General features: G+C 41.2%; 1 protein-coding gene and 1 long non-coding RNA gene across 5 annotated transcripts; one reads left to right on the forward strand and one right to left on the reverse strand.

Annotated features, from left to right (window-relative positions):
- Nucleotides 1–1,573: 1,573 nt before the first annotated feature.
- KLF7 (KLF transcription factor 7) lies at nt 1,574–87,902 on the reverse strand. Of its 4 annotated transcripts, none has more exons than XM_001107009.5 (5): nt 87,848–87,902; nt 87,398–87,637; nt 45,479–46,109; nt 9,709–9,832; nt 1,574–2,484 (listed from the first exon to the last, which is right to left on the reverse strand). In XM_001107009.5, exons 2-5 carry the CDS (start codon nt 87,497–87,499, stop codon nt 2,433–2,435), a joined length of 909 nt encoding a protein of 302 aa, XP_001107009.4. In that variant the 5' UTR covers nt 87,500–87,637; nt 87,848–87,902; the 3' UTR covers nt 1,574–2,432. The 4 variants fall into 4 exon arrangements, with proteins under 4 accessions (XP_001107009.4, XP_077813555.1, XP_014966286.2 ...); XM_077957429.1 differs by having other exon boundaries at nt 45,476–46,109; XM_015110800.3 differs by having other exon boundaries at nt 45,681–46,109; nt 87,398–87,902.
- On the forward strand, nt 87,741–94,439 carry LOC114671401 (uncharacterized). The gene is made up of 3 exons (XR_003721394.2): nt 87,741–88,131; nt 93,529–93,685; nt 94,100–94,439. It is a non-coding gene; the product is annotated as an uncharacterized LOC114671401 (long non-coding RNA).
- Nucleotides 94,440–108,873: the final 14,434 nt, after the last annotated feature.

The raw sequence follows: 108,873 nt of genomic DNA on the forward strand, positions 1-108,873 counted from the left end.
ACACATTCAAATATAATCCCATGGTATGCCCTGATGGACTGGCCACAAAATGCACTCAAATGCAGTAGAGAACTACGAGATTGTCAGCAAGCAGTGCTCCAGAAATTGTTTTTAAGTCATGTCTAGTTTAAAATCTTTGGAATAAAACTGATTTTTTTTAATACCCTCCAACTAACATACATTTAATTGCCTCCGGCAAATGGATTTTGTGTGTGTGTGTGTGTGTTAACGGGTGTTTTTTCTTTTATTTTTTTTGTTTTGTATTATTTTGTTTTTTTTTTGTTTTTTGTTTTTTTTTTTTTGTTTTTTGTTTTTTTTTTGTTGTTTTTGGTCTAAATAGAAAAAATGAAAAGGAGAAAGTAAATTCTTAGGGCCAGACCTCGAAATGCCCCAAGTGTCCAATTGGCAGCTACAGCATTTGTGAGGAGGTTCCTTTGCCCTCAGACGAGTAGTTTCAACATTTCAGTGAAAACAAAGGTTGCAGAAAGCTGAAAACCCAGATGTTGAAGGTTGCTGTCATATATGTGTTTGTGTTTCTTATATTATTTCCTTTTGACTTCAGTTTTGCATCCCAAATATGTATGGGGTGGCATTTTAACAGTCAATGAGTCAAACAGTCAAAGGAGGACAGGAGGGGAGCCAGCTGGTAGGAGGGAGCAGCAACCGTGTGTGGACCAAGCGCCATTTTGTTTTATAGACGTGTCTTGAAGGGATGGTCCCAGAATATACAAAATATACAATCTGTCCTAATAACCACCCCGCTTGCTTGCATAGGCCATTTGATGGTCCTAAAGGCAGTCTTTGGAGTTGAGGCCAGTGCCAGCTAGCTAGGAATGCGGGTAGAGACCAGTATTGGATGTGTGTGTGTGTGGTATGACTGTAGACTCCTTTGGAGTCAGCTTGCAGTAAATGTGAGGCCTCTGTTAATCCTGGGGGTTGTCGGTCACAAGTCATGGTGGGCCTAGCCAAAAAGAAAGAAAGAAAGAAAGAAACGTGTCTCTCCTTTTAGACAGCCCATGAGAGAAACACCTCAACCTTTTCCTTAAATGTCAACCCTTCACTCCCACAATGGCATTTTGAATTGTGTATTGTAACAAGTCGGGGAATAGGAGCTCAGTGGGCATGAGAGAGAAGATAGGATGATCTTTTGTGAAGCCACTAGACTTGGGAGGCATCCTCAGCTTTCCCCACTCCTGGAAAGAGTGATATTTTTGGCTTTTTGTCAAGTCATAAACCAGAGTTAAATTAAATACGCAGCTGCCCTCTGAGACTAGCGACATCTATGCTGTAACTGGTTATAGGGTAGCAATGACACACAGCACAACGGTTGATCACTATGAGCTGAGGTCATCATGCCTCAAGGAGGATGAGAGAACTGTGATGTCCCATCTGATTGGCTGCTTCGAGAGCTGGACATCCAGGTGCCGAGAGAGTCCTGGAGAGGTTTAGTCCATGGAGAAAAGATAAAACATTTAAGCTTCCAAATAAGCTTTTCAAGTTTTCGTTAGCAAAAACGGAGAGATTAAAAAGAAAAAATCTAGCACTGGCAATAAGGTGAGGCTCAAGGGATATACTGTGATTTATCATCAAGGACTTTATTCTCTTGGCCACTTTGCAGTCATGCTAGAAGTTTCCAGAATCCCTAGTGCATATGGTGTGCAAGAGTCAAAAAGTAAGAAAAGAAAACTCCTCCCTTGAGAGTGAAGTCTACAGAAATGCAGGCCAGAAAGGTGTAAGGTGTTATTCCAGAGTCTGCCGCCGCTAAGGCCGTTGGGATCGACGCGAAAGATCTCAATAGTACTAAGAAGAACCAAAACCAGTCAACAGTTCTGTGAGGAAGTCTGACGCACGGAATAGTAGGACTTTTCACACACAAAGGACAAATAAACCAAGAGTTAATTTTGGCTACCAAACTGCAATTTGGTTTTCTAGGTCATTTTCCCCCAACTATTTAAAAAGAAACATTAGTGCTACACATATGCGACTTTAAGATGCTGGATTCTCCTATCAAGTTGCACTGAGAAGCAAGTTAAATAAGCCCCTCGGACTGCCGTCCACCTGCAGAGACGTCACATCCATTTTCTTTGATTTCCATTGGCAACAGCGGGAAATAATTCCAATGGTGCTGAAGTAAGCAGCCAGTCTGCCTTGCTGAGTTCACCTGGTTTCCTTCTTCATCTTCTTCCGTCTGGCTAGGGCAAGGCATAAAGAATAGACGTATACATTTTAAATATAGTTGAGTGCATGACAGTGTGTATGTGTGTGGGTCTGTGAGTGTGTGTGTATGTGTGTGTGTGTACAGAGGTTTATAAGTGAGAACTTTCTTCTGCGAGGCAATGGGTCCCCGCCTGAAGTCCAGCCCCCTGCCTCATGGCGTGCCCGTTTCCTTTAGACACTAGCGGATGCCACGGCAACTCTGGCCTTTCGGTTTTTTAGATATGTCTCTTCATGTGGAGGGCAAGATGGTCAGACCTGGAAAAACACCTAGGAGATATAAACGACAAGGATATTAGAGAGCTCCCAGCAAACAGCGTGACTTGCATCACTCCTTAGGAAATGATTTCCCTTACTTTAAACAGACAGTGCACATGCATTGAGGAAATAGGGCCATGTGTTGGGAAGGTAAGTTTAAGGGGCAGAATGCTTGGGTTTAAATCCCATCTCTTCCAATAGCTGTGGGACTCTGAGCACATTAACCTCTCTGTACTTTAATTCCTCCTCAGTAGAGTGGGGATAATTACAGCCTTTATCTCATAGGTGGGTTGTGAGGATTAAATGAGATGATCCATGCAAGGTACTTAGAATACCGCCTGGCACATTGTAGGATCTCAGTGCATGTTAACTGTTAGGATCATAATTGTGATTATTAAAGAAGAAAAGAATGGGAAAGTGCTTTTGAAACCCGTGTCATGCCTGCATACTGTAAATATAATAATTAGTCTGTATCATCAAAGGGTAGAACTCTAAAATTTCAACACCCAGATTTCAATCCTAAGCTTTACAATGAAAGCCTAGAAATACTGCTTGTGATACTACTTATAGGCTTATCAGACACTCTATATTCAAGTCACAAAGAAAAAAAAAAGAATGAAGAAGGGTGCTCACAGTTACTGAGTATGTTACAATATGTAGGCACTGAGCTAAGGGTTTTCCCAATATCACACCATCCTCGCCAATCCTCCATCTCCATCATAGGTATTCTCACCCTTTGTGTGTGTGTGTGTTGGGGGTGGAAGGGAGGGAGGTGAAGGAAACTGAGGCTAAGGTGTTTCTTGGAACCTAAGGCCCATAATTGAGTGTCTTCTTCATGTCAGAGTGGATCCAGTGGTCATCTTCTTTCCTCCTTCCTCTAACACCAGCTAGTTGATATTCTCTTGGGTAGAAACCCTTCTGCATTCTCATTTGTGTGAGGCTGAAGTTGTGGCCACAGTATCCTCTTAAGCAACAGTCATGTGACCTGTAAAGGTCAATGAGAACCAGCCCTGGGACAACTGCTGAAATTATTGGAAGAGAGAAGCTCTCTTTCCACTGGGATCCTGGAGTGACTGGGGTCTATACTGCCATTGTGGGAAAGAGTTGGCTTGAGAATGAAGTCAACAGAGAAAAAACGGATCTGGGGGATAGAAAGAGTCCTGATGATAATATCAGAGAAGCTGGATCCAACGAAGCCTAAAGACAAATCTAATTCTGCTCTTCTCAGTTACCTGAGCTCATAAATACCCTTGGAGGCTCACTGCAGCCTAAGTCAGGTTTCTGTATGTTTTAACGAACAGTATGGGTGTTTCCAAATCCCCGTAGGCTTCAATCTCAGGTTCTGAATGAAATCTCAGTGAAGTCAGCCTACATGACAGCAGTCATTCTGAACTCTGAGTGTATGCTTTCCCCCTGGATCGTTCGCCTAAACTAGCTGCTTTCTTACCTATGAGAAAGTTCCCAGGCTCCCTGAAGCCTGAGACACCCCTACAGTCCAAAACTCCTGTCAGAATGTTAGCAAGCTACACTGTTCAGGTTAGCAGGGTTTCCTGTTCAGGGCAGGATTTCCCTATGTTTGTTCATTCTTAAAACAAACAAAAAATATCCACCCTTTCCCTTGACCGCAACATTCTCCACACCCCCTGTTTGTGTCCATTCCTTAAATAGGTACATGTGTAGGATAGAACTCCAAGGGAATGAGGTGAAATGGGACAAGGGTAAAACGAAAACCACATAAAAATGGGAAAAGTACAACAGAAAACAGTCTAATCCAGTAACATGCTGCGTAATAACAATTCCAATTATACCCACGTACTTCCAGCCCTGACTTTGTATGAGGAAGGTATTTAGATAATCCCTTAGAGATGCCTCTAAAGGGGGTTTGGTTTGCTATAAAAGAGTGTCACTAAGTTTTCTTTAAAAACTAGTACTCTGTGTCACTGGTACACAGAAAAATCAATACAGCCTGCAGGGAATTTAGCATCTAACTGGCATAATTCTGTCTTGTCCCGAGGGTACAACTCAGTATTGCCCACTGTCTGTTCTCTTTCCCTCCCTCCCTCTCTTCCTCCCTGCCTTCCTTCTTCCTTCTTTTTCTCTCTTTTCCTCCTTCTTTCATCCCAACAACCTGGAGAAAGAAGATCCAAGTTGGGACATTGTGTTTCTAGATATTTCTTTTTTAAATGTAACATCCTTATAAGATCCCTATAAAGAAGGTACCATTCTTATTCCCACTACCAGATGAAATATTCATCAGAAAGAGGATTTGAACACAGGTAGTCTGATGCCAGAGCCCACACTCTCAGTCACATCTGCTTAACTACACTGAGAGGGAGAGAGGACTGGGCTGTCAGTTTAAGGAGCTTCTGGTAGGCAGACTAATGCTCCCTCCAAAATGTCTACACCTCATGCCCAGACACTGGGACTATGTGTGGTTACATGATAAAGAATTAAAGCTGTGGACGGAATTAATTTATGAATCAGCTGACATTAAATAGGGAGATTATTCTGGACTGTCTGGGTGGGCTCAATGCTGTCACAAGGGTTCTTAAAAGTGGGAGAAGGAATTGAAAGAGAGAACCAGAGAGATGTTAGCACGAGAAGGACTCAATAGCTTTAATGATGGAGGAATGGCATCATAAGCCAAGGAATGTGGGCAGCTTCTAGAAGTTGGAAAAGGAAAGGAAATGGATACCCCCCTAGAGCCTCCAGAAAAAAAATGCAGCTCTACCAAAATCTTTAGTTTAGCCCGGTGAGACCTTTGTTGGACTTCTAACCTAGAAGTTTCTAACCTACAGAAATATAAGATCATAAACTTGAAAAGTAAATAAACCTGATACTAAATTTGTGGCAAGTGGTCAAGGCAGCAACTAGAAAATTAATCCTGAGGTTAAGTTGGTCAGGCCTGAGGAGGACGTACCTGTGAGAAGCAACAACACAGGCACCCAGAAGCCTGCCTGTCCAAGAGAAACGCAGGGATTTGAGACGGTAAGGAGTGAAGAGAGGGCCTGGCAGTGGGACACCCTTTTCCTTTCCTCTCTATATCCTGGGAACGCTCGGGAAATTAGTATTCTTAACACAGAGCTTTATTTGAAAGAACCATTCAGTAACGTATGTGCTCAGCTTTGTTCCTGCCTTTACCAATTACTGGGTATTTCGCAGTATATGTATAAACATCTCCCTTTATCCTTCAAATTCAGGGAAAAAAAAGTGGAAAAAAGAAAACCAAATCTTTAACACGGTAGGAAACGTAACTGCACCCCTACTGAATCAAATGAGCATCATTATTTGTTCAAATTCCCAGAAAATGTATGATGCTTAGGATTAGACCAGGTCCCTTACTATTGAGGTTTTTATTTAAATTCAATACCCCAGTAAGGTACGTAGTCATGATTAATTTATACTTATTAATTTATACTTACTGAATTCCACAAAAGATAAACTTGGCATGTAGAAGTGCAGAATCAAATAGTTTTAAGGGTAATATATCCCTAGAGAATATTCATAACTTTACAGCAGCCAAGTAACCTTAAATAAGAAGGTCCTTAATGATTGAAATTTGTGCATAACGGAGAACTAGTCAACCCCACAGTCACTTTTCTTGTTTATGAAAAAGGCACACTAGGCCGGGTGTGGCGGCTCGCATCTGTAATCCTAGCACTTTGGGAGGCCGAGATGGGTGGATCACCTGAGGTCAGGAGTTCAAGACCAGCCTGACCAACATGGCAAAACTCTGTCTCTACTAAAAATACAAAATGAGCCAGGCGTGCTGGCGGGTACCTGTAATCCCAGCTTTTCAGGAGGCTGAGGCAGGAGAATTGCTTGAACCCTGGAGGCAGAGGCTGCAGTGAGCCGAGATCGCACCACTGCACTCCAGCCTAGGTGACAAAGCAAGAATCTGTCTCAAATAAAAAAAAAAAGAAAAAGAAAAAAGGCAAACTAAAGTCACACAGGGATTAAGTCAACAGCAGTCTCCTAGGTGACCAAGGGGCTAAGGTATGGGCTGGTATTTCTTACCACTTATAAGTGGGCTGACATAAAGATCAAAATGCACCCTCTAAACTGCCCAAGATCTGGAATGTACTACGCTAGTAGCGTTCTCCCTGGATTATAACTGCACTGAGTCAGTCGATAGAATGAGGGCCTGCATGTTACCACTGATGGAAACTGAGCCCTGTTTATCACCATCGGCAGCCTCCAACTCTATGGGCTGAAAAACCACTTATCCTCCTAGCCACTGGTCACTCAGGGGGGCTGCACTGTCTAGTCAGATGGTGAAGAAATGACACTACTGCTGTGCTTTCTTTCCTAACCCAAACCTGAAGCCAGAAGTCACAAAACCCAGTGTCTGTAAGGCCGGGTAGACAAAGTAAGTGTCGTGGGTCAACTGTAAGAAACACTGTGCTCTTGGGCTACCTGCTTCCACTTCCAATGAGGCATGGATACAAAGAAGTATAGCTCTTCTTGTAAGAAGAAACAACAGAAAGTGGGACAATACTTGGCAATCGATGGCTTGCCTTTGAGTTGTGGAGCCACAGGGAGTGGTTTGAACAGTGGAAAAATAGTCATCACATGGCTATGGCAAATGGGTAATGACTGCTCTTCAGCTCCAGCCAATTACAGCCACATGGGAATGTGAGCCCACTGTGGCCAGATCTGATTTTTCCAGACAAAGCAAGAAATACAAACTTTTTTGTGTGACATTTCACGATTTTAAATGTTGGCCAAAAAAAAAAAAAAAAAAAAACCCACCAAACCAAAAACGTCATGAATTTTTAAAACTACCCTATAGGCAAAATAAAAGCATACGTTAGATTTGGTACATGCTTAAGGAAAGGAAGTCTAAACCCTATTTAGCTTCTAAATAGGGCAGTGTGATTGTTCAAATTTTAAGAGATAAGAGGCGGTGCACTCATATATACTGCGGTACCAATAGGATGCCATGTCCTGCCAAGGGCTACAGATGCCCTCTGTTTCTGAAGGTAAACATCTTCTAAGGAATGCCAACTCCCGGTCACTCCAGGCTTTCCTTTCATCTGCTTTGGGACCACTCCAATTCCCCATGTCGTCTCCCAGACCTGGCTATTCTTAGCACAGTCACCGCAATTGAAACGCCAAGGTGCTGCCTGTCATGAGACACTAATGAGAATACAAACTCTCATTTCTGATGTTGTCAAAAATGCACTATTGGCCTGTGTCACAGGACGCTGATCTACTCAATCTCCCACAAACACCATGTCGCAGAATTTGTACCATCTGCTCAGCAAATTTCTAGCTCCAGAAACTGTAGTGATTTTGATGAAGAAAACAAAGCAAAAGACTAACGAAATCACCCAACTCTGACATCTCTTTCAATGAAATAACCAATCGATTTGGAATATTTCTCCACGTAAATCATACAAAAGACCGGATTAAATCCAAATAGTTGCTAAAAGGCTGTAAATGTCTCAATAAGTCAGTTGATTTGAAGAGTGGAATACTAACTTTGGCAATTTCTCCGTAAGAACTCTTTGTCCACATCCAAGAATTATGGCAACCCATAATGCTCACAATCTCCAAGTAACAGCCTCCACACCCTTCAGAGCTGGGCGACTTGTGTGTACATGCTACCATCACACTCCGACCACTCACACTCTGACCACTCACAAAGCATTCATCTTGGTCCCAGTTGATAGAACAGAACACTCTCCTTCAAAAGACTATGGACAGATAGTCACCATCTGCAGGGCTTCTTTATTAGCCAGAGTGAGAGACGCACAAAGCAGAGAAACTTGAGATGGAAATAGAAGGAAGATGGGGAAAAGGAGAAACTCTGCTGGAGCATACTGTGTAGAAGACAGCTGCTGATTCATGTAAATACAGGAGGACTTCTAGGTAATGGACGGAAATGAAACAATGACTTGTATTCTTGGGTAGCAGAACAGAGTTCCAAGGGAATGGGAGACAATAACTGCATGAAGTATACTTCCTCAGCCCTGGGGTGGGAGGTTATCTCTGGGCTCCAGGAGGCATAGGGTCTTTATTTAGTACTTAGAGAATGAAGATAAGAGGAAAATAGCTTCCCAGGAAGAAGGAAAAAAAAAAAAAAAAAAAAAGGAAGAAAAACATAACTGCTCCTTTATAAGCATCCTAAGGGAGCACTAAGCCAGCGTGACCAGTCTGGACACCCCTTCCCTATTCACCAAACAAACACTACTACAGAGGAAGGCCTGGTGAGGGGGGAGGTGTGGGACACAGGGACTGGGGGAGGCAGGATGCAAAGGCGATCGCATTTCCTCCCAAGAAAAGCCAGGCCCCTGCTGCCATCCTGCAAGCTGGGGAACCCTGAGGCTTTCAGGGGCTTTTATCGTATTAGAAGCATTTTTCTCATCATAACGGAGACCTTTAGTATTGCATTAAAAAGATGGTTAATTTTCTTAAGCTTCCTTTTAAACACAGAAATAGGATTAGAAGGATAACACGCTCAGATGCAAGCCCATTATTTGATTATGTCTAAACCTAATCCTGCCTTCACCTTGGCCTGCAGAGTCTCCATTTTGGGGTTTATTGGTTGATAATGCCAGGGCTGTCAGATACTATTACTTGGGTAGTATCTGTTGCTACGCGCGCTTTCTTCTACTATCAAATGCAGAAGGCTTAAAATTGAATTACAGGAGAAGTTCTCAAAGCCTCGTCATTTTTTGAACCCTTGTACCTATTTTCAAGGAAGAAAGAATGATCTGGGCCCCAAAGAATGGGAACTCTCTTCAGTACAATTCGTTTCCAATAATGGTTCAGAGAAAAGTCTTACAGCGATAGGAACCCTAACCTTCCTTCCATTAAACAAGCTTTCTACTCTTTCTTATTACTATAGATGAGGGAAAGTGGTATTGAGGTTGATACAAAGATCAGAAGTCCCTACAGGTGACCATTCTCTGTCTCACTACTTTTCATATTATACTGAAGTTATCTGTCACATCTTGTTGATACCCAGTGACTAACACCATTTCCGGCTTAAAGCTAGTGTTCAGTAAATGCTTGTGTAACTGAACTAAGAATTCACACCACCTCTTGATTTCATGCAAGAGGGCACCCCCTATTCTCACTGGTCCTCCCATGGAGAAGTAAAAGGCATTACCAGGTCCAAATGTCTGTGAGTCAGACCTGTGATGACTCCAAGCACATGGGTGCAGCTCATCCTCCAACCCACTTCCCCATTGTCCCCTCCCTAGCCCATCAGCTTCTACTTCTCTTTACCTGTCGCAGTGGTTGCATTTGAAGGGCTTTGCACCTGTGTGTTTCCTGTAGTGCCTTGTGAGCTCATCGCTTCGTGCAAAACGCCACTCGCATCCCTCCCATGAGCACTTGTAAGGCTTCTCACCTGCAAGCAGAGATGGAAGGACCATGGTCAGCAGCAGGAACAAAAGGGATTACACCCAACCAGCCTGTGCTGCCTGCTGGTCAGGCTTGGGAAAGGGCTGTTTAAATCATTCCTGAAAGACTAGATTTCCTAACACAGTATACCACAGTTTTTTGGTTTTTCTGTTTTTCTCCCAAGTCTCCTGGTGTTTTGTTTTTTGTTTTCTTTGTTGTTAACCTTCAAAAGTGGTTTCACCAGATTCTCAAATCTGGAGCTGTCATTTCAGTTCCCAGAGTCAGAGCATTTCCTTTGACTGGTGAAGGATCAATTTTTATTTATTTTCTATTCCCCGGAGCACTTTCACCCCCACAGTCCAGGCAGAAAGGAAATGTGCTATTTTCATCTGAACCACAAATGCTTCTAATTCTATTTTTCTCCAGAACCTACAGTCATTTGCCATTTCAGGCTTTTTAGTCTTCTCCCTCCCCTTCCCTCCTACCACAAGCTGCAGCCAGGTAGCTGACTGACAAAGCAAACAGCTTAAGTCTCCCAGAGCCACTGTTCCTTCCAGTAAATGTGATGGATGGACAATGAGGAGAAAGGTCTACAATTTGAGAGTAAAACAAAAATCACTTGACAATCCCTGGCATTTATGGAAAATACTATCACAAAAGTCTGAGTTAGGAAACTCATAGCTTAACAACTGCAGAGTGTTCTTATTAGAAAATAATATATATTATTGTAAAATATTTTAAAAATCAATTTGGAGAGCAAGGTTTTAGCCACGGGGAAGCTGCTTATAAGCATGAAATTCAAACACTTGTGCTCAAGTGACCTTTTCACACAGTAAATACAGATGGAAGGATATGTAAGAGAAAGTACATGACTTTGCCTTAGACCTTTTTTTAACTCATCACGTCTGTCACCAAACATGACAAATATTTACCCTTCCAACTGTATGGTGGACTGGTTCTAATTAAAAAGAAAAATGATCTTTGGAAACCTGTGAAATCATGAAGCTGAGTTACTGAGCCCTGTCACTGAGAGGCAGGTTAGTACGTGGTTAACAGCTTTGAAGCCAAACTTCCTAGGCTCACCTTCTAGTCCTATCCTTAATTGTCTGACCTTGGCCAGGTTAATAAACCTCTGTGTGTCTCTGTTTTCTTAGAGATAATAATAATAGGTACCTCAAAGGGTTTAGAGAAGATAAATCAACACACATGCATATTATATATTAATTAGAACAACATCTGGCATATGTAAGAGTCATATAACTAATAAACATGAAAAACTGCCAAACTCAAAATTTCAGGATACCTAGGTGCCAAAGTACTATGGCGTCCCATTATTTCCACAGTTTTAAAGGCTAAATCTTTACTAGGCAGCCCTGAAGGAGACATTACCCAGGTACTATACTTGACCTACTTTCTTCTTTCCACCTTTCCCCTTCCCTTTAAACCTGACTACAAAGCATTCACAATTCTTTATTTGTATCACCTAGAATCAAACCAAACATGCTTGAAAATTTTATTTCATTAAATTGGTGCCCTAGTGAGCCACTGCTCTGTCAGACCCACAGAGAAGAGGAACGAGAAACACAGGCATTTCTTTTAAAGGGAACCAAGAGGACATGAAGGAGGGCTGGAGGCACAGGAGGAAACCCATTCAGTTTCGGAAACCAGGAAAAAAAGAGGACGAATCACTGAGCAGTGTTAAAAGTTCACCTTCTGGCTCCTATAAGCCGAAAGTTTAGAAAAGATGTGCTAGCTGAAGAAAGGGTAGCCAAGTGGAGGTGCCACATAAACTTTGGAATCAGCATACTTGGGATCTTGCTGCGTTCGTTCCAGACTCTAGAACTCAGTATATTTGTCTGTTAAACGAGGGTGAGCTTATTAATAAACCCATGTTTATAGCGAGGTTTCAATCAGTTGTGTGTAAGAAACGTTTGTTCAGCCTTGCACGCAGTCAGTACTCAGTTCCTGTCTCAACTCCCTTTCCTCCGCCTGTGTTCACAGAGGTTACTAGGAAGACAAGCCTGAAACTGCTGTCAATAAAGGCCTTCAGAGCTCATGGCTCCAGAAAGCCAAGTCTAGAGACATTCTGGGTACCTGAAATATTAGAAACAGAGAGTCTTTTAAGTATTTTCTCATTATATTGATGGAGAATGAATCCAAAACAGGGAGTGTTCTTTAGGACTGCTCTGAATGAGCAGGACACAGCAGGGGAAGTACGAGGTCCCCGTACCCTGCAGGCGAGACATGTCAGCATCGTGCATTTAACCACTAGGCTCTGTTATCTCAAGGGGAAATCTGGCACAAACCAAAAAAGGAGAATGAGGCATCTAAGACTTCAGAAATTCAAAGCGCCCTCCGCCCATGAAGGCCTTCAAATGTAATTAAAATTGGAGGTTCCTGGAACCTTGGGGACCAAATACACCCCAAATGCAATGAGGCACCTAGGAAATTCCATGAAATTCTACAGCAACAACCAGAGACATCTAGTCCCCAGAATCAATCCCATAATCGAACTGACTTGTCTATCACAGGCAACCACATTCTGAAGGGCACAGGAAGGGCAGATAAAATGAAGAAGACTGAAGTGGATGTCTTTGGGCATTTTTTCCCATTTCAGCCGTTTGCTTTTCCCCTTGCTGAATTCCTTTCACTAGTTTCCTTTCGACAAATAATATCAAGGATGTAATTATTTTCCAGAAAATGATTAGACTCTTAGTTACTTCCCAGTACAAACCAACTCTCCAACCCAGGAGCTATTTCAGCATCCTCGTGGCTGTGTCCACTATTGAGAAACTGCAGATAGCTTGACTTAGCTCTGAATCTTATCACCTGACATTGTTTCCTGCTTGCGGCAAACACTACTCAGAATAATACTGAGGACAGGCTCCTTTGTGCCCTGATATTTTAGCCATGTTACTATTATAGTGATTTATCAAGCTATTTTTCCACCATCTGGCTAGTTTACTGACAAGTTGCCATTCCTGCAAATACTAATAAAAATTTTTAAAATAATCAAGAACGCCCAATGAAGGAGCAGTGCCTGAAGGCAGAACTCAGAAATCAGAGAGGCAGAAAAAATACAAAGAATTGGGAATATGACTTTATATTTAGGGCACAGGAATTGTGGAGTTAGACTGGCCTTGTTTCCAGGTTCTATACCCACCTCTACAAACCAATTCCTACCGGAAAGGCAGGTCAGGGAAATTCTTCTGTTAATATTTTCAGCATGGCCAAGACTGCATCTCCCTGAACACCAACAGCCACAGCTTGATCTTGGGGGATGGACATACCTCTAGCCATGATACATTTGTTTTCATCCTTAAAAGCCTACCTGAAGATTTCTGCTCATTTCATCAAAGGCTGAATTTCTTTCTTTACAAAAAGAAAAAAGGAAGGCTTTGTGAGAGAGAGGAAAACTGCACGTCAGTGGTACTGGAGCAGGTTTCATGCAAGATCAGCTCTTCTATTTTACTCTCCCTTCTTTCCTTCCTCCACTCCAGATACTTCTCCTGGGTATAAAACAGAAACTGTCATGGCCTTGCACAACACTATGCTGGATCACACTTGGAATGAGGCACACTGTTCAGCTCACTGCACCTCTAGAGTGAACAAAAATGCCCAAGAGTGGTCTATGTGAGACAGACAGATGGAAGAGAGACTTAAAAACCCAGGACTCCAGTACAGGAAGGGCATGTGAGTAAAGGCGAAGACACCTCCCACAGCTCACAATGCTGGAGGCAGAGGACACCCTCAGGACCTCCTAAATGTCAGGGTGAATATCAAGAACCACTTTCCCTGTCGGGCAAAAACCCTAGGATGCAACATCCCTAGGATACTTGTTTCCCTGGGGGAGTACATGCCACCTCAGAGGTGAGAGTAAGTCTCATCAGGTAAAAAAGACTTATAGCCAGATGAGGGCTTGTAAGGGGAGGTATGGGTGCTTGAGAAACAGGACTGACATTTAGAGAGGTTAAATCATGTCAAGAACTTGCGTTCTCCCACAAAATTCATCTGAAATGAAATGCGGTCTAAACCAGTGTGGCATTTTGTTAGTTTCTTACAGGGTCACTCTCCCTATATTGTGATCATCAGAATTGACTGATCAAAAAACACTGCCATAAATACTTTTTGAGCATGCATCTATGATATATGTAGGCTTAGTCATGAATCATACAGATGTACTAATATCCTATTAGGATATTATAAAATATGTATTCAATAGACCAATTAAAAATGAGAATAAATCAAATATAAATAGAAGTCATACATATTTCTTCTTGCCTTCAAAAAGACTGTGTTGCACAACCCTACTTTTGGCCACTGCCCTGTACGAGAAATAAAAATAGCTTTGCTCTCAGCCCCACCATCTCACTGGTCTTAGGGCTTCCATTCATGGCTCCTACAGTCTATTCAACTTATAGCAGTCAAAGCAATCCTTTGAAAATGTAAATCAGAGCATGAGTGACTCTTACAGGGGGCCTTAGTCTATATATTTCCATATAAATGGTTTCTTTGACATCCACTGGATTTTATGCATTTAAAAACATTATTCTGCAAAGGGTTCCACAGGTTTTGCCAGACTGCCAAAGACATTCACCCAAAAAAGGTTAAGATGAAATTAAAGTGTAAATGTTTCAATGGCTTTCTATCGTTCTCAGAAAAAAAGTCAAAAGCCAGGCAAGGCTATACAGTACAGCCTACAGGATCAGGCTCCTGGCTACCTCTCCAATATCGATCTCCTACGCTCCCCTCCCCGATTCACCACATGCTGCCCTGCCTGCAGGCTCCCACCTTGAGACCTTTGCACTGGCTCCTTGCTCTGCCTGGAACACTTGCTCCCTCACTTCATTCAGGTCTCTGCCTGAATGTCTCCTCCTCTTAGAGAACTTCCTTCGATATCCTCTGTAAAACAACAGATTCTGTCACTTTCTCCATAGCACTTAATTACTTTGAAACGAAATTGCATATTGAGTGTATTATAGTCTGTTTCCCCCACCACAGCATAAGCTTCATGCAGACATCCATTTTGTTCACTGTGATACCAACAGCGCTAAAGCAGTGCTTGGCTCAATCCTATCCAATACATTAAGTGAATTTAACAAAGCATCCTGCTTTGCAACAAAAACCTGAGTACACCTAGAGGGGCAGAACAGCCTGTGTGATTTCCAATCCCTTACTTTCTAGGTATTCAATGGTTTAAGAGTGGAAGTGTTTGCTTGGTTGCTTAAATCTGACATCCTTCTTTGACAAGGACTAAAATGTGGTAAGTTTTCCTTTACTATCAAATATCACTTCTACTTCTTCCCAATCTTCCCCAGCCTGAAAGACGAGGATCCTGAAAACTTCCTATAACCTAATCTCACACATAGGAACCTAGTCTCCTGAGCAATATTCCCTCTGGGAAGCAAACGGAGTCATTTTATGAAACTCATTTGTAATGTTTATCTCTGAAGATGTATTTGAGACAGCATAAGTGATATGTCAAACGTACTGTGCTATAAATTTGCCTTTAAGATAGAGAGTATACCATAAAATATGAACACATGGCAGAATCTTGCACTCAAGGTTTAAAATCTATTGAAAATAGGCCGGGCGCGGTGGCTCAAGCCTGTAATCCCAGCACTTTGGGAGGCCGAGACGGGCGGATCATGAGGTCAGGAGATCGAGACCATCCTGGCTAACACGGTGAAACCCCGTCTCTACTAAAAAATACAAAAACTAGCCGGGTGAGGTGGCAGGTGCCTGTAGTCCCAGCTACTCGGGAGGCTGAGGCAGGAGAATGGTGTGAACCCAGGAGGTGGAGCTTGCAGTGAGCTGAGATCGCGCCACTGCACTCCAGCCTGGGTGGCAGAGCGAGACTCCGTCTCAAAAAAAAAAAAAAAAAAAAAAAAAAAAATCTATTGAAAATAAACTCAGTAATACAAATTTTCTGCGTTCATTTCCTGATCTACAAAATTTCAAATTCTTAATCCAAGTTACAAAGAGATTAGGATTTTGACATGCCCAGATTTCTGTTAAGACTAATTCTACCCGTTTCCTTTTATTTATTTTTTAATGTGGTTCTAGACATTTAGGTATATCAAGGTCCTAGTCTCTTGAGGACTTGGATTAAGAATTTGGAAACTCTGCAGATCAGGAAATGGAAAAGAAAACCGGAAAGGAGGAATACTTTGCAGCGGGTTTATATTGCTGCATAGTACATCTAGAAGAAATCAGCGAAGACCCATCAATTGCTTTCACATCACACTCAGTTGCACTAGAGGATTTAAGCAAGCTGGAGAATAAAGACATTGTAGAGAAAGTGTCACTAAGCTTTCTTAGCACTGCAAACAGAGTAACCGGTAAACTTCACTCCATAGCTTGTCAATGTCTTCTCAAGTTGTAGCTTCTCAAGGTGTAGCTGCTGCAAGTAAAAAATACCCATGCTAAGTCAATTGGAAAATTGTCTCAGAGCCCCTCTTAGATTCCAGCTGGATCTTAAATATTTTTTTTCAAGGTTTTTTTGCGTATCTGATTGATGGAAAATAAAACAAGGGCTTTCTTTTCTAGAATTCCCAAAACATTTATAATAGCTACAACATAAAACAAAACGTACACTCATTGATGATCCATGTGGCTTTTTCATTCATCCATTACTTCCTTACCCAAAGGTCAGGTCCAAGTACCTGAGTTTACACAGTGAACCAGTCACTTTACAGAGCATGCAAACATTTGCCCTATTTGTTTTCTTTTTCTTTTTTTTTTTTTTTTTTGAGACGGAGTCTCGCTCTGTCGCCCAGGCTGGAGTGCAGTGGCGCGATCTCGGCTCACTGCAAGCTCCGCCTCCCGGGTTCACGCCATTCTCCTGCCTCAGCCTCCCGAGTAGCTGGGACTACAGGCGCCCACAACCGCGCCCGGCTAATTTTTTGTATTTTTAGTAGAGACGGGGTTTCACCGTGGTCTCGATCTCCTGACCTTGTGATCCGCCCGCCTCGGCCTCCCAAAGTGCTGGGATTACAGGCGTGAGCCACCGCGCCCGGCCAACCCTATTTGTTTTCATTCTTTTTTTTTTTGAGACGGAGTCTCGCTCTGTCGCCCAGGCTGGAGTGCAGTGGCGCGATCTCGGCTCACTGCAAGCTCCGCCTCCCGGGTTCATGTCATTCTCCTGCCTCAGCCTCCCGAGTAGCTGGAACTAGAGGTGCCCGCCACCATGCCTGGCTAATTTTTTTGTATTTTTAGGAGAGACGGGGTTTCACCGTGTTAACCAGGATGGTCTGGATCTCCTGACCTCATGATCACCCGCCTCCGCATCCCAAAGTGCTGGGATTACAGGTGTGAGCCACCATGCCCTGCCTGTTTTTATTCTTGGAACAACTAAAAACCAGTAACTGGGCCTGGGTTAGGTTTACTCCTCACTATCTTAAAATGTTTATTCAAAAATTTGTAATCCAAAATTTAAACCATATCCTCAACGAGGTACAGCTCCTACTTCAGAAGACGGAGCGAGGTTAGAAAAGATTTTGACTGAATCCTGCAAATGTTGGCAAATATTGACAACAATTGTATTTGTGTCCAATATAGTAGCCACTAGCCACACACGGCAACAAGCGCTTGAAACGTTGCTGAGGTAACTAAAAAGCTGAACTTTTAATTTAACCTTAATTAAAATTAAGATTAAAAAATTGAAGCAGTGTAAAAATATTTCACACTGTTATTTTGGTAGAACTGCATTTAACTTTCACCACTGAAAATTTAGCATAAGACACCCTGGAAACATACAATACACACTGGATCTCAAAGAATTAGTATTAAAAAAGAATGTAAACTATTTCTCACTAATAACTCTTTAAATATTGATTTTCTGGGGAATGATTATATTTTAGATATATTAATTTAGGTAAAACATTAAAATTAATTTTACCTTTTATTTAATGTTTTAAAAAATGAGATTACTAGAAAATTTAAAGTTACATATGTGGCTTGCATGTATTTCTATTTTGGACAGCACTGGTTTAAAATATATTTTCTATGTAGAAACCCCATCGACTCAAACTGAAAAGCTCATCCTTCCTGTATTCTTCTCCATGTCCAGCCCACAGCCTAGAATCCCAGTGTACCCATTTCTACACTCCAACCCATGGTAGAAGCACTCTCCCAGGCTCAAAATCTTAAGAGTTATTTTTAACTGTGAGAAAGCTAGGGGAGGAAGGGCTCAGTAAACAAGTCCAAGTACTCCACCTTTGTGGAATCTCTCCTCTCCACCCCTGACTTTTATTCTTATTACTATCAACCTTGCTGTGTGTAAGACCCGGAATGCCTCACCAAATGCAACAGCAGCCCTTCTCTGTTTCGAGGGATCTCCTCCCTGGTGCTGCATCACGATCACCTGAGGCACTTATTAAAAATGCAGATTCCAAGTTCCCATCTCAGACGTTCTGTATCAGAATCTGTTTTTAGCATCTCTATGCATGGGTTCAGGAATCTGAAGAAGTGACATTTAAGCCAAGATATGAAGGAGAAGGAGTTAACCAGGTGCAGGGGGAAGAAAGCACTGCAGGTTTAAAAAGCAGCACGTACCAAGGCCCTGGGAGCAGAAGCAGCTTGGTGCTTTTAAGAAACAGTCATTAAACCAAAAGGCTCAAAGAAGCCTTCTCTGATCCCTACCCCACTCCCAAACTTAATAGAATGTTTGGAGTCTCTCTCGCTGGCTAGGATGTAAATTTTGTGAGGGCAGGAGCCGCCTTTGACTTGTTCTCCACTTTATCCACAGTGGCTAGCACAAACTTTATTCATAGTAGATGCTCTGATAATACTCTTATTTACATACAGGACCCATAAAAGTGCCATTATGAAACACGAAATAATTTTTCTCTTTAAATTGTTCTCATCCCCTATATCCATCTCTCTTTTCCATAAGCAGTCCTCCAGCACAGTGGTTTTCAAACTTATTAGAATTCCCTAAAGGGCTTGTTTTAAACACAGGTTAGTGAACCCCACCCTGAGAGGTTCCGATTCAGTAGGTCTGATTCCCGAGTGGAAGGCCCAAGAATCTGCTTTCTAACGAATTCCCAGATGACGCTGACGCTGCTGTTCCAGAGACCACACCTCAAGAACCACTGCTGTAGTGGGGAAATAAAAGGAACTCAGCATCAAAAATTAGATTATTCTAGTTCTGGCTCTGCCACATAATAGCAATGTGGCCTTGTAAAGGTATTTAATAACTTCTTTGGGGACTTATGGCTCTTAACTGTGTGGGGAAAGAATTAAAAAAAAACTGTCCCACTTCCCTATTGTCATGAAGATTCGATGGAACCCAGTTCCTGAAAGTGATGGGTCAGTTACAAAGTCCCAAATGAATAAAAAGTGTTATTAATGGTGTTTGTTATTAAAGTTGCTATTCATAGTGGCGATATCAACAGGGAGTTTACAGACACACAGGAAGCCAGTGAGAGATGTGGAAACAGAGAACTTGGTCACCTGTATGTCCAGGGCAAGGGCACAGGGTTTCTCTCTAAGACATAAACTGGAGTCCAACCTGCCTGGTGGAGCACAGCCATGGAAACACACAGGATTAAAGAAATCCTTCACGGTCATGTGCCCTTTTTAACAACTGTTAACTTTTTCTAAAACGTTTCTTTCGAGACAAAGTGTTAGATTCTTGGTGAATTTGTTTGAAATGTTGGAGACTGTGTTGGTCATGAAAATTAGTTACCAACCCAGATGATGAAATAAATTCAGCTGTTGAAAATTAAAGAGCTTTTGCAATGTGTAATTTGTGATTCCAATACATGTGTTTTCAAATACTGTACTGTGTTTCTCATAAGCCAAGGAATGGCATAAAATTATTTTTTATTTAATTAAAAATGTATGCAGTATTCTAGTAGTTTCCAGTAGGCTGAGTGGCTGAGTGAGGTTTAGCCAACAAACGCCACTGCTCCCCACCACCCCAACACAAGGCAAAACAAAAACCCATAACTGTTTAGATATTACTATAATTTTCAAAAGACTGTAAACTCACCTAAGAATTTAGACCTCAACAACACTTATACCTGAAGCTGTATGTTTTCAAGTTTTGAAACAGGTAAGCATGATCATTTGGGGAAACTATATTCTATATTTATTTTTTTTAAGCAACAAGTTTAATTTGCTTGCCTTTTTTTTCATTTTACTTTGTTTTTATTCTTTTTGTTTTTCAAGGTTAACTTCAAAAATTATTTTTATCAGCTTTTTTGGAGTTAAATCCAAATAAAACTTAATGTCATCTTGGAAATTTAAATATATTTTGGTGATTACCAGTTACAATAAAGTTACAAGCTAGGTACATACTACATTTGAAGAAAAATGTATTAAAACATTCATCTTTCCCTTTCAAGGTGACAACTACACCATGTGAATTCATTTGAAACTCATTTGTAGAACATTTTTTTTCCATTTAGCAGCAATGGTATTACTCTGTAAGTCAAGTTCTCACAATTCAATTTGATGTATTAAATAGAAATTTGATGATTAAAAAACGTGAATTTCAAACTCACCTTTGGTCAACCTTTGTTTTCTGCTTTCAAATGTAAAGATCATCATACTGCAAAGGACATATACAGGAACAGACTCTTACTACAATGACCAAGCTATTATTATTATTATTTTCCTTAGAGACAGAGTCTCACTCTGTTGTCCAGACTGGAGTGCAGGGGTGCAATCACAACTCACTGCAACTTTGAACTCCTGAGTTCAGCCTCCCAAAGTAGCCTCCCAAAGTAGCTGGGACTACAGGCTCTGGTGCCACCACACCTAGCTAATTTTTTTTTTTTTTTGTAGAGACGATGACTCCCAATGCTGCACAGGCTGGTCTTGAACTCCTGGCCTGAAGTGATCCTCCCACCTCAGTCTCCCAAAGCACTAGGATTACGGGTATGAGCCACTGTGTCTGTTCCCAAACTATTAATTTTTGAATCACCTTAAAAGATTTTCAGAATGAAGAGAAAAAAATTCACTTTTACTCCAAACAACATGTTCGAAGCACAGGTAATATCAAGGCATCACTCTGAAAGTGATACCACTAAATCAGAAGTACACCCTGTAGAAGTAAATCAACATTGAAAAGGAAACTTCCCCTAAAAATCCAATCAATTCTAGAGGTTGGCAACTCAGGTGTACAACTCCTAGTGAGTATAGCCAAGGAATTCATTTTTCTTGCAAGCAGGGTGGTAGTAAGAAAGATAATCAGAGACCACACAGCTTTGAGGGAGGGTAGGCCTGCATGACACCCTAATGGGGAGGTTTTTGGGAAGCCTGAGGGCAGGTAAGGGGACTGTGTGTCTGTGAACCACAAAAAATGCAGGGACATGGAGGGCCAGGACAGGTGGGGAGGGAGACTACACTAGGCCTTATCAGATCAGGGACCCATGGTGGTCACCAATTGGTACGTATCACATTAGTTGACAATGCCTAATTTACTTTCCTGGATACACTAAATTTTTCTTTTTTGCTAACCAAAATTTTGGAAATACACACCTAAATCATTTATTATTTGGATATATATATTTCATACAGACAGATATGAAAAGAGAGATCAATGGTATTTTAAAAAACCATCAGAAAGGATAATCCAAAAACCGCCTAAGATCTGCTTTTAGAAGCTATAAAGTGGCTTCAGCATCCTAAATTTGTTTCAATTAAGCTAATGATAACGAAAATTGATATTCCTTGACTATATAAATGCAGATGGTAGAGAAGTAGCTTAAGTATATCAATAGTTCATATGGTAATTTTCTCTAAACTTAAAAAAATAAAGGCAATTTTATCAATCTTCAAGAAGCCCAAATGAGATCAGATGTGGTGGCTCACACCTGTAATCCCAGCACTTTGGGAGGCCAAAGCAGGCAGATCACCTGAGCCCAGGAGTTTGAGACCAGCAAAGGCAATGTGGTAGGTCCCTGTCTCTACAAAAAATTAAAAAATTAGCCGGGCATGGTGGTGCACGCCTGTAGTCCCAGCTACTTGGGAGACTGAGGTGAGACAATCACTTGAGCAGGGGAGGCCGAGGCTGCAGTAAGCAGTAAGCTGTGTTTGCACCACTGAACTCTAGCCTGGGTGACACAGCGAGACCCATGTCTCAAAAAAAAGAAAAGCCCAAATTAGATAATTTACATCCAGATCATGGAGAGAAGGGCCCTCCCTGGACCAGCTACCATTCATGTTGAATAGATATTAATCCAGTTTTCTAGAGCTTTTTAGAGGCAAATATCAAATCAGTGAAGATTTAAAACATCAATGTCCACATAATTATCTTCCAAGATAATCAAACATTTTTTTTTAGAGACTAAATTTCCCCATTAGCTAAAGCAACCCAAACATGTACCTTACTCAAATATAAAGTCTAAGAAAAGAGTAACCCCAAAAGAAAATTTTCATTTGTTTGTTATTTTGATACATGATAATCTAGGATAGATGCTCTTCACATACCACTGCCTATGTACTCAGGAAAAGATGTACACAAAGCCATGTCACTTATTTTTCTACCTTATCACCCATCATTTCTTACATAACCCTCTAGTGTCAAACATCCCTAGAGAGCCCCCATGCCCCAGCTCCTGTCCAAGCCTTTCTCACTTGCTGGGATGTCCTCTGCTCAGAATGTGCCTATTCTCCACATGTCACCCCATCCCCAAGGATTTCTCCTCCTCAGAAAACTATACCCTTATCTAAGTTTTCACTCTGTGGCCAGTTATTTACTATTTCCCATAGATATTTGTCTTTATGCCTTGATCCCTTGCCCTGCTTCTCCCCACCCACATTAAATGAAAAGTGCTTTTAAAACAAGGACACCTTATACCCCCAATGGAATAAATGCTGATTAAGCATCTAGTATATGTCCAGGCACTGGGCTAGATGCTTTCTCATTGGCCTCTTTGAAATCACTCACGAAGTCCAGCACAGGCTCAAACACACTGTAACATGCACTCAATACAATGTTTGCTAATTGAGACCATCGGACCATCAAAATCCAACAGCACGAAAAGCTTTGTTACCACCTTACCTTCCAGATTCATAAACCCTAACATGCATTATCTCCGAAACACTTCACTTCTGTCCATGGGTAAACAGGAAAAGTCAAATACTTGGACTTCTGGTCTAACTCACTGGCAGTGAAAGAAACAGTTTCTTCAGTGTGACAAGTTAGATTCAACCAGCATTAATTGTTGGTTCTAATATATGCCAACCAATGACACTGCTAGAGATTAAAGCTAAATGGAAAGGCTCTTCACGTTAGAGCAGCTCCCAGTTAGGAAAGCACCATGCATACATACAAGGAGACTCAATGTGTTTGACAGATGTGTGTAACATGGACACGTGAAACAGAAAATCCCTAAGACTTGGTAAGACTATTACGGCAGGTGTCCGAGAGACGATCAGCCTCCCTGAAACTTGAAGGACACCAGGGACAAGGGCACTAAGTATTTCCTGGAGAAGGAACAACATGCACAAAGGCCCAGAGATAAGAGATAGTGGTTTATCATCCTGAGGTCAAGATGTAAGTATGTGAGGAGGACCCTTAAGAATGGACTGAAGAGGTGGTAATGCCAAACCCTAAGGAGCCTTGATGACAAACTGTCCCCTAAAGAGACTGACTCCCTTGAGGCCAGACCCTCACATCTGTGCATAGTTGTGTCTTCAGAGCCTGGCACAATGTGTGGTCCTAGTACTTCCAAAGCATATCCTGTGGGAAGTGGCTCTAGATGGACTCTGATAAAGTTGGGCACTCCTTCCTTCTGCTCACCTAACTTCCTCTAGAAGAGACTATCATATTGTTTGAGTAAATTGTTTACATTCTATGTAGCTCCACAAAACCAAATGCTCCCTTTAAGGGCAGAAGCCAGGCTTATTCACCTTAGTATTCCCAAGACTTAGAATGCTGAACACATGTCAAAGATCCTCAATTACCCTGGCTGAATGAACATACCCATATACTACTGGTCCACCTCCAAACCTTCCTTTAGGCAGTTACCTAGATCTTCCGACATCTTCTTTCTGCTGCTCCCTAATAGGAATCATTAAGAAGAAAACACAATGACTGAAACCACCCGGGAAATCTACATTCACATTCATACACACACACACACACACACACACACACACACACACACACCCTGCCCTCCCCCCCATCTGCAAACAACTCAGTACAAACATACTGACACCCACATGTGTAGAAACACCCCCACACAATCTGTCATCCTATATACCTCTAACCTTAAACAGCCTTAACTTTTGTCTGTGCTCAACTCACAGCTACAAAATACTTTCCCTTCATTCTTCTACTGAAGAATGAAGGCATTCTGGGAGGAAAATGTCAATGTAATGTGACTTTATACTTTGGAAGGGGGAAAAAGAAGTGCAAGAAATATTAAGATGCAGTTAATTTGACTCCATATGCTTTTGTGCTTAAGTTATTAATTTCCCAGTCACTTCATATTATTCCAATAATGTAATATTCTCATGAAATGCAAAATATAAATTATGTTTCCATTCAGAACTTAAGCCATTCCACAGAAACCTAGTTTTCATGCAATTATTTTGATCTTGCAATGTGCCACAAACTACTATGTACTAGCATGTTACCCTTATCATTTCATACATTTAGAATTTCTGAACTCAAGAGTTTTCTGTTAAAATGCCTGCATTAAAGGCTTTTTAAAAAGGATTATTAAGACTAAAAGCATAACAGCAACTGCCAGTTGTCCTTTATATTCATTCTCCCCTTATCCCTAGGTAAGAGTATCCCTAGGTTTTTGTTGAGCTTATGGCCACCCAGAATAAAGACTGTATTTCCAAACTCCTTTGCAATTGCTTGTTGACATATGACCAATTTCTGGCTGATGAGACATAAGTGGAAGTGACAAGTACAATGTCAAGCTATACTTTTATTTATTTATTTTTGAGACATAGTCTTGCTCTGTCACCCAAGTTGGAATGCAGTGGCGTGATCTCAGTTCACTGCAACCTCCCCTCCCGGGTTCAAGTGATTCTCCTGCCTCAGCCTCCCGAGTAGCTGGGATTACAGGTGCCCGCCACCACATCCAGCTAATTTTTGTATTTTTAGTAGAGGGAGGTTTCACCATGTTGGCCAGGCTGGTCTCAAACTCCTGACCTCAGGTGATCTACCTGTCTTGGCCTCCCAAAGTACTAGGATTACAAGTATGAGCCATCACGGCCAATCAAGCTGTACTTCTAAAAGTAGGGACATCCCCTCCCCTTTACACTTTCAAAACACCTGCATGAAAACGAGGTTCCTGGAAAGCAGGCCTGGTGGCAGTCATCTGGAATTGCAGGGACCTGAGCAATACCTTAGGAATGGAAACCCTAGGGATGGGTGACCAACAGTACAAAAGGAGTTTGGGCTTCTGACAGTTCTCAGTGCAGACTTTATATTAAAGAGAAAAAGAAATCTTACATCTTTAAGCTCCTGTTAGCTTGGGTCTTTGTCACAAAAGCTTCATTTAGGATCTAATTAATTCAAAACATAACATACGTGAATAAAGGAAATCTCGCTTCTTTTCTCCAGAAAGGTTGTCAGAGTTCTGAAGATGCTGCCCCATGTGTACAAGTACAGTTTACTGGAAAACAGACACACACACACAACTCACCATCAGGAGACCTGTGCTCTAGTCCTAGCTGTTACCACTTATAACGTGCCCTGAGGAAAGTTACCTACTCTTTAAATCTCACTTTCCTCCTCAGAAAATATAGCTGATCCCTTCTTTGGCACAGCCCTCACAGGACTATTGTGAAATGTGAAGAGAGATGATTTCTGTGCAAGTGCTTCATATGCTGCAAAGCACTATATAGGCAGGGTAATTATTAAAATATTTTACCCCAAAATCCTTTATGCAACATGGCTCATATTAACACCCAGTACCTGAATATACCTTTCTGGTGAATAAAGAGCCTGCAATCACCTGATTCTAGCTAAGATGGTTAGAGATCAGTTTGAGATGGTAGGAGCAGACCACCTCCAGAGGCTGGTGTTTCATTCAACCATCAAAGATAAGACCTCAAGCCTCAACTCCTCAACGTACAATGTGGCATTGATTAGAAAGCCAAAGGGTTTTAACCAAACAGTACAAACCCAATACCACATGGAGAGAAATTGCCCAAAGCCCATACACTACTACGATACGCTGCATATCTTACCACATCTCGTATCTCATCTGCTGAGATATATTTGGCTTTTTCTATTGGATATATGAATATATGAATGGCAGAATCAATCTCTGATGAAATGTCTATATTTTCCTTCCTCGTGTAGATATACATATAGTAGAAAACTAAGTGTAGGAGAAAGGTACAAAATTTTATACATAAACAAACTAGACAATACATGCATCTCTGCAGAGAAAACACCTCAAATAATCACCATCAGCAGACTTGTGGTCCAATTCTACCCACCTTTAATGGGTGATAGGGCTTTTAAAATCCAAGTAAAATTAGCTCTTGGCTAATATTTACTGGGCCCTCACTATATGCTGGGCACTACAGAACCTTTGTGTATATTCTGTCCTCTAATTCTCTCAATAGCCCTAAGGCTATTATCCCTCCCCATTTTCTAGATGAGGAAATAGAGGGTTGGAGAAATTAAGCTGTTCCCCAAATTCACCCAACTTATATGTGGTACGGTCAAGACTGAAACTCAGGCCATCTTACCTTCAGAATCCACATGCTTAACCACTACCTCACTCTGCCTTTTATATAAGCAACAACAATTAAAGTGGAATCAATGCTCATATTCCCTTTGGAAATACTTTCTGATAAAACAAATGTTTCAACTGGAAAGAATGTCAGAACTATTTAGACGTACCTATATAACAGTTGTTCTAACTTTTTAAAAATGAATAAGCAAAGGAATCGAATCTACTGAGACGGGAAGCCAGGAGTGCGAACTACAACTCATCTGCCCTCCCCTAGAACCCATGGTCTCATTTTCAGCTCACAGAACGGTACTACTGACTACTAGACCTTTGTGTGGGTAGAAACATTTTTTTTCAGAGAATACCTCATATTAACTTTACCAGCATGTTTTTCATTTCATTCCCTCACCTTCTCAAAAAAATCTGTGTCACTTAACAAGTTCTACATAGACCAAAAATGGAAACCCCCAAGGCCAACAGCAAAGCAAGGATTTCATTCTTAACCCACACCTCAGTGTGAGATGAGCTGAAGCTTCATTTCTACCTGCCTCCCCTTTCTGAGTGGTGGGTACTGACTGGTCTGGAGTGAAGGAGAAACACCAGGTAATAACATCCCTGTTCCTGGCATGCTCTTTACATATCAGGCAGCCCTATGGCGCTTTACCTGTGCTATTTCACAGAAGCCCTGCAAGGTAGGTGGTGATTTTTCCATCTTAGGGAGGGGAACACGGAAGCCCAGGGACAGACACCCAGCTAATAAGTGGCTGAGCTGATTTTTAAGTCTGGGTCTGACTGCAAAGCCTGTTCTCCTGAAGCATCATGCTGGGGTTTTCTAGAAGCCAAGAAAGGGACACAGAAGCAAAAGACCCCACCCTTCTTCCATCACAGTCCATCCTATTTGCTGTTCCAGAAAGCCCTGCAGAAGGGGAGAACGTGGATGGTTCCATGTTGGCCTGTTTCCTCCAGTTCATTAGCAGGGGTGACGTCCTCTCAGCCCTCTGCTACATTCTCTCCCACACCTGACCAAGAAGCTGATCAAAGAGGAGTATCAGTTTGTGTGCTCTGCAGGGACTGAGAGAACAGGCAGTGGCCAGACTGTGAAAGGACTTAAACAGACCTGCATGAACCAGTCTTTTAGACCCTAGGACAGGTGGCTCCTGAGTACCCAAAATGTGAGCAATCTGAACTGATTCATGCTCTAAGTGTAAAATATGCACCAGATTTTGAAGGTTTTCTAATAGAAGAGATAAAGAAATGTAAAATCGTTCATTAATAATTGTTTATCAATTATTTACATGTTGAAATAATGTTTTGGATATATTGAGCTAAATAAAATACAGTATTAGAACTAATTAGTATGATTAATTACTTTTTAAATGTGCCTGCTAGAAAATATAAAATTATATATGTGGCTCACGTTACATTTCTATTGGGAAAGCGGTCTTAGAGATCATGTTTAAGAATTTGTACTTTAAGAACAATGGCAGCCATTGTGAGCTTTTAAACGGAGGCATAACATGATCAGAATTGAACTTTAAAACATTACTCTGGCTACAAAATGGAGAATGGGCTGCCAAAGGCAATGAGCCAGTGTGGGGTGGGTTCTACAACTTCTAGGAGGTTCTACAATTGCCCAGGAGAAAGAAGATAGTGCCTGAAACACAAATGACTCTGCTTATAGCAGCAGAGACGGAGAAAAGCAAACAAATGTAAAACATATTTAGAAAGCAGTATCCATGAGATGAAAAAAAAATTGATTGAAAGGACATATATCAGGGATGCCTCCCAGGGTTTTGCTATGAGCTGAGTGGACGAGCCATTCAGCATTCATCGTCTGGTATTTATGCATCTATGGAAAAAAAAAAAGGTCTATCAAGTATCCTAGGGTCACAACAGCCTGTCTCCATGAAGTTCCCCTGCAAGAAGCACGAATCATGCATGCTCTGGGGACTTTGGAACTCGTGCATGCTGTTCCAAAGTGCTTTCCTTCTGAAGAGGTCCCAGAAGAAGTGCCTCAAGATTTTGCCAAGTCAAGAAACACTTTGGAAAGCTGTCGGAAATGATGGTAATGGATGCTAAGACTGGGAAACAGGCTGAAAGCACAGAGAGTGGGATGGACTGGGGTGGAAGAAGGGTGGGGTCTGCTCCACTGTCCCTTTCTTGGCCTGTTCTCTAGGAAATGCCAGCATAATGCTGTAGGGGACAGGCTTTGGAGTCAGACCCAGACTCAAAAGCCAGCTTGGTTACTTATGAGCTGGGTGTGTCTACTGTTGGGATCTTCTAGGCTTTCGCGTTCTTATGCCTAAGATGGGAAAATCATGAAATGGCTGTTATCATTCAGGCTTTCTCTTCCACTCCAGCCAAGTCAATACTTGCCCTCTAGGAAGGGGTATCAGGTGTAAACAAAACGTCAGGGCATCTCACCTCTCACAAGTGAAAGCATGACAAATCTCAAGAAAGGCTAGGCAGGTTGTTTTAGTGTTAACTGCACAGAGAACCAAACAGCACCCCACAGCTGCTGTGGCATCAGAGGCCTGCTCCTTCCAGGGCAAGCATTATCATGAATAATTAAAGCCAAGCTCTGCTTATCAAAATAAATGAACAAAGGATGCCTCTGACACAGCAGTACCCCCCACCTTTTTTGTTTTAGGAGACCACTTTTTCTCAGCTACTGCTCCTACCAATCTGATCATCTTCAGCGGCATCCCTATCAATTTGGGTAAATTAGCAAGCTTCTCCTCCATATGGAGCTGTGGCTGCAAATCACAAATATGAGTGTGTGTAAAATTATATAGCATAGGCCCAATGTAATCATAAACACATTTATATTTTATAACTGCTGTTTTCTCCACCTTCAAGCCGCATCATTGCCTGGGCCCCAGAGGTTCCCAAGCACTCCCCACCAGCTCCTGTGTGCCGCCGTCTTGCTTTGTGTGCAATTTCCTTCCCCCTTGTCACAGACCGCTATCTGCCAAATGCCAGCCGGCTCTTCTTTGTGCTGTGGTGGGCAAGGAACCATACCAGCTCACAGTTCTCTCTGCAGCAGAACACAGACACAAATGAGCAGGTGACCTCTCAAACCGTGTCAAAACGGGCCCTTGACCCAGAGACCTCAAAACTTCAGTGGGTTCGCTGTCTAAGTCACCCAACTAAAAAGACCTATGTTTGCACAATGTGATTGTGTTTACACAAAGATTTAACGCCTCAATAGAGCAAAAGCTGTTCAGTTAATTTTAATTATTGCTTTACTCTTCTCACAACAGATTTTTTAGAAAATGCCTAACGGTAATTGATCCCACAAGCTTTGTACCTGTGGTCCTTGTAGTTCATACAATGACAGGAGTGGGAAGGATGTATGAAAAGTTTTCCCTGGCTGCAAAGGATTCTTTCTGGCTTTGCTCATTAACTATTCTTTTTGGATAAGATGCACACCAGGAAAACCACACACACACACACAAAACTTTAAGATCTAACTGTGGGGGGTGGGGGGAAAGATACACAGGTGGGCTCGAAAGTATTCTAAATGCTTAGAATTATCAGCAAGGAAAAGGCTATTATCAAATTGGGTTGGGCGCCCCGCCAATTCTAACAATTTATTAAGGTTATTTCCATGGCAGGTAGAATGAAATAAAAAGGGGAAGTTTGAAAATACAAAGATGTAGGGGAACACAGGATCACACACAGAAATATCTACAGACAAACAATCCTCAAAAGAGTGGAGCCCTCAGGGGTAATGTGTGTTATTCCTTCAGCCTTCCAGGAATTTGTCTTTTGGTGTTAATACCTTTTCTTTCCTCAGATCTCTGGAAGATAATATAAGTGCCCTTCACTCTGAGGTTCCTGTAGATCCTTTTGGCAGAATGCTAGAAAGCAGCTATTCTTCTTCACTGTGTGCTTTTCTGAATTCAGAGGAGAGACTGCTGCACATATCAAGCACAATCATAACCTGAGTATGGGAACTTTGCCCATGAGTAGACTTACAATTCCTGTATTTACCAAGGGTTTTTATTAAGACTTCTAACCCATCCATAAATATCCTCAAATAACTGGGCAAAAACAAAGATAAAATAAAATTACCTTGAATTCTACACTTATCATACATACAAAAATAAAGGCATAGAAATCATTTCTTCAACCTCACCTAGCAAAGCTCTGGTGTAACTGAGAGAGGCATACAACTCACATACCAAGATCCACCCATCCATAGCTTCCTTCGAATTCTTTAAGGCATCGCCATTTAGATTTTCCAGCTTAGTAACAAAGAGGATTGCTAAGATGCATTCTTTCAAGGGGTTCAGAGAAAAGTTTCTATTTGCTGTTTCTCATCAAGAATTATCTAAAATATGCAAATGCACTGGTACTGAGATATCACTTCAAGAATCAATACCTTGTGTCTGTTTGCATCTTCAAAGCCAGCTCTCTTTCTTAAAATAGGGGAAAACCAACTAAGATCAAGGATTCTTAAGTTCAACCAAAATAGACAGAATGTAGGAATATACAAGATAATCACTCAGTTTTCTTAACTATTCTGAATTAGCAGTTATACTGAACAAGCAAAATAACAACAAATATTAAGCCATTTATTTTTCTGAACCATAAACAAAACTGAATTCATTTATACTGTTTTAACTTAGGCCCCCAAAAGAAATAACTGATCTCTAAAGGAAAAACAGAGTAGGGCAGGCTCTGCGATGGTTCAGCAGTGAAACCTCTGAAAAATGATTCTTTGAGCCTAGGTTCCCTTATTTGTACAATGGGTATAATAAGAAGACTTACCCCATCAGTAAGTGAAGGTAAAATGGAAGGATGTATGTGAAACACTTGGCAACTGTAAAGATCAATACAAGTGATATTATTATTGCTTACTTGGGTAATGCACTAACATGGAAGCAGTCATTCCCAGGCTTGGTACCCAATTGCCTTCTTACTCCCAAAGCCAATCTGAGTAGGAATGCCTCAGCCTACCCTTTCTTTAGCACATCTGCTCTGGGAAGCTGACTAAATAACCCACTGCATCTTCAGGTCATCAAGATAATATTACTAATGCCCTATTGGGTCTAAAACTAAGGTCCGATAACAACTGGGATCCAAAACATGGTACTTAGCATGACCCCACGAGGCCAGCTCACTAATGGCAATCTCTTAAAGTGGCAAGGGATAAGCTAATATATGTAAAAGCCACAGCTGTCACGTACTCCCTCCAGCCACATTCACATGTATGAGAGGAATAAAGTCAGCAGTATTATCTCCAAACAGCAAGGACAATGCCATACAATTATAATAGCATATTGTCCACTGTATCTGGGGATGACACGTCTGACAATGTTATTTTCTATGCATGTGAATGTAGCTGAAAGAGCCAATGCATAATTCACAGCTCCTGACAAAATGCAGACATAAAGTATGTGTCCATTAGATAAGGCCATTTAAATCCTTCTACCTGAAATAGCACCTTTCTCCCTAAGCACTCAAAAAGCTTCCAGTATGCTCCTCATGGTGCTGGTGTGAACCAGAACAGTGAATAGTAGGAAATGCACTGAGGTAGCAAATACCAGTGCAATATACAGTTTTCCCAATAAAAGTTTTATTTTCCCACGGAAAACACGTCACTTTTATTTCTTCACTAACAGTTAATCTTCTTTCTGGTAACGAGGAAACAATTGTTACATTTCAGCAAGGCCACTGTACCCAGGTGGAGAATGACAATACCATATGATGGTGTGGCTCTTCAGCGCCTGGTCAGCTAGGCCCACTTCCTGGCAAAGCACCTCCCTCCCACGTACCAGCCTGGCAGCTGATGTGATCAAAACTCTGCCTCAGCAAAATCTCAAATTATTACAGGTCAGGAGCCCTCTGCAAAAGGGCAGGGCATGAGGCTTGTGAAGAGTCACAATCACGAATCTTTAATCTAGAAGGTTAAGCGTTTAGTGGAGGTAGAGAGATTTCTTTCTTATCATAAGGGGAAAAGCAGCACATCATCTAAGTCCTGACAGAAATAATAAATAATGCAATATTTCCATTTAGTCAATATTGTTAAAGATCATAAAAGGGAAGAAGGCAAGACCTGGTGGGTGGGTCATCTTAAAAGGACTAGGAAATGTTTCACAAGTGGTGCAGTGCAACCTACAGAGAAGAGGACCGCTAAGATTGCATTAGGCCAGGGTTTCTCAACCTTGGCACTGTTGACCTTTGGGCCCACCTGATCCTTTGCTGCGAAAGTTGTCCTGGGCATTGTAGGATACTTAGCAGTATCCCTGCCCTCCACTTCCCAGATGCCAGTAGCATACCCCCAGCCCCAGATATGACCATGAGAAATGTCTCCAGACATTGCTAAACATTCCCTAAGGGACAAAATCTCCCCTGGTTGAGAACCACCACATTAGGCAACTAATGATCTCCCATTCTGGGAGAGTGGCTGGACCCAAAGATTTGCTGTCACACATAATGGCCTCTTCAGACATTGATAGGATGTCCCAATATACTCCTTGAATCGTTGTGTGACTTTCCCATTCCTGCTATGCCCTTATTAGCCTCAGAAGTTCTTAAAAGTTCAGGGAAGGCCCATCTGTGTGGAATGCTCTCCCGGAGTGCACAGGCCACATCAGGTTTGAGCACAGGGTGTCCAGCTACAGACTGAGGGGGGCTGAATCTGGCTCTGCTCCTCAAGTGCAGGGAAACCGCCCCATGCAAAGGGCACCTTTTTCTAATTCACACACAAGCACATTACGGCTTAGCAGCAGCCCTGCTGGGGGACTAGCAGCCATCAGATTCGTCCTTTCCAATTCTGTCAACCGGTTTACTTGATGTCAAAGGTAGCAGTTTTGTGTGGCCATGAGAATTAGCAAAGCAGGTTTTCAGGACTGAGGAGAACCAGGGGTTGAAGCAACTCCATGGAATACCTCCTTTCTTCATTCCCCAAAGCATGCTTGCTTGTATGCCTGCACTCTCACTATTTTAAATACGGAGACATCAAAAGAAAAAAGATCTGCTCTCCCAGAAGTGTACAATGAGAGGAAGCTCGGAAGCATGCACTGATGTCCATGTATCACTGGGACTAACCATGACCACCTTCAGCCTTCAAAGACCCCTGCTTTGGGTTTCCAGGGTCTTGCTAGAGCCACAGTGAGGCTGTATAAGCACATCCAATCGATCGGTGAAGAAGAGGGCTGGGTAAGACAAACTCCCCAGACTTCTTTGAACTTTTCAATCTGTACCCTGCTTAAGTCAAATAGGGACAATCCATAATATCCTTGCAAAGTTGTTGTTCTGACAGTCTGCTGTCAACAAAGATGAAATACTCAAACAAAACCACCCCCCTCCCAAAGTCAGAATATAAAATTTGTCAAGTGACAAAGGGATATTCTGACTTCTGATGGTTTTTCATAAGTAAATGGCTAATTCATTTAATGGGCAAATGCTTTTGAGTGATTAACAACTGGTCCTTTTAATAGAGATAACAGAAATAATATTACACCCCCTCTGTAAGTTGTTCTTTGATAACAAGATTTTCTTTTGCAATTTGAGCACTACTAAGGGCTAACTGGTTGGTTTCCTTTAGATAGGTGTTGACGCTGCGATCTTCTCGCAATCATCTAGCCTAGCTGGAGGTCTTCTGCTATGTTAAGGGTATTTTAAGCAGAAATGATTCCATAAAGCCTGAATTTATCTTATGGTGGAAGGGCTTGTAGCTCAACCTAGGCCTCCTTCTGCTTCAATTGTGATAGGGTATGGTGGATCTCATTAGTATGGGAAACCACTAACAGCCATTAGTGTCAAATACGAGTTGCCTTTGCTAACTATTTCTGTGCACAGTCACACAACATGCTCTGAGTTTTCTCAATAAAACAGCTCCTTCCCAGGGGAATAAAGCTGCCTCTTCAAGGGGCCCCAATTTACATATACTTTCTCAACCATTTAAAGTGAAATCTCCTTAGAGCATCACTTCACTTCTAAAGAATCTTCCTTGTCACACTTCCAGTGAGAATTTCAATAATGATGAAATGAAAACTTCTACTTCAACAAGAGATGACAACTATATGTAAAGTAATTACCTTTTTACTTGTTTTTTAAATCACAAAATTGACTTTAGATTTTGCATCACATTTGTTCATTTGCCATCAGGAAAGCAGCTATGGTGCAAAATGTGTTATGGCCATGTAAATGCAATGTCCCACTGAAAAGCACCAGGGCATGCGCTGTGCACATCAAAGGAATAAAACCCATGATAGGAAAGTCAAGTATCTGAAAGCCTCCCTTTACTCCTTCATCATAAAACAGTTGGGAAAATCCCATAATGTGTTTAGTCCATTCTATTTCCTATCAAGAAGAATGGCTACAGAATAATTTGGTCCATTTAAGAAATAAGGTGGCACTATCCTTAGGATGTTAAAGATGCTGTCTTGTTATAAAGTATTTTAAATATCTGCACAAATTCTATTACTACTCATATCAAAATATAGGTATGTAATATTTTGCCAGTTTTTTTCCTGAAGAAGACCAAAGCTGTCATTTAAGTGATGTCTTCAAATGTCTTGTTTCCTTTAAACTATACTTATAAGGTATGCCGAGAAAGAAAGACTTCAAGACTTTAATGTGTTTCCATAGCTAAAGGCTTTAGTTGAGAAGGCAGGATAAGGGGCCGCAGGTGCCAGACATTGTGTAGAATTTGCACTTATGCTCCATTAATTGCCAGCATATCTTCCTCTCCCTTTTCCTCCCCTCCCTCCTGACTAAATCCCTCTGGAAAACAGCAGAGCAGCAGGCCCAGACTGGTACCCAGCAGCAACACCAGGAGCAGAAGTAGCCAATTACCCTCCAGAATACAAAGTGGGGGTGGGGGGAGCAAATGATGCAGTTACCTAGCAACCAGAAAGAGCAGAAACAGCTGTGTAGCAGGCCCAGGCTGGTACCCAGGAAGAAACAGGATAGCCAATTAGCACACTGTATTTAATGCTGATGTGGTTTCCTAGTAACAAGATGTACAAGTCTGTCTGTTGCATTTTCCCCCTCCCTTTCTCACATTTTCCTCAATCATGCACAGTATTACTATTTGCCCTAATTACTGTTTCTCCACTGCTTCCAGCGACCATTATTTTATCCCCAGAGAAATTGGAAGAACTCACGAAAAATCTTCTGTAATGACAGTATTTAGTTTCAAATTCAGTTTAGCTGTAAGCCTTGAGACACTAAACAACAACAAAGAATGAAAAAAACAAAAAGCCAGCAAATTGCCCTCTGCCTAAATTTATAAGTAGCCTACGACACCTTTTCTAAACGCTAATATTTACATGCAAGTGAAACAAAAAAATTTAATATATACCGTCATTTTGCCACACATTGCATTTTCAAATAGGGTAAATCCTCTGTGTACTTGAATTTATTCATATTGATTTTCTGACACTCTCTCCTGAACACTAGGAACATAAAACGTCTTATTACCTATATCAAGGAAGGGAGATGTATCTTTTGTTGCTCTTTTTAAAATACCAATACTAGTTTCAACAGGCTCATGACCAATTGAGAATTCAATATGAGGAATCATTATTTCCTTTCTGCAACAGACGCTCAGTACAGGTGAAGGATGTTGCATATCCCATAGTAAGGGGATTCAAAACACCATGTTATAAGTTCATAACCAAGCAACGAATTCCATGAAATGACATTAAATTACATAAACACACAAAATGAAGACAGAAACCTTTTAAACGGGACTACTGCATAGTTATTCTAAAATATTTCCTACCATATCTTGGTGCTCTTTAGCCTCGAATATGTACCAGAGTCAAGCTTTGTCTTGGTTCTATTCATTAGGACACAGATAGAATCCCTACATTTTTTAGGGCATCTGCTAGACTCCTAGAACCACTCTCATTTAACACTGGCTTCCATATTAGAACAAACTATAGTCCTTATTACAAAACACCCCTGCTAGGAAAACAGCAAGGGCTCCAGAGAAAGATATTAGATACCCTAAGACACCTAACTAGGCAGTACTCTACCATGGAGGTCAAGTTCTTTATTAACTAAAGATGGCTTCTGGTTTCCTGCCTGCGAGAAAATGATGGATAGCTTTTATCATTTTTAGCTTACCTAGTGAAACAGATAAAACTATGATGGCTCAACAAAGTTGGGATTAAAACATCTTTTTACATTATTTGCCTGAAAACAATATGTACCACTTTACTGAATTCCATAAATGTTACAGTAATGGAAACGGGATACATTTTAAAGGCAGAAACAACAAAAGAAGCCTCAGTATATGTTTTATAATACCAGATGAGTAGTTTAGAATATAAAAGGAGTTTTAACCTGTAAATGTATTTTATTTTGCAAACAAAATAAAAGAGGTCTTACATGAATGCAGATAACTTTTGAAGGGAAGAAAAAAAAGATGTGAGGTGCAAAAAGAAGGGGGTGTGCCAAGGAAGCTTGGTTTAGGACAAAGCTGGACTGAGGCTTCATAAGGAACCAGCAATGGAGCATTCTGATCTTTCCTCCCCTACGAGATTATGGGGTCCAATCCTGGGTTAGTCCCCAGCTCACCTAGCTCCATAAACATACATGTTGAAGGAGAAAGTAGGGTGAATTGAAATATGGAACAAAGCGTGCTAAGCTTATTCTCATTGCAGACATCCTCAAATAACTGAAGTGCTTTCACCTCCATTATATAACCAACCATTGGTGACCAAACATGGAGACATTGCAGGAATGAGGAGTAACTCCACCAGTGGTTGGCTGAATAACTAGCACACTAAAAAGTCACCAACTTCTAATTATTTTAAGTGATCTTGCCTCGACCAACATTTAGCTTAATAACGTCATGTCAATACATTAACAAATTGTTGAAAGGAAGCCACTTTTAGAAAATGTAGAAAATCCAGTAGCAGAGGAGAGGTACATGGGATGCTGCTGGAGTGAAGTGGGGGAATGCCATCCCAGTTCCCAACACTCCCCCATCATGTCTCCCTACCTGTTTACAGACTACTGAAATTCTATGAAGTTTTCCCTAGTTGAAGGTTAAAAAACTAATAATAGAAGATTAAAGTGTTATACACTGGTGGATGGATGTATAATCCACCGACCACAACAGCCTACAGTGTATTGCTACCAGATCCTTTGTGCTGTGAAGGACAGAGGAAGGCTGCAAGACAGAAAATGGCAGAGTACAGGAAGGGATCAGATATTAGGTTCTTAGGTGGGGAATGCAGAAGAAAAAGACCTGTATTTTAGAAAACAAGTTTGGCCAGGGCCATCCAATTTGCCTCCATCAGGGTGAAGACAAATAGAAACTGCCCGCCTGGAAAGGGTTAGGTGTTCTCCATTTGGTACCAGAGTAGCAGAGCTTAGTGTCACATGACACATTCTGCCCCTGGTGGACTAGATTCCCAAACAGCTGCATTTACTCATCGGAACTAATTTCCTTATATGAAAAGTTTGTTTCCTGATGATCCGTTATCAAGGTTTCAACTGTAATTTCTACTACATTCAAGCTGAATATTTTTCAAAGAAAGGTCATTTTAAAATTATTTTTCATCTGTCTTTACATTTTAACTTTTTTAAAAAGATGATTATTCAAAACAAACTTGTTTAAAAAAATTAATACATGAGTTTCTTAAACTCTGTTTTTTTTTTTTTTTTTTTTTCTAATTCAAACACAATCACTACACCATTGTTTCAACTTCAGGAAACATAAAAAATTCCTGCCTACCATCAATTCTTATAACGTCATCTTAGCCTTCACCCTTTACAAAGCTTCACAGAGCTTTCCTCAAACCTTCCTATATTAGACGTACAGGATAACCATGATCATGACAGTAACTAACACTCATATTATAATAGAAACAGCCTCTGTACATTATCGATTTATTAAAAGGAACAGTTTTTCTAAAAGTTCACACTTGGCCTTCTCAATGTCATTTTTTCATTTGCACAGACTTTTCATGACCCTCTTTTTTTCTTGTCTATCAAACAGAACTGGCCTACCCTTGAAACCTTAGAATTTATAAAATTCTATTACTTTCACTGCCTTTTCTGAAATGAGATTCCTCTTTTCTCTTCTCCTTCCTCCCAGTTCCCCCACATCCCCCACCCAGGCTATATTCTCTTTTGAGATCAGGTTCCAAATATAATGATTTTATGAAACCATATTTCAGGCTTGTGTGTCGAAAAGCAAGGTCCTGGGCAATAAGACAGGGACTACTGTATGTATAGTGGGTGTTCAAAAATATTGTTTATGATGAAATACTCATTAATTTCATGTTTTTCTTTCTCCTCCATTCTTATTTTAACATACTGACTTGCTTTGTGACTAACAATTATCCATTAAAAGGACATCTGGAATAGGCATCCCACAAAGCCTACATTTATTTTCATAGTATAATGATAAAATAAATGTGCTTGCTGTGTATATGCTGAGTTTAAGCCATGCTTCCCAATATACATTTACATTAACTTATCTTCATAAATGTTAGGAGTTATCACACTGCTAAATTATCATGCGGTAAAGTTTTAAGATTTTACTGAATCAGAAAATTTTCCCAGTGATTGTTTTTCCACCACCTCACTTCATACCCTTTCTTTTCAAACTTCTCTTAAGCTCTTGAATATGCTAAATCCAAATTATCAAACCCTCCTATTCAGCTCTCTCCACCTTGTGAACTGAACATTTAACCCTTATTCTTGTTTCCATCCCATAATCGGGGTTTAATGAGTTTCTGCCTCAACACATGGATAAACTTCATTAGCAGCCATGTGTCTCGGCATATTAAAGGCCCTTTAATGTCTTAAAATTGCCCCATTTCAGTTGCTATTGTATAAATTCAAAGAATTCTTATCTATGGCACTAGGAGGTTGAAAGTGGTCGATGAACCCCCTACAGTTCCACACTGAGGTATTTAATTTTATCCTGCTGCTATGCCTGACCTTGAATTAGGGCTTCTATTTATATAAATTACTATATTATCACATTGGCATCATTTAAAAAGATGAACAGCATCAATAAACACTCTGTACAGAAGGAGAAAGGCGACTTGTTATCTCCACATCTTCCATGCTGCCTCTGACTGCCGATGCAAGACCCTGCTTTCATTTACTGCCCCATCACCGCCCTTTAGCACTCCTTCCCGAATGGACCACCCTGGTCTCCTCTGCTGGTCACTCCATGGTACGGTGCCTGACATCTATGGGCACTTAATACCTGTTCGCAGAAAGACTGAGGAACACAAACAGTAAATAAGAGGCAAAACAATCTACTGAGAAGGATGTAAGCCTACAGGTCAGGAGACATGGGTCCAATTTGATTTCTAACAACAGGGAGTTGCATGGCCTGAACTAAGTTACTTTTTTTTTGGGGGGGGGTCCTCAGTTTCTCCCACGTTGTGATAATACTGACCTTTCTTATTTCATAGGGACAGAGTATTAACATTTGTCATTTTAATGCGTGAACTGAGACTGGCATGTCTCTCTTTAATACTAACGTTAAAAAAAAATGAAAATAGTAACGACCATGAAATAGTAGCTTTATCAGTAACAATAATTGGCCTGGAAATGGAAGACCATTTCTTTGCAATTTCCTTGTACTGCTTCTCAGTCACCTGATGAGGCACTATGTTTAAGGACCCTCCTAATATTCACCTATTTAGAGAGGATATTTAGTTTTCATTGTCCATTTGTATTTAAACTATATGTTTTTAATTTCCTCTCAATAACGGGTTACTTTTTAAAAATTCATTTGACTTGTTTCCCCTTCATTAGTAAGCACAGAAGTTAAGAGCACTCCGACTGGAGCAATACTTTTTGGTGCAAATCCTTGCCCGACCATCTATGATAAGCTGTGTGACACTGGGCAAATTACTTGACTTCTCTGGGTCTCACTTTCCTCATCTATAAAATAAGATGGTACCTATGTCATTGGGTTAGTATAAGGATTAAAAGCGTTAATATTTGTAAAACATTTAGAACAATGTCTGGGACATAGCAAGTGCTTTGTATGTATTTGTTGAATAAGTAAAATAAATTGTATTTCAAACTTTAAAGGCCTTTCATTACATGTAGGACGTAAAACTTCTGTTTGCCTTTTGAATGCTACACTGGTCTTTTTGTTTGTAGTATTTTTAGTCACCTTTTCATCTGAAAATAAACTAGTTCCCTAAATTCTGATTAAACTTAGAGATTGTGCCACTTTCTGATTCAGTAAGATGGGCCCCAAAGCAAATGTAAAATGCTAAGCAAATTGTACATTTGTATTACTTTTCCACCTGAAAAGCATCCTGTTACACTGTTCAGTACAAAATCTAGAGAATGCTTATCACCACCCATGGTTTAGGTGACAGCAACTTCAGTCTAGAGAGAGAGTCCTCCAAGCGGCACGTAAAGAGAACAAGGCTTCTTCACATCTCCCTTCACTGCGACCAAGAATCAAAGATCGAATGGCCGTTGTCCTGACTTTTCCAATATGACTCACGCATAGTAACATAAATGTGGACGTGCCTTTATATGCATTTTCAAATTTGAAAAGTCTGTTCACTTAGCACAAAGCACCATTTCAATGAAAGGTTTTTATCTCTTCTCAGAAGTAATTAAGAAGAAATGTAGAAAATACTTCTTTCCTTTTTTTACAGAGAAACTATTAAGATTTTTTAAAATTTGATTTTTGCTGAGAATGAGCATGAAGTTGTTTTTTTTTTTTTTTTAACATTGGAAGTGAAAGTTACCTTTCATCAAAATATTAAGGATTATTTAGCTGACTCAAGAAGATGAATACAACTATGATCATAATGGTAGAATTTGTGAGAAAGAAAAATATATGAAGACCAGAAAACAGAGTAGGAGAGAAAGGTCTGCAATGGCTTGGCTGCTAAGAACATTTTTACGCTCATGCCAACACTAAGTGCTCTTCCCAGTGAATAAACCATATGTCCATTTAAAAAATATTTTTATTGTTTTTGAGACAGGGTCTTGTTCTGTCACCCAGGCTGGAGTGCAGTGGTGCAATCTCGGTTCACTGCAACCTCTGCCTCCTGGGGTCAAGCGATTCTCCTGCCTCAGTCTCCTGAGGAGCTGGGACTACAGGCGCTGCCACCATGCCCAACTAATTTTTGTATTTTTAGTAGAGACGGGTGTTGGTCAGGCTGGTCTCGAACTCCTGACCTCAGGTGATCCACCTGCCTCAGCCTCCCAAAGTGCTAGGATTATAGGCGTGAGCCACAGCGCTTGGCCCTTATGTCTATTTTTATATGCTTCCTTTCACTAAATCCTGCTACTTCATAATATTCCCTTTGTCCCAGTCCTTGCCTCGTCATCCTGCACCTCCAGCTCAGTACCCCCATCTCTAACTTTACTTCCTTGGGCAACCCGTGTTTGTGCCCTAGCTACCAATGTGAACATCTGCTACCTTAAAAAATAATAAATAAAAAATCACCTCATTGCCTAATATCCTCCAGGGCAAAAATTTTGAAGGATTCAGCATCCTCAAAAAACAGCCACAGAAGGAAAAAAATGCATATCTTTTTCAGCTCAGTAAATTCTATCTATATAAAGATTAAATGAATAACACCTTAAAAATTATTCAATGCAAGCAAATCCATGTTACCAACATGTATTGTCTTCCTTTATGCATATAAGAGGAAGCCACACACATTTTATTTTACTTCATTTCTTCACTGTTTCTCCTTTGCAATGTATTACCACATAGAAGAGATATAGCATGTATCTGCAACTGTAGAGAATAAAATGCAAATATTTCTCTTCTTTCTCTGGGATGGTATTCCTATCTCCCTTTTTTTCCTGTATCAAAACACCTCCCCAACTGGAAGATAAGAAATATTTTGACTGAATTAAAGTGAGTCCTGTGTTAAAATTGCTTGCCTGAATCCAACCAGAGCCCATTTTTAAAAACTCTTCATTTCCACATTTGGTCAACAGCTCTCCCAACTCCAGGCCTTATATCAGCAGCCTCTTTCCAACCTGAATTCCCATCTCCATATACCTTTGCCCTCGAGCTTTTACCAGTCCATTTCCTTTACATGTTTGCACTTAATTTGATTCCATCCTTCATGCTTTTTTCATTATTCTTAGTTCATCTACACCACATAAATTATCACCTTTGTTTTCAGTTCCCCATGTGCTCCAATTCACACCAATTCCAAATAAATACTTCTGATTCTCATCCATTTAATCCAAATTAATTCATATTCTCCCCACCCTCCATCCCTGTCTCTACCTCCCCTTTTATCTGTTTCTCTTTCTTGTAGCACCTACTTTCCCTTCTGTGCATGTCTCTGAGGAAGGTTTTACAGGCAAAATGCTTCCGCGGATGCCACGCAACTGCTTACTATGTTGTGGGAGGAAAGGCATGATCTTTCCGCCTTACTGCCAACTTCCATGGGCCAATGCTTGCATGTCTGGTTTATCCTCCGTAACTTGTGTCCACAGTGTCATCACCCCACATCCCATTGATCAACCACTGGCAGCGAGAGGGAAAAAGCTTCTTGCTGTTTTACGGTATTTAACTTTGGCTAACTGGCTTATTTCTGGCTTACAAGGCTCTTTTTTCACTCAGTCATCACTAATATCAACAACAATAGTAATAGCTATAATCAACCCCACTACTATCTGTAATGAGTTCTTACTATCTATCAGGTATTTTGTTTTTTTACAAGTATGTTACAGATATCTGCTCATTTAATATTCAAAACAATCTAGGAGGTAGACACAATTGTCTCTATTTTAGAAATGAGGAAACTGAGGTCATAAATCTAGGAAGCGATAGGGTGAGGACATTAACCCAAGTTCACCTGATCACAAAGCTCAGCTCTTAACTGCTCTGCAACACTGCTTTTCTAATAATGCTGGTGCCTCCCTGAGTGAATTCCCTATAGGAGTTTTCCACTTTAGTCCAACATAAGGCAAGTAGTTGCAGGTGCCAGGTAACATAATGAGCTCCACCTTGGTAATCACTCTGAGTAGACAATGCTCAAAAAAACAAAGCACCAAATAATGCATCAACCCTAACAGTCACCCTCCTGACATCTCCGTTGGAAAGAGGGGATAAGAAAGAAGAAGAAAATGCTCTGGACTCCCTAAAAACAATCTCTGCTTTCCCAGAGCTGTCCAGCCTCCATGCTAAGCAGGATGTGCCCTTAGTGCCAATAATTCAAAAAGTGTCCATAATCATGAACTCCACAGACCCAAGACAACACAACATTCTTGCCCTTTTCTGCCTTCTCTGGTTTCCTGGAGGGGCCAGGAGATGAGTCATGCACTCCAGCCTGGGAGCACTGCAATGTCTTTCCAATGTCTTGCCATTACTTTACTCATTGACTTTACAAAGAAAGAAATATCAATAAAAACTACCTTCAGGACAATATCAAAGAAGCAAAAACTGACAACAGCATGAAGCATTAGCCTTGGTGTATGTGGAGTGGTGAACTGGAACCCAAATTCTGATGAGAAACCATGAGTGGGTCTCTGCCTGAGCCACGGGATATAATCATTATGTTAGGGGACTGTCCCATGAACCAAGCAAGAGCCACACAGGAAATTAAGTTCAGAATTAGAGCAGTACAGGCCCAAGTTCTGGTGTGCAAGGAAGTAATGTCAGTCTTCACTCTCCCATGGGAATAACTCTGAGGTTCAAAACAGTGATTTCCTCTGTCACACATTATGTATTCGAACTTCAGAAAGTTCTTCTCTACTACACAAAAATAGTTCATAGACCTCCAGAACATTAGAATTGAAAGGGGCCTTAAGAGTCAGATTGTTCAACAGATGTGGACAATGAGCTCTGGCGAGGTAAAGGAACAGGCTCAAGGTCACAGAGCTAGATAGTGGCAGAGTTAGAACTAAAGCCCGGGTTGTTCTGATTTTCCAGCCAACAATCTCTCCCCTGCACACTTCTTTGGTGGCACAGCCCAGAAGGCCCCCCAGAGCACCAAACACTTTTCCTAGCTTATATGCCATCACTGATTTCTCTCCAAGAATGCTTTTATACTTCCACTTACACCTTTGGGGATTTTCCCTATTCAGCTCGCAGCATGCAAACAGTATGCAAAAACCACACAGGTAGCACACTGATGGAGAGTCACTTAAAAGCCACCAATCACGGTAACTGCTACTAGCATCCTCGTAGCTCAGGAAGAGACACTACCCCTAAGCTCCAATCTCAAAGCAGAGAACAAAGACCAGTTCCAAGAAAAATACGAGTCTCACTCTTTTCTGTGTAAATCCCACTTTTCCAAATTATCCCATTGCTCAAAAGATCAATATGATTGGAACTTAGGGGTAGTGTCTCTTCCTGGGCTACTAGGACGCCCTGAGTAAAATACACAATCCCCATCCCTCCCCCACCCGCTCTTACCACACACATAGCAATGTAATCACTTTAGCAACTTCTCAGTAACAAGCTCATTAAAAAGCAATTCTGCCATCTCTCCATAAAGCACGTGCCAGAGAACAATGCAAAAGAGGAGATGCCAATTAATTATAGAATGATCACATCTAATGAACTCTGAAACCCTCCTGCTGTTGGTGACTTTGATGAAAAATCAGGATGCTGGGAAAAGAGTGAATAGGGACACCCTGGCTACCTTGTTTAACTGTGAATGCTTGCAAATGCATCCTCAGACCCCAGTGTTGATCAAAACTGTGGAGCTACACTCGCAAAACAATGCAAAGTGTCAGGAAAGCGACAAGTGTCTGTGTCACAAACAGCTACGAGTCACTGCCAGGGCCCCCTTCAGCCATCCTCAGAACTGCGTGATTCTATGCTGTGGTTGGCACTGTAGGGACAAACCCATGTCCTGTGCTTGGGACATCTTGAGATCTTAAGGTAACAAGTGAGTCATTCTTTGTCCCTACCTGGGCCCTCCTGCCTGTCTATCACCTCCTCATCAGCAGGGATGCCACTCCTCAGAACAAAGAGGAGCCCTCCCACATGAGGAGGCTACAGGAGGGGAAAGGAGAAGAAACCACGTGCGGCCAACTTGTACCACTACCTGTGTGAGTCCTCTGGTGGGCCTTTAAGTGGGAGCTTTTTGTATAAACTTTCCGGCACCCGTTAAACTGACAGCGGTGAACCCTCTTCTTGTTTTCGGGACATGCTTCAGCCCCTAGCCCTCCTTGGTCACTGTCGCTCTGTCCACTCTTAACGGCCCCGGCAGCCGACACGGCTGCTGCAGCTGTTGCGACCCCTCCCACCTTTACGGAGCTGAGAGCAGCCTTCTTGGCCACCAGTTTCAACGTCACCGTGCCATCCACGGCAGAGAGAGTTTGTGAGGTTTTGACCAGATGGCGGCTGAGCTCAGGGGACGATGGGGGCGTTAATGAGGTCACTGCGTTGAGCTGGGCCTGGTTGACGGCTGTGTAGCTGTCTAGAGAAGAGCTGGCCGGCTGGAGGCTGAGGCAGGTCTCAGATAGCAACTTGTCCCGAGAGAGCAAGATGTCCACTGCTGAGCTCTTCTCACAGATGGCCGCTTCCACGGGGAGCAGCAGGGGGTCTAAGCGACGGAAGCTTTCCTCAATGCACGGGGGAGGGGAAGCGTGGAGGAAACAGTCCAAGTCCTCACCAAAGGTCTCCGAGATCCTCCTGGGCTCCGTCTGCAGGTAGCGTTCCAATTCAAGGCATGTCTGCGAGAGGAAGAACGAGGGAGAGAAACAACCATCAGAGGCACAGAACACCATGAGGCCACACGTTGACAGGCAGAGGGGAAAGTGCAGAGAGATTGGTTTCACGGCTTATATCAGAAACACTTTAGGAGAAGGTCCGACCTTGTTATTTATTCTCTGAATACCTCTGAAGGGTTCATAAGGGTCACATCACATGATTTAAATTACTCTAGCTGAAGAAGAACAAGAGCCTCAGAAGGACTATCTCATACCTTCGAGATTCCAGAGAACAACAAATGATGATCTCTTGCCCCTCAATCCAATTCAGAAGGTAAGACGCTCCAATTCCCCCTCTAGAAATTCTCATGCAAGCAAGAAGCAAATAGAAACAGATAAGGTTTTCATACTAAGATAAGACTTCCCAGAGTCCAACTTCATTATTCAAAATAGACTTGAGCACATCGCACAAGTAAGTCAGTTTTCCCACTTGCTCTGAAGAACAAGCCATGTTCACTCAAACTAAGAGGTGACCTCAGTAACAATCAATCAACAGCAAGCCCTGCCTTGGGGATGGATTCCATAACCAGCAGGAAAGAATATTGTTCTAAAGAATGTCTACCATAAAACTTTTGAGGCACAAGACAAAACCCTTGTTGTTTATAGCAAGTCATTTAAAATACAATGCTATATACTTTGTGGCAAGGGGCATAAATCCCATTTCAATGGTTTAGTGTCTCTGACTACATGATAAAAATACATTCAAACATAGCTATTCAGACCACTTAAAGATAGGACCCAATATATTTCAACATAAAATTTTCACCTGGTAAAGAAACAGGGGAGAAGAACCAAAAAGTTTAGTTTCAACAAATCTTCATCCATGGCACTCATAAGTTTTTGTAAGATGGGGGAGTGCTTTTATGGCAAAAGTAGATATTTAAGAAGTTTGTATTCTAATGCCCTCCTCACTCAAAAATCCTAAAATTCCAGAATCTTGTATAAAACTACGTTGCTAACTTGCACTATCAGCTCAATTGGCTCTATCTTCTGGATTCAACAAAGAACCACCGATGGCAAATTTAAAATGTGACTAGCTCCAAATTTACTGCCCCCGTAAAGCTCCTATGTTTTCAACCAATGTTCTGATTCTAGGCATTTATTATATTAAGAATATATTTTAATGATATACCTAGTAGTGTTGTATCTGTCAAGGATTTTATTTTGGTGACATTTCAAAAGACTGGTTTTTAATCACACTTCTGGTAAAACTCTGCATTACTGAATAAGAAAATCAGATTTTTAACTGTGAATCAGCTTTGGGTCTCACTGTTGATTTTCAATGGTAAGAACTAATGAATGGTTTCAATCTTCATTCAGCACTCATGTCACAAGTGTTCATTCAACTACTGTGCTCACAGCAAGGTACAAGGCTTTGTATGTGGTAGAGGGAGAAGATACAGCAGTAGATCCGTGTGATGCAGGTATAGAATGAACAATCACAAGTTAAAAATTACATAAATTCACATAAAAATATGATACCAAAAATAGTATAAAATGTGTTAGGTTCTTAGGGGCTGAGTGGACACCTAATTCTATACTCTACAGTAATGTAGTACTAATCAAGGAAAGCTTAGTGGACAAGGAAGTTTTGATTCTGTTTTGCTTATTGATTAAATAATAGCTCTGACTCAGTAGCTTCCCACTACTCTATGTTCGAAACCAATATGATGACCTTCTCCGGTCTAGAAATATGAATTATCCTCACTTGCTTCTTTTCTGAACTCCACTTCTCAAAAGTTTCCCCTTCTGTATTCCATCTCATTGCTAGAAATTATCACTTACATTTCTCCAATATTGAAGCCCTCAGTCTTGGCTCCATTCAATTCATTTCTGAATTATAAGATTCTACTCCTGAAATCTCCCTTAAATTTCTTCTTCCCTTTATGAATTATCACCTATCAAGCACAGTGCCTGGTACCTAACAGGTACATAATGTCTGTCAAAGACAAAGCCCACTTCATACTATTACTTTGATCATTATACCTCTTCTACTCTTCAAAAGCCATCTTTGAAACCCTACCCTGTACCATGCTGAGGAGGAAATCTTAGAAATGACACTAATACGTATCTCTGGGAATACAACTGCAAAGGTTCTTGAGCTTTGCCTAAACAGCAGTACCAGATCTTTGAGACACAGATATGTTTTAGGTAAAAATCAGGATGCCTGGGTAACATACCAAGACCCTGTCTCCACAAAAACTAAAAGAAAAGTAGCCGGGCATAGTGGCTTGTGCCTATTGTCCCAGCTACTCAGATGGCTGAAGTGGGAGAATCACTTAAACCCAGGAGTTCAAGGTTGCAGTGAGCTACGGTCATACCACTGCACTCCAGCCCTTTGGGCAAGACAGCAAGACCCTGTTTCTACAAAAGAAAAAACCGTTGACTCATGGGGTGTCAGATGTCCTTGAAGTAGTTCCCTACCTCCTCTACAATGACTTTTACATACTCAATCATCACTGCCTGTGCATAGAGTTTTTGTATCCATTTCTTTACAGACTATCCAGCTCAAAGATGGAAAAGTCACTAAGAAATTGTGACTATTAGAAGGTTCAGATCTCTTCATATTCAGAGTTCTGTGGGGCTGAGATATTCTAAATAAATTTACACACTCTTCTGGGAGGATTAAGTAACTTATCCAGTATGCCCTGGTGTGAATTGCAGGAGCACGAGTCGTATTTATGATGTAAAGATGGAGAGACACCTGATCACTAAAATGTGGAAAAATCTGGACCACTTCAGAGTGGCTATAACTTGCAATCCTAATACAGGGCATTCTTATTCCTTCTGAAAACTGAAGAAGCGTAAGTACCCATCGGGATGTACTGGACAGCCCTGTCAAATCATTATGAAATGACTGCTGTCTTAGGAAATACACTTCTTATATCTGCTGGAGATGAAGTTTAGGTAGAGGGGAAGATTTTGTCAATTGGAAACCAGGGTGAGGTGGTTAAAAACTTTTCTCATCACGAGTAATGGAGATTAAAATGTTAAGGTCAAGGAGGATTCTATTATTAGATTATTTCCAAGTCAATGAGAACATTTATTTCCAACATTGTTTGTAAATGATTATGAGAACTCTCATAAGAAATGTCCATGATAGGCCGGGCACACTGGCTCACGCCTGTAATCCTAACGCTTTACGAGGTCGAGGCAAATGGATCAATTGAGGTCAGGAGTTTGAAACCAGCCTGGCCAATATAATGAAACCCCACCTCTACTAAATATACAAAAAATTAGCCAGGTGGGGTGGTGCGCACCTGTAATCCCAGCTACTCAGGAGACTGAGGCAGAAGAATCACTTGAACCCATGAGATGGAGGTTGCAGTGAGCCAAGATTGCACCACTGTACTCCAGCCTGGGCAACAGAGCAAAATTCTATGACCAAAAAAAAAAAAAGCCCATGATGTTTAATGGGAATTGAGGTATTAGTATTTCCTCATGGATTTTAATATATACACATATACATATATAGAGAAATAAATGTGTATATGTATGTGAGAGTATACATATATATATTTCCTAACTCCATCCACTGAAAGAGGCTACAGGCAAAGATCAACCCCAGTAGCAATGAGCACACTTAGCCCAGGGATCTTGGTTTCTAAATATCATTACCTAATAAAGAGAACCAGGACTCCCTAGATAAATAGTCGTTTGAAGGGCTGGAACAATGAAAATAAAAGTTGAGCCTAGAATATCATTGTGGTACCAAAATATGAGGACGTGCTCATAAAGTGATGAAGTCATGTCAGAAAGACTCAGAAGCCAACTTAAAGGAGTTCTCAATGGCCAAATGAAAAATATTAGGTTATAATTCATAAAATAAATGTCCCTGAATCCATACTGATATAAATAACTGAAAATAAATAAATAAATAAATAACTGAATAAATTAAAAGATGGAAGGAAAGGGTCAGTTCCTCATTACAGTAAAATTATGATTCAAAAACACAAAAGGAATGATGGAAATAGAAAATCACCATTAGGCAAACAGCAAGGTAATAATGATTACAAGTAAGAATTATCAATGGATGCTAAAACCAGTAGACAGATGTATGATGAGAAACAAGGTATCTGCCTTGTCTCAAAGTATCCACCCAACAAAATATTTATTAATTACAAAGATAAAAATAATAACTTTACAGTGGAGAAACCTGGAAGAAACCACCCTAGCCATATCATCAAAGTTAGCAGAACAAGGAACAAGTAATACTGATCACGTGTACCCCTGATATGATATGCTGACAAGGGTACAATATTATTCTATGATATTCCTGTCAAAATGGATTACCTCAATCTAATCACAAGAAAACAGACAAATTTAAATTGAGGACTATTCTACAAAGGAAATAGCCAGTTATTCTTTAAGTGTTGGGTCACAAAGAACAAAGAAAGACTGAGAAGCTGTCACAGACTGGAGGAGAATGAGGAGATATGGCAACTAAATGCAATGGATCCTGGTCTGGATCCTGAACCAGTAAAAAGGACTGGTGAAAAAAATAATATAATTCAACGGAAATGTATAGATTAGTTAATGGTATTATATCAATGATAGCTTCCTGGTTCGTATAATTGAACTATGGCTGCATAACATTAGGGGAAGCTGGACAAACCATATTTGGTAACTCTACGTACTATTTCTGCAACGTTTCTGTAAGTCTAAACTAACTTCAAAAAACACAGAGAGAGAGACGAAAACCATCAGCAGGCTAAAAGTGTCCCTAAACTGTAAATTTGGATATAGAGTTCAAATGTTTTTCCACCAGAACCAGAGATTTACTCTGTTTGAATGATACTCTTGCCAGCAAACTCCAAATCTACGTCAGCAGATGTCAGTTTAATGACATAAATTATGCCTGTCTGGCACTCACCTTGGAGGTACAAGGCTTCCCTCAGCCTGACCTAACCATACAACTTGAGGCTTGAGCTACTGGATCAACCCCCAACCCCTAAAAAATTCATTACAGTCAGCAATGGGAAGAAAATGTTCCTGAGTGCAAAGTGATTTTCCTCTATATTGATGAGTCACAGATGAGCTTTGTGAAGACTCTCTTGATATCTCAACTTTGAAATGCATGGCTTCGCCTAGCTTCCTAATAAACATCACCTGAAATTCGTGTTGAAATGATCATCTTTAAACCTTTTTAAATACTCTCTTCTTGCTTTTCATAGCCTTCTTACTTGTTGCAACATACTTATTAAAAGTAATAATCCAAGACCTAGTTAAAAAATAATAGACTTTAAACCTATTACTGCCTACTACATCTATGATAATTTTCTTACGAGGACCTGACTTTTCCTCTCCATTTGTTTATTCAATCATTTGTTTGTATCAGTATGAATTCATTTTTATTTTATTCTATGGATTGTAATCCACTATCATCATTATTCATTTTTGTTGCTCAGAGGCAAAAGTTTCCAGAGACAGAAGTTGAAAGAAAACAGGATAACTCAAGTTTTGTGGCACATATTAAGTTTATCAAAATCTCTCTGCTGCTGGCAAGAGGTAGTTACTTTCACAGCCTTGAGAAAAATAGAAGACACTTGGTCATATATGGGCATGATGCCAAGGTTACCAAATGGCTTCTGTTCAACCTGTCTTTATCTCATCATCAATTATGTGAAAGTTGCTGGTCAGGATTGCAAACATCTCCTGTCACTTTGACTATTTCCCCTAAAACCCCTACTTAAAGGGTTTCCTTCACCTGTTCTTCTTGTCCTTACTTTCCCATGCCCATATGCTTGAAACAATCTTCCTTTCACCTTCCCTCCCACTCATCGTTCTTTCATTCCAAGTTCAACATAAAGTCTATCCCCTTCAGGGAGCCCAATCTAGGAAAAAATGGAGTCAAGAAAATACGCTGACTATCAAGTGTTGAAAGACACCCCTCTTCAATCCTAGACAATTAAACAGTATTTCCAAAATAAATCTTAGAGTCCACAGATTGGTGGGATGTCTGGTTTATTAAGATCATGATTTTAAGAGCAATGACATTTCTTATACCGTATGTTACTAAACAGTAAAGTTAAGTGGTTAGAGCTAAACCTCTACTTCTGTTTTCTCACATGGCAGATATGTCTGTGTTTGAAGTGATGGAGAGTTGTAAGAGTTAGAACTTTCTGAAAAAAGGAGCTAGCATCGTCTCACAACTCCCATCCATTGCAACCACTATAACTACAATCATGTTTAGTTGGGGCAGACTGTAGTCCAGGCTCTTCACTGCCATCACTTTTCAAACAAATTATCTGGAACGTAAAAGGTTCTAGTTTTTATTTGTGTCTTTTAATTTGAACATAAGATAAAACCATTAGTATAATATTTTTGCTACTACCCAATAACTGTGCCACTTTGGGTAATTATTGAGAGTCTCTGGATCCATGTACACTCAAGTTAGTAAGTAAAACAAATTTAAAGAAACAAAGAAATTGCAATTTTCTAATGACTTTTTCTGGTACAGAGTCAATGAAATAAAAGGCCACCAACTACACTCAATGTTTCTAATCAATTTTCAGTCATTTGTGGTCCTTTAGCCAGCTGCCCTTAATCTCAATCATTCCACCTATCTCGCCTAAAAGGGCCAAGAGTTAAAAGTACAAAGAGATTAAACAAATTGGGGAGATAATGCAGATACAAAAGCATGGGAAACTGCAGCTTTCCACCATGTGGAAACTTGCAAAGTCATGCTCCCTCTGAGATCAGATCTGGACCTGAATGATGATGATGGTGGTGGTGAGGAGGATGATGCTTCTGGTGAAGAAGGGATGGACTTTGGTTCCTAGAAAGAATGTTCACCCAAGTAATCGCACAAGCAGGTAAACTACACTTGGCTGCCCACGGGAGCCCCTTTCTGACATTTATTGTGTGGTTTTTGTCATGTGGTATTAACCATGGTGTCACAGTCCCCAAAGAGTTTGAAGTAAAGAAAGAAACAAACCCCTTGCCTTTCTCCTGGGAGGGTCCCAAAGTTCAATTAGCGTTTTTGTGCTTTGAAATCTTCAAACATCCCAGAACGGAAATTCAGAGTGACACAAAACAAGCTACTGTTAGGAAGGAAATGTGGGCTTCTTTCTTCAAGCCACCTTTTAAAATACTCATTCTTTTCTAACTTATTAGATGTGTTTACATATCACTTTTCAGCAAAAAAGACAGATTCTCTGACTCCAGAAACCAACCTGAAAATCTGGATTGCAAAGACTGATATTGATGGCAACTTTGTGACTCTCTTTCTCTTCAAAGAATGATATGATGTAATGATTCTGACACATTCCTAGGCTTTCAAAATTAAGTCAGAATTGAAAGACAGGAAAGGATGTGGGAAGCATGGCCAGGGAGATCTGGTCCATTTTTGTCAGAAGTTGGAGGAGGAGAAAGATGTACTATGCTTAATAAACTCAGGAAGTCCATCAGAGATGCTCAGATTCCAAGCACCTGAACCTTGTTGCCCACCTTTCTGGGTTTCAACATTGTAAACAGGCTTGAGGAAGAAGGCGGTAACACTGAATCTACCTCATGGCAGAAAGGATAAATAAACCAGTGCAAGAATCCACCTTGTGAGACCTAGAAAGTGATTCCTAACAAGATATTAAGCACATGTTCACTTTTTCTTGACTTTCATGACCAGGAAATATTAGGAGAGAATGAATTTTGTCTAGAAAATGTGGATAATCAAGTAGACAGTATGAGTGAAAATCTTACTGCATTTTTTTAGCTATTAGCTTAAAAGAAAACCCACATCAATAGCACACCCCAGAGGTACAATAGTATTACACATTACTGTCAGGACTGCTGAACTCCATGAAATAACCAGGGGACTACGACAAATGCTAAGACTGCATTGCTTTTGACTTTCTCACATCGACTGGTTGCTGGAGCTGAAACCAAGTTATATATTTCCCTCTGGTAATCTGTAAATTTTGAGAGACAATGCTATGAAAACTAATTTAATTCTAAACAAACACGAAAGTTGAAAAATTTCTATCAAAACCTCTTCCGTATTTCTCTTCTCCTATTTTCAACAAACAAAGAAAATAATTGTTTGTATATGTTTCCTTGGGGAGGTGGGTGGTGAAGGGGAGAAAGGAGACAAGATTAAAGGCCTGGGGAGAGGGTGATGTCTTTGAAATTACTTTCCCCAGGCACATGATGCAAAGCAGCCTCAAATACCCCTTTCATCTTCCAAGGATTCCTTAGTTGCAGTGCATAAAAGAAATTCCCAAAACAACTCAAATCTAAATTAACTGTCAAAGTGAACTTTCAAGTCACATAACCTGGGCAGAGCTGGTAGCTGTGGCCCAGGCCTCACACCCTTTGAAGGAAGGCACTGGGTTCCCCTACACTGCCAACAACTTGGAAATGCACTTTCCTCATTCATAATGTCTGTGATCCTCAAAATTCAATGCAACCACTAGGGACATGATGGCCCATGCAGAGAGGCTTCTCTAACTTGGTTTAGAGTTGTTTTTCCAGATGTTACTCTGCAGGACACACTGACTGGGAGTCTACTGGCCGGGCCTCTACCCACAGTTGCAGGCAGCCCTTTAGAAGAGCTGCTCACTATTACTTGGCCACTGGACTATACCTAAATTCCAGCTTCTGAGTAGTAAAGAGACAACACTGCTCATGCAGAGCTGGGGCCTAGAAGATGCTTCTGTATGCTATCCCCTCATCTCCTGTGCCCTCATCTCCCAACCAGGCCCCTATTCAGGTTGGCACACACTGGTGGAAATCCCATTTGTCACATATAGATTGAAAGCAAGTTGCATTAGATGGCCCTGCTTGGGTCATTACACTTCCACGGACAAAATGAAATTCACACCTCAAAGAGTCAATAAAAAATAATCCTACTCATACTACTGGTAAGTGCAAAGGGCTAGATCTGGACTGAAAGTGAGATTTAAGAATGAGAAAATGCAGGAGAGACACTCCAATGGGAAAAACCCATCACAGCCCATGACAATGGCAACTAGTCGGTCCCTGCTCTGAAAGGAGAGGACTCTAACCAGTTCATCAAGAGCCCACGGACTTGGAAGGAGGCCTCTTTTCAAAAGAGTGATGGCTTCCCAAGAACAACAATGGCCCTGTCGCTTTTTCAGCTTCCCATTAATTTTCCATAAAGAGCAGTTTTCTTGACGAGCGCTTGTGTCAGGCAGGGCCTGATGCTTCAGAAACCTGTAATTATTCTTGGCTCCCCACCCCCTACAGCCTCTGCACCTGTGTCAGTTCAAGGCACCAGCTGGCCATGTCTTGCCTCCTGCCTCTTAAGAGGGGGAGGGGGGGAGCCATCATTGAAAACCCAAACTCACATTACTCGCCTCTTCTTCCAAAATGCAACAACAAAACAAAAATTTTAAACTCACCAATCTCATTCCTTCCCCCAATGTATCTTGCCAAAGGAAACAAATAAACATTAATTGGCTAGAGAGCCCTCATTCAAACCAAAATTACTGAAAAACACAGTAACAGGGAAAGGTCTGACAAGGGATTATTAATCCTGTTTTACAGCCCGCTCTTATGCACCCCCACCCGCTCCCGTTAACTTTGCACACACACTCACACACCCTCCTCAAACTCCCTGGGCCCCTTTACACTCAGTGGCCAAGATGGGAACATGCCGAACCAGTTACATCATCTCCCCTTCCTCTCCCAAATCACTTGCACAGGCTGACTCAGGCTACTGGGAATTTTTTTTTTTTTTTAAAGCAAACTCATTTCATTGGCTCCCTCCTGGAACACAGTTATCTCCTTCTCAGTTGGGTTAATTAATATACCCTTCCCCTACCCCCATAAAAACACACAGACACATACGATTACTTCTTGTACTCCAAAGCACAGCTGCACATGTGTACAATGTTCTTTCTCTCCCTGGCAGCTTGAATTTCCCAAGAAAAACAGGTTCAAAGCCCACTGGGGCCTCAGTGGCAGATGCAATTTAGTGACTGGTAATCATAGAGGATGCTTTCAAAACGGAGAACTTTAAGGAACTTCCACTGTGGAATGTTAAAGGCAAGGTGGGGGCACTAGGAGGAAAGTATGTTCTACTCAGAATGCATAAAATGGCAGCCAAAAACATAATGAAGTCAAGCCCTAAGCTGTTTTTCCTGACATGGATGGTTGTTGTACTTTTACTTGAGATACCTGGACTTGATTTCCCACGATGTTTAAGGTGGCTGTGTGGGTGTGCCAAGTGCTGCTCACCCCAGTGAAAGAAACAGACTGGCCATTTGCACACTGAGAGGCAGAAGAACAGGGGCCCAAGCATTGGCCCTGGAGCCAGACTGCCTGGGTCCAGTATCACGTTACACTACGTACTAGCTCAATCCCCCTGGGAGAAGTTAATTAACCCCTCTGTGCCTCAGTTTCCTCACCTGTAAAGTGGGGTAATAGTAGTACCTACAACGCAGGAGCATTGTAGGAGTTCAATCTATTGATATATGCCAAGTACTTGGAAGGGCCTGGCATGCACACTCTGTATGTTGTAGCTATTCAATAACTAGTGTTCTTTTTCATTACACTTCCAAATATATACACTTCCAAAGATATAAAGAAACCTATTGAGGGCATGGAGATGGAAAATAAAAAATACCAAATAAGTATCCAGGTGAAGTAAACCTGTTGGATATAAAAGTTTAAGTAAGCAGCGGACTCTGAGTTGGGAAGATCAACCCTGACTAGCTGGGTGACTTTAACTTCAATGGGCTGTTTTCTCATCTACCAGCTGAACTTCTAGGGGCCTGCTAATCTGGAATTCTATGATGAAGCGAAACAGTAATAGGAGAGTGAAGACTGAACAGTGAGAAAGGCTCATTCAGAACAAGTTCAGAGGAACTGATACATAGCTCTGCTGTCACTGGGTGGTTAAAAAAAAAAAAAAAGAGTTTGGAGAACCTGAAAGAAAGTGAAGAACCTGGAAGAAACCTCCTCTGACAGGGACCTCATGGCCTTTAATAAAAGCCCTAAGACACTCAATAATCCATGTTTACAGGATGCTATGAAGGTTTAATTTCCTGCTTCACCATGGATACAAGCCTCACAGCATCTAAAATGTAAACTTCACGAGAATGTGACTCCTCAAAGATACCAGACCTGTGCCTGACTTGCAGCCTGCTTCAAGCATTTGTCAAATGAATGAATGAATGAATGAGTAATTGAATCAACTCCCAAACAAACAATCGAAGCGAAAGCCAACAGTGATCACAATCCTAGGTAGGAAGAGATTCAAGAGTATCACAAAAGCCAGAAATTCTTCCTTCTTCACCAAAGGAACATCAGAAGCAGTGTGTATGAGTTTATTACCAACATTTCTGGTAAAACACGTCAGTATTTTCAGATTTAACTATAGGTGTTATTTACTTGTCTCTAACGTTTTTCATTTGAAAAAAAAAAAAAAAGTAAATGCTTACTGTCTGGGACAGATCTGGATTCCTAAACGGAGAGGCCAATCTAGGTTCACAGGGTAGCCCTGAAAGTATGCACCTGTGTGGGAAGTAAAAGCTGTCTCCTTGCCCTGGAGAATGCCCTCTCCCTCTGCCACTTCCTCTTTTCTCCTCTGGCCTCCAGAAACCACCAGGAAGAGAAGCAATTAAGACGAGTGAACAAAACGCTATTTTCAACTGTCATGTTTTATTGGTGAAAAGAACTCTGGCCTGGGAACCAGGTTCGGTGCCTCCCTTTCGCACACCACCCCTCCCCTTTCCAGCAAACTACTGAATCTGAGTAAAGAATTCACTTCCTTCCCTGAAAAATGGATGAACCACACTCTCAAAGACTCCTTCTGGCTCAAACTTCTTGCTGATAATCCTTCAGTGGCCTGTTGTCACTCTCAGTTCCTTACCACGGGAAACCAGATCCTACATGATCTGACCTTACTCTCCTCTAATCCTCCCCTTCTCCCCTTCAGACACGACACTTCTCGCACAAATGCCCCCAGTTCACCCTCTCTCAGAGCCCTAGTAACTCCGTCCACATCCGAGAACGCAGACTGCCCAGGTCACTGCACACCTGTTTCCTTTTAATCGATTATGTCTTAGCTTCATTGTCACCTACTCAGAGAATTCTTCTTTGACCTGCCTAGAGAAACTAGCCCAAACAGCCCATTCATTCTTCATCATACTACCTCATTTTATTTGCCTTTTAGTACTTACCAAGTCCTAGAAAGGTCTAAATTATTTGCTTGCATGTTTATCATTTATCTTTCCCTACTAGCATGGACGTTTCAGGAGAACAGGGATTTAGTCTACGTACCAGTGAATCCCCAGCACCCAGCACAGGGCCTGGAAAAGACATCCAAAACATACTAGTTGAATCAATCAATGAACCAATGAAGCCACTAATCAATCCTGGAATTCCAGGGAACACGTGAGCTGGTGTCTCCAGCCAGAAAAGCTATCCTAAAATGCTCACCTTATTAGGTCAAAAGGCTCCCTCATCATTTCTCCTCAGTTTGAGTTTTTGCACTAAGAAGGCACTTGCTGATACGAACTCATCAGACAGAAGCCAAACGGAGCCTGTTTTCAGGGTGGAGAGGTCAGCTATGGGTGCTCGTGGCTGCCCATTTCAAATAGACACAAAGAGGGCTTTTCTCCTCAGCAGTCCATATTGCATCATGCATTCACTAACATGAACAAAACCCACCCCTCCCCTCTCCTCACCTGCAAGATGACTCCTTATTAACTGGTATCCTGGGGGAACAGATCAAAGAGAGAGGCTCAACCCACTTTATTCCCATTTCTATCACCTAACAGGATCTCCCTGAGAAAGGCAACTCCAGCCACTGGTCTCGAAGCACTTGAGGGTCACAGAAATTCATTCCCTGACATTAGCAGCCCCACTTCTATCAGTCTTTACATGAAAGGCCCTTAAATGAAGAGGTCCATTCAAACCCAGCAGTTGGCAAGGACTTATGTTTTCTGTAAGCCCCACATGCCACTTACACAGGTGAGGTCCTTCAAAATTCCTATGTGGGCCCATCCTGGTGTCTTTGCCATAAGTTCCTAAACACAGAAGCTTTTCCTTCCCTTCCACGCCCTTTAAGAATTTTACATGGAAAGGTATCTTTACTGAGAAGTGCTATTTATTTCAGGATCATTATTTCGCAGATACAGAACCCTCGAAAACTGAACCTGGAAGTGAGCCAAAATCCAGTTACGAGGGTATGGAGTTTGAACTAGGCAAGAGTGGAGGATGGAAATATGGCATATAAGCAGTACAGGGCTCCTATGAGTGTGAGTGTATGTGTGCATGCACATGAGCGCATAGTGTGCCACTGTCAGTGAAGTGTATTTAAAATACATTCTATTTAATGTATTTTGGATGCCTTTCTCTCTAAATCTTTTGTTGTCCCCAGAGTCACAAAGCTGTTCTTTTTCTTATTCATTATGTCAGGCAACAGGAATCCTTCCCATGCTGGCTGGGGAAAGATGAGGGAGAGAGGAAGAGTTGATGTTCTATCATGTAAAGAAAAGTAAAATTGTGCTTAGTCCAATTCTGAACCCCATTACAATGTTGCAGATTTCAAATTAACAATTCAACCCAACATGACAGGGAAAAATCCAGTGCTGAGACCCTGAAGTTTGGATTCCAGTAGCTCTGGCACCTCACTTAACCTTAGGTGGCTTGACTGATACCGAATGACATGCACTTTAAGGCACACCAGACTCTCATTGAAGAAGAGACACTAATTTGAATCATCACTGCCATCCCCTCTCCCCTTTGTTCCTGTCTGAACCAATTTCCATATAGTTTCAAAGAAATCATCAGCCCATGCAAAGGGGAAATCCCAGTGGATCAAGAGCTACATTAGCAGCATAAGGGGAAAAATCTAATTTCCAATCCAGTTGCTTTGTTGTTTCAACCTCCAAGGAAGGTTGCTACATATGCACAACACAAATTAAGTTTTAAAACACCACCATGATTTAAAATTAATAAAAACTCTCCTGGGAAAAAGGTGGTCCTTGGTACAAATCTTCTCATACAATGAAGGTCAACTCCACCAGAGCTTGTGGGTGGTCTGGGTCTTTGAAGTCTCAATCATCTCAGCCAAAAAAATATTTAAGAATAGCATATATTCATTGAAACCACTGCATCTGCTACTTACAGTTAATGATGAGTTTATTCTTAGTCTAAGGCAGTATCCACATTAAGAATTCTTAAACTACCTTGTTGACAGATCACATGGAAATGTATTTTAATGGTCCAAATTAAGAATTCTTTTTTGGCATGACAAGATATGCCAATACGATTTCCTAGTGCCCTAGTTACCAGAATAAAACTCATGGCAAGACACCAGTATGACTACATCATTAATTAACCTGAACCACATACCGGAACACTGCTGCTAATAAAACTCCTCTATAAAGAAAACATGTTTTCTCTGCTGAGAATCCTGGAATGTAGGCCCCAGCAGAGCCGCTGCCTTAATTAAGGAGATATTTTGATGTTTGTGTCTGTGTCTGTGATTGCCATGAAATTTGGTCATTTATTTGGCTTGATCTTCAATAACTTGAGTTCTTCCTTGTGTGTGCTTTTTCGGAAAAGAAAATGAAAATGGCATCTACACTATCAGGATTTGCTAACAACTATGTGAATGAAAGGATCATTTTTGCTAAGGTAGGGGATGGTTTAGCCTCACTGTTTTAAAAGCACACCCTGAGCTTTCAGCCCACAATGTACTGAATCAGAGACCTGTAGAAACCTTCCATTTTCTCTAGAAAACAGGCTGACAGAAACAGGAACAAAGTTATAACAACTCTAACACCCAGGTGAAACTGGGATTCTTCCAATCCATTCCATATGAAATGACATATATTTCTTTTTTCTTTTACAGAGAATTCTTTTGTGAAAAGCATCTGAAAATGCTTGTCAATACTTACCTTGTAATCTTGTAACCTTGGAGTCCCCCCTGTGAGACTATAATAGGCAGCAAAGATTAAAATCCCCATTCTATTTATGGGGAACCTAACTTAGTAAAGAAAACTGAGTTTTTCACTGTTCTGTAACCATACTACCAAAAAGACCAGAAACAGAATGAAGAGTTTCTTGGCCACTAACAATTAGGGTTTTTTTCTGGTCCAACCCTGAACTTTCCACCAAGGATCTCAAAACATTTTAAAAATCCAACAAACCATTATCTCTTAGTACCTTGGAAAAATAAGGATTCCTAATGAATATTTTGGATCTTCTCAAGTTGGAAACCACCAGATCCCAAACTTCATTTCATAAGCTTTTCAACTACATTTCTCTAAGTGAGACTGGGGCAAGTGGTCTCAGTTTTGACAACACCCTTAATTATGCAACTTCCGAGTTTTCTCTGCTCATTGCATGTCTTGGTTGAACTGTTAAAAGCAAATGGGATTTCAGACATTTCAACCTGTCAACATCAAGTGTAGTCATTGAGAGGAAAAGAGAATTAAAATCATTTTTTAAGATTTTTTTTTTCTTTTTTTGAGACAGAGTCTCGCTCTGTCGCCAGGCTGGAGTGCAGTGGAGCGATCTCGGCTCACTGCAACCTCTGCCTCCCAGGTTCAAGTGATTCTCCTGCCTCAGCCTTCCGAATGCCTGGGAGTACAGGTGCATGCCACCACACCCAGCTAATTTTTGTATTTTTAGTAGATGTGGGGTTTCACCTTGTTGGCCAGGATGGTCTTGATCTCTTGACCTCGTGATCTGCCCACCTCGGCCTCCCAAAGTGCTGGAATTACAAGTGTAAGCCACCGCATCCGGCCCATTTTTTTAAGATTTGAATTGAGAAAACTTATAAACACAATTTACTGAAGACCTTATTTTGGTTATTGGATTAATACCAAATACACAGAAACTCAAATTTATATAATTTTTAAAGGGGGGATTTGAACCTGCTATCCAACATTTTAAAAAGCATTTTCTAATTTTAATAAATATGAATATACAAATTGGACTAAGTAAGTCAACATTTTTCTCCCAGTCCTTAGAGACTAATGCATTTTCCAACACCAGTATTATCAATCACCCATCCCTTTTGTTCAAAATAGAAAATGCAGTGAGGAAAAAAAAAGCATGTAAGAAATAGAAGCAACAAGAGGAGGAAAAATAGGAGCAATGGAAAACAGATGAACAGTAAGCATCTCATTCTTGTATTAAAATCCTGGATGCCAGTAGCTGCTCCCATCAGTAACACGTCTCTAACCAAGAGGATCATCAAACTCTGGGAAGCAGATCACCTCAAGGGCACAATTTACACTTGGCCCTGCTCCCTACATGGAGCCTAAACATTAAAGTGGTTGTGTCTATAATCAACTGTTAGTAACAGACTAAAAAGAAGGGTGGGTCAATGGGTAAGGAAGACAACTGTGATTCAGAAATGTATGGTGGTAGAAGACCATCTTTGTTAAAAGCAGACAACTAAGTATCTCATTGTAAGGGGTACCTGATCAGTCTTGGACACCAAATCCTTCAACACTGAGACTTTTTATATGTATGTAAAATAAAAGACAATGTGGAGTCATGGAGAGAACACAGACAAAAGTCAGGATGACTTCTACCAGCCCCTTCTACGTAATTAGCTCTATGCATTTCCTCAAGTCATCTCATCTTCAGTCTCCAGTTTCTTTATCAAGAAACCAAACGTATTAGTAAAACGAATCAGATATATAGATATATAAAATGGACTCTCTCTCTCTCTATATATATATATATATCCTTGCCAATGGTATGAAAATTCTCTGTGAATATAATAAACTTCTCATGACCAAATCTTGTTTGTTGACGGAATCAGGGTATGACGAAAATGGAATTCCCTACTCTGATCCCTCTGCTTATAGCAGTGCCATCCTCCGGGTATCTCAATTTCAGACTCTGGACTGCAGTTTCTGCTCAGTCTCCTAGACAAGGTCCATGATACAAGACCACGTACTTGTCCTTAGGGTGCTGCAGTAGATAGATGCTATTTCTGAGGATGCTTTCCTCTAAAAGGTAACACATCTTCCGATAAATCTAGGTTAGGAATCAAATTCAAACACATTCAGGGGCCAGGAGCATAACATACATTAGTGAAACAGTCAAGGAATATGACAATAGGGAGGGGTGGGGACTGTGGTAAACTGGATGGCACATGCCATCTAAAACGGGAAGTTGCTACATAGCACCAGTTCATAGGTATCATATGGAAAACAGCCAGAGTTGGCAAGTGTTTTTAAAGGAAGCCCAAATCTTTTGGGGTTTATGTGAAATCTCCCCAATTGTTTAAATGTTGGCAACTTATATTAAAAAGTTAGAGTGCGTAAGACAAGCAAAGGGCCCACAGCTGCCAGTTTGAACCTTCTATTCCAAATGAAAGAAGAGGTAAAAGAAAAAAAAACCAGAGGCATATTTGGGCAGTTCTTTCTTACCTGTGGATCCAAATTATGGTGTAACTGTCTCTTAGGGTAGTTACCAGCTGGAGAACCTTAAGCCTCACGTCCCACAGAGTTTCCCTAAGAAATCCCTTATTTGAGGACAGACCCAGCTGAAGGAAATAATGATGAACTGCACTTTCATTCGGCCCCGCTCAACTCCTCCTGCCCTGCAGTACTCGGCTGGAATTCCTGCTCTCAATAACAATCTTGTCACAAGAATGAGAGATCTGTAGAGAAGGCACCAAGAAATGTCAAGCAGGAAGAGGCAAGAGCTCTGACAAATCCAATGAGCCTTGAGGTCTGGCACCAAGCTTTAAACTTCTTTTGAGCATAATCAATAGCTGCTCAATAAATATTTCTTCAATGAATTCTTTAAAAATCTTGATTAGGAGCTACTATTATTTTTCATTGCATGCTCTTCTCTGAGGTGACTGGGAGATTGGTAGATTTTGCCCAGTAAGATAATGCCGAGGGAGAAAAAGCGCTGCTAAGATAAACAGGTGACACCTGTTTGAACTCTGATGGCCTTTCAGGGGCAGGGTCTGTTATCTTGCACTTCTTTCAAATTAATTCAACAATTATTTACTGAGCTTCCACTTTATATAGGACACTGTGCTGGAGACTTCAAGGGATTCCAGAGCTCAATACCTGCCTACAAGGCGCTCATGGTATCATAGGAAGAGAGGGATAGAAATACATGCAATTCAAGATAACACAGCACAGGCGACTAAGAACTAGGCTGAATAAAATGGTACGGCAACACAAAGAAGGAACCCAGTCACTCTCCCTGCAGAGGTCAGTGAAGGCCTTGTGAAGAAGTCACATTTGGAACAGACCTTGGCAAATGAGTGAACTTTTGCCAAGCAGAGAAAGGCAGCAATGACATTCTAAACAGTGCACACAGTGTGAGCAAGGGTGTAGAGAGGTGAAAGTTCCACTGTGTGTCTGGAAAAGGATGAGCAGTCTAGGGTTCCAATGCATGGGGTACGCGTTACTGAGCAGCAAGAAACGCACCCCCTCGGGCCTAAAAAATGTCTTCTATTTTTGGCTGACAATTACACTGGTGGTTTGCTCTGGGTTAAGCTTTGCCAATGCACTTCTAAAAGGCAGTAGCTGTTTCTCTAGATCTTCCGTGATAACTCAGGGAAAGATTAAAGAGCTCAAAAGATACTAGTGAAACCCAGTAGCCGTATTTATGTTGCCCAGTGATATTCCTGTACCTAAATGTCAAAGAAATCATTCAAGGCATTTTATTTTTCAGATTGATACTCCCAATTTAAAAAACAACATAACAAAAACATAAATCAAAATGAGGACAAAACCCAAAAAGATGGAAATAAATACTACCAAAAAAAATGTTAGCTAAAATACAATGCCACTGGATCAAGCACAGAATTCAACTCATCTCTGAGTTGCCTAGTAGCTGAAGCAAGATCAACAATGAGTTAAGAAATTCATCATCAAATACAAGACACGTCAGTTCCTCAGAGATCAGTTGATCTTCACACGTAAGGTTTAAAGTAAAAGGAGAAGGAGGAGGACCAGAAAACAAGGAAGAGGAACAAAAGGAAGAAATGACATGAAAAAAAAAAATCCCTCCACTTCCAAAAAAAAAAAAAAAAAAAGTTAAAATGTTTTTATGTAAAACCCTCAAATATTTTGTCAGTTGAGGGAACTGAAGGTTCAGGGCTTGGGTATGTTTTTCTGCTTTGTAGCCTCTCTCTGTTGATGTTTTTCTAGCTTTCTAAGCAAAGAGGAAACCTCACCCATTCCTGTAGACATGCATTTATGGCCACATTCTCCTGGCCAGTAACCCTCAGTGGCTCGTGGAGGCTCTCTCAAGGGTGGCATATCAGGCAAATGGATTTGGCTGTGGAGCTACTGCTTCTGTGGCTACTACGCAGATTCAACGCAGGCGCCTTCAGCGAGGGCTCCAGGGCAAGGCTCACTCATTAAGGACAAAATGTGCAGGCACGTTTGACCTTTGGAAATCCAGCCCTGGTCTGAAGCTTCCAGATTCAAAACAAAAGCTTTGGAGCCGGAAAGAGAGTTAGAGGAGGCACACTTCCAGCTTGGGGCCCATCCCCCACATATTCCCCCTGTGACTGCGAGGCTCACAAAACCAATAGAGCAGCATTATTAACTCTGCAATATCATAAGGCTTTGCTCTCTGCCTTGGTGGAGAGAGAGAGGCCAGGGGAGGGGCAGGCTGGCTCCAGGGGAAAGGATGCTTCATTAGAGTCTTAACTCAAGGGAGGCAACTGCTGTGTAAGCGCAACAGATGAACACAATGTAGAGAGGCTCCCATAAAATCCCTGGCCCTGCTCTAGGAGTTGTCACAGTGGCGGGAGGCGGGTAAGCATAGCTAGACTGAGCAAAGGCTGGATGGCAGAGAGCTGTCGTTTGGTATAGACTTCCAAAATGCCAGCGAGTGAAAAGTCATGTCAAGGGGCTAACCTAAGGCAGAAGTTTCAAATGTGTCATGCAAATGGGGGGCTCCTTCATCTGCAGTCACAAATTTTAAAGCATCCACTGTCAATCATTTTTCACTCTGTTTTCTTGGGTTACTGACAAGTACCCAAATGAACACTTCCAAATTTTTTCACCAGAACGAAATAATAGCTCTACTTCATGGAAATGACACCACCAACCCTATCCTTGTGTTCCTTCTGATTTGCCTAGGACTGCCACCCAGCTGGGTCACTGTTTCCCTCTCATAGGTCCTATGACCCAAGCCAGCTGCCTCTATCACCAAGTCAGTATCACCAACTCCAATGACACCCAATGAACACAGGTTGGCTCAGTCTTCCCCTTTCTTTGAAGATTTGCGCTGGTCTTTCGGTCATCCTGCCACCATCCCCAAGCAGCTTCCGTATCTGTCATTGCAGGGCAGCAAATCTGCTGACATTAAAGGTAAATCAACTAAGTTTTCAAAGACATCTTAATCCCCAAATCCTTCCTCCAGTCATGCAGATCAAGTAAATGTTTTATCTTTATGAAGTCGTGGTTGGCTTCAGCTTCTCCAATTCTGGCGTTTGAGTCTAGATAGAAGGTTAAGTACCCTCTGCTGCACATCAGACTTGTATCAGTTCAATCCATTTGCTGTTAAAGAAGCATCACGCTTCCCAGAAAGGTTTTTTCCCCTTTAGCCACATCCCAAGCCAGAATCAGACAAATGCAGCCTGAAGTATTTACTGATACGATTTACATCTCTCAACAGGTACAATGACAACTCACCAGTCAGTTCTGGGGCAGAACTTAAGAAATGGAACTCTCATCATATCTATATTATAAAAACAAATTGTCACCACTGATGAACATAACTACCTGCTGCTTACACATACACAGACTTTGTTATGAAACATTGTGCAGTAACATATCATTAAGGCCTTACTGGCAGGCTCAGTCAAAATCTCTTATTTGACATGATCTAATATGTAACATGGAAAGACCCAATAACTTTTCCTATTCTTTACTTCACTCATTTTTTTCCAATGGAAGAAATACTACAAATATACTAAGAAAGAAGTTGAGGGTTTCTTGTAATGAACCTTTAAACAATAATACATCTATTCAACACTATCAATATGCCTACTATATAAAGTATGACAACATTTTTGCTTAGCAAGATGAAAATTACAGGTAGACACACGGATGGGAAGTTGTAAAATCCAAAAAGAGACTAATCATAAATGAAATACAGGTGTCTGAAAGTTGTAAGTGTTCTCAAATGTCTGTTCCATTTTAGATTCCTTTTGAGTGGTAACTGTAAACTTCCAGGAAAAAGTTTGAGAAGAACGTTTTTGGGAAGATGAGTAGAAATATTCCTTGATTATGTCAGATGTGACTGTGAATGTCACTAACAAATATTCTTTCCTGGCACCCTAATCTTTCCCTTATTTCCCAATCACAATGTAAACTTCTGTGCCTATTTATCTTCCAGGTCCATCTCTAGATTTTAAGCTCCACAAGAGCAGGGGCAATGTCAGGTTCACCACTGCATCCTCAGCACCTAGCACAGTGCATGGCACACAGAAGGACCCCAGGAAAGGAAGAAAGAGATAAGAATGAGGAAAGGAAGGAGAAGGGTAGAGAAATTAAGTGAATGAATTAAAGAAAGAGAACCAAAACAATCACCAAAAAGAAATAAATTACAGCGATGAAATTAAGTATTCTCTACTTACTTCTCAAGAGTTGCAATGGTTTATTATGAACGAGTGTGACCATTCTAATGTCTTCATTCCTTGCTGATGGGTGATGGACCCTGCTCCAGCAAGGGCCAGTCAACTGCAGGACTACAAGTAAATAACATTCTGATATAAAGTGACCAAAAGGCAAGTGGACAGGTGAATACATAAAGGACAAAGTCCTCTATGCAGCCAGAGTGTCTCTGAGATTCTCCTGTTCTCATCTCTTTATATATATCACCCATCCTTCCATTGAGGTTACCATCTATATTCCTCACATTCTCTCCATTTTCTCTTGCAGGCGACTTTGGGGAAATTCAAGACACACTAGAATTAAGCATTTCTTGGATCACTCCCCTCCCCTGACCACTCCCAGTCACTTTCTGGCCTGTGCTCTTCAAGTACCAAGGCCTGGAGCAACATGGCCTTGCCCCCTTCTCCTGAGTCAGACCAACGTAAAGTTGTCACTGCTGCTTCCCGTCTTGCTTTCTGCACCCAACCGCTTTCCCTTGCTTTACTGGACCCTCCCCTTTGCCTCCTCTGGAATATTCCCTCTTCTCTCAGTCTCCATTCTCCTTAGGGGACCCTTTCTGTTGTCCTGTGTTTCCCTTGGGGGTCTCCACTCCCACAAGTAAATCTTTTCCAGGATATCCGGGAAGTAAGGCTTCTGGACTTCCTTTCTTCCTTTTACTTATTCCTGCTCAAGAGAGAAAGTGGTAACATTGGAAGAAAAAACAAAAAGAAGAAAACAACCCAGAAAAACAGAAGAGAAAACAGTGCATGGCTCATTCATCTCTCATCCGGCCTCTTTCCTGGAGGGCTTTACTCTGCCCTCTTCCCTGGGGGAAGCAGCTTGGGGCCGGAACATGAATGCCCCACTGATGCCCAGATAGGACAGGTAGGGCATGGAGATTCCTGGCAACCTGCTATTCTATGCAACATATACTTTCCTGTGGTATGAGTCAGCCCACGGGCTAGAAGGGGTGGAGCACAGGGTAAGTACGGGGAAGCTAGATTGAGACCGTACCTGCCAATTGGGTATAAATCCAGTTTCATTAATAATAAAGCTGATATTTGACCTCTGTCTGGTTCCTATACCTATCTTCTCAAATAGGTTAAGAGAGGGGTGAAGTGTGGCAAATTTGTTGCTCCCATTAAAAGAACAGCAATTGTACTGTAATTACAGACAGTGGTTAGTGGTCCAAATTATTGGTCCTCTTAAGATGCCTGCTATTTTTTCAGTTAACAAATAAAATTTCAAAAAAACAGAAACACAGGATAACATAAGTGGTCCACCATGCCATCACCCAAATTGCTCTTAAAAAAAGTAAAAGCAATGATCATATATGAAGGTCAAAAACATTGAAACAGAACAGAAAAGGTATAAAAAGTAAAAATCTGCCTTTCTTTGCCCCCAGCACTCTCCCCTCCTTCTCCCTCAACTTGTCAAGTGCTTATATATCCTTTTATTTGAAGTGTTATGCATATCAGCATACATAATAGACACTTTTATTCCTTCTTTTTTTCCTCATTTACAGAAGATAATTGGCTTTTCACTTTAACAGCTGAAAGGCCCCAGGTGCAGAGTGGCTGGGGCGGAGGAGTCTGGAGGCTTCTATCCCCCACTCCACCCTCTGCCATGGCTCCCCTGGCCCCATAAAGGTTTCACCCCTCTTTTCTAGGTGTTCTTACTACCACACCCATCCAATTCCCTCCGAGAAAGTGCCTCAAAATAAAATACGCCTTAGTATAGCTACATGAGATGGCGCCATTGGGAGAAGCTGGCGAAGCTCCTGTATAACACGATATGCTGGATACTAACACCAGCCCCGGGGCCTTGGTTGCTTCGATGGGTTCTGCTGACCAAAGTCGTAACATCAGCCAGTTCTTGAAATATTTTAGGATGTGTTTGATTTTCTTTAAAAGATAAAACCATGTTTTCCAATAAAGCTAACTGTAGTGAACTTGGAATGTTACCACTTGATCTGAAGCATTTTTTTTAATAGTTGAGTAAGCTTCTATCCGCTTTTTAAAAATCAAAAGTAAACCTTAAAAGTATATAAATATTTAATTTCACAGAGAAAGGTATGGCTCTCCAGATGGGGAGTCTGCCCAATTCATGATCTCAAGCATTTTATGGCAACACTTCCCTGCAAATCATCTTGGTGGCAAAAATCCAGCTGCATACTCAAGTGTTTTGTCACATTCCTGACCCCAGAATTTAATTTCTCACGTGCAAGCTGGAGCCAAAGGTATGTCCCAACAAATCCCTACAGAGGTTGGTCGAGAGGCTGACATTCCTGTCCCTCTTCACCTTCACTTACTCATGGAAGTCTGGGGCCAGGGAAAATGGAAGCTGTGGGCTTCAGGGACCCACTCGACTTGACCTAGGGTCTACCTAGTCAGGCACAGCAAGAGAGACTCCTCCCAAGCCACCGTGCAGTACTGCTTCCCATGGTCATTCTACAAGCAAGCTTTTGCTTTGAATGGATGTATAAAGACAAAGCTACTTCACCCAAAAGATAGTAATGAGATAAAATCCTGGTAGCCTAGTGATCAGATCAGCCCACAATGGTTTTTTGACATATAAAAATTCAGATTTCTAGCTTCTCTTGAAAAAAAACAAAAGATCTGGCAACATGTTCTGCAACTCTTTTGAGCAGTATTTGGCTGGAGCTGAATGGCAGCTGCCCCTTCAGATAGGGTCTATACTTTCTATGTCACCATAGTTCCCACCACTCTCTAGTGCCTTATACTGTGCCTGCCTCACTCACTGATATTACCAGCCTGACTCCCAGGGGCCATCTTTATGACTCCTGCTCTCTGAATTTTCCTTTGCCAATGTCTGCTTTGGGGGTAGGGATCTCCTATCACCCCTCCACCCTCACTTGATTCCCCATTCTCTAAATTCTTGGTGCCCTTAATATATGATATATCCAGCGTGTGTCCTCTATTGTCCTTCCTTTTGTTCAAGACAACAAAAACAAAGGAATGTCGCCTTACACCCAACTCTGTGTTCTACCTAAAGGATACAGTTTCCATCAGCTATTAGGGACTGATAAATCTGTCTTTTCCCCAGTCCCACCCAGTCATGTTGATTTTATAGTCAATAAGAAGAAACTGGTGTGTGTTCTTTTTGGAGAAGAGTCTTCAATAATTTTCTGAGGAGAAAAAATTAAAAATCTGTTAAAAGCAACACCCCCACTCAGAGCTGTCACTCTCTTTCCAGGAGGCTCTGATTTTGTCTTCTAGACTAGCCGTACATTTTTCTAGCACTTATCACTGCTGAGGTTCAGCAGGGGTGCCAGACTAACAAAGAGAAAGGGGCCTCCTGGGCCCATACCCCAGGCTTGCCCATATCTGCTCTACCGGCAGCACTGTTAGTAGTCCAAGAAATCTCTGATGATCCATCCCGGCTGACTCCTGTGCTCACACTCTGCTCAGCGGTGGCGCTGTCCACTGTTGACAAGGCACTCCTGCCACAGTTACTGGCAACAGGAAGACATCGGGAGAGCCTCTCACAGACAGAGCTGCAGATATGGCTTCATTTCAACCAGTACTCTAGGTAAGGCAGTATGATAGCGCAGCTTTGGACCTGACACCTGGGCTCCCCAATCCTTGTCAGTACAGCACCTGTCTTAAGCAGGATGAAAATCTCAACATACTCATTTGAAGAGTTCACAGGGGCTTGGCCAACCAGTCAATGTGGTCCTCAGGTCTGAGTTCAACCTTCCTTCTGAGCTGCAGTTACCTTCTACCAACTTTACCCTGGGCTGGGACAAGAGTCTGCATCTCTGAGAGCAACATACTGCTCTGTCATTCTGACCCCAGTGTGCCATAAACTAGCAGATTTCCATGGAAGTAGACATATAGGTAAGTCCAGGACTTCCTATCCAGGTAAGTCCCCATCTTCTTCTTATCTAACAACATGTGACAGTGTATTGTTAATGAGTCACTGTAGCCACACAGACGTCCACTTTCAGAAGCAAAGAGTCCCCAGAATTCTCAGTTTTACCCAAAACCCAGACTTCCTTCATCCCTGAATACCACCGCCACCCTCCCCCCGAACCACACACACATACACACACACAAATGCACATGATTGTTTCATGAGTGTGGTAAAATATAATTGTTAAGAATGTATTTTAAAAAACAAAGAGAAGCATATTATATCTATCCAATAGTTACACAATACTGTATTCCACAGACTAAATTTACTTTGGAAAATTTAGTTTAAAGCAAACACACATGAATACACACGAAATAAATTACAAAGTTTTACGTCCCCATTTAGACAACCAGTAGGAAATTTTTCCAAGTACCACAATTAAGGCACAAGTAACAGCCCCATTGGAATAAATAAAAAGTTACTAAGTTCCTGCTCGGAAAACTGAATAGAAATCATAAAGAGGAAGAAAGCCAACAAGAAGTAATAGTTTAAGGCATGAAACAAAAGCCTCCCCTACTGCAGAATAGAAAACAATTACACCATACAGCATGTAATAGTTTACAAAGCACTTTCACATCCATATAGCATTTGATTAGAGTAATGCTACTATTATAAGCCCTGCATTTCATATGGGAAACATAGTTTAATAATTTGCTTTGTTCCATACTGATAAAGTCAGGACTAAATTCCAGGTTTTCTGATGACAAATCCCTTGAATTTTCCATGATACCAGTATTTTTCAAACTTCAATTTCATTTCACCTTCACGGATTTTTACCAAACCAGCATTCCATCTGTACAATCATTCCCCTATTATTTTCCTTTTTAATTGCCTCAACTAAGGCATTATATATTAAGGCTGCATGTGTTTTAAATTCTTTTCCTGCAAATGTTCATTAATAGAAGATAATCATAAAAATTAAAAACAACAAAATCAAAACAATATTACAAACTTTCCACTGGATGTTTGCCTGTCAAAAGCTCTGAGTGTAAGACCTGTTCTCTTTATTAAAAAAAAAAAAAAAAATGGAAGAAAGGAAGGGAGGGAGGGAGGTGAAAGGGAGGGGTGAGGAGAGTTTACCAAGCCTTAGAGAGGTGTTAAAGACATGGTACCTCAAAACTGACGATCTCCTTGAGTTAGAAGGACTGAAAGAAAATAGCAATGGGAATAAAACTGCCTCTCAAGGTAATTCTGTGTTATCAACTCTGTGCTCATGAAGCACTGTGTAGCTCAGCCCACCCTTTGAGAAGCAGTTCCCTCAGCCATGCTGCACCATGCATTGTGTTAACATGTGAATTTTTTTTTGAGACAAAGTCTTGCTCTGTCGCCCAGGCTGGAGTGCAGTGCTTGATCTTGGCTCACTGCAACCTCTGGCACGCAGGTTTAAGCGATTCTCCTGCCTCAGCCTCCGAAGTAGCTGGGATTACAGGCGCGTGCCACCACGCCCAGCTAATTTTTGTATATTTAGTGGAGAGAGGGTTTCAGCATCTTGGCCAGGCTGGTCTTGAATTCCTGACCTCGTGATCCACCCGCCTCGGCCTCCCAAAGTGCTGGGATTACAGGCGTGAGCCACCGCGCCCGGACTGTGAATATGTTTAAAATATTGAAAGGAGGCTCACAGTTCTTAAGGACCCAATACTGGCTTGGACTTAAATAATGATCTCTGAAGCTCAGGCCAGTAATGTGCAAATTGAGGAGGGCAGCAGGGAGGGATTGGAAAGAGATGTCTAATGCTCCTCAAGTTCTGCTATTTGTGAAGTCCTGATCTCTATAAATATGGGACATAAAAAAGAGCTCCTGGATGCAAAAGCTGGAGGAAAAAGGCAGGCGCGTTTGGGTAGGAGGACAACTGGTTTGCATTCTGGTTCTCTTTTGCAGGGAAAACTGTGCAAGGACATTCTATGACCACATAATGTCTGCCTTTCCCTTTCTTTTTTTCTCTCTTCCTTTTTAGAAATTTTTTCAGAAATATCTTAATAGTAGCTAATTCACACAGTTAAATAGTCATTGGTTTTGAAAAATTTTACACACACAAAATAATAATAACCTTGGGCCTTTATTTGGCACTCAAAATTTTTTGAAAAGAAAAAAAAAAAAGCAATCAGAGATTGGAAAAAAGGAGGAAGGAGGAACACCCAGTAGCAAGTAATTTTTTTAAATGGCTTTTTTTAATCAGGAAAGGAATGACCCTAAAAATCACCATCTGGTCAACCTAAATGATATCCTTAGTAATATAAAGAAGCCAATATAAAAGAATACATTTTTTTTAAAAACACTCCTAATGTAGAATAGCATCCTAAAAGCATTAGAAAAGGAAGGCCAAGTGCCTTGCTGGCAGTATTTGAGTGCCAAGGGTAGGAAGAAAACACATTACTTGATTCTCAGGAAAGTACTTTATTATAATGCCCTGGACTTTTTCACACAAAAAACATCACTTCCTCAGTGAAACAAGTCATATAAAATCCACTTCCACAAAAAAATAAGCAGTTACAGTGGTTAATGGAATCCTCTACAACATGCTTCTATGTCAGACTAAGAAAACTAAGAATTGGTTACATGTTTTTCTTACACACACACACACACACACACACACACACACACACACACACACACACAGAGTTTTTACTACAACTGACCAGCTGGGTCTCTGGGAGTGGCAAAAGAAACTGTGACAATAGCAGGCTTTTTTGTTAATGAGGGATGTCTGATGAGAAAAAAAAAAAAAAATTGTTTGGTATTGTCTCATTTTACTCCCACTTAGACCAAGAGGCTGCATGCTCAGGAAAATCAGAGACAGTTTCCAAATTGGAAAATGTTACAAATACCAATAAGGAATGAACATGCTCTAGAGCAACTGCTAAGCCCAGGCAGGGGGAGGGGTGAACCAGATGGTCTTTTCCATCCCAGATTTCGATGATCTACAACAGAACCTGAATGACTAGGAAAAAGTGAGATGCGATTTGGAAATTGCTTTATAAAATAGAATCCCAAACAAAGACACTCAACAATGCAGAGAAATCTAAAAGGAAATGAAAATGGTTCTGGGTGAGAGCAGAAAGCAAGCCAGTTTGAGACTATGACTGAAAAATAAAGCTTGTCCCCAAATCAGAATATTTTGGAGGGGAAGGTGCCTTAGAGAGATGCTAGTCACAAGCCCAAATGCATGCTCACTGGGCCAGACATCAGAAATTAAGCCAGGTGGAAATAGTGGGGACAGGGTTAATTGAAGAGTGCACGATCTGTCTAAAAGCATTCAAATTAAAAGGAATTGAAACATGCCTAATTCTGGTTCCTACAAAACACATCTTCAAGCCAGTTCGGTCTAGGAGCTTACTGTTTGGTTGTCTGATAATCTCACTGTTCCTAAATCTACCTTCACTGTTCACATGAGGAAACTGAGGACCAGAGAAGTCACATCATTTGATGATAACCACAGAGCAGTCAGTGTATAGAGCAAAGCCAAAGTGCTAGGATCATGTTACACACTGAGATGATGTTAAACAACAGCAAAAAAATAAATGACATTAAGCCGAAGTCCTCCTCACGCCTTTGGTTCAGGTACACTCAGTTCACATGGTTTATTCTTTTAAGAACAAATTAAATTATCATCTAGTTAAACATAAAGCTAGTGAGAACTGGGGCAAGAAATAGAGGGAGGTTATGCTAAAAAAGAAAAAAAAAACAATGAAAAGTTCAGAGTCAGACATTTTATTTCTCAAAAACAATAGTTAAATTTACAGTTAAATGTGCTGCCCTGAGTAAGATATGGCAAATAGAGCCCATTTTATAGACGGGTAAAGTGAGGCACTTAGAATGATTGTGTCATGGTTTATTTTGTAACACATTTTTTAAAGTTAGGTGTTCAAGTTTCCTTCTAGATGCTTCTCAAAGAGCAAAGTGAGAAAAATCACTTCCACTCCTGGTATTGGCTATAAAGAATCTTTTTTTAAGTGTAATTCCAGGGTTAAAAAAAAAAACCTCAGGGAGATATATCAAGTAGTGGAAAATCTTCGCAGGAAAATCATGAAGTAGAGAGAAGGATGAGAACATCCTCCCTTGGGGCAGCTGGAAAGAGAGTAGACAAAGGACCGAAAAGTTCCTTCGGGGAGCCCACCTCCTGCTAGCCAATGGGACTTTCCTTCCCTGGTTTCTCTGTAGCTAAGAAAACACAAATATATAATCCACAGAAGGAGAGAATGCAGCCTTCACACGGGGCTGGCATCTCTGAAATAAATCTCTCCATAGGTGCTAGGCTAAACCTTAAATATGAAGATATAATCTTTGAGTTTTATAGCAGCATATGCATGATTCTTCCCCTCCCCCATAAAACTCCCGACAGGAACAACCACATCAAATTATTGCTTTTCAGAGGCCAATTCAAAAACACCCTACTTTATCACAGAAAGAATATTCCTTATGTATGTGAGTGCTTCCATTATGTCTTATTTGAAGGGGGAAAATGAAATAAAAATCCTATCTGAGATATTTATAGATCTCATAAAACCTGATTCACTCTCATAAGCTGCAGTAAGCTCAGTCATCAGGTAAGGCAGAAATGGCAGGTAAAGTAACCAGCACTGTATTATGTTATATATGCCTAATTCTGGTTCCTACAAAAAATAACTGCATGCGAGAAAAATGTAAGATACTAAGTCATAAACCAGACTGGACAGAAAGAAAGGGAAACAGACTGGACATTTGCATGAGCAAGCCAAGCAAATTCCAAGGATGTCAAACTAGGCCCAGTTTCCAGGGACAATGGGTACTGCTAGTCCTCCCCCAGTTCCAAGCACAAATTACTTAATGAGAGTTTCTCTTGTGGATGGATAAAGGTACACCATATCCAATGCCCAGCATTCCGCTTTCCCCTGCCTTCCATCATTTATTATCTCCTGGGCACTCCAGGCTCACTGGGATCTTCAACAGACCAAAGACACCACTGAGAGAAAGAGCACTGTGCCTCTGTGTACTATTATTGAGAGGAAAATGGGGAAGGAAAGAGCATTTGTTGAGTGGATGTTATGTGCCAGATACTAGGTCAGAGAGCTGATTCTCATCAGGAATTAAGAACTCCACAAATGACAAACGAGACTCAAAGATGTTAAGTGACTTTCTTAAGGTTCCACCTCTGCTTGATTTCAAAGCCTTCATGTAATTTGTCTACTACGAAACACTGTGACCTTAAAAAGTGCCTCATACAGTCCAGTCCTTTTACAGATAAGAAAACCAAAGCCCAGAAAGAAGACAGACCAATGAACTACTGGAATCCACACCAGGCCACCGATGGCCAGGTCACAACCTTTGGCTTCTGCCCTAATGTCTCCTACCTAAACAGCAGTCAGTATAGATGTAACAATTAAGAGTGCTGGGCCCTGCTGAGGCTTGGATCTCAGCTCAAATACTTCCAAGTTGTATGATTTTAAGCAAGCCATTCAATACCTCAAATCTCAGCTTTTCCATCTGTAAAATGGGGATAAATAGAACATGCATTTCATACGGTTGTTGTGAGCATTCACTGAAATGATGGATACAGGTGCTCAAATGAGATCATCTTTAGGAAGTGTCCAATACATATGAGACAGGACTCTGATGATTATTTTTATGACAGGAAGATTAGCCAAGTGGAAAGAGGGAAGAGAAAAGTTTATTCCACTAACGGTTTTTTGCAACTCATTTGCTTTGCAGCCACAGTAAGACAACTTTCTTAAGCTTCCTGTGCCCCAATTTTCTCATCCCTGAATGGGAAATTCTGTAATATCTGTCTGCTCTCTAGTTACAGAAAGAATGTGCCAATGACAAAAGACCAGGAGCAAAACGCCCTGAGCCCTTCAAACAAAAGCTCAGCACAGATGTTTGTTAGATTCTCATATGCAAACATGAAAAGCCCCGTCACAGTGGAAATCATCTCTTGGTCCATATTAAAAAAAAGCAAGAACCTTGAGAAGGGGAGGAGAATGTACAAATTAGGGCTGAACAATCTTAGAAGAAATGAAGTTGACTCGGGTCTGACCTTGAGCAGCATCTCATCACCCTCAGGAGAATCAGTTCTGCATAGGGCCCCACAGAAGACTCCTTCAACACCATAGTCATAAGCTGCACTTCACAAACATGGTCTGTAGTGACCATATGAACAAAGGCTAAAAGCTCAAAAGATAGGGGGTGCTGGGGTGGAAAGAATCTATTTCCACTCCTTTGTATGCTGAGCAAATTTGCCGCCTCTCCAAAAATAAGCACCAACGTTATGACCACTCCATTGAATTCCTGCTAACTCGGCTCTGGAAGGTGAATGTGAGAATAGGGTCAAGAGCAGGTGCGCACTCCCTTGCAGGGCAATTGCTCTACAGCTAATTGCCGTTTTCACAGCTGGGTTGAGCTTTCCAAAAGGCATCCTTCAACCCTGAGCTCTGAGCTCCTCTCCTGATGTTCTCTCTTGCCAACCATACCCCATCAAAGACAGTTTACAGATGAAAGGATGTAGCTACAGGACATACAATTTTGCAAACATCACAGTTTGAAAAAGAGGCGTTTCTAAGGCTTCTTTGTGAAGATCACTACACGCCCACAGTCATTACCACAGGAGCTAAGCCTTCTATGGGTGTGAAGGCAGCCTCCTTGCCTGAATGTCCTCGGCAGCAATTCTTCCACAGTTTATTTTTGCTCCTCTTACTAGAAAGATGGATCCTTTGAAATTCTTTATAAACAGAGTCTACTTCCAAACACTGTGGTTGGTCAGTAAGAAAATGGAGAGCTGCTACCTAATGCCTCCCCAGCATCGTCCAACAGATGTACATGCATGCATCCAGCCCTTTCAAACCACGGAGCAGGCTGAGGGGAGTGGAAAATCATGGCCAAGGGCCTACTGAGAATGAATTATTTGAAACCCAGCAAGGCTGGAGTTTAAAGCCCAACACCACCAAGTTTCCAGAAATGGAATTTGACCAGGTTAAGCAAACTCCTGAAGGGTCATAGGAAATGTAAGCCAAACAGACTGCCTTAGACACTTTAGGGTGAGGGAAAGCAAAGCAAGAAGGATGAAACAACACTTGGGCAGCTGCTATTAACAAAAGTGCCAGATGAAGCACATCCACCAGCATGATCCTGTTTTACTATAAACCTCCGGTCTATGTGGATTCCAAATTACACAAGACATTAAATATTTCAATAGAATTAGGTAACCCCAACTCTGATATACCATTAAACCCTCTATACATCAATGGCTCAATGCCTTGACTGCATATTGGAATCGCCTGAAAGCTTTACAAACACTGATGCCTGGGTCCCTCCCAAACAGATACTGATTTCATTGGTCTGGGGTGCAGCCACGACTGAGAACCACTGAAAAAGGCATAGTCAAATCTTAAGTCATAGTCATAACATGCTCCTCAAATAACTATCGAATGCCCACTGTGTGCAAAGCTTTCTAAGAAGCAGGTGATACACTAAAAGTTGACTACCAAAACTATACCCAAGGCATCAACTCCTCCTTAAAGCATAAACCTAACAGGAAAAATGGCACAACAGAAAAGAAAAAAAAAAAAAAAGAAAGAAAAGCTTTATTATAACTAAAAACTGTAAAGCATCATGAGGAAGTAAAAAGTTCTGCACAAGAGTATGGAAATCATAGCAGTTACAGTTGGCAAGGGAGGGAGTTTGGCACCCATTTGAAAGTTAAGGGATGGGTGGAACTTGGGACAAAGAAAATCAGGAAGGGGAGAGGGAGGAGGAGGAAAAAGGCTAAAGAAAACAACAAAAATAAAGACAGAAGCAGGAAAAGCATAGTCACTTAATTTGGATGGCATTTACTACACGTGAACGTGAAAAGGGGGGAAACTTACAAATACTATGTAGACCCAGTCTTGGAACACCCGGACCCTTGGAAGTCTGGCCTCATGCTATGTATAAGAGGGAGCCATGAACAGTTTGAAAGCAGGCCACCTGGGGTGATGGTGGCAGAAAGGCAAGTCCAGGGAGGTGACAGGGATTGTGGCAAGGCAATGGCCAAGGCTGTCATCCATGACAGGCTGATGCTAAAGTACCTCGGAAGCCACGTCAATGGGATTTTTCAACTAATTTTAGACTTCTGCTAATTAGATCTTTTAATCTAATTTTTCATTAGATTCAAGAAAAAGAAAGGAGTTACAATGACTAGAATGTCAAACTCAGATCATGAGACAAATAATCACATTATTAAAAGAAATAGGGAAACCAGGAAAAAGGAAGCAGTCCATGGAAGAAGTTGATGAGTTAGGGGTTTAGGACATACTCAGCTGAAGTGACGGTGGAACAACCCCAAAGTCCATCTTGCCTGTTGCTTATTTCCTGTTAGAAAAAAATGAGAGCCTGAAACCCAGGGACATATCTGGAGGTGGAGATGTAGATTACAGCTGTGAGGAGACGAAGACGCCCTGAACCGGGAAGAAGATTTTCACCTCTAAGATGTTAGCGGTGAAGAGATCTGTGAGACACATTCCGGGACAGAACTTTCACCATCATAATTACCAGAGATTCAAGGAGGTAGGGAAGGGCAAAAAGTAACTGGGGAAAAGTAACTGGGGAAAAAGGAGCAAAAAAGTCAAATGAGCCCTTCCATTTTCCTTTTCTCATTAGGACAATGGTAAAAATGAGGCCTACTTCATCCATCAGACCTCAAAAGACTTTTTGTAAAACCTTTCAGAGGTTGAGTTTCTTCACTCCTGCTTATTACAACCCTCTCAAGAATTTAAATACATTTCAAAAGATTTTCATAAACTGGCACATGGGTTGCTGGTAAAGTTTTGGGCACTCTCTTTGCTGGTGAGGTGTCAGAAACAAAGCAATTTCATGTTTGTTGCTTTCTACTTCCATTTAGTCCTATATTCCATCCAACACCCTACCACATATGCCCCATTGCATACCCTTCATACAGTCACTCCATTTGTTATTATTTAAACGACAATAATTTTTATAAGACTCGAGTTATAATTGGGGGCTATTTTGTCGGTACAGTGTATATTTTCCAATTTACCACACATTGAAAGTGGAAAAAGAATCAAATCACACAAGTAAGCCTTCTCCAAAATATTCAATAATTTGGTCTAGAACCTAGCCAATCCCAAAATTCCATGTACCAGTACTCTTAAAAATAAAAAGGGAATTTTCTTGCCTCCTTGAAGGCAAAAAAGAAAGAGAAAAGAATCAGAAATGAGTCAAGGTATATTCAGGTGACGGAAAGCAAGTAATCTGGTCTGGGCTCTGAAACCATCAGTGTTAATAAGCTGTGTGACCTTGGAGAGTGTAATGCCTCTGGCTTTAACAATCACTTAGTTCAACCCTAGTATTTTAGAATTGAGGAAACTAAGACCCTTTCAAGATTTGAAATTCTGACATTCTGTGTTCCTCGCTTTGGTACAAGGCTGAGAACCTGACTTTCAAAATGACCCTCAGGAAATGTCAATACACCCACATTCAAAAATAGATATCGCATATGGCTCTATGTTAATTATTTTAATTACCTCTAATCATTTCCGAATGGCACAGACATGGGCACTGTTTCCTGGCCATTATGGACATGTGTATTCACACTGTATACTCATCTGCCCTAAAAGTATCCAGCCCACAACATGCCATTAGCTGAAAGCTTTTTCACAACAGAACTTAGTAAATCTCAAGCATGTTTTATAAACAAGGTTGGAACAATGTGGGTAATACAGACAGGCACAGGTCAGTGTTCCAACACAGAACTGAATGTTTCTTTCTTTCTTTCCTTCTTTCTGGCACTCATGCTCTATTCTGTTTAACTTAATTATGAACATGCATTCTCTGTCCTACTAGAGGCAAGCTCCTAGAGGGCAGAATGTATATCCAATTCAATTTTGCATTGCCCAAATACAGTATTATGCACATAACAAGGGCTTAAGGAATGAAGTATTTACTGTGGAATATTTTCTATACTTGAATATAAACAACAAAAATCCCACAAGGTGCACTAGGTCCATCTACCAGCTCAATGAGGAATGGTATCCCCCTGAAATCAGAAGTCACTCCCACCTCAATTGAGCTGATACTAGACTCAGATCTCAAGGCTACTGCAAACGCTCAGCCATAACATTTATATATCAAGCATGTGGTACTGCTCCAATGGAGGGGAGATGGACATGATACGTTTAAACAGGACCAAGTTCTTAGGGTCACACCAAATACTCCGAGAAGGAAAACTAAAGGGACGTAGGGTGGTAGAAATAATTCTGCCAATTAGCAGGAACAAATCAGGGCAAGGTGGGAGCAGAGCAAAATCACGAACAATCTTAGGTAATAGCATGTCCCAGTAATGGCAACACTTTGTTTATTTGGGGAATTTTAGATAGAATAAGGATATGTATATTCTAAAACAAGTATACAATATAACAGAGAGGAGTGTTTTTTAACTTGTCAATGTTACATGTAACATGAATAATTAGACACTATCATTTGTTTCACCAACTTTAACACCATTAGTAGTCGAGTTTTCTAATCACTGTACTTGGTAAAATTTGGCATTCTGGTGTTAAAACATTCCCCCCTTCCCCCACCGTTTATGCTAAGCAAGCAGTCAGTTGATTTGGGAGAACAAAGGGACTTCTGGAGAGAGGAAATCTCTGCCCCTCGCCCTCTGGCACCATTCAAGTTAAGTTGGGGAGCTGTCCTAAACTTTCAGCAAACCGCAATTCTAACACATACGCTAACTGATATATCGAGTGAACTGGAATCACAGAGCCATTTTCTGCATTTGCCAGTCGTGGGGTCCAGCAAAGATAATTAAAAGCCCATTGCACAATACTATAAAATGAAAAGATAAGGGGTATCCACCGACCCGTCTGGAATCAGACCAGCCATCCTATCAACTTCAGCCAGATGGGACTGGCCAGAGGAAACTGTATTCTTTCCTCAGCAGGCACAGAGAGCGATTAAAGAAGATTGTAATGTCTTCTTGTACTCAAAAAGTTAAAACACGAGAATTCTCTGAAGGGAGTAGAATGCGAAGATTCATAAGCGAGTGGCTATTAAAGTCCCCATTAGGACCCTCTCTGAACTACCTCCATTTAAGTGGAGAGGCAAATTAGCCCCCACTGGCATTTATGTTTAGAAGAGGCTGGCAGAAAGAAGCAGCCCACATTTGGATGCTTAAGGTCTCTGACATACCCATACATAAATCATTTCAGGGCAAGGCTGTCATCCTGCATCTTCTGCTCTGCCTTTTAAATGGATGGGACCCCAACATCCCATTCTCCTCAGGGTAAGGAGTGGGGGTGGGAAGTTCACAGAGAACAAAGAATAGTGACTTCCTTTTCCCCCTACTAAAGACAGATGTAGTAAAAAAATAACTACATTATAATGTTTGCCCACTTTAAAATACCAAACTGCAAACAGGTAGACTGAACGATAATGTTTGAGAGCCCCTAAATCTACACAAAGATGTGTCTATTAAAGGAACATGGAAATGAATCTATTAAAGAAAGGCTAAGTGTGATTGATTGCAGTCACACGTGCTTTCATTTGTAGAGCTACATCTATTTAGTGATTGCATCTTTATAAAGATACATTCTGGATAACAGGGGCAGTTATATTTTTATTTCATCTACCAAGTTGCTGTTTCAAATAAAGAAACAGATTTACAGTAACTGAAGAACACACAAATCACATACAAAAAAAAAAAAAGCCAGTTATTTTATCCTTTGAGTGTGGCTAGCAAGGCTCCTTTGTGTCTACAAATTTCCCTGGGTGGTGCTGTTGCCAAGAAATTCTAATTCATGACAAGGTTTTCTGCGAATTGGGGACAGAGGCAAACCTGCGGATGGACAGACCCTACAGTTTGCTTTGTCTTCTGGCTGATATACCTGGTGGCCCAGGCCTGCAGAAGGAAGTGCAAAGGCAAGATCTTCACATAAAAGGAGAAGCAATGTGGCTCACAGACCAAATCCCATCCCTGGTACCATGAGGCTGTTCTTGGAATGCAACCATTTCTGTAGGTTTTCCCCTAGAGATTCCTTATACCAAAGGCCCTCATAAAAATTGTTTCAGGGTGCCTGAAACCAAGATGAAATTGCAGTGTTATGGGGACACTTTAGTCCTTACAGTAGCCAAGTATGCCATTAGTTTAAAACAATAGGGGAATGGGGGAGGAGAGAGGAATGTTCTATGATTTATTTATTTGTTTCCAGTAGCAGTGGAAAATTTTCTCCCAGCAAAGAGAGACCTGAAACTGACCCCATCTGCCAATTATGAATCAGCATTAACAATAAACATAATTCTATAAGACTTTTCAAGCAAACATGAGATGCTCCTCAATGACACGATGCAAAGCTAAGTCCAAATAAGACTTAGATCATCACTGCTTGACCTGCACTCATGAAATAGCAGACTAGAGATAGAATATATAAAAGTTCTAAAAGTCTTTATATATTCTAGAAGAAAATAAAAGCATTGTATCATATTCTTTTTATTTTCCAAGTCAGCAGTGTGTCTAAAAACAAAATCATGATTTCTATTGGCAAGAAAAGTCATGAATGAGTTTCCCTTTACCCATATCAAGTGGTACCCCATAAGAAACTCTGGTTTCTGTCCTACCCTTGACCTTTTCCTACTTTTGCTCAGACAGCTCTTGGAAATTTTCCTACAAGTTTTCAAAGCGCTTAAGGCTGGTAGTCTTAAGAATTTTGCGTCAGCTGAATTCTATAAAATAATAGACCACATGAGCACAGTGTAATTTACAGTTATATGACAGGCAGAAAGATGATGTTACTTGGGCCAAGTGCTTAAGTATGCAGTCAGAGCCCAGGAATGGAGAGCTGTTAATGTGTGACGTCCATTTGGATTTCAGAATTATACCAGCAACAATTATTTTCAGACTTGGAGCTATGTGGCTAAGGCATCATTGCCAGAAAATCCAATGTCAAAATGAGGATCTCCCTGACAGGAGGTGGCCCTGCCACAGTCAGTGACTTTGTCACAGGCTCACTGACTATTAGGCAGGACAATTATCCCATATCCTAAGTTTAAAATAAAATCCCCAAATCACTTATCTTCAATTTTCAAATGTAAAAATGTTCTTGAGTTTATCATCGAAGCCACTCTTTCTCTAGAAACCAAGTCAGATTATGAGAATCTCCACATTTCGCTCATCTCCACGAGCCCAGGTACATTGTTCACTTTAAGAAGAACAACTAGTAATTACTCCTCATTTGACCTCTAAAATCTGATTACCCCAGAGCATAAGGAAACTTCTTCCTGTCTGGGGTTCTTTGCAGAAATCTTGCTGAGCTGTTTTGAGCAAAAGAGTCTCAAAATTTCATCATCTGATAGTTGATTTGGAACTAACAGCTGCATATCACCATCACCACCCCTTATACTCAGAAGCAGCAAGACGGTTTGGGGTGGGGGAAGAAGGAAGGGATAGAGGCTAAAGGTTTTGTCATCAGTGTAAACCTATGGTCGTAGTCGCCTTTATATAGAGCAGTTGAGACTATGGAGTCCAGAGCATAAAGCTCACTGGAGTGATATATTGTTTATTAGTGCTTCCCCACAAGTTATGCATCAGTATTGGCTCTAAGCATGCCGCTGAATAAGTTGGCTACGGGTTTTAAGGTGAGAGTGGCTGGCAGTTAGAGAGGGTTAAGGCAAGAAGTGAGGGGGTTCCGAGGGGTGAAAAATCCTTTGCCTGTAGAAACTGAACTAGAGCTTCCCTGAAGGGGGAGGAGGCAGAGGTGCAGGGGGAGGAGGGGAGAAGGAAGAGCAGAGGCTTCTTAGGAAACAATAGATCTAATACATCCTCTAATTGTCAAACCAGTGATGTTTCTTTGCAGATCTAGAGTTTGTCCTGGATGGTCTAGCCAGATCTAGAAAAGCAGGTTTCCTGTGAAGAGACCTTCCTCCAAATCTGGCTTTACTACTCGGAAAACTTGAACCAAAACAAAGTTGCATGATTCATCAGTAGGGAACGTTCTAACAAATAAAGCCAACTTTCTTCCTTCTAACACTGCTTAACAGTTAGTCACAAACAAGGGCTGCCTTGGGCAGGCTGACTAAATCAACAGATTCCCTTCTCTAACCTGTCTAGACAGTTGTTAATATGCAACCGATTCCACACCAGTGGGCTGACAGTGTGAAATGAGGGCTATTTCAGAAAATGAAATTCAGGCAACATTTTGGTTTAATTAGCATTGGAAATAAAAGGAAGAAAAAGATCCAGATACACTCTCGTTAAGGATAAGGATGCATCGAATAAAGACTTTATGCTAAAAATATGTGAACTGTGTATGTGTTCACAGAGAGGCAGTCAAGCATCTGCCAGCGTCCTTGGACAGGAATGCATGTGTGGACACACTGACACCAGAGGCCAATACCTGGAGGAAAACTCACAGCCTCTGACCAGAAGAGAACTAGTAACAATGGTACAGTTAGAGGATCCGCTTTGCCACTCAGCTCCTTATACCAAAAGCCAAGCCTCTTTTGCTAAAGCAGCGACTGTTACATCTCAGCCTCAAGCTGGCAAATCCTGCTTTGGATCCCGGCAGAAGAAATTCAGCCGTTCATTAGCCTTAACAAGCTGCTGTCACTAAGCGGAGAAGTTACATGAGCAGCCACACACCGAGTCTCTCACAGCCCTCCCCTCAAGGGCAAGCGGGTTTCTCCAGGACGGACTGTACAAGTTCACACTTCCTATGTGCAAATCCGGACTGTCTTCTTGGACTTTCCATGGTGCACACTGTAGAATTTTTAAATACCCGTGTCCCCCTGCCCCCACCCACCATCTTTCCTGCAGAATGTCCCCTCAGCAGCTCCTAATCGCTGCTGAAAAAAAACCACTGTTTCCGCAGCAGAGCCAGCACTTTCCACTGACCAGCACTTTCTTTATTCCACTTCACAAAGCCCAGTGAACTTGTCACCAGCCCCGCTTCATCCTCCCTGGGACGGCTAGCCAACTTGGCATCGGTGCCCTTCAGCATCCTAGGAGTTTCTTAACTAGTCCTCTAAGACAAAGTCAGAGGCATGGAAGCACACATCAGTCTTTGTCTGAGGTTGTGCTGCCTAACTAGAGAAGGACCCTAAACAAAAAAGAGAAACAAGGACACGCATAGAGGCATCACACTGGGAAAACCTACAATGCATTGTCAGCCTCAGCTACATCTTCCCGTCCTCCTTGAGTATCTTTTGTCACTGGGCTCTTTTCTCTTTTGCCTACCTTCTAGTCTCAAAATCAAGCTCCTATTCTTTATTGACACTCGCTAATTACTGAAAAACACTCCGCTTTGCTCCTGCCCACCCTCCCCCCGCCCCCCATCCGATGGTCGTAAGCACCAGTTGAAATAGATGAACCTGATTTCAGGTTCCAAGTGGGTAGAGCTCATGCATGCGAGAACGTGGGCCCTGTCAGCAATCGCTCCTAACACCCCAAACCACCTTCCCACCCGGCTCCTCCGAACCCCAGAAGTTCGGCAGGTCTCTGATAGGGGACAGCAAACCCGACAACGTGTGCGCAGGGATGTGTGTTGGCGACTGAAACGCAGGCAGCTCGGACCGGCTGCTCAGCTCGGCACACTACGAGGTTAGGGGTGGGTGGAGAGGTAAGCGCAGATGACTGTTTCAGAAAACATTTTCAACAACAGACAGCCAAAAAGGAAGGGAAAAAAATCAAACAAACAAACAAAAATTTCGACCCAGAGCCCACACCAACGCAGCCCCTGCGTCTCCGCCGTCACCACACGATTTACACAAGTAATTTAAATCATTCACCTGCTGCCAGGTCTCCTCCAGGGATGGCAAAGCTGAGAAGTAGCCGGTGTCGTGGACAAGTTGTAGCTCCTGGAATATACTATAACTAGCCAACACGTCCATGCTGCTGCTGCCGGGCAAAACGGGAGGCAAAACCCTCCCCCGAACACAGTTGGGGCTGTTTGTTTGTCAGTCTGTCTGGCTCACCCCCCAAGAAGGCAGACATCCAGTGGCCCTTTTGTTTTGTTTTGTTTCAGTCAACTAAAAAGGAAAAAAAAAAAAAAATCAATGCAGCAGAGGGAGAGAGGAGGTGAGAGAGGAGCGAGTGAGTGGGGTGGATGGAGAGAGGCATCCAGCGTGTACAGTGCAGACGACTGCCAGGAAAAGGGGACTTCTCCACGGGAGTAACAATTCCCTTCCAGGGCTCTAATCACTCCAGCTCGTGGATCAGGAAGGGGGATGCAAACTCACTGACACGAAGCTGCCATCTATTTCTGCAGCGCTGTTCGCTCCTAATGCAATCTTTGCTCTTTATTTTGGGAGGTTGCATTTTTTTCTCTCGCGATCGCTTCTCTCCCCCCCTTCCCTTCCCTCCCCACCCCCCACTCCATCCTTGCTAGTTTGTAGTCTTCCCCCTCCCTTTTCTCCTCCTCCTGCTCTTCCCCCTCCCCAAACTCCCTCCCTCCGCCCGGTTCTCCGCGCAGCCGTGGGATCTCGGAGGAGGGCGTCCATTAGGCCGCGTGTGACCATGTAAGGTAAACAGGGGGCTCATGAAGTCACTGAGGACCAATGGGGAGCCCGGAGCGGGGCCTGGGGCGGGGCTTGGCCCTGGCGGCGGGCGCGGATTGGCGCGCTGCGGATCTCCCTGCTGCCTTACAAGGCGGTGCGAGGCGAGCTATTTTTAGAGGGCTATATAAGGGGGCTGAGGCGGCCGCCGGGCGGCCGGGGAGCGTGAGCGCAAGGGATGGGGAGGGTCGCAGCGACACTCGCGCCAGCTCCCGGGACGCCAGGGCGGATGGGCTCGGGTTGGTCGCCGGCCTCCGACCCTCGACTAGGTGCCTGGCGGAGCCCGGTGCGTCCGGAGCCCGCGCCCCTCAGAGGGGTCGCGCGTCGCCGCGGCGGCGCTGAGGCTGGCGGTCGGGAGGTGAAAGTCCGGATTGCGGGGTCAGGACGCCTCCTGGAGGGGGCGCGGCGCAGGGGGCCGCGGGAAAGCCGCCGAGGGCGCGGAGCGGGAAAGGAGGACACTGGCCACCTCGCCTCCGCGTGGGCACGGGGCAAGGGGGACCCACGCGTGGCGGTGCCGGGGAGGTCCTCACGTACTCAAAAACAAGCAGAAAAGGCATCCAGGGCCCGTTCCCGAACTCCCCACAGACTGGCAGGGTGCAGAGAAGCGCCTGAGGAGGAAGTGCCACACAATGGGCGAGAACAAAGGGGAGCGGAGCGAGACTGCGGCCTGCGCCCGCCCCCTGCTTGCGCACAGTCCCCGCCCCGCCCCGCGGGCGCCGCCGCCGCCGCCGCCCTCCCGCGCCACCTTCTGACCCCGAGCGGGAGACCCGGTCTGGAGTCCGGCGGCTAGAGGTGGTTGCGAGGAGCCTGTTGCTCGAGTGTGCGAGGAAGAGGCTAGAGGGAGCCTAGGTAGATGTGGGAGGCAGGCTGGAGCTGGCAGCTTGCAAGGGGGCCTTTACGTGAGGCTCCCCATGGGGTCTCCAGCGAGTTGTCTGCAGAGCTGTGATGGTGAGAGGAGGAACTCGATTTCTCGTTTTCTGGAGTTGGGATGTGGACATATAGAGATCTGTTATATCTGAGATGAAAACCCTGCACAGTACACGTTAGGGTTGGCCAATTGTTTGCTTGACCTTAAATGGTTAGTGTGGTTTAAGCTTCCCCAAAATGCACTGTGAGCTGAGCTTCCACTTTTGGAATGATTGCAGAATTCGGTGCTTAAGAGATGAGAAACCGTTCTACCAGTAATGGAAGAAACACTTCACCTAATCACCCTCCTTGTCTTTCCCTCCCTTTGACTATGTAGGACTCGATAACAGAATATTTGAAAGATTCTACTCTATGAAACAAGCACAGATTGAAATTCAGTATTTGCCGAGGAACATTAAACAGGAGTTACTGGGATTGAGGAAAGCCTGATTTATTTACTTGTTAGTGTCTGGAATTATGTTGGCCAGATTCATAGCATTCATTGTATGAGTATAATTGGTACATTTACTCCAATGTAGATGCAGACGCATCTGCAATTAGATGTGCAAGGACGCTGCCAGCTAACTAGCTGCATGACTTCGAGCGAATTACTGGGTCAGAACTTCTACCTACCCATCTCAGAAACAGAAATAGTGGCATCCACCTTGTCTAATTGTTATGAAGAGTCAGAATATCTTTGGTAACTCACCTAGCATAGTATCTGACACTATTAGGTGAATACTAAATATTAGCTATCTTTGGCTCCCCACTTGAGCTACGTAAACTAATAGGACCATTAGGAGAATATACTATTGGATCTTGGAGATAGAGGAAAGGTAGAAACCCCTTGCTAGTTTGTTACAAGGTGTCCTCTCCTCTGATCCCCATGCTATTTCAACTCGGGGGATGGGCAGGAGCCATTGAGAAACACTAGGGCAAAAATATGTTCACGAATAATAGGGAAAGGAAAGGAACTTGGGTATAGAAAAACTAGAGGCAAAAGGTGAGGCAAGACCAACCATGTAATTTGGTACTTGAGACTCAAGTGAACTTATATGTGTCACATTATAACCATTTTTGAATAAAACAGGACATATCGGTTAACGTGAGTTTCAAGATTTTATAAATAATAGTTACCATTTATTAAGCACTTGGAATGTGCCGTATGTACATAAACATTTTATATGCAATGTCTCATTTAATCTTAAGGACAGCCCCAAGGTTTGCACTTTTATTATCCCCAACTTTATGGATGAAGATACCCAGGCTTGGAAATACTAAATAAGTTGGTCAAGGTCTCACAACCTGGAAGTGGTCAAGCAGGGATTCAAATCCAAGAGCATCTCACTCCCCACACTGTTCTACTCTGAGCTTTGTATGGTGAAAAATGGGGTTCCTCAGCTTTAAGTCAATATATGTTTACAAAAATTGCTTGGGTGGGGCCGGAGGAGAGGGCTTCCATTGAGACTTTTCCTATGTAACTATCAGCCATCTGACTTGCATAAGGACTCAACCAAAATTTTACAAAGCAAATACTGCAAACCTCATTATGATCTTTGCTCCAAGCTTTGTAGAATATTTTAGATTCATTTTAAGAGATGTATGCAGCAAGGCATTCTGAAAGGCACATTTTCAATATTAGTTATATTTAGCTACTTTTCATAGCCTAGAGGCCCAAGATTCACATTGCAAAACACATGCAAGGTATCCAAATGTACAAAGTAATCAACAAATTAAGATCACAAGAGAACTTTGGCAGTTCAGCAAACCAAAATAAACTGCACTGTTATCACTACCACTTACTCATTACCTTCTTTGTACCTGGCATTTTACACATACCTCTGATCTCCACAATCCTGTGAGGGAGCTGTTAGTGCTCCATTTTTTTAGATGAAGATACTGAAGTTTAGAGAGTGCATGTAATTTGCTCATTGCCATGGGTCTGGTAAGTGGTAAAAGCAGATTGGAATACAGGTCTGCCTCCAAATTGACTCCAAAATCTGTCTTCTCCACAAGTATTACCTTGGGAGGTGCTCATTTTACTTCTAGTAATGTCACTCTTCGGAAGTGATCCTATAGGAAACACCCTAGAGTAAATAATAAATTATCCCCCCACCCGGGAGAGCTTAGAAATAAATGAGGATATTTTAAGAATAAAATAGTAAAAATTTAATATGTAAATAGACACATTCAAGGCATCAGGCTTTTTCCACCAATAAAATTCTGCTTCATTAGTATAGGAAGTCTTTATTATCCCAGTGTGATTAGTACTCCTGAGAGTAAATCCACTTAAAACAGGGACCAAATTTCAGACCAATCAGTGAAGAAAGGTTTGCCTGAGACTTTATTTGAAAATAAAACTCAATGTTATTAAAATGCATTTATTCTGTCCTGTATGGGCACACCTCATTTTATTGTACATAGCTTTATTATGCCATGCAGATACTGCTTTTTTTATATAAATCAAAGGTTTGTGGCAACTCTGCTTGGAACAAGTCTTATCAGCATAATTTTCCCAACAACATGTACCCACTTTGTGTCTCTGTAACATTTTGGTAATCCTCACAGTATTTCAAACTTTTTTGCTATTATATCTGATAATGGTGATCTGTGATCAGTTATCAGTTTTACTATTGTAATTGTTTTGAGGCACCATGAACTGTGCCCAGATAAGACGTAGAACTTAATAACTAGTGTGTGTGTGCGTGCTGATTACTCTACCAACTGGCTCTTCCCCTCCCTCTCCTCAGGCCTCCCTATTCCTTAAGACACAACAATATTGAAATTAGGCCAATTAATAACCACCACTATGGCCTCTAAGTGTGCAAGTGAAAGGAAGAGTGACGTATCTCTTTTTTATTTATTTTTATTTTTATTTATTTTTATTATTATACTGATGTATCTCTTTAAATCAAAATCTAGACATAATTAAGCTTAGCGAAGAAGGTATATAAAAAACCGAGATAGACCAAAAGCTAGGGCTTTGCACCAAACAGTTGGCCACTCTGTGAATGGAAAGAAAAAGTTATTGGAGGAAATTAAAAATGCTACTCCAATAAACAAACAGATGATAAGAAAGCAAAACAGCTTTATTGCTGATATAGAGAAGGTTTTAGTGGTGTGGATGGAAGATCAAACCAGCAACAACATTCTTTTAAGCTAAAATCTAATCCAGGGCAAAACCCTGACTCTCTTCAATGTTTTGAAGGATGAGAGAAGTGAGGAAGTTGCAGAAGAAAAGTTGGAAGATAGCAGAGGTCAATTTATGAGGTTTAAGGGAAAAAGTCATCTCCATAACATTACAGTACAAGGGAAGGAGCAAGTGCTAATGTAGAAGCTGCAGCAAATTATCCAAAAGACTGACCTAAAATCATTGATAAGGGTAGATGATGCAGCCTTCTATTGAAAGAAGATGCTGTCTAGGACTTTCATAGCTAGAGGAAGAAAGCAGTGCCTGGCTTCAAAACCTCAAAGGACAGGTTGATTCTCTTTTTAGGATCTAATGCACCTGGTTCCTTTAAGTTGAAGACAATGCTCATTTACCATTTTCAAAGTTGTAGGGCCCTTAAGAATTATACTAAATCTACTCTACCTGTGTTCTATAAATAGAAGAACAAAGCCTGGGTGACAGTACATCTGTTTATATGATGGTTTACTGAATATTTTAAGGTCATTGTTGAGACCTACTGTTCAGGAAAAAAGATTCCTTTCAAAATGTTACTAATTGACAATGCACCTGGTCATGTAAGAGCTCTAATATAAGGAGTTGTACATGTTGTCATGCCTGCTAACACTACATCCATTATGCAGCCTGTGGATCAAGGAGTAATTTCAGCTTTTAAATCTTATTATTAAAGAAATATATTTCATAAGACTATAATTGCCATAGATAGTGATTTTCTGATGGATCTGGGCAAAGTAAATTAACTTTCTGAAAAGAATTCACCATACTAGATGCTATGAAGAACATCTGTGATTCATTTGTGGAAAAGGTCACAATATCAACATTAACAGGAGTTTAGAAGAAGTTGATTCCAACCCTTCTGGGTGACTTTGAGGGGTTCAAGACTTCAGTGGAGAAAGTAACTGCAGATATGGTGAGAATAGCAAAAGAACTAGAAGTAGAGCCCAAAAAGGTGACAAAAATGCTGCAATCTCATGATAAAACTTGAATGAATGAGAAGTTGCTTCTTACGGATTAGCAAAGAAAGTTCTTTTCTGAGATGGAATCTACTTCTGGTGAAGATGCTATGAACATTGTTGCAATGACAAACTATTTAGAATATTATTATACATAAAATGAGTTGATAAGGTAATCACAGGGTTTGAGAGATTGACTCTCATTTTGAAAGAAGCTGTACTTTTGGTAACATGCTATCAAACAGCATTGCATGCTACAGAGAAACCTTTCATGAAAGGAAGCATCAGTGTGACAAAATTTATTGTTGTCTTTTTCTAAGAAATTGCCACAGCCACTCCAGCCTTCAGCAACCCACTCTGATCAGTCAGCAGCCATTGACACCGAGGAAAGACCTTCTACCAGGAAAAAGATTATGACTTGCTGAAAGTTCAGATGATAGTTACCAATTTTTAGTAGCAAAATATTTTAAAATTAAGGTATGTATATTGTTTTTTTCTTAGACACAATGCTATTGCACACTTACTATAGTATACGGTAAATATATGCACTGGGAAACAAAAAACTTGCGTGACCCACTTTATTGTGATATTTGCTTTATTGCAGTGGGCTGGAACCAAACTCAGCAATATTTTCAAAGTATGCCTGTATTTAATAATATTTATGTTGCAAGTACAACTGTGCTAATTGTAAAATGAATAAATCAAGAAAGTTATTGTTGGTTTAATTTTTCTACAAAATGTAAAGCACCTTTTGGGGCCCAGAACACAATACCCCAATATGTATGGCACCTTGACATGCTGAGTATTTTGAGCCAAAGGAGATTGGGAGAGCCACGAAAGCAGGAATTTCTCTCTGACCTTCCCCTACTCCTATTTTCTCTCCTGAAACAGATCATAGAAACTGAAATTTCTCTCCCTCAAAGCAAGCCATAAAACTAAGAAGGTCATTCTCTGACCTCCTCCCTTTTGACCTGAAGACCTTCATGTGACAGGTGTTCTGCCCCTCCCTAGAGGCCAAAGAGAATCTGAACAAACAGGCCTTGCTAAGTTTCCAGTTTATTACCATTAGGCCATACCTCCTTTGTATCCAGTCCTCCTTCAACATGACTGTTCATCCTTCATCACACCTAAGCATTAAAATACTGTTTTCCCTGGGTCTTTGTGTCTTCATTTTTGAAGGCTCCCCTGTCATGTAAAACTTTGATTAAATAAATTTGTGATACTTTTCTCTTGTTAAACTGTCTTTTGTTATCGGAGTGTCAGCCATAAACCTTGTGATAAGGGAGGAAAAGCTACTAGTTTTTCTCTCCCACACACCTTACAACATGCCTTATTTCATATTTGACTTTTACAGGATAATCAAAAAGAGGGTCATTTTGTAAAAATGTTAGAGGGCTTCATCAGTTTCCCCAAGGGTCTCAATTAGTTTTTTGTATTCAGAGTATTCTCTTCTGAAGCAGCAATATAGTCACCCTCCCTGTTGATTTTACTTCCACTTGTTAGTTTAACTCTACAAATCTCTATTTGCCAGTGGCCTTATCAACCTTACTTTCACGGACATCATAAAATCTTACACTTTTGGCACAATTTGCAGTTTTACTTTGCAGTATAATTGAATATACTGCATTGTATTGTAAATGTTTGCCACTGTGAAAGCAGGAGAGAAGATTGGTGTTAAGAAGGGACGTTTGTGTGGGAGATTAATTTATAAGTGGTCCTGTCATTAATAAATATTTTCATGTACTGACTTTTTCTTCCCTTCACAATCTTACTACACTGGAGGAAAGTGTGAACTTGGGTTGTGTCATAGAAAACGTGAGTGTCAGAGAGGCGGAGTTTGGTAAACAAGACTGCCTGAGAAACATGGTTTGAATTTGGAAGAACATGAGAACATGTATGTGGCCACATGTGAGAGTTGTTTCATGATTGAGAAAAAATAAATGGTAGTCTTCTCAGGCCTTTAGTGTCCTGGATAAAAATATGTCTTAAAAATACGTCTATCTGTTTTCATTGTGTGCTCACTTTCTGCTCATAATTTGACTTCTCACTTGTTCTGCCTACAGGAAAAAATGTACTAGTTACAACCACAGGAGCCTGGTCACTGTGGCAGTACTATTGCTATTGTCAATGTCAAATGTCCAAAGACATTTTAGTTAATATGTGTATTTTTTGTGAGTTTAGTTAGCATGGGTCTGACTTCCTAGGTTTGTTTAATTTTAAGACACTAACATATTAAGATTTCTAGACATGATGGACTTTAAAAAATGGTCTCAGTGAATTAACCAAAAACTCTTACTATCTTCTTCAGAAGACATCCCAATCTTGCCACTAGCTTTTAGAATTCTGTGGGTATATTATAGTTTAACAAAACATTTATTTTTAAATAAAATGCCAAAGCCAACCCTAATGTTACATCTTACATCACAGTGGGTCATACAAAATGGGTAAAAGAGGGGCCTGGTAGATTGTGAGTTATGGGCATGTGACCCAGGAGACAGTTTGCTTCTTCCTTCTAACTCAAGTGATCTATTGCTTAACAAAAATTCACCTATCCTCATGATAAAGGTAAGGAATTTACGAGTCCAGCAAAAGTTCACTGTCAAGAATGCTCTGTCCAAACCTTAGAATGTTGGACTTTGAATGTCAGTATGACCTGTATTACATGATTCCTGTGGTGATAAATATCAGTAGTCACTTTTCTAGCTTGAGCTATCAGCACCTAAAGTGTCAGTATCCTCTCTGAAGAACAAAATCATCATTTGAATTCAATCAGTCATTCAACATATATTATGTAAACCATTCAGTCACTTAACATATATTATGCAAAGGACTTAGGTTGCAAATAAAATGGTAAACACAGACATATTACCAATATCAATGTCTGAGAGACTAGTACTGTGTCTCAGAAAAGACATTTGAAGTGTTCAGTCCAACCTTCATCAGATCTACTGCTTCCCTTTGCAACATTGCTTTCAGGAGATGCCCAGTTCCTCCAATGATAGGAGATCCCAGCAAGCACTAGGATAAGCTGCTGTGATTGAACCTAATTGGATGATTTTCACCATCTAAGAATAGCATCACAAGCTTTCAGGGGTCTCTGGACAAAGATTTTGGAAAAGAAGCCAGTAGGAAATGAGAAAAAAAAATTTTTTTAACAGTAAAAAGGATTAATTTTGCTGTACAATGACACAAATGCCCAGATAGTTGTGAAGCCAGTGAGAAATCAAGTTGCTAATATTTTGGGGATTCTTAGCTTTTGCGGCACGTGAGGCACAATTTGTAAGATGGTGTTGTGTTTCATCCTGAGCATTTTTTGTTGTGACATGTTGAATACAACACAGTGTAATTATTAATATGTTAAATATCACTGTCAATGTTTTATCAGAATATTATCATTTTTCTTTTAAAAGTGCCATTGCCAAAGGGCTTGGTATGCAGTTAATGGGATTTAACAGCAGAATGCATTTTGGATTTCGTAATGGAAATCAATGGGAGAATAAGATTGATTTGATGGAAAGTCTCTGTACTGCAAACTTTGCTGACAATGACCATTCCTTTAAGTGAGAGATACCTATTCCACAAGTGCTCAGTGATGAGTTTTTATGTATATGATAGATCTCGGTAGTCTGGAAAATTAACAATGTCAGAAGCAGGGTTTTCTTTGTTTTGTTTTTGTTTTTGTTTTTGTTTTCTGACTAGTCTCTCATTTGAATCTGACTAAATTTTCTTTACCAGAAGGTGCTTATTTGAATGCTTTGAAAAGTCAGCTGAGTCACAGTTTTTAATACTGGTCCCTGTTCTTCTCTGGAGTAAGTTATCACATGCTTTAAAATCCTCCATTTGTGCCATCTAAATGGGAGAAATAATGCTTCAATGCCCACCTCAGAATGCTTCACAATTCTCTCCTAACTCTCATCTCCTCCTCCTGCTTTGCAATGCTCAAAGATTATTTGAAGCCAATGTGGTCATGCTTTATACTGTGTCATTTCATTTTGGCTTCTCCCAAACTGGGCATCATGGAAGGCATGCCCTTAGCTGCTCTGCCTCCGTTTGGTCATTATTTGGGAAGCCAGTGCAATCTCATTTGATGAAGACCAAAAGGTAGTATAACTCAGAGAGGCTTACTCCTCTTACCCAATTTGTCCAAATGTGAAATTCTACCCAGCTCTCCTTGTGCCACACATAAGCCCCAATCCTTTCCTTTCCTGTGATATCAATTTTCAATCTTTGAGGACTATTTATGTTAAATCAATCCTTTTTGTTTTGTCCTTTCTACATGTTCAAAACTATTATTTTAAAAAACAATTTATTAAAGAACATACAAAATATCTTTAATAAAATTTAAAAATAATATTGCTTTCTCTAGTATTGTTTGGACACCATATTGCTTGTGCTGGATTCTATCAGCTTGGCCTAAACAGGAGGAGATGGTATTAGCTCAAATGATATCAAATGTGCTTGAAAGAATATAGAAGTTCTAAGGCACCTAGAAAAATTTTCGTAATTAAAGTTACCAAAATCTACCCAAAGTACATGAGATGTTCTCAAAGAACCCACTTTACAGAGGGATTTAGAGTCATATATTTTTCAGAATTTAAGTCACTTCTCAATCTATTAAGACAGTTACTGTTACATTTATCACATTTTAAAAGAAACTATAATCTTGAATATTGTAACATTTCAAAAGGTGATACAATAATGGCCTTTTTGTGAACTAGTGATAGCATTAGCCAAAGGAAAGCTAGAGAGTAAGGACTGGTTAAATATAACTTTCTTCCACACTGCCCTGGGGTAACTGTTGTCCTAAGTGACCTTTAAAGATAATTTAGAATGGAAACGGATCTACTTTAGTAGCTTTACTAAGTATTTGACAACATTGAATTTCCCCTTTTTGATTTGTCTTTACCATAGCAACCTTCTGATCTGTGATTTCCTCTTTTGAAAGAACTGACTTACATGAGATTTCACTTTGTAAACACATAGTATCTATTTTTATTTATTTACATACTTGTTTCTTAATTTTTCTATTCCAGAGAGGAAGTATGAACAAATACAATAAAATACAGGAACTACAATACAAAAAAAATAGCATTAAATAAAAGACATAAGTCAAGTACCAGAGGATAAGGGAGAAAGAAATATACTAGGTATCCATTGTTATTCTAGCTGCATCTCCCATTAAACACTGATCAAGCAATGTTGTTATTTATCCATTAGATCCTTGTAACTTTGCTTAGTGTGATGCAGTGCCCCTAGAGCACAGAATCTCACCTATTTATGGTTATTTACTGGAAAAAAATTTTCAACATTGCTATATGTTTAAAAACTTTATGATAAATTGTTAAAAAAATTAACTTTGAAGTCATAGAGAGAAGAGAAGGAGGAGGCAGCAGATAAAGGGGAGAAGGAGGAAAGGGAAGAGAAGTGTGAATGTAAGACCAGTTTTGAGTGAGGGTGTGTGTGTGTGTGTGTGTGTGTCCACACAAATGAACCTTCTTTTCTCATTTTGGTGTTTCTACTGCAGGTATTTGAATGAAGCTAATTTAGAATAATTTACTGAATGCTCACTAAGCACTGAGTGCTGTACTAAACGCTTTTACACGATTCTCTCATTTAATCCTCCAAACAATATCAAGAAATAGATATTATTGGCATCATCCTTATTTTATTAAGTGGTTAAGTAAATTGCTCAAAATTACAGAGCACAGAAGGAGTACAGCCTGAATTTGAACCCAGTGAACCTGTATTTCAAATTTTAGAGTCCTAACTTTTAAGCTGAAACTAACAATAAGGGCAAAAGTAACAAGGTTCTCAGAACATGTCTGTGTTTTTTACTCTTTTTTGCATCCCCTAAAACCTGGCACCATGCTTGACACAGAATACTTAATACACACTTATTACATGATTATTTGTCATAGAAAGAAACAATAGTACTCATTTGGTTACATTTTTCTCTATGTTCTCCATCATTCCTGCATGATTTCTATCCATTTGTCCATCCATCCATCAATAAATACAATGCAAGGATCCATGATGACTTATGAAGACTGGAACAGGTTCAAAGATTAGGGAGATATCAGCAAGAACCATATAAATTTAGAACATGTAGATTGCAACCAAAATTCAAATAAAAATTTTAAATTTTTTTTGCTTCTTAACATAGACCTAGCTTTAAACATGTGCTATGTCAGTTATGCAGTTATTCTGTAACACATCCCCAGTCTCTACATGTATCTGAATTTTACCCACCCTTCCACAGATTTAACTAATTTCTCCTGATGTTTGCAGGACAAAACTAAGGAAATGTCTAGACCCTCAGGGTAAGGGAAGCCCCTAGAGACTGGCATGTGAATCAGAAACGCAAATGCTTATAGGCCACACAGGTATCCTCAATGAGTAAGGTGGGCCAGGTGAGGATGTTGGATAATTGGAGAAGGCACATTGCATTTAAAGGAGATGACTACTGCTCAACTCCAGCCATCTGTGACAATACAGATCCACCATGTGCTGCTAGATCATTCTATCTTTCAAAAAAAGCAAAAAAAAAAAAAAAGTGAAATCTACTGATTTTTAATTTTGACAAGGAATCCAGATATACCAAAAAAAAAAAAAAAAAAATTTCACAAAGAACAAAAAACTACACAATAGCAGACCAAATTTGGCCAATGGGCCACCAGCATGTGACTTCTGTGTGAGTACCTACCCCTTCCTCAAAGCAGTAGGGGTGACTACTTGTTGTTCTGCTTGGCAACATCCTTCACCAGGAATTATCCCGCCAGCTATGGCTTAAGCATTCAGGTGAGCAGGAGCCCCCGTGCACCCCACCTGAAGGAGGCCGTTCCATTTCCAGGCAGCTCATAGTCATCTTTTTCTAAGACTGAGCTGTAGTCCAGCAGACCTCTAATTTCTTTTTTTTTTTTTTTTTGAGACGGAGTCTCGCTGTGTCGCCCAGGCTGGAGTGCAGTGGCCAGATCTCAGCTCACTGCAAGCTCTGCCTCCCGGGTTTTTACACCATTCTCCTGCCTCAGCCTCCCGAGTAGCCGGGACTACAGGCGCCCGCCACCTCGCCCGGCTAGTTTTTTGTATTTTTTAGTAGAGACGGGGTTTCACCGTGTTAGCCAGGATGGTCTCGAACTACTGACCTCGTGATCCGCCCGTCTCGGCCTCCCAAAGTGCTGGGATTACAGGCTTGAGCCACCGCGCCCGGCCTCTAATTTCTTCATATTGGGGATGTTCTGTCTTCTGTAGCATCCCCAAAATACATCCCTTTCCTTTTTCATATACCAGCCCTTAAAGAACATGAAGGCAATTATCAATTTGCAGTGGCTGTTGTGAGGAATACTAGAAGGACATCTATTATTTCAAGTGTGGTCCAACCAGTGCAGAGGCAGACTTGGGTTATATTTTCCTTTGTTTCCAAAACTATATTTCTATCAAGGCAACCTAAATTTAATTTTGTAAGTGCATCTCATGGTTTCCTTATATTAAATTTATAATAAACTAAAAACCTATTGGTCATTTTTTAACATGAGCTACTATAAAAACAGGCATCCCTCATTCTTGCTATTTTACCCCAAGACAGGAACTTCATGTGTACTTATTAAACTTCATTGTTTTATATTTGGCTCATTTCCTTTCTTTGGAAATCTTTTTTAGATTCTCGATTTTATGGTCTAAAACATTTGCTATCTTTATCGATTCCATATTACCTATAAATTGGATAGGCCTGATAATAACAGCTAACATATATAAAGTTTGCTATGTTCCAGACACTGTTCTGAATGCTTTACATATATTATTTCATGCTCACAACTGAATTCTCAATTAGCTACTAATCATATACCTATTATACACATATAAGAAAACTGTGGCACGTTAAGTAACTGGTCCTGGACCACACAACATGTAAGTGATAGGAACAGGTGAGGTGACTCCAAAGTCTGCAAGCTTAGTTGATATCCTTTGCTTTACCCCATCAGATCTCAGAGAGCAATGTAGACAGACAACACTAGAATGATAAGCCCTTTTAAAAACTGCCCTCCTGTAATCCCAGCACTTTGGGAGGCCAAGGTGGGTGGATCACAAGGTCAGGAGTTCAAGACCAGCCTGGCCAATATGGTGAAACCCCGTCACTACTAAAAATACAAAAATTAGCTGGGTGTGGTGGCAGGCACCTATAGTCCCAGCTACTCGTGAGGCTGAGGCAGGAGAGTCGCTTGAACCTGGGAGGCAGAGGTTGCATTGAGCCGAGATTATGCCACTGCATTCCAGCCTGGGCAACAGAGCGAGACTCCATCTCAAAAAAGAAAAGAAAAGAAAAGAAAAAACATAAATAATAAAAATTGGCTGGGCGCGGTGGCTTATACCTGTAATCCCAGCACTTTGAGAGGTGGATCACGAGGTCAAGAGATCGAGACTATTGTGGCCAACATGGTGAAACTAAACATACAAAAATTAACTGGGCATGGTGGTGTGTGCCCATAGTCCCAGCTACTCAGGAGGCTTGAGGCAGGAGAATCGCTTGAACCTCGGAGGTGGAGGTTGCAGTGAGCTGAGATTGCGCCACTGCACTCCAGCCTGGTGACAGAGTGAGACTCTGTCTCAAAAAAAAAAAAAAAAAAAAAAAAAGCAGCTCTACAATGTTGCTAGCATTAAAATGCTAAGAGCATAGATTATTATTCCCATTTATCAGATAAAAAAAGCTGAGGCTTGGAGGTTAAAGCAACTTGTTGAAACCACATAGGAGGCTGCGGCAAAGTGAGTGCTAGTCCCCACACCCCTGCCCTCTTTCCACTGCCTAACTTTATCTCCAATGTGCTGTTACTTCAAATCTGATTAGTTGCATGGAGAGCTACCCATCCTATGGCCACTCATTAAGTGCAAGCATTTTCTCCCTGGTGGAAAATGCTCTTGATTATTTACGCCTTTCCCCCTTTTTTTCTTTGCTACCAGCATCCTAATGCTCTGATTGAAATATGTTCAGTTAAATATATACTTGCCCGGCCTCCCTTGTATTTAGGGATGCCAGGGGCACAGTTCTGACTAATAACATACGAAAACAAGTCTTCTGGTATGCATTAGTTTTCTAGGGCTGCCATTGCAAAGTACCACAACCTGGGTGGCTTCCGGAAAGGTAATGTATTATCCCATAGTTCTGGAGGCTAGAAGTCTGAAATCAAGATGTCTGTAAGATTGGTGCTTTCTGAGGGCTATGAGGGAAGGATCGATTCCAGGCCTCTCTCCCTGGCTTGTAGATGCAGGCTTCCTATTCACATGGCTCTCTCCTAGTATGCATGTCTCCATGTCCACATTTCCCTTTTTTTATATTGGGTTAGAGTCCACCTTAATGACCCCCTTTTAATTTGATTACCTCTGTGAAGACCTATCTCCAAATAAGTTCAGATTCACAAAGAACAAAAACTACACAGATGGAGAGGTACTGGAGGTTGGGAAAAACGTATCTGTTTTTGGAGAGGACAAAATTCAACCCATAATGGGGGGGCTGGTATAGGTTGCTGGGGAAGCTTTTGCTTTCTTTGTAAAGGGGGACAACCATGGTGTGTCTTCCTTCCACTGCCCCTCCTTCTCTCTGCCTTACATACTGCCTCAGTAATTGGAGCTACTCAGCCATATCATGATTATGAGAGAATGACCAAGAGAACTAAGGAACTGAACCTATACCAGGAACTGCCCAAGTCTGGATATCTTGTTACTTAAGAAAAATAAACCCCTATGCTGCAAGTCATGTAGTTGGGTTTTCTGTTACTTATAGTCAAACACATTCCTAACATATTACCATTCTCAAAAATCTGGCTTTGTGTGATTTTATCAAATAATACCAATTAATCCAAAGTAAAAGTGTTAGTTATCATCAGGCTATGTTTACAAATGACTTCGATGGAGAATGGGGTTGAGCGAATCAAGTAATGAAAGTACTATATTTTTCCAGATGTTTTGAAAACAATGTCTAAGAAAAATATGTTCACTGTGAAATACTATACAGCCATAAAAATAATGCAATCATGTCTTTTGCAACAGCATAAATGCAGCTGGAGGCCATTATCCTAAGCGAGTTAATGCAGGAACAGAAAACCAAATACCACATGTTCTCACTTATAAGGGGGAGCTAAACATTGGCTACTCATAGTCTAAAGATGGCAACAGTAGTCACTGGAGACTACTAGAATGGAGAGGGAGGGAGTGGAACAAGGGTTCAAAAACTACCAATTGGCCACTATGCTCAGTACCTGGGTGATGGGATCAATCATACTGCAAACCTCAGCATCATGCAATATACCCGTGTAACAAACCCGCACATGTACCTCCTAAATCTAAAATTTTTAAGTTGAAATTATTTTTTAAGAAATACGTATCTTGAAAGCTGTGCACCAACAGCTTCAAACTTCCTCTTATTGCTTGTTCTTGAAGGTGACTGGTGTCTTCCAGGCCCCAGTGTTGTTCTTGAAAAGCCAATAAAAAAGATCCTGTTTGCTATTCTTAGCATTTATATATACTAAGGCTGGTGTGAGAGAGAATGAGGTCATGACTTGTTACCCTCAACATGGACATTTTAGCAAGTCCCTCTGTGTACTTTGATGATTGAACATGAAATCATCTCTGCAGTTAAATTTTATTGCCTTAAATGAACCTCTGTTTCCCTTCCCATGCTGGGTCCTGTAATGATCTTTCTGGAGTTTGTTTGGAAAGTCAAAGAAGTCTGACAATGGTGGCTGTTTTGTCTCCAGATATTGTGAGTGTGAAAGAAACCACTGGGGACAGGGCAAGGTACCCTGCCAATGAGCCAGGCAGAATGTCCTTTGAACAGGACAGGGCCTAGGGTAGGGCAGGGAGTTGCACTATCAGTGTTGTGCAAGCACAGGCTTAGTGCCTGCAGGCCCGGAAGCTGGGTGCCTCTTAAGTGTTCACCCTGGACGCTTCTCTTGCCTCTCCCTGGTCCTAGCCCTGCCTCTGAGTAAGAATAATCTCTAATGGACACCATTATCCTCTTGCACTCATTTTAGTTGTTATATGTCTGCTTCTAGGTTCTAACCTGGAAGTTTTTATTAGTTTTAGTTGAACAGCTATTTTTTAAAGCCATAATCCTGAGAACACATTGACAAAGGAAAGGATTTTCATTCTGTTATACCCAGGCATTTAATATTTTACTATGGTAACTCTAAATAACTGAGTACCTAGGTTTGAGGCACTGTACTCATGTTGCATAGGTGTGTTGCATATACAATGTGCAAAACTCACTAAGAAATTCTGCAACCTAGGCATGCATAACCCAACCAAGAGAGAGGAAATGCCAGGCCCAGGCCCCACAGAGGAGAGGGCCACCCTCTGACATAAGACTATCTTGCTCCAGGTCGACTTGCTGCCTGTTTGACTCCCCTCCCTTCAGGCCTCAAAATCTCTGCTTTCTAAACTTTTCTGATATTAACTCCCTCAATCACCACAAATACTATCTCTATATCTCCTGATCAAATTTTTCTTACTTGACTAAAATATGTTATTATTGCTTTGCTTCTGTGGTTTCTTTCTCTTTTCCACTCAAAAAAAAAAAAAAATCATTCAGTTGAGAGTAGATCAGTATGTCAAGTTTTCTCAAAACATTCTTTAAAGCCATTTTCTGACTTAAATGTCTAGAGGGCAGAGCTAAATGGGGCCACCAGGTAAGAAAGCAGGACGGCTCCACACACTTAGGGGGAATGAGGAGGGAGAAAACGGAAAGAAAAAAAATCTTATTAGGTTTTGTAGGTCAGGGAAATCCTTTCTAGCCTGGATTTTTAAACCTTCTGAATTTTAATTGAAAGTATTTCTCCAGGGTATTTACTTTAACATGACTGTGCACTCTCAAAAAATATTCCCTATCCATATAAGAAAAATATTACAAATTCCAGGAAGACAAAATTGCATTAGAAGGAAGAATTTGATGATGTGCCCTTTCTACTTCGGACAGTAACCATGAAATTGCTGGCAGCCACAAAAGCTTCCAGACTTCTATTGAGCATCTCTGCTGGGAAAAACATAATGCTTCAGGGTATGATACATGACTCCATACTCCCACCTAGGAATCACCATTAATTCTTAAAAGAAGTGAGCAATATTCCTCTCAAGATTTATGACCATCCACTAAAGAAAATGTCCCCAAATTTGGCAGTAGAAGATTGGTTTAATCTGGGGGCTATTGTTAGAAAGGAATGAAAATTAATGCACAAAACTTGACATCTCCCTGATTTCTCCAGTTTTGACCTCAAATGCAAAATAATGCTTGTTCCCTGTATACTACACACACACACACACACACACGCACACACACACACACACACTCCAAAAGACAGAAATTCTCAGTTGCTCACTTATAACAAGTGCAGAATCAAATGCTGTTAACCACTCATCTTTTAAAAATTCATGTCTATAGTGTACATCCTGGCACAAACTAGAAATTACTTTATTCTCTTCTTTCTGTGCATCGACTTTTTATCATAACTATAATATCATTCTTAGTAATAATGAGGATTATAATAATACACTGGTTTAAATAGTGTTATCTGTCTTTCTGACTCAACATGTGTTTTTATATTGTATCTCCTTATCTTCATTGCATTCCTATAAAGCAGGTTGCTTATCATTTCTGATTTACAGATGTAAAAACCAGGGCATTGCAAAGCAAGATGATATGAGGTCAAATAGTCATGAAAAAATTGGTCCTTTTACCCACTCTCTATAACATAATTAATTCACTCCCCTTAAATTCAGGAAATGGGCCGGAGTGTGGTGGCTCACGCCTGTAATCCCAGCACTTTGGGAGGCTGAGGGAGGCAGATCACCTGAGTTCAGGAGTTCAAGAGCAGCCTGGCCAACATGGCGAAACCCCATCTCTACTAAAAACACAAAAATTCGCTGGGCGCGGTGGTAGGCGCCTGTAATCCCAGCTACTCAGGAGGCTGAGGCATGAGAATCGCTTGAACCTGGGAGGCAGAGGTTGCAGTGAGCCCAGATCGCACCACTACACTCTAGCCTGGGGACAAACAAAACAAAACAAAACAAAACAAAACCAAGAAACAAACAACAACAAAAAACCAGGACAGAAAATGGAGTGTAACAATACATAAAAAAGAATTTTCAGTTGAAAAGGTGAATTAGCCTTAGAACACGTTTTCAAATTAGGGATCTTTCTTTCAAATTGCCTTTAAACATATGACAGAAAACGGGGTATTTTGGGTGCTTTCAAAGCTGACCCACCTGAGCCAGGGCATTTTAGGACAACCTGGTGGGAACTCTGAGTCGAATTCTTATGATGTTATGACTAAGTATCATGCTTTGGCTGCTTTCCCCCACCTCTTACTCAGATTCCCCCAGCCCTCTTCTTAAGGAGAATCCCTTTAACCCCTCCGAGGAAATATCCCTTCCCACAACACTTCAGAGTGTTTGCCGCACCTCTGCTGCAGTGTCCCCACTTGACACTGTGCTCCTTACTGTGGTGTTAGGGCTACGTTTGCCTTTCATGGGACTCCAAGCTAGAAGTTGGTCTCAGCACTAATGAAAGATACACAGTATGTCCATTGCTCAGTCAGCTGTTCTGATCCACTGCTGAGGTTGGAGGTGTTCCTTGTCTCCAAGTTGCTGCTTGATTCGTGGGAACCACCCCTAACCCCCCTCCCACTGTCCACTCAGGTTCTTTTCTACAAGTCTCAGGGACCTCTGTGCCATAGGAGACTCAGAGACAACAGTATATGGGTATGGTCATAACCTTCCACTGTCAGCTTGTGGAACATAGGATGATTCCGCTCCGCCATGAAATGAGAAGGTAGAGAGAGGGAGGGAAACCCTCCACTGTCTGCAACCTGAGAGACTGTGAATCTCCCCCTTCAGCAGTGGCAGGGTAGAGGTAGCACTGACCGATCTAATACTCAGGTAGTCAGGGTTCTAATTCTAGCTCGGGCACTTTCTTTGCCTCAATTTTTACATTTAGACCTAACAACTTTTTGTTTCTTGGTAATGACTTTCCATCAGTCACATGTTCCTAGATTTTAATATAATATTTTTACGGGGCAGTTACTGGATTTTGGCCATCTAGCATCTGTAACTGCTTGCTTTGGTAACTCTACTCTGACTTTCCTCTGAGAACTATGTCTGCTCTAATCACAGCCCATGAGCTTCAGGATGGAGTTGATGTCTTCTTAGCTCCAGGTGTGAAGCATGTGAACTGACCCTGGCCCATCAGCAGTTCCTATATCCCTGGGTTATGCGGTTGATTCAGAGATGGGCAGCCAATCAGAGGGAATTTCAGAACTTTCCTAGACGCTGCCTGAAGAGACTTGCTGTAGCTCCATCAATCTGAGTGTTGAGTGTTGTCATGCTTGGAGCCTAAAGCCACTGAACGATATCAAATACAGCCTGAGAATGAGCCAGCCTATGAGAAGCAATGAGGCAGAGCCAATAAATAGATCCTGGTGGCTTTGTTGAGGGCTGAATCACACTGGCCTGAAGCTGTACCTCTCCTTGTACCTTTAGAAACAAAACCCTTTTAATCCCAGCACTTTGGGAGGCCGAGACGGGTGGATCACGAGGTCAGCAGATCGGGACCATCCTGGCTAACACGGTGAAACCCCATCTCTACTAGAAAATACAAAAAACTAGCCGGGCGAGGTGGCGGGCGCCTGTAGTCCCAGCTACTCGGGAGGCTGAGGCAAGAGAATGGCATAAACCCGGGAGGTGGAGCTTGCAGTGAGCGGAGATCGCGCCACTGCACTCCAGCATGGGCAACAGAGTGAGACTCCGTCTCAAACAACAACAACAACAACAACAACAACAACAACAACAACAAGAAACAAAACCCTTTTGCCAGGTGCGGTGGCTCACGCCTGTAATCCCAGCACTTTGGGAGGCTTAGGCAGGTGGATCACCTGAGGTCAGGATTTTGAGACCAGCCTGGCCAACATGGTGAAACTCCATCTCTACTAAAAATACAAAAAATTAGCCGGACGCAGTGGCAGGCGCCTGTAATCTCAGCGACTCGGGAGGCTGAGGCAGGAGAATCACTTGAACCCAGGGGGCGGAGGTTGCAGTGAGCCGAGATGGTGCCATTGCACTCCAGCCTGGGCAACAAGAGAAAAACTCTGTCTCAAAAAAAAAAAAAAAAAAAGAACCTTTTAAAGTTGTGTCCTCTGTCACGATGTCCGTAAAAAAATCTAACTGATATGCTATCTTACTTTTTCTCACTGCTTACATTTTCATAAAAACTGGCTTAGCCAATACACAGTTTTATTGTGAACAGCAATTAAAATAATGCATACGAAGGAAATTTCAAGAAATTTGAAAGCATTAAAGATTAGCGTCATTCCACCATAAAGGTAACCTCCTCTTGCTATTTTTTTCTCTTCAGTCATGATATTTAAAATCTGATTCCTGTGAAGAAGTTGTGCAAACCAACTTATGAAAGAAGACTTAGTCCATTAAATGTTATTTGGATGGATTTTTCTTTCCTTCCTTTTGTAATTGAGCTCAGTAAAATATAAGCCCAACTGAATGAGCCTGTCATCCTAAATTCCTGCTGGTCCTTAACGGCCCCACCTCCTATCACCAAGTTCTATCAAATCCTTTTTTTTTTTTTTTTTTTGAGACGTAGTCTTGCTCTGTCGCCCAGGCTGGAGTGCAGT

The sequence above is a fragment of the Macaca mulatta genome, chromosome 12, assembly GCF_049350105.2.
Source record: "Macaca mulatta isolate MMU2019108-1 chromosome 12, T2T-MMU8v2.0, whole genome shotgun sequence".
NCBI lineage: Eukaryota > Metazoa > Chordata > Mammalia > Primates > Cercopithecidae > Macaca > Macaca mulatta.

Coding starts and splice junctions, on each gene's coding strand:
- KLF7 (XM_077957429.1), bottom strand. CDS start 87,499: ATGGACGTGTTGGCTAGTTATAGTATATTCCAGGAGCTACAACTTGTC. Junction 46,110..87,397: donor TGGAGGAGACCTGGCAGCAG/GTGAATGATTTA, acceptor TTCCTCTCGCAG/ACATGCCTTGAATTGGAACG. Junction 2,485..9,708: donor AAATGCAACCACTGCGACAG/GTAAAGAGAAGT, acceptor TATATCTCCTAG/GTGTTTTTCCAGGTCTGACC.